We start from the raw sequence: 116,819 nt of genomic DNA, 5'->3' as shown, positions 1-116,819 counted from the left end.
CATGGTGCAGGACACTTCTTTCACTCTTCACACATGAGCTCAGTCGTCTATCAGCTGTAACTTTTTCCATGAATTTGAGCCTGGTATAAATGAGCTGATAATGCACCTTTTTTTTTTTTTTTTTTTTTTTTTTTTTTTTTTTTTGCTGTACGCGGGCCTCTCACTGCTGTGGCCTCTCCCGTTGCGGAGCACAGGCTCCGGACACACAGGCTCCACGGCCATGGCTCGTGGGCCCAGCCGCTGCGCGGCATGTGGGATCTTCCGGGATAGGGGCACGAACCCGTGTCCCCTGCATCGGCAGGCGGACTCTTAACCACTGCGCCACCAGGGAAGCCCTGATAATGCACCTTTTGATCTTCATTATTTCTAGCAGGTGAATGTTTCCCATATACCCAGCTTTCTCCCACCTCGCCCCTAAAAAAAAAAATCCACCTCTTTACGGAAACATGATCGTTTTGTAAAAAGAAGTGGCACATTCTGGGAAAGAAAAGGATGTGATGAAAACACGCTTTCTGAAAATGTGTGGTCCTAACCTTGGATGTCTCATTGCCGTATTGAGAATGACACGGAAGGGATGTAAAGCAGGTCAAAAATTTGCACAAAGATCACCCTATACTGACGATTTTAACACTCCTGCCTTGATTCTACCTTTTCTGAAAGTAAATTTTAATTTTCAAAATCTGAAAAACAAATCGGTTAAGTAACTTGCCCGAAGTCACACATCTAGCAAGAGGTAGGGTAAGAATTTAAACCAAGACAGTCTGGCTCCAGGGTCCATGTTCTTCACCACTAATCCATTCCATCTCCTCACTCTTTGCCTTTTTTCTCCTTCAGGCTCCCTTTTGCCTCAGTAATCTCACCTCTTCAATCCACCCCACCCCACACCAAACTCAAAATAAAACTGTGGATCTAGTGATGCAGTAGAGAGAAGAGAAGTCACAAAAATGGTGTGAGTCCTGGTTCGGCCTCATTCAGCCGTGTCACCTGGACGCCTTGCAAACACTGAGTCCTAGTTTCCTAAGTGCACAGTGGTAATACTAACCAAAAATAACCGTTTCCTCCCGAGATCGCCTGCAGATTAAATTAGATCATGTACATAAAGCATTCAGCGTACTGCCTAGCTAAGGAGCACCTAAAACTGTGACTGGAAGATAAACCAGGCAAGAGGAAGGTAGAACAGTCACAATTTACAGCACAATGAAGATGAATTCCACCAGGAGAAAGTGAGCTGTTTCATGAAAGTAACACTTTGACCCTCCTCACTCGCTTTATGATACAACCGCCATCTGAGGGGGCAGATGATTGACAATGCAGGGGTCCCACTACCACATCACCCCGAAAAGAGGCTGCAAGAGTGGGGGAACTTACACTGTGTGCACCCGATATTCCAAAGCCCTCCCAGGGAGTCCTTGTATATCAGAGTGACTCCAATTACAGGACTGTTTAGGGCACTCCACTCACAGAATTGTCTCTCGGAGGACCCAACTCCATTATCACCATCTCTGAGAAAATGTGATAATCCATGGCGGGGCCATCTGCCTGTGCTGCTCCCCAGGGCTTCCTCTTTCTGACCCTTCCACATGACCACTTCAACTAAATCATTGGTGGGTCTTCTTCGAGCCAGGGAAGGAAATTCTCCTCTGCATTTAATAGGTCTCCAGAAATGAAATAGGAAGGAAGCACCTCTTAGCAGATAATTTTACTTTCTCCTGTGGTCATTTAAACTCAATTCTTCTTGACTGTCTTCGGAAGAGCTGGAGAAGGGCTGGTCATTATTCCCAAGACAGACTTGGTCACCAGGAGACCTTGCTTTTCTTCTAGATCAGCAGCCCTCAAGCTTTTTGCTCTCAGGACCCCTTTACACGCCTACATCTTACTGAAGACCCCAAGGAGCTTTTGTAACGTGGATTAGAGCTAACATTTAGCATATTAAAAATTAAGACTGGAAACATTTTAAAACATAAAAATATACAAGCTCATATTCTATGAGCCATCAGGCTACATATCATGTAGTCTCTGGAAAATCCCACCATACACTCATGAGATAATGAGAATAAAAAAGGCAAATCACATCTTAATATTATTATGAAGATAATTTTGACTCAACCCCCTGAATGGGGTCCACAGACCACACTTTGACAGCTGCTGTTCTCAAAACCCATTACACCAATCCCTATGAGCATTGACAAACCCTCAACTATTCTCCTTTGGATGTTGTTTTGAGTTTTAAATGTGGTAATTTATGAAGTTAGAATCTAGATCCTGGACCAAAAATCTCAGAGAAGAATTAAGTAAGAAGAAATAATTTAAATGACTTCCCAGAATTCCCTAAACAACTATTCTCCAAAACTGGCATGCAAATTAACATTGAAAACACCACAGAAAACCTTAACAGGCTGACTAGCATATTAGGAGACAACAGACTGCCTTCCCTTTTGTTTTCTATTTTTAACTATTGTGATGCCCATGAATGACACTTTCATTGGTATTAAACCTGCCAGAGGTTCTTTGTGAGGTAGACTGAGGAGGAAAGGCTTCAGAATTATACAGCCTATGCAGCAATAGTCAGATGTAATTTTCTCCTTTAAAGAGAACTTTGATGGGGGGAATTCTCTGGTGGTCCAGTGGTTAGGACTCTGTGCTCTCACTGCCGAGGGCCCGGGTTTGATCATTGGTTGGGGAACTAAAATCCTACAAGCTGCACCGGCGCAGCCAAAATTTGGGGAACAGATGGACCATAGAGTATCAGAACATTTTCAAATTCAAGTATTAACAGAGATTTTGGTGTCAATCATGCCAGCTTCTTTTTTTTTTTTTTGCGGTACACAGGCCCCTCACTGTTGTGGCCTCTCCCGCTGTGGAGCACAGGCTCCGGACGCAGGCTCAGCGGCCATGGCTCATGGGCCCAGCCACTCCGTGGCATGCGGGATCTTCCCGGGCCGGGGCATGAACCCGTGTCCCCTGCATCGGCAGGCGGACTCTCAACCACTGCGCCACCAGGGAAGCCCCAGCTTCTTTTTTTATATTTGAGATAGAGATCAAGTTATGCTTTTAAATTCAGCCTCTTTGTTTTCTGCCTCTTGGCCCGCTTTGCTCTCTGGTCTAAGCTGAGCCCCATGACTGACCAGGACTGTCTGGTAGTACCTTCCTGCTCCTCTGATCTTAATAATCACACTCATAGTAGAAACAAGTACCTGGCAAGCACTTACCCAAGTAATTTGTGCTAAACACTTTATTTTTGCATTATTTCCTATCTCCCCACAACCTCAAGAGGTAGGTACTAGTATTATCCCCATTTTACCTGAGAGGACATTACCTGCCTCAAGGTCACAAGGTAAGTAGGTGGAGAGGCAGGGAAACAATCCCAGATAACCTCATTCTGGTGCTCTCTTCACATCATGATAAACTGCCTTTTAAAGAAGATAACGGAAGAGATTAAAAAGGGCATCCTTCCATGTCATTTAAAAGAAAATAAATAAAATTTCATTTGGCAAGTGTCTGGAGCAGAGAAAAATTGTGGGCTTCAGAAAAGCAACCACAAAGGGCCCTTCTTAACAGGCACCAAACTAAATGCAGGTGAACCTTTTATCAGCACCACCTGACAAGGAAGGGTTTATCTCTGTTCCCCTGATTGACTGTCAGCTGGTTTCACTTTCCTGCTAAGTGTTGATTCAGAGCTTCTAACCTTACCCTGTTGAGGTGCCAAACTGACATGTTGGAAAAGGGTTGGTCTGATCGGTCTTCCATTTCCTCAGCAAAGAAAACAAGGAGTTTGTCAAACATGGCCCAGGCCCAGCAATGGGAGAGAATCCTACCCGGCCTTCAATTACCCTGCAATGGAAGTGTCTTTTTGCCTGACAACGATGACTAATTCCAAAGGCCCAACCAGCCCTCTCATAATGATGACCGTGGAGTCAATTACCATTTGGGGGCAGATTAGAATCTGATCTGAAGCTGAAAAATTCCACCCCCTTGGTGCTAATCCCTTCAACTTTCCAATCCTAAACAGGGCAAATTTCAGAAAAGAGTGTATCTCATTTTGCAGCCTACCTGAATATTATCTGTGATGATTTTTCTTAATCATAAAATTAATTAAACTCCTGCTTTAATAGTCTAAACACAAGAGGCAGAGGAAGGAAGGAGTTCTGGCCTGCTGCCAGGGCTCCAACTGAGGCTCTTGGCGTTAATAATTTCCATGGTGTTTTAAGCATTTGAAACAACAAAGGCCAGCTTTCACTAACAGCATGGCTGATTCTGGCAAAACCTATAAAAACAATGCCTACTCTGGGGTAGTTCGTATTACAGACAATTAAATTTTAATAAATGAAACCAACAGTTAAGAAACTGACATCTCTGCTATTCTCTGATATTAGTCTGCAATCTTAATAATAAGTGCCAAAGTTAATGAAAATGAACTGTTGTTGATAGCACTGCTGAGATTGCCGATGGCTATTAAATGATTTTAGGTGGGATAGGGGGATGGAGAAAAGGTGTTCCCTGCGGCATTTCTAGGCAAGATGATGGCCTTGGGCAAGCCACTGCCCTTTCTCAAACTCGGACATTTCTAACTGGTACATTACTTACTTGATCAGTCATTTTTCAGAAAGAAATACATGGGATTTCGTGCTCCATGAAATGAATCAACTTTTCATAATCTCGGTTGAAAAGTAGCACCCCACAGGCTGAATCTGGCTACAGAAGCAATTTATTAGGTCCTCACAGTGTTTTTTTTTAATCTGAATTGGTTGCCAACATTAAAAACTCAGAAGACTTCACATGAAAATGCAAACAGCCAGGTACGTACTCCCAGAAATTGGACAATCGAGAAAGTCTGGGCTCCCATTTCTGCATGGCGGCCAAGGGAGGGCAGAGCAGTGACAGCGCCTTTAGAATGGGCACCAGTCAGCCCCCGTTCCCCCAAGAGCCAGGCTCTGCACCTCCAGTGCTCCTCCTAAAAGCCAGCCTGCAGGTTAACTCCCCGGTGATAAATATTGCCAATGGTAAGGTTAGTTTCGATATCTGTTGGAAGGAGGGGGGAAGAAATGCATACCAAATATTTTATAAAGGAAAAATAAATCCTACACTAGTCCCTTGTATCAAATTCCTGAAGTCTCAGAACAGAAAACATCATATTTCCACGTGTTTTTTTCCTCAAAATACTCCTTTCACTAGGTCAACTATGGATTTTACCACATAGAACAACTCTATGTGTAGCTTGAAAACATGATCTGTTTTTTTTTTTTTCCTGTGGTACGCGAGCCTCTCACTGTTGTGGCCTCTCCCATTGCGGAGCACAGGCTCCGGACACGCAGGCTCAGCGGCCATGGCTCACGGGCCCAGCCGCTCCATGGCATGTGGGATCTTCCCGGACCAGGGCACGAACCGTGTCCCCTGCATCAGCAGGCGGACTCTCAACCACTGCGCCACCAGGGAAGCCCCATGATCTCTTTTGGAAAGGTGATTAGCAAGAGGATTCTGAGAGTCTCATGGATGAAAGGCCCTTTGCCTTATTTTATGTCAACAACAGAATTCTTAGTAAAGACGGTCCAAGGAAAACAGAATTTACCAACATATTAGTTTGGAGCCATTACCCCACCACGCCCCAGCCCAAACCAACACTTACTAAAATAAATAGCATCTTCGATTTCTTTTTTTCCTTTCATGTGGACAACAGAGATGCTCTGTCAAAAAAAAAAAAGTGGGGAGGGAAGAGTTAAAAAAAGAAAAAAAATGTGTACATTGGTGGAGATCTGTATTTCATTTTAAGCTGTAGGTTGAACCATGCAAAGTCTGATGCCTCTAAGTAATCTGATGTTTTCTAAGAAGGAAAGGTCACTTTTTTTTTTTTTTTGCGGTACGCGGGCCTCTCACTGTTGTGGCGTCTCCCATTGCGGAGCACAGGCTCCGGACGTGCAGGCTCGGTAGCCATGGCTCACGGGCCCAGCCGCTCCGCGGCATGTGGGATCTTTCCCAGACCAGGGCACGAACCCGCGTCCCCTGCATCGGCAGGCAGACTCTCAACCACTGCGCCACCAGGGAAGCCCGAAAGGTCACTCTTGATCACCACAACCATCACTCCCCATCACTACCCCCTTCTACTCAAGTTTACAGGCTTCAAAAAGAAAAAAAGATGACCTGTTCCCTACTCAGAACCTCACGTACACCCCTGAATATATATGAAGATTGCCCAAGATTCAGGACCAAAGCAGATTTGAGAACAAACCTTAAATTTCCTCCACTCTTCAATGGGACAAAAAATGAATTAGAAGCACACACCCAATACATGAGTTCCTGAAAAAACAAACAAGACAAACAAACAAACAAAACACAGATTTTCCTATACTGGTACTGGCACATCAGCCAAGCAGTCTGTTCTGTTACGACGAATATTTCTTTAATGCAGAAATAGCTCGTAAGTGATTTGTAAACAGAGACTGGAAGATGGTCGAATGTGAAAGTCATGTCGGGGTGTATGTTATTTGAAATGTGTTTTGAAACCATCACGGGTAAACTTTCTTGAAAGTTAAAAGAAAACTTTAGCCATATATGAAGACCTCCAAAAAACTTTTTTTAACCCTATGGAAGTACAAGTAGTGGTTTATTTAGTGGCTTCAAAATTGCTAAAATTTGCCCTATGTTAAATAAACTCTCTGAAAATCTGTGAGTTCAAATAAAGATACTACAAAAACATTGCCCCCCTAACCTTAAAAAGACTGATGCAGAAGTCTAAACCCCAATCAGATCTTTACTTCTGATGGAAGTGGTCTCCATTAAAAGCAAATGCCATTAAAAACTTACATCTTAGGGGCTTCCCTGGTGGCGCAGTGGTTGAGAGTCCGCCTGCCGATGCAGGGGACACGGGTTCGTGCCCCGGTCTGGGAAGATCCCACATGCCGCGGAGCGGCTGGGCCCATGAGCCATGGCTGCTGAGCCTGCGCGTCCAGAGCCTGTGCTTCGCAACGGGAGAGGCCACAACAATGAGAGGCCCACATACCGCAAAAAAAAAAAAAAAAAAAAAAAAACTTACATCTTAGGGGCTTCCCTGGTGGAGCAGTGGTTGAGAGTCCGCCTGCCGATGCAGGGGACACGGGTTCGTGCCCCGGTCCGGGAAGATCCCACATGCCGTGGCGCGGCTGGGCCCGTGAGCCATGGCCGCTGAGTCTGCGCGTCCGGAGCCTGTGCTCCGCAACGGGAGAGGCCACAACAGTGAGAGGCCCGCGTACCGCAAAAAATAAATAAATAAATAAATAAATAACCCCTTACATCTTAGAGAAGAAAGATGGAGGAGCCCCCGGGCTTAAGGCTGCAAAGGACCGACTGGCTGTGATGTTGCCACTGCAGATTTAACTGAGCTACTGATTTTACTAGGATAGGTATCATTTTTGTTAGCGCCCTAGCGGCAAAGTTCCTTATCATGTGAGTGGTCTGCCCCTACCTCTATTTTTCCTTATGTTCCCTATTTTTTGCACGCAATTTTGCAGAAGGTGAGGTTTTTCAGAAATGTGTATATGGCATTAAAGCTGCGGTTCGTATACTACGATCCTGTCGGTCTGTTCGTAAGTCAACACACAATTTTATAAAGCGCAGTGGCCACAGCTGTCTGTAGTCTGGCACGCTCTGTAGTCAGTAACCTAGAAATGTGGTTCTTAAATGAAAGGCTTGTTAGGATTTCACTTTAAATGCTTTCTAACATTATGCTGCTGCTAAAAATGCAATTCTAAAGACTAAGCCAAAACACACCCCAAAATATTTATGCTATATAACATTAATTACCAAGAAAAGAATCCAAAATACACACACTAAAAGTATAACCATGTGAAAAATGTAAGTAAGTGGGAGGTAACAAGTAAAAACAAAAACTGTGCTTGAGTAGTGGTAACTTTAAGAATAAAATACCTTATTTCCTCCATTAGCCTTTTCAATGAAGCAAATGCTTTGTTTTGTTTGTTTTGCCCAAATTAATCATCAACTGATGAAAGCGTATAAAGAAACATTTTATATCCACAAAGTGACAGACTAACAAATGTGGCCAAACACCCCAGCAACACAACTGTTTCTCAGGATAAATGTTTTAACATTAGGAGGCTAGGTGCAAAAGTAGCAATCAAGAGTTGGCTGAACACTTAAGAATATTATGTGACTTAGTTTTTGAACAACCACCATAAAGACAAGCCTCTCCTTTCGAATGACATGCTAGAAACAAATGTGCGGTCTTCAAGGACTGGGGAATCAGGCTGGGATCCTGATGATAGGGACCTCTGGTTGGAAGCCATCACTCTAAGACAAGGTGCTTTCCTGGCATGTGAAGCAGCTGTTGGGTTTCACAGGATGGAGGCACCGCCCTTGACCTTGTCTCATCTACTGAGGCACGAAGAAGCACGCTCATAATTAGGTTCCTGGCAGAACAGCCTTGCTTTTTGGAACAAAAATTCCCACAAACTGCTCAAATATCCAAGTTATCAAGTAGCTAAACGACAAGAAAGTTTTCTAGCAAACAAAACACATACATATCACAAAGTCATTTCTTTAAAATAAAACATAATAGAGGGAAAGAGAAAAGGAAACAATGAGAGTGAAGCCTGATTTAGCAGATACCACTTTATTCGACACAGTGCATGATCTGAAGCATCTGACACTCCACAGCCAACAAGATTTCCTACTTCCCTATTACAAAATACTGGATACCCTGAATACAGTTAATTCAGGTTCTTGGTTTTTTTCTCCTACATTTAGAATTAAACTGGTTTCTCCATGTAGCAAACATTTCACATTCACCAAAGGCTTTGGGGAGAGGGGGAAATAGGGCTTGTAACTGCCCCCCTGAACCAAAGGCACTTAATGTTAAAATATAAAGCACAGTAAAGTCACCTCACAGACATCCCTGCGTGTTCAGATTGCTGAACTTGAGGGCACCATCACTGGCCCAAGTGGGATTCATTTTAACAATGTAAAAGACACTGATTTCCTTGAAAAAACAAAGTGCAGTATGAATATAAAGACCCATCACTGCCACCCCCCATTCTTTTCTGAAAATAATATATAAGAGAACAATTATTTTACATGATTAGTATTACCCAAGGTTCACACGTGGGAAAAAACAGCTAAAAAACAACCTGCCATAGATTCTCACTATGAAATCACAATAGAATCTGATATATTCAGACAATATGCGAGTTGGGAGACAGCCTCAGAGATCATGTTGTGCATCCCCTCACTGGACAGATGAGGTCACTGAGGCCCAGGAAGGTCAAGTGTGGGACCCCGGGGTCTAACCCCAGCGGCAGACCCTGGGTAGAACGCAGACCTCCTGAGTCCTAGCTCAGGGTGCCCTCCACCGCCTTCCTCTTTAAAAGACTCTCAAAAGTAAAACATGAAATACACCGCACAATAAAGCACACTTGCTGATGCAGGTCAGCTATTTGGTCTCGCCACACGGTTCCTTTGGCCATTGGGCAGGTATGTAACCCACCTCGGGGTGGGAATTCTTCACACGAGGTTGTTCAGCCTTTGAGGGAAGCCGCGTGCAGGTTAGACACGACTTCTCCGATTCAGGAAGGCTCTTCGTGGCTCTTAGCCTGTGGTGGGCAGGTGGTCGGCTGCACAGCGGAATCCCAGATTCGAAGCGGAGCTGTCAGGTGTGTTCTGGCTTCGAGCAGCACAGCGATACCTGTAGCAGTAGGACTTTGCAGAGATAACCAGACACATGAGTGCTCTTGGACTCTGGGGTGAAGGCTCTCAACTGTCAGACTGATGTTGTACCCAAGCACCAACTGTAGAGAATTATGCCTGTCTGCAGACAGTACCTGCCCTACAGGCACCCGCCTCCTGCACATTTAGCAGCTATGTTTCCGAAAAGGGTAGCACATTCAGAGCTCACCACATTATCTGGTGTTACGTTATAAACATGACTAGATATAGTACAAAGATGTTGGTGTCAGCATTACTTAGAACAGTTAAAAAAAATGTAACGACCAATGGTTACATAAGTTATGGCGCATCCATAATTTAGACTCGTAAGCAGCCATTAAAAGGCATGTTTTCATGTAACATTTAATGACATAGGAATTTCTCAGGATACAATCTTAAATGAAAAAGTCAGAATACAAAACTGTATATGTGCTATGATCTCAATCTAGATAATCACGTATGCCAAAGAAAAGCAGACTGGAAGATTCAAAATGCACCACAATCCGAACCGTAGTTATCCTCAGGCAGTGGAGTTTCAAATTTCCGATGATAACTATGTATTACTTTTATAATTTAAAAAGTTATTTGCACATTTAGAATAGCATTTGACAAGAAACCAAGTAATAAAGCTAAATGGCAATTGGGAAAATATTAATTAAGAGCAACATTAAGATATTATTTACTATCCAGCAGGTTGGCAAAAATTGAACAGCAAGCCCAGGAACATCAAGAGTAGGAAAGGCTGTGGAAAACATTTTTTCTTAATACATTGCTTTTGGAGTTTAAATCATAGTAATTCATAAAGCTATGTATCTTTGTGTGGGGGACTTGTTTGGTATTGTTTTATTTTATAAGAGCAGAGTATGGTATATACATATGCACAAACACACAGGCATCAAGCTCTCCAGGCATGGTGCTAGGCGCCTTCATCACTTATTTGATTTGATCATAATGGCCAGAGGAATTAAATGAGTTACCCTACATGACACAGTTGTTAAAAGAAGTAGAATTCGAACCCAGGTCTAACGGTGGTGTGCTTGACTGCCTAGCAACAGTCGATACTCGTAGATGAAAAGGCATCACAACTCATGATTCTGTCCCACCCCTGTTATAGCCCCCTGCATGTACACACGTACTTCCACAAATAAGAAAGCCTAACACATATCCCTGGTCACCTACTAGATATTCAGTGAATAACCACAGATGACTGGATTCAAACACTTCAAAAGCTTCCACATTCCAAAAATAACCATGCATGGAACTCTTATGTCCTAAGATCTTTGATCAAAAATAACAGAGAATGGGGCTTCCCTGGTGGCGCAGTGGTTGAGAGTCCGCCTGCCGATGCAGGGGACACGGGTTCGTGCCCCGGTCTGGGAAGATCCCACATGCCGCGGAGCGGCTGGGCCCGTGAGCCATGGCCACTGAGCCTGCATGTCCGGAGCCTGCGCGTCTGGAGCCTGTGCTCCGCAACGGGAGAGGCCACAACAGTGAGAGGCCCACATACCGCAAAAAAAAAAAAAAAAAAAAAAGAAAGAAAGAAATAACAGAGAATGAAAATAAACTAGTTACCCTGTGTACCCAAGAGCATCAACTCTGAGTGGGCCCTGGGAAACTCAAGTCCCTGCCACTGGTTAACGAAACTGCACAAAGAATCATGTAGAGTAACTTTGGAACTCATGAAGGAGAGAGAATTTGTGGAGGGGCAAAATAGGTCAGCATGAAAGAGGTTTTTTGTTTTTTCCTTAATTCTTATTATACTCCTTTCTCTCACAAAAGTTGAATGTTTCTAATCTTCATAAAAATTATCTCTAGAGCTGACAAAGGAATTCTCTGGAGCACTTCCACCATAAAAAAAAAGAAAAAAAAGACATGGTGCTCTGTCTTTTATAGATAGCAGAACAGTAGCAACCAATTTTCCCATTCTCCCTGTGGCCAGTGAAGATTGTAACACTATTACCAATATTCAGGCAGGCAGAGGGAAAATGAATAAAAAAATATGCCTGAAATAATGAAAGAAGTGATGGCATCTGCTACTACCTGTGATTGGGATGCAATGGAAGCTCTAAAATGAGTAGAGGTGACCATGCAGGAAGACACAGCAGAAGCTCTGTTCCATGTAGGGCCTACTCACTGGGCTGCTGTGAAGCAAGGTGCTTTGGTATTTCTAGAATCAAGCTCCTGTGGATAATGCAGGGCCCCATGCTCTCAGTGTATGTAGTGAATTCCACATTGGAGCAAGAATCGAGTTTGGGGCAGGGGGGCAGGCAGTCAGACAGGGACATTCTTGTCCCATAACTGGACCACACATGACAAAAAACAATCAAGCGTTTCCTGATCGCCTCCTGTGCACAGTGTCCCGCTGGAGATCACAGGCTGGTTGAGGAAACAATGATTACACATCAAAAAGCTACAAAACAAGCTAGGGTTAAAATATTCTGAGGCTACTATTAATTCAGGGGAGGAAATGGTCACTAAATGTCTAATTTTTTAGGAAAGACTTCTGAAGGCAGAACTTGGCCAGAGCGGGAATTACGTGATTATGGCAGTGGTCTTCCGACTTGAGTATACAGAAGAATAGCCTGGAGAGCTCATGTAAATAACTATTCCTAGGCCACAAACCCAGAGATCCTGATTCAGTAAGTCTGGTGTGGGGTCCAAGAATCTGCATTTCTAACCAGCTTACAGGTGCTGCTAATGCTATGGGCCCATGGACCACAAACTGAGTAGCACCGATTTACAGGACTTAGAAACGAGGAAAGAAGGTATGTTAAGTGGAGAAAACAATGACATCAGAGGCATGAAAATGGAAAAATTCAGGCAAGTGAAGAGGATAGCAAGGCCACAGCCTGAGACTGTCAGAGCATGGTTTATTTATTCATTGAATATTTGAGAGTTTACAACATGCTAGATGCTATTCTGGGCACAAGGGAAGCAATGCGGAACAAAACAATGTACCCGTTAGGAAGCTTACATTCAACAAGGAGTTAAGTAGTCAGACAATAAATAAAGAGATAAATTCAAGACTGCTTCTGGCAGTGGTCAGCTTGGAAGAAAGTCACATAGGGAGAGAGGACTAGGCGTGACTAGGTGCTACTTAGATAAGGTGGCCTGGGAAGGCTCCGCTGATGAGGCGCTGCGAGAGCTGAGCTGCCCAAAGATTTAGAGAATGAGAATTCCAGGCAAAAGCAATGAGTGGTACAGAGAGGATAACATGATAAAAAGCAGGAAACGTGGGTAGATAAATAGCATGGAGTCACATTAAAGGTGGTCTTCTTGGCAGAAAGAGGTTGGGCTTGACACAGGTGGAAACTATGACAAACATTTTGCTAATTTACTCACCTGAAAAGGCAAAATCCAAGACTTATTAGCTATTTAACCTTAGGCAAAGCCTTTCTGAATCTGCTCCCTCTTCCGATAAAATGGGGCTATTAATGGAATAATCTCAAAATGCTTCATCTTATCTTTATGTGAAAAAGTAAAGCAGTAGACATGTGGAGATTATTGTAATTGTTACTTTATAATGAACTCAACACTCTTAATTAAAGGAGCTCACTTTGCCTGTCTTATCTGACCTCCTTGGGTTAACCTGCTTCCTTACTAAAACAAAAGCAGCTTCTCTGCAGGTCTTAGTGATCTTGTGTTGGGAAGATGATTCCTTGCCGGCATCTGAATATGGTTACGCATTTGCTACAAAAATAGGAAAATTATTTGTTATATAAATGGAAAAGGTGAAGGGGTATCTCTGGTGACAAGGCATACGACTGAGGTCTTCGTTGCATGGCATAGTTCAATATGCAACTTATCTCTCAAATTATATAACAAACTGTTTTAAAATTTGGTTTTCATATGCCACAAAATGCAGGCTGTAGCAACGGTGAAGAATTGTGCCTGACTGGAACACTGTGATCAGAAAAGAGATCCATGATGTATAAGAGATTATTGACCATAGTCATATTTGAAGGCCCTGGTACATACAGCATAATTCCATTTGGGGAAGAAAAAATAAAAGTGCACCAAAAAGTTTGGTAGAATACTATTAATAGTTTTCTTCAGAAAGCAGGGTGAACGATTTTTTTCATTTTTATGTTTATTATTTATTTTCTAATTTTTATGCAATGAAAATGTTTTGCTTACATAACAAAAAAGCTTAAAATCAGTGACAACAAAAAGAGCTAGTCCTTTTTTGGATCATAGCAGTACCTAAAGTCTTCCATTAACCTAAATGATGAAGAACTAAACACTAAAAAGCAAGTCTCACTACAAGTTAGTGTTGAAAGGTCAGGACCATCACATGAGAAAACAGTCAGTTCACATTATCATTCCACTGCAAATGCACTCATTCACTCAGCAAACATTTATTAATAAGTAGTTCATTTTAAATTCCGGTAACGGGCAACTAATGGAATACGTAATTAAAGAGGAAAATGGCCTGATTTCATATGTCCTCATTGCTCTTTCTTTTTTTCCAACTCTACTTTTAGCACCAAAAATGGTTATTAATGATGTTAGGTCTTTGAGTGGTTGAAATATGGGTCATTTTATTAATTAAGAACCGAGGTAGTAGTGAGGGCCTATTTTAGCCCCATTTCATCAAAATGGCTAATTACTTTGTGAAATTGACCTCGATATCTGCACTAAGAATATGATCCTGGATTCAAGAACAATTCATTTAAGATAATGCTTACCAGCCTTGGGGCTCTGAAGTCAAGTGGGACGGCAATATGATTTTTATGAGAGGAAGACTTTTAGGGATAAAGAACAGTTTTAAGGTAATTGTAACTCATTATGAACAAAATGACTATAGAAAAATGACACAGCAGAACTCAGGTCTCTCAATTTCCCATCCATTGCTCTTGCCACTGACACTTGGACAACTCCTTTTGCTACTAATCTTGGTGTAAAATGGTGGGGTTGAGGGTGTAGGGGAGTGAGGATTTCGTCAATGTTGTAGGTTGGGCTAAAGATCCCACAGAGATTAATCTAACAACTTCAAGAAAGACTAGTATTTCTTGAGTACTTACTATGTGAGCTGTTCTAAGAACTTCACATGTATTAACTGACTTAATCCTCTCAATAATCCGGAGGTAGGTATTATTAGCATGTGCATCGTATACACAAGGATAAAACCGACGCACAGGTATGGTAATAGTGTGCCTAAGGTCACATGGTTTGTAACTGTGAATCCAGGATTACAGTCTTTTCAGTCCCATTCCAGAATCTGTGCTCTTAACACCATGTTGACTCATAGTTGTTCTTTCTGTGCCTCGTCTCCTTACTGAAGCTATACTTTGGAGGGACTTTCAAAAAGTCAAAAATAATAATCAGAGCTTACTTTAGCCATGCAAACTGGCCCTGGGCCACAATCAAAAGTAAGTCCCCTTCTGAGCAAGGTGATTTTTTTTTCAAAATGAATTACATTATTCTTTTCTCTTTCTATTGATTTTCTTTCTTTTACTGATTTTTACCTGTGCTATAGTAATCATCTCCAGGATTCTGCCTATCTAGTTAGCAGTTCATTAGTTGGTTTTTATTCAAAAGAGAAAATGGGGGAAAACAATCTTATTATAATAAAGATGATGATTAAGAATGATGGTGTTAGCAGCAACTAACTTACAGAGACTTTACCATGAGCTACGCACTGTACCAAGTGCTTATTTACTTTGCTGCATTTATTCCTCGTAAGAACCTTACAATAGGTGCAATTATGATGTACATTTTACAAATGTGAAAACGGAGGCTTAGAAAGGTTAAGTAATTTGCCCAGTTACAGGCAAAGACTAGCAAAGAACAGTTACAGAACTCCAACCCAGATCTAATTCTAGAGTCCACATCTTAATATACTTAGTGGCAGTTAAAACTGCCACTCTTAATCTAGTGTAAAGAATAAGCACTGAAAGTAATTCACAGCCAACACTGTGCTGTTTTCTTGACTACACCAAAATAACCAGGCTGAGGTTAAAAACCTACATCATCTACAATTAACTTGACCAAAGATCCTAGAGCTGCCGTTTCTCTCTGGAAAATCTTGTGGATCCCACTCAGTTTTGTCACTCTGCTATTCTCTTTTCTGGAATACTCTCTCCATCACTCTGAGCCTGATTAAATTAAAACTTATCCTTCAGGGTGACTAAGAAAAGTTAAAGATGTATAATATAAACTCTAAATCAGCCACAAAAATTTTAAAACAAAGAATTATAGCTAATAAGCCAAAGGAGAGACAATGAAGTGATAAAAAAACACTTAATCCAAAAAAAGTTAAGAAAAAAAAAGCAAAAGGAAAAGAACAGATGAGACAAAGAGAAAAACAAATATCAAGACACCAAATTTAAACCCAGCCATACCAACAATCACATTAAATGTAAATGGTCTAAACAGCAAGTGAAAAGGCAAAGTTTATGTCAATAAATTCATTAACTCAGCTGAAATGGACAAATTCCTTGAAAGACACAAACTCCCAGAGCTTAATCAAGAACAAACAGATAATCTGCACAACTCTGTAGCTATTAACTAAATTAAATGTATGGTTACAATTCTAGGTCCAAATGGTTTTCCTGGGGAAATTCTATCCGACATTTAAGGAAGAAAAATGCTAATTCTACATTAACTCTTCCCCAAAAAATTCAAGATGAGGGAATATTTCCCAATTCAATCTATGAAGCCAGCAATACACTGATACTAATACCAGACAAAAACAAAAAAACAAAAAAACAAGAGACCAATACCAATCACAAACATATTTTAGCAAACTGCATCCAAGATATATACAAAGGATAATACATCATAACTAAGTGGATGTATTTCAGGAAGCCAAGGATGGTTTAACATTTGAAAACAGAAAATCAATGACTATAATTCACCATATTGACAGGCTGAAAAAGAAAAACCACATAAACATCTCAATAGCCTTAGAAAAAGCATCTGGCAAAATCCACATCCATTTCTGATAAAAAAAAATTCTCAGAAATCTAGGACTAGAAGGAGACTTGCTCAAGCTGATAAAGGGCATCTTTGAAAATGCTATAGCTTATATCATAGCTAATTTTGAAAAGTCATATGTTTTTCCCCTAAGATCAAAAATTAGGTAAGACTGTCTGTTCTTACCACTCCTATTCAACAATATACTGGAGGTTCTAGCCAACACAATACACTAAGAAAAAGCAATAAAAGTATCCAGATTAAAAAGGAAGAGGTAAAATTGTCTATACTCACAGACGGTATAACCACTTATGTAGAAAATACAACAGAATGTACAAAAACAACAGGGAGATCAACTCGATGCTTTGTGACGACCTAGAGGGGTGGGATAGGGAGGATGGGAGGGAGGCTCAAGAGGGAAGAGATATGGGGATATATGTATACTTAGAGCTGATTCACTTTGTTGTACAACAGAAACTAACACAACATTGTAAAGCAATTATACTCCAATAAAGATATATATATATATATATATATATATTTTTTTTAAATCTACAAAAACATCACTTATACAGATGAGTTTAACAAGGTTACAGGACACAACATAAATATACAAAAACCAACTGTACCATGAAAATGTATTTATTAAAAATACAGGGCTTCCCTGGTGGTGCAGTGGTTGAGAGTCCACCTGCCAATGCAGGGGACACGGGTTCGTGCCCCGGTCCGGGAAGATCCCACATGCCACGGAGCGGCTGGGCCCGTGAGCCGTGGCCGCTAAGCCTGCGCGTCCGGAGCCTGTGCTCCACAAACGGGAGAGACCACAACAGTGAAAGGCCTGCATACACACACACACAAATATATATATATATATATATATATATATATATATATATATATATATAAAACGTTAAAAGATATTTTAAAAGAATAAATTAAGAAGCTTATAAAAATTTAAAATATTTAAAATAAGCAAGAAAAATGAAATGTTAAAGTAGACACATTCATATGCATGGCACTGGAATATTTTGGTGTTCATGCTTAAAATGTTTTTTACAGGATTCATTTTCTCCACTTATTTGTGAGAAAAAAATCTTCTGGTCTTTAATTCTTATAGAGTAAATGGACTCCCAATTAGGAAAAGTGCCATATGTCAGACACATAACTGGTGGTAATTAGGGTTTTGAGATGCTCTTGTGCAAAAGAGATTCACCTGTTTTTCATGAAAGTCTGGTTCCCCAGCAAGAGGATTCAGATACACCTGCAGCAACAGCTTCAATCAGAGGAAAAAAATCTGGGACTACAGACAGATGGGTATATGAACACTTAAAAATACTGGGACATGCTAGGGCAATGCTTTTAATTTAAAATTAAAGTTAGAATTTTAAAGATAAATTTGTCCACATCTTGTTATAAAGGTAAGTGTAAAGCATAAAGTCAACTCAACTCTATGAACTGCCACCTAAATAACTACACTAAAAATTCTAAGAAATGCAGAAGACACACACCCCTACGAACTCACAGATATACATAATTTAAATAGGTTCTCTTTAGGCCAGTGGCTCCCAAACTTTGATGTATGTTATGATCACCTTGAGAGCTTTAAAATCCTGATGCCCAGGTCACAATCCAGAAATATCAAGTCAGAATGAGGTGAGTGAGGAAATAGGCATCAATATCTTTTATAGAACCCAGATGATTCTAATGTACAATAAAGTTTGAGAACCATTATTTTTATTTATTTATTTATTTTTTGCGGTATGCAGGCCTCACACTGCTGTGGCCTCTCCCGTTGCGGAGCACAGCCTCTGGATGTGCAGGCTCAGCGGCCATGGCTCACGGGCCCAGCCGCTCCGCGGCATGTGGGGTCTTCCGGGACCAGGGCACGAACCCACGTCCCCTGCATCGGCAGGTGGACTCTCAACCACTGCGCCACCAGGGAAGCCTGAGAACCATTATTTTAAGGCAAAGTTTGACAATGCCTCCATTATCAAATTAATAACTTAATCTGGAGCCATTACAGTTTTAAGTCTCTGACTGAATTACCATGGGAAGCTTCTTGTAATAACAATCCGCAAAATGCCATGTTTGCATAGAGATAGAAGTTGAAGTGCTAGATAAACTAAAAATATATGATTTAAAGAAAAAAAGGGAGAGAAGTGGTATTCTATTTCTGAACACCTTAAAAAGGTAACTCAGGAAACAATGAGTTACTTCTACTCGCCAAGAACAACCAACTCTGACACTGAAATTATAGCCCAAAGAGAAGAATCATTCTCTGAGAGAGCTGTTTATTCCACAAAGCACACACTATATACCTAGAACACTTGGGATGTTTTTATTCCAGTATACCACAATCTACCCTCCATTTATAACTCTCAACTTAATCTCAACAGACAAGCCAGAAATTTACAGGAGTCTCAAATAAATTAAGGGTGTGCTTCCAGACTTACATGCTGGAAACCAGATATATAGCTCACCCTGATTCATGGGACAACAAAGGTCTCTCAAAGGGTCAAGATACAACAGATGGAATATGGTTGACAACAGATCATTTACAACCTCTGCTTCTTGAACCACTTTTCCCCATGCCTGTGCACAAACTTTTTTCTTCCTGGCTTTGATGGAGATAGGTATGTATTAACAGAAGTGGATGAGACATCTTGGGGCTAATGTTTACAATGGATCCATAAACCTGCTGTTAGAACACCAAAACAGAGTTTAGTGACTTGACTTACCTTATGGCACATGTAGGATCCACCTTTCTTCACCCGGTCTTTCCCAGAAGGGGGGCCTTTCTGTGGATGAAGAGAAGAGAACTCGTTAGTCCATAAAGCACAGCTGTCCCTCCCACAGTCAGAGGGTCTATTTTAAACCAACCAGCTCTCACATGGTTGCCTAAAGTCTCCACATGCATTTCTGCCCCTGGGTCTTGCACCTGCACCCGTGCACCTTCTCGAATGCCCACCTTTCCAAATCCTACATCTTCTAAGGTCCAGCTCAAGTTCCGACTCTTTGGTGAACTCTTTGTGACTACCTTAAGCAATCCAAACCCCTACAGTGTTTCCTACCTAGATGACTAATAAGCTGCTTCGCAGCACCTCTTACATCACCTTCTCACACTGATGGGCAAATTTATCCTGCATTATAACTGGCCAGCTCAACTAAATTGGCAAGCCTCTTTGAATTATTATTATTATTATTATTATTATTTTTTTTGCGGTACGCGGGCCTCTCACTGTTGTGGCCTCTCCCACTGCGGAGCACAGGCTCCGGACACGCAGGCCCAGCGGCCATGGCTCACGGGCCCAGCCGCTCCGCGGCATGTGGGATCTTCCCGGACCGGGGCACGAACCCATGTCCCCTGCATCGGCAGGCGGACTCTCAACCACTGCGCCACCAGGGAAGCCCTTGAATTATGTTTTTAAAATCCTACTGTTCAACACCTAATAAACCCTTTGCTGACTGAATAAACGGATATGCTTTTTATCTTTAAAAAAATTTTAGGTCAGGTTTACTGAGGTATACTTTATATACAGTAAACTTTTATACTTTTAAAACTTTTAAATGCACACTTCTGATGAGTTTTGACAAGTGTATAGTCATGTAACCACCACCACAATCAAGATATAGAACATAGTTTATCTTTTTCAAAAAGATTTATACAGTATGTATTATGAACCAAGTAGAGTTCTAAGTATTCTGCAAATATTAACTCATGTAATTTCTGTAACGACTTCTGAGATTAAGCAAATGCCAGAACGAGGATTCACACCGAGGCAGCCTGGCTCCAGAGTTTAGAGACCAAGAGTATAGGAAATTAGGCAAGGCCTAAAAGAAGGCAAGAAGGAACAGTGGCGGGACTTTCCTGGTGGCTCAGTCATTAAGAATCCACCTGCCAATGCAGGGGACACAGGTTCGAGCCCTGGTCCGGGAAGATCATACATGCAGCAGAGCAACTAAGCCCGTGTGCCACAGCTATTGAGCCTGCACTCTAGAGCCCTTGAGCCACAACTACTGAGCCCATGCGCCACGACTACTGAAGCCCATGCGCTCTAGGGCCCATGTGCCACAGCTACTGAGCCCGCGTGCTGCGCGCCGAGAGCCCGTGCTCTGCAACAAGAGAAGCCACCACAATGAGAAGCCCACGCACCTCAACAAAGAGTAGCCCCCACTCACCGCAACTAGAGGAAGCCCGCACGCAGCAACGAAAACCCAACGCAGCACCCTCCCCACCAAAAAAAAAGGAACAGTGGCTACCACTGCAATGAGAATTGGAGCCAGAAAAAGCCAGCCAAGAGGTAAGACTATTACTTCTAGGGAGGGCTCTGGATAAATGTGCAATGGAAATGAACACCGTAAAGCCGCCAGGACAAAAGCCTCATCATCACGTAAGCCATGCAAAGAGTATTTGAGAGTTACCAGTAAACTCCTACAAACCAGAGCCACATCTGGGACGTCTGAGGGGGATAAGAATTTTTTGCTTTTCCTTTGTTATGCAAGAAGTCAACTAATCATACAGCTGCCTGTTCTTTGTTTACTGAAAATAAGAGAAGGTTGAACAGAGCCTCCTGTCTTAGTTTTCCTTTTGCTTATCAAAGGCCCAGACGTCAGTGGCAGAAGTTAAAAGAACCATGTTCTCTCCAAGCATGGCTAACACACTGACTCGCAAATGTCAACTTGTGGGCAGAAGTTCATGTTTTCTTCTAAGCCAGGTACTTAAAAGCTGTCAAAGACCAAGCCACTGGTTATTTTTCATTCCACTGCAAGGCCACAGCATTTCCATGGCCTTAAATGTTTTATGTTACATTAACAAACTTTTATTGATTACAAATGGGCAAGCTATAATTGAGAGGAGCTACATATGAAAATAATGACTTCACAAAACAGCATCCTTCCCAGGAGTAACTGGAATCTGACAGCTATTACAACAGAATCTGCTGGGTGAGTTTATCATTCTATAAAAGCAGCATAATCACCAAGAATTCACTGAAGCAGAAATGAAAGCATTTAAAGCTGTGTAGCTATCCCATAGCATGGCCGCTCTCTCCTACATTAAATTTCTTGCTTGGGGATTCTTGCGTTACACTGCTTCAGGGGGGTCTCTGCATGCTGGGTTACAATGGAAAAAATGACAGTTTAAATGCTGATTAAAGTCTCTCACAGTATCTGCTATCATGCAAGATTAAATTCTTTTGTCAAGTTAGATCCAAGAACAACAGAAAGGAGCTGATTTGCCAACAGGAAGGAGAACAGAACAGTTCCCTTTCACCACCATCTCCAATGAAGTAAGTCTGCAATCAATAAAAATGACACTCGGGCTTCCCTGGTGGCGCAGTGGTTGAGAGTCCGCCTGCCGATGCAGGGGACGCGGGTTCGTGCCCTGGTCCAGGAGGGTCCCGCGTGCCGTGGAGCGGCTGGGCCCGTGAGCCATGGCCGCTGAGCCTGCGTGTCCGGAGCCTGTGCTCCGCAGCAGGAGAGGCCACAGCAGTAAGAGGCCCGTGTACCTCAAAAAAAAAAAAAAAAAAAAGACACTCATCAAAGTGACCCAAGCACTCATGAGAGTCATCCCGGGCTGAAACGACCACAGCAGTTAACACAGTCCTCTAGGTGGCTGCTCATTTGGTCCTTATAAATAAAACTATTTTTGCCAGAAAACAACATGATGTAGGATCAGCTACATCTGTTTGAAATGCTTACCACTTTGCCAAAAAACAAAACAAAAAAAACAGAAAAATTACTCGGAGTGTGTAGTGGGTTGACTAGTGTCCTCCCAAATTCATGTTCACCTCAGAATGTGACCTTATTTGGAAATAGGAACTTTGCAGATTTGTAATTTCTGTATTAGTTAAGATGAGGTCATACTGGATTAGGGTGAGCCCTAAATCCAATGACTGGTGTCCTTATAACAGGAGGAGAGGACACAGAGAAGGCCATGTGAAGATGGACACAGAGACTGGAATGATGCAGCTACGAGTCAAAGAATGCCAAGGATTCCAGGGAACTGCCAGAAGCTAGGAAGAGACAAGGAAGGATTCTAGAAATTCTGAAGTGAGTATGGCCCAGCCAGGACCTTGGTCTCAAGACTTCTAGCCTCCAGAACTCAAAGAATAAATTTCTGTTGTTTCAAGCCACCAAGTTTATGGTAATTTGTTATGGAAGCCCCAGGAAACTAACATAAGGGGGAAACGTCTCCATTTTTTTCATTAAAGAAAGGATCGGTAAATCAAAATTAACGTTGTCTCTCATGATCAAGTTTGTTACTGCAGGTTAAAACAACTTGAGAAGCTACTGACGGTAGTGTCTGAATACCTCACCTCTCTGACTGTATACTTGGCAAGAAGAGAGGCTGCCATGTCACATAACCTGCACCACCAGTACTCAAGAATCTAAGTAAAAATACACACTGAACACAGAGACCCTGATCAGAAACAGACAAGAACCCATGTGAATGTTGTCTCCAAAGGGACTACTACCCATAACTGCTTTACTCCCAGACAGCAAAATACGAACAGGTCTCTAATGCTTGGATGATTGCAAGGACAGCAAGAAAAAAAAAAAGAGCAGGTTTCTAAATGTTAGCCCCAATAATCTCAAAAGGCCAAGCAAGGTGTATCTCAAGTTCTCAGGACAAGAGCTGAAGGAGTAATGCTCCGACTGCTAGTGCAGGGGAATAGAGCCTCATCTAAAACACCTCGGAAGGCATAGAAGTCCTTAGTGATGAAACAAATCCACAGTAGATGCCACAGAACCACTCCTCAGCAAGACTGGCTTGTTGAATGAGGAGTAAGCCTGCAGGAAGAGGGCTGACCAGCTCGTTCTTCACAGGAGCATAAACAACGACATTTTATGTAGTGAAGAGATACGCTTCCCTTTCCCTCCGTGTCATATGCAATACAACAACAAGGACAGCAAAAGAGGGAACAGAGCGACTGACAAATTTTCATCAGTCAGCAAAGAGACAAAAAGCACTTCTTTTAAACCATGTGTGATGAAATCCATAGTGTGGAATACTAAGCAGCTGTTAATAAAAATGAGGCATGTTAAAAAAATATGAGGCACTTCTGTATGAGTATATTGTACTGTCGCTTTCACTTAGAAAATGACATGGAATCAAGCATTTATTCTGATTTTCTTATATGTTGTGCCCCAGTGGGGAGTTGATTACCTGGAGTGAGCATCTGGCCCTGGGGCACAGGAGGGTGCCTCCCCCCACAGGCCGCTCCTCATGGGTCAGGCATGCACTCGTCCGTATGTGCTCATTTTCATTCATTTCAGTGTATGGTTTGACCCATGGAGTATTTAGAAGTGTGTTTATTGTCCAAGTGTTGGACATTTTCCTATTTTATTTCTGTTACTGATTTCTAGTTGGATTCCACTGCAGTTGGAGAACACACTCTGTATGACTTCAATTTTTCAAAATTTGTTGAGGTTTATTTGATGGTGCAGGATACAGTCTATCTTGGTATATGTTCCATGAGTACTTGAAAAGAAGGGGTGTTCTGCTGTTGTAGGGTAGAGCGTTCTACAAATGTCAAGTAGATCCCATTGGTTGATGATATTGTTGAGTTCTTCTATATCCTTGCTGATTTTCTATATACTTGTACCATCAATTGTTGAAAGGAGCATTACAGTCTCCACCTACAATTGCAGGTTAGTCTATTTCTCCTTTCAATTTTATTAGTTTTTGCTTCATATGTTTCAGCTCTTTTCACTGGGGCATACATATTTAGTATTACTATGTCTTGGTAGATTAACTATTTTATCATTACACAATGTCCTTCTCTGACTCTGGTGATTTTCTTTGCTTTGAAGTCTACTTTATATGACATTAATACAGCCATTCCTGCTTTTTTCTGATTAATGTTTACCTAAAACATCTTTTCCCATCATTTTGTTTTCAACCTATTTATCATTATACTTGAAGTGAGTTTGCTGTAGACCGTATACAATTAGGTTATGTTTTTTAATCCACTCTGCCAATGTCTTTTAATTGATGTATTTAGACCATTGAGCTTTTAATGAAATTACCGATATCTAAGCACTTAAGACTGTCATTTTATTTTTTGGTTTTTGTCTGTTCTCTATTTTTTTGTTGTTTTCTTTTTTCTGCCTTCCTGTGGATTACCTGAACATTTTTTTAAAAGAAATTCATTTTTATGTACCTATAATGCTTTATCACAGTTTTATATATATATAAATACATACACAATATATTTATAAATATATATTATATATTAATATATAAATATTAAATATATAAAACACATTTTATATTCTTATTAAAATATGTGGATATATTTTACATATAGTTATATATAAAATATTATGTTTATATATGTATTTAAAATATTTTATATATATTTACATTTATATATATATACATATAACTGTGATAAGATATGTCTACTGGTATTATTTTACCAATTCCAGTGAAGTATAGAAAATTTACCTGCATTCCCAAACCTCTAGCATCCCCTGTTTATAACTGCATTAAAAACTTCCTCTAAAAAAAAAAAAAACTTCCTCTAAATACATTTAGAAACACATCAACGTTATAATTTCTGCTTCGACCATCGAACAAAACCTAAAAATCTCGAGAGAAGGACAGCCTACTGTATGCACCCATATTTCTCCTTACTATCTTCCTTCTTCCATCCTGATGTTCAAAGGTTCTTTCTGTAATCATTTCCTTTCTGTTTAGTGAACTTCCTTTAGACATTCATTTAGGATAGGTCTGCTGGTGACAAATTCTCCAGTTTTCTTTCATTTGAAAATGTCTTGATTTCCTCCTATTGTAAAAGACATTTCACTAGATAAAGGATTCTGGGTTGGCAGTTCTTTCAACACTTAAAAAATATCATGCCCATAGGGAACACAGGGGAAAAGTATCATGCCATTTCTTCTGCCCTTTATTAGGGTCTCTGATGAGAAACCCACTGTCATTCACACTGGCCTTTCCCTTATAGATAAGGTATCAGTTTTCTCTGAGTGCTTTCAAGATTTTTCTCTGCCTCCTGCTTTCAGAAGTTTAATTATGATATGTCTTGGTATGGGTTTCTTTGGGATGATCCTATTTAAGGTTCACTTAGCCTCCTGACTACAGGTTTAATCTCCTCCCAAATTTGGGAAGTTGTCAGCCATTATTTCTTTGAGTACTCTTTCAGCCCCATGCTCTTTCCCCTCTCCTCTGAGACTCCCATGACACAAATGACCACCTAGAGGGGTGGGATAGGGAGGGTGGGAGGGCGACGCAAGAGGAAGGAGATTTGGGGATATATGTATATGTATAGCTGATTCACTTTGTTATAAAGCAGAAACTAACACACCATTGTAAAGCAATTATACTCCAATAAAGATGTTAAAAAAATTAAAAAATTTAAAAAATAAAATAAGAAAAACAATGTTAGATGATCTTTTTACAGTCACAAAGGTCCCTGAGGCGTCATTCATTCATTCATTCATTTTCTATTTTCTCTCCATCATTCAGATTGAATAATTTGTTGCCGTTTTTTCCCCCTCTGATTTTTTTTCCCTCTCTGTCCCTTCTATTATGCTGCTGAACCAATTCACAAAGCTTTATTTTGGTTATTCTATTTTTCAGTTCTAAAATTTGCCCTTAGTTCCCATTTATACTATTTATTTCTTTTCTGAAGTTTTTATTCTCTTTTTTCATTTGTTTCAAGAATGTTCATAATTGCTCACTTAAGTATTTTTATCATGGCTGCTTTAAAATCTTTAGCTAAATGGGTAACTCTAACATCTCTGTCATTAGTGTTAGTATCGATTGTCTTTTTTTCATCTCGTTTGGTGCCTCCCTGGTTCTTGATATGACAAGTCATTATTTACTTGAAACCTGGATAATGTTTATATGTTACAAAACTCTGGCTCTTATTTAAATATTCTGTTCCCCTGGCTTTCTTTGACGCCACATTGGCAGGGGAAGGGAGAGAGCCATCTCGTTACTGCCAGGTGGAAGAAGAAGTCTGGGTTCCCCACTCAGCCTCCACTGACACCTCATGAGGGATGCTCATTACTGGAGAAGGTGAGAGTTTTGGCTCCCCAAATGGTAGCCACTTACACTATGGAGAGGGGTGGCCTCATTACTACCAGGCAACTATGAAAGGCCTGGCACCCCACCTGGCCTTCTCTAACACCACCCTGGCAGAGGTATTATGTCACCTCAATACAGCCTCATGAGGGTGCAAGTATAGGCTCCCCACCCTGGCTTTTGCAGGCGTGAGAAAACACAGTGTTTTCCTGTCATGCTTAGATGGAGTAGGGTGGTTTACTGACTAGAAGTTTTCAGTATTGCTAGACTGTCCATTTCCTATTTCCCCTTTGGCTAGAGAGAGCAGGCTTTTCTTGGGACTTTTTTGGTTTACATTCCCTGCATTTGCTGGCTTCTTCAGCTCCAAGTCTGGGATATATGAGGCAAAAAGAAAATCCATGGAACTCACCACCATGTCATTCCTAGGGTCCCAAGGTCTGCAGCTACTCTGCCTTCTTTTCACTCTTCAGGGACTTCTTATGTTCCTTTTCTAGGTAGTGTCCAGAGTTTTAATTGTATTTAGTGGGAAGAAGAGGGAAATGTATGTCTACTCCATTTTCCCAGAATCAAGTCAGACTTCCTTCACATTCATTTTTAAATGATAGTTTTGCTAGATATAGAAGTCTTAGTTGATAGTTGTTTTTTTCCAGCCCTTTGACTGTATCATTCCACCATTTTCTAACTTGCACTGTTTCTGATGAGAAAGCAGTCATTAATCACATTATTGTTATCCTGTATGTGATAAAGTGCTTTTCTCTTGCTGTTTTCAAGATTTTCTCTTTGTCTTTCAGCACTGTGACTATGACATGTCTAGGTATATTTTTCACTTGTGTTTATCCTAGTTGAGGTTCACTGAATTTCCTGGAACTGTAGATAATTTTCATCCAGTTTGATAAGTATTTAGATCATTTCTGCAAAAATGTTTTGTCCTTTTCTCTCTCCCCTCTCCATCTGGGACTCCTATTACACACGTGTTGAAATTATGTTGAAATGTCTGACACTGTCACACAGGCCTCTGTCGATCTGTCTCCAATTTTTTTCCTCTCTGTTCTTTGGTTTGGAAATTTTCTCTTGATTTACCTTCAAGTTCACTAATTCTGCCATCCTACCATTTCTAATCTGCTATCAAGTTCATCTAGGGAACTCTTCATTTCAGTTATTATAATTTCAATTCTAGAAATTTCACTTGGTTCTTCTTTTATCATTTCCATTTGTCTGTTGTGATTCTGTATTTGTTGATTCACATTGTATTTTTTATCAATTCTTTGAATATATTTTCCCTTAATCCTTTAAACATAATAGCTGCTTTTAAGTCTTTGTTAAATCCAGTATCTGTGCTTACTCAGTTTCTATTTAACTAATCTTTTTCCTTGGTATTGGTCACAGTTTCCTGTTTGCATCTTTATTGCTTTTTAGGTGAAAAGTAGACATTTAGGTTATTTATACACACACACATACACATATAAAATCCCCTCACTGGAATGATGTGAGGATTAAAAGAGAGAACGCATAGAAAGCACTGAGCAAATAATAAACAATAAGTGTGCAGTCATTATTGTTTACTATTACACATTATTAGTTCATGACTAACTCAGACTTCCTGAAGGTGCCCATAAACAAAGTGGCATGTAACCTCCAAAATTCCAAAACCACAGTGATACCTTGACCCGTTTTTTCTAAGGCCAAAACCTCCAAAAGGAGTCTAAGTTCTAATAAAATAGCTGAACTGTTATTAACACTGCAGAAGGAAGACAGACTAGTGTATAGGACAATGAAATTCACATAGCTGGTCGCAGCATTCAGATGCTGTTACCACAGCATCCGACTTAGCAAAACATTAACGTTTTTAATGGTAAAACCCAAACAAAAACATTCTGGTGGCCAGAGAAGGAGTGGAGAGAACTTCTCCTCAAGAAACTTTTAAAAGTCTGAAAATATTATTTGACTTTGCGCTACTTTCTCTTTCCCTTGCCTGGTACAACCGACACCACAAACACCTGAGGCGAAAACTGAGATTCATTATTTTCAATTTGACAATGGCAGCTAGCCTTTATTTTAATAACATTTGTGAGAAGACCCAGAAATCTCGTGAATACCTTGAAGTGTTTTAAATATTGTTTTCATCTGCATATTAGATACCACTTAAGACCAACAAATGATAACAAGAGTAACTGTGAAGAAGCAACGGACACCCAGTAAAGGATCAAATTGGGGAAGGTCAGACCTATTTCTCACTAAGTCTTCCTCCATTTCACTACACCCTAGCTGTCTGCTCAAGCCAGAATCCTGAGGAGCAATTCTCAATTCCTCCCTCTTCCCACCCCGACATCCAGCTGGTCTGATAAGCTCTACCTCCAAGGCAGATGGCGAATGGGTGGCAGCTATCATCTCCATAGTAACCACCCTGGCTCCAAACCACCACTTCTCCCCTGGACTACTACAATAGCCTCCTAAGACGTCTTGCAGCTTCCAAAATGGTACCTAGTAGGAGGAGCACAATAATATTTGTAGAATGAATAAAAGACTATGCCATTGTGAAAGAAGCTAGACACACAAAAAAAAGTACACACTGTATGAGTCCATTTATCTAAAACTCTAAAAAATACAAACTAATTTACTATGGCACAAAGCAGATTGGTAATTGCTCACGTATGAGAGGTAGAGAAGGCAAAATGGAGGGATTACTAAGGGGCACAAGGAAATTCTGGGGTGTTGGATATGTTCACTATCTAGACTATGGTGGGTTCATGGATATGTGTGTATATATATTTATTTTTTGATCAGTATATATATTTATATATATAATTATGTATATGTATACATATACAAACTGATCAAACTGTACATTTTAGAAATGTACAATTTATGCCAATTATATCACAATAAAGCTTTTTTTTTTTTTTAAAGAAGATGTTGGGGGTAGGAGTTTTTATTAATTAATTTATTTATTTTTGCTGTAGTGGGTCTTCGTTTCTGTGCGAGGGCTTTCTCTAGCTGTGGCAAGCGGGAGCCACTCTTCATCGCAGTGCACGGGCCTCTCACTATCGCGGCCTCTCTTGTTGGGGAGCACAGGCTCCGGACGTGCAGGCTCAGCAGTTGTGGCTCACGGGCCTAGTTGCTCCGCAGCATGTGGGATCTTCCCAGACCAGGGCTCGAACCCATGTCCCCTGCATTGGCAGGCAGATTCTCAACCACTGCGCCACCAGGGAAGCCCTAAAGCTATTTTTAATGAAAGTAAACCAATTTTTTAAATTATGGTATTTTAAATAAAATATGAGGAGTGGGATTGGCTTCAAATAATCCAGGAGAGAAGGGGAGCAGGGATGAGTGGACGGAAATATAAATGAAACAGGATTAGCCATGAGTTGATAATTATTAAGGCTGGGTACTAAGGACATGGGGGTTTAATATACTATTCTCTCAACTTCTACATGTTTGAAATTTTCTATAATAAAAACAATGTTTTAGTTAAACAAGAGAAAATCACAAACCAGATTAAGCTCAAAGAAGAAAAAACTTCCAGAGCCCCAAAATGCTAGGAGTCAAAGGTTTCCTTAGAAGTTTATGTACAGGGGGGTTGGAGTTTAAAAGGACAGATTTCATTCTCCACTCTCTGACCCTGAGAAGCGTGCATCTTCCCTTGAGAGCTAAGTCATCCTCGCCCTGAATGGCTAAAAGCTGGGCTCTCTGCATACTTGACTTCTAGTCAAGCCTTCAAGCTATCTTATCACCCGGGCTCCCACAGGCATGGTTCTGGCAGCCTGAAGTTTACGATTATACAAAAATGATCTTGCTGCCCATTTGAAGCACTTCATGCATGCTAAAACAGCGCCCCTGTTAACTCACCAGGTACTGTAGCAACAGGCAGCTCAGAAACACACAAACAGGAGCAGCCTTTTCAATCTTTTCCTTCAAGCCTCTGCTCATGTGTCTCCTAAAACGGATCTCTTTTCAATCACCTCAACCATTTTTAAAGAAAGGAACTCTGCCCACATTTGCTTAGAGCAGGCTAATACCTCTTCTGTCATTTGATCCTCACAATAACCTTGGGAAGCAGGAAGTATCATGATCCCCATTTTAGGGATGAGGAATAGTGAAACTCAGAGAGACAGAAAAAATGGAGAGCCCCAGGTCACACAGCTAGCTAGTGACAAGGCCAGGAGTCAAGGTCCCTCCCACATCTGTGCCTGTCCAGCTCAAATCTCTTCCAGGCTAGCTGCACCTCTGACCAACTCACTCTGTTTACCTGATGTCAAACATAACAAGGGATTTTAAGAGTGGGTAGCTGAAACCGGTATTTCAAATAAAGCTTTTTCAATTATGTGTAATTTTATTCATCCCCCAGCACAAGGTCCAACAGAAGGGACTGCAATTAGCTTTAGACCTTGCATGAGGAGAGAAAAAGGAGGGTGACACCAAGAGAAAGGTCAAAGAAAGGAAACTAGAGATCAGATTGGAAAGAAAAGCACATTAAACACACAGTCCAAGTTAACAACCCCTGCAGTATTTTCTCTGTAAAATCAGCATGTGCTGTATGGTGATTACCCTGTTAGAGAAATGAATGAAAACAGTCATTTCCTCCATGCTACTTGTTTCACCCAATCTAGGGTAAAAAGGAAGAGAATTTTCAAAGCTGTATTAACTCGCTGTCAGTGTCCATGGTCCTCCATTTTCCAAAAACAGATGTCACTTTCATAGCCCAAGGACTACAGTAAAAATTCTTGCTTTGGGCGATAATACATAAAAGTGGATATTTAAAAACACTGATGCCAGTTGTAGCAGCTAATATGTACTGAGCACATATTAGAGTCAGGTATTATTTTAATGTTTTTCATCTTTAAAATGATATTTTGATGTAGTTTCTATTATTGGTAGGGTAGTTATAGAATTTATTGTCCAAATAAGGATACTTTGAGGAGTGAACAGGGCCGCTATTAACAACTGTGCCAGGCATGAGCACAGGCTAGGAATGTTTGGACACCCCATCATTAGCCCCATCTTACAAATGGAGAAATAAAGAACAGAAAGGTTAAACTGCCTGTCCAATGACACACAGCTAGTAAGTGGAGCAGCCAGGAGTCAAGCCCAGGCCATATGGTTCCAGGCTCACACTCAGCCACTTGGCCAAGTGCCCCTTATGAGCTGAAGTGGTATCATATTTTTTAAATAAATTATTCCACTGTTCCAGTTTGAAGAGCACAAAGCTGTCCATATATCACAAGCTCACTGCAAGAAAATGGCTAAAACTCGTGGGAAACTGTGAGTCGAGAGTTCACATTGTTAAAAAATAAAAGACATTCATTAGCTTTGGGATAGAGCTGAAAACACTCCCCTTGTTAGATGTGCCTCTCCTAAAGTACTTCTCTTGGCATATGACATCTGCTTCTTTCACTTAGGAATAAATACACATTTAAAGTAGCAACACTTACCATTTAAACAGACATCCATACTTAGATTGATACTGCAGATGCCTTCAGTGGTTTCACTGGCTCAAACCTCCCTGGGTTTGGGGGTCTCAACCTCATAACATGGAAGCAACTGTTCCATTTCATAGACCTACCTTGTCAAGTCTCATCTTCCCTTGTGTATTACTGGAATGGTTTTCAAAAACCTCCAAGGAAAAATCACACCCCAGAAATAAAGGGATAAGGAGGAAATCCAACATCTTCCTTTCATTACAAAATAAACTACAGGTGCCATGAGACCTCAATGAGCCACAATGTCAGGTCGGTAGAAAGTGTCTTTATGTACACACAAGACTGCGTGTGGACATGCTTCTTAAGGCAACATGATGTTGGTCTGTTTCCCATTATCCCTTTTCTTGGGTCCCTCGTGACATCACTGTCCTTTGCACTTACAGTTCTTTCTGCCTCTTCCCTCAGACTTCTCACTCCATTTAGTGTCTCTGTCAAATGACAAGCTTCCAGACAGGCTGAAAGATCATACCCTCCTCCACCTACCATCACTCTCTCTCTTCATACCCTATATATATCCCCCTTCCTCCTCGCTGTGGTATCGAAACACAAATATCTGGTCTTTGTCCCCAGTTCCTGGCACAGAGCTGAAACCCCTGGAAAAGATGTGTCTTTCTTTTGGCTATTCCTGAGTTGTATACTTTATAATTAACCAGCAATCATAAGTAAAGTGCTTTCCTGAGTTCTGTGAATTGTTCTGGTAAATTATCAAACCTGAGGAAGGGGTCATGTGAACCTCCAAATTCACAGTCTGCCAGGCAGAAGTGTGGCTAGCCTGGGTACCCCATTTGCAGCTGGCATCTGAAGTAGACGAGTCTTGAAGGACTGAGCCCTTAATCTGCGGTGTCTGGGATAACTCTAAGAGTTAGTATCAGAATTGGATTGAATTTCTGGACACCCAACTGGTACTGGAGAATTGGTGTGGAAAAATGACACGTATTTGGTATCAGAACGGTGCCAGAAAAAATTAAATACACCAGCGCTTACCACTTGGTGACAAATTACAAATTGCTTTCCTTCTCCTACTAGAAAGCAGACACCTTGACAGCATGGACTTTGCTCTGTTCACTGCTTTATCATTTGAGCCTTAAATAGTGGCTGGGATTGTAGATGTCAATACTATTTGAACTAGTAGATGATCACCCTGCACTTAAGCTTCTGTGTAATGACTCTTGGCCAAAGTAGAGATTCACCAAAAAAAAAAAAAGAGGCGAGAGGTTAGAAAGAAGAGTAAGACGGGAGAGCCCCCTGTGATACAATGGGAAATACATATTTGGTCTTTGAACTGGTTCTCCAGAGTGATGAGTGGTTTCTGTGTGCTAATAAGATGACTGGTAGCTGGAGAGCCCTAGAGAGCTTCAGGATGGGAGCTGGTCAATCAGAAAGACCCAGGCATTATTATCGAGTTGGAACTTTCAGCTCCACTCCCTGATCACTGGGGAGGGGGAAGGGGAAGGGCTGGTAATTGGAACTAATCGCCAATGGCCAATGATTTAATCAATTATACCCATGTAATGAAACTTCCATAAAAAACCCAAACAATGAGGTTGGAGAGCTTCAGAGATGGTGAACACATCCACATGCCAGCAGGGTGGTACACCCCAACGTCACAGGCATAGAAGCTCCTGTGCATGGGACTCTTCTGGACCCCACCCTATGTACCTCTTCATCTGGCTGTTCATTTGTATCCTTTATAATAAACCCATGATAGTAAGTTAAGTGATCTGTGAGCTGTTCTAGAAAATTATCAAACCTGAAAGAGGGGAGCTGGGGGAACTCCCAACTCAGGAGCCAGCTCAGGCAGAAGTGTGGGTACCCAGAGTGCCCAATACTTGGACTGGCATGTGAAGTGGCAGCAGACTTGTAGGACTGAGCCCTTAAACCTTGGAGTCTGTGCTGACTCCAGGTGGTTAGTGTCAGACTAAATTGAATCGAAGGACACTCAGTTGGTGTCCAGAGAATTGGACTTGGTTGTTGGCATGGAAAAAAACCTACACATTTAGTGTCAGAAGTGTTGTGGCACTTTTCACAGAACTAGAATAAAATTTTTGTTTTTAGTTTGTATGGAAACACAAAAACACTGAACAGCCAAAACAATCTTGAGAAAGAATGGAGCTGGAGAAATCGTGCTCCCTGACTTCAGACTGTACTACAAAGCTACAGTAGTCAAAACAGTATGGTACTGGCACAAAAACAGACAGACAGATCAATGGGACAGGATAGTGAGCCCAGAAATAAACCCAAACTTACATAGGCAATTAATCTGTGACAAAGGAGGCAAGAATATACAATGGAGAAAAGACAGGCTCTTCAATAAGTGATGCTGGGAAAACTGAACAGCTACACATACAAGAAAGAAATTAGAACACTCTCTAACACCATACACAAAAATAAACTCAAAATGGATTACAGACCTAAATGTAAGACTGGACACTATAAAACTCTTAGAGGAAAACATAGGAAGAACACTCTGACATAAATCGCAGCAAGATCTTTTTGGATTCATCTCCTACAGTAATGGAAATAAAAACAAAAATAAACAAACGGGACCTAATTCAACTCAAAAGCTTTGGCACAGCAAAGGAAACCATAAACAAAATGAAAAGACACCCTATAGAATGGGAGAAAAATATCTGAAAATGATGCAACTGACAAGAGATTAACCTCCAAAATATACAAACAGCTCATACAGCTCAATATCAAAAAACAAACAACTCAATCAAAAAGTAGGCAGAAGATCTAAATAAACATTTCTCCAAAGAAGATACACAGATGGTCAAAAGGCACATGAAAAGATGTTCAACATCGCTAATTATTAGAGAAATGCAAATCAAAACTACAATGAGGTATCACCTCACATCGGTCAGAATGGCCATAATCAAAAAGCCTATAGGGCTTCCCTGGTGGTGCAGTGGTTGAGAGTCCGCCTGCCGATGCAGGGGACACGGGTTCATGCCCCGGTCTGGGAAGATCCCACATGCTGCGGAGTGGCTAGGCCCGTGAGCCATGGCTGCTGAGCCTGCGCGTCTGGAGCCTGTGCTCCGCAACGGGAGAGGCCACAACAGTGAGAGGCCCGCGTACCGCAAAAAAAAAAAAAAAAGCCTATAAATAATAAATGCTGGAGAGGGTGTGGAGAAAAAGGAACCCTCCTACACTGTTGGTGGAAATGTAAATTGGTACAGCCACTATGGAGAACAGTATGGAGGTTCCTTAAAAAACTAAAAACAGAGCTACCATATGATCCTGCAATCCCACTCCTGGGCATATATCCAGAGAAAACCATAATTCGAAAAGATTCATGCACCCCAATGTTCACTTCAGCACTATTTACAATACACAAGACACGGAATCAACCGAAATGTCCACTGACAGAGGAATGGATAAAGATGTGATACATATATACAATGGAATATTACTCAGCCATAAAAAAGAATAAATAATGCCATTTGCAGCAATGTGGATGGACCTAGAGATTATCCTACTAAGTGAAGTAAGTAAGTGAAGTAAGTCAGAGAGAAAGACAAATATCATATGATATCACTTAAGTGTGGAAACTAAAAAAAAAAAAAAAAAAAAAAAGGATACAAATGAACTTATATACAAAACAGAAACAGACCCACAGACATAGAAAACAAATTCATGGTTACCAAAGTGGAAAAGAGGAGGAGTGATAAATAAGGAGTTTGGGATCAACATTTACACATTACTATATATAAAATAGAAAATCAACAAGGACCTACTGTATAGCATAGGGAACTATACTCAATATTTCATAATAACCTGTAAGGGATAAGAATCTGAAAAAGTATATACATGTATAACTGAATCACTTTACTGTACACCTGAAACTAACACAATATTGTAAATCAACTATGCTCCAATTTAAAAAAATATAAAATAAAATAAATAAATAAAAATAAGACCCTGCTTTCAATTCTTTTGGGCATATACCCAGAAGTGGCACTGCTGGATCAGAGTTCTATTTTTAACATTCTAAAGAACCACTATGCTGTTCTTCCAAGAAGCTGCACCATTTTACTTTCCTACCAACAGTGCACAAGGGTTCCAATTTCTTCACATCCTTACCCACACTTGTTATTTTCTACTTTTTTAAAATAGTAGCCATCCTAGTGGGTATGAGGTGGCCAAGGGCCTCAACTTCTACACCTTCTAGGTAGAAATGTCTAGGTAGGAAGGAAAGAGAGAAGATAGAGCAGCAAAGTCCAGGAAAATGGTTAATACTCTGACTTATACAACGGTAGATACATATGATTTGTTTCAGAGATATAGACCATAATAATTGTGCAAATAAGCGGTAGAATTCAACACAAGGCCATGAAATATCTAAGTGCTAAAATCCAGTCAACCTAAACACACAAGTAGCAATTATTAAGAGAAAATAAGTAGCACATTGGATTTCTGCAACGAAGAGCTAACTTTCTTATCATCTGCTAATAGGTGTACACTGTTAAATGGAATTTGTTGTCTAATAATGCAGATGGTTCTTTAATTTCTGAAAGCTTAATATGCTAATGTACTACACAAAAGAACATTCATGGCCTATCCAATCCTGGAGCGGTTGGTTCTAAAGTATAGAGAAATCAGTTTGTTTCATCCTAAACAAAGCAAGGTATATAGTAGCATCATCCTAAAGGAAGGTGACTTCTGGGTCAATGAAAACCAAGCCACCAAGATCACAGGGTACCAGCTACATCTGCTGAAAGGTCTACTCCAGGTTCAGTCACTTCCATCTCTCAGAATAATGGTGTAAAACCGTTCAGTCCTGCTTGCAAAGCCAGATATGGCTCTAAAGCATTGCGAGAAATAAGAAAAACACAGTTTAGTCTTCCGGAGGATTTCGTTTATCACGTTCTCTTACACTCACAATCTACTGTGTTCTTCAGTGACAACTCATTAGCAAGTTATGAGAGAGCATAAGCAATTAGTTTATACCAACTAGTTTGTTGGGTTTTTTTTCCTTTTTTGCGGTACGCGGGCCTCTCACTGTGTGGCCTCTCCCGTTGCGGAGCACAGGCTCCGGACGCGCAGGCTCAGCGGCCATGGCTCACGGGCCCAGCTGCTCCGTGGCATGTGGGATCTTCCCGGACCAGGGCATGAACCCGTGTCCCCTGCATCGGCAGGCGGACTCTCAACTACTGCGCCACCAGGGAAGCCCCCAAATAGTATTCTTAAACATTTTTTTGCAAAGAATACTCGAACACTTCCATGATTTTGTTTTGTACGTTGCAGCAGTAGACAAGTGCTAAGTGCCCAGTTCTGTAAGTTCTGTCACTTCGTTAGAAGCAGTGTTCACTTTTTTTAGTGAGTATAAAGCAGAGACGGTCCACGGAAAGAAGTGCTATTTACAGTTGCATGTTTCCAGATGTCTTATCTCCTTTCCATATCCCTAAAAAGGTCCAGAATAAATGTCTTTCATGAATTAGATTTCAGAGTGAGGTGTCATTTCATAGCTTGTTAGCTTATTGTGTTTGAATTTTCATTACACATAAAAACAATAGCCACAATTAAGATTTATCAAGTGCTTACCACATACCAGTCACTGCGCTAAACATTTTCCTTGTGGTATCTCATTGAAATCTCTCAGTAACGCTACAAGGGGTAACTACTATTTCCTCACTTATAGATGAGGAAGCTGAGTGAGAATTTAAGTGACTTGCCCCAGGTTAATCAGCTGGTAAGTGGCTAAGATAGGAAACCAGGTCGGACTCCAAAACTGCCTGAGTTTAACCATCAATGATATACTTCCTCCTCACATATAGTTAAATACATAAGCACATATATATAACGAGGTGTGTTTGCTTGACTCCTTAACATCTGCAGGCTACACGAGGGCAAGCAGATCAGGTCTGTGGGATTCCCAGAAGCCAGCATATAAGTCTGGCATTCAGTAGATTGCCAATAAATTTTGCTGAAAGAATAAAAGTATGTATTTATATAGAAATCACACATGCGGATATGTATGTACCTATACTATCAATATGTCCACATATCCAAATGAAACATTCCCCAGAATAACCTGATATAAAAGATGATTGAACTGTTCTATTTTTCTCTTCTCAATAACATGTTTTTATTTCCAGATCCTTAGGAAAAGAACAAATGAGTCAAACTATGGCATAGGAAAAGGCATGAAAGGTGAAGCTATAGAAGTGGAAGATGACGCAACATTACTTCACAATTCATTAACAGGTTAAATGTTCAGTGCAAAACCTGACTTGCCGAATCAATACTTTTAAAGAACAATTTAGTGGAAGTAAGAGATTAGGAAGGTAAAAAGGACAAGAAACTGATTTAATATCTCAAGATATAAAAAACCATAGGCATAATTCACTGCCTCTCCCTTGCTCTGGAAGAAGCCACTGCATGACACAGTAATTCACATCTCTTAAATTAACTTTCATATTTATAACACTTTCTGAAATTCCTGACTTAGTGTATGCAGTTTGTGGTTAAGATACTATAAGGAAGTAAGTAGCCTTTCAAGTTTTGTATTTCAGGTAACATCTGGAGTCTGGTAAATACTATATGAGTCTCAAGATCAGAAGACCTGGGATTTAATCCTGACTCTGCAAATCAAATTCCAAATCTGGGGCAAAGTGAGAACCTCTCTCCACTCCCTGAATTATCATAAGAAATGAGACTAAAACCACATGTCTCCTTTTGCACAATCAGGAATATTTTGCGGGTGTGAGAAATACAGAAGAGTCTCTGAGAAAGAGGGAGGGAGGGAGACAGAGACGACTCTGAGTGCTTCAAGGAGAAAAAAACCAAATATAAGTGTAAAGTATAAAGAATGTTGACTTGGATCCTCACAAAAGCACTGGGCAGCCCTGGGGTAAATTCAGGCTGTGGACCAGGGTCTGAGGCATACCTCTTCTTCTGCAACCCAAAGAGTTTACTGTAATAATCTAGAAAGCTAGAGTGCAGAAGGGCTTGAGGGACTGTCTCCAGGTTGACAGAGACCACACTTTTTCTTCCCAAACAGTGTGCAATGATTCCACCTCTGGTTTAGGAGTGCTGTGGTCAAGGTGTTTACGACTATAGGCTGTCGTATGTGAAAAATGGTAAAGAAGAGAATTATTCTGCGTGCCAGAATACACACATACCCTAACCCTTGTTGACTGTCAAGCATGATGAGACAGAGGCCTTAGCCGAAAATGTCAAGCATAAATTAGGGGCTGAGATACTGGGGGAGTGTTGAGGGAGTCACTGCAACACCAAGAAAAACGATCTGTCCAGGAAGGCCTAGAGTAGGAAGGAGACGGGAAGGGAGGCCCACGGAGGCGGAAGTCAGGACGCCAAGCCTGATGCAGAGGCTCTGGCTCTGGATACAGCGCCTGCACTTCCGGCTATCGATTCATTCTGCAAACCACACCAGGAAAGGAGAGAAAAACCTTGTGCAACAGACCCATAAGGGAGGCCTCTTCCACCTAGAGTTTGGCGAGTACTCGCCTCTGTCCAGAAATGCTGCTCAGACTTGGCCTGTCAGCTGTGGACCCAAATAAATAAGGGACCCAAGTGACAGAGACTCTGCAAGACCCCACCCTCCTTTCCCCGTGGCCCCTTCCAGGTAAACAGAGGTGCAGAGAAGGAATAAACAACCTCTGAAAGGAAGTCAAAAACTTGGGCTTCAGTTCTAATTTCCTAAGCGTCAGTGGGGCAAAGGCTTCCTAGTATCATGGAAGAAAGGAACCGTAATTAGGGATTGTGAAACTCAAACTCTCTGTAGGCAAGGATGGTATGACATTTATGTCTGCCCCTAGGACAAAGCAAGTGCTCAATAAATGCTTATTAAACAAATGGAAGAAAAGAACATAATCTGGTCTAATAAACAAGAGGATGTGCTGTAGGGGAAAGGATTTTCAAAATGGAAATGTTCCAACTGTGGGGTGCTTGGAAAGTAATCAGCTCTTGTTTACGGAGTGCTTACCGTGCAGGTACAGTGCCACGTGCTTGAATCTCTTGTGAATTCTCAGAACAACCCAATGTCCTTAAATTTTATCGTTACTCCCACTTTACAGGTGAGGAAACAAAATCAAAAGATGTCACCCCCTTCTCCCAAGGCCACCATGCCATCAGTGGCAAAACTAGGATGTAGAACGAGGTGTGAATCATTTTAAAACCTGTCCTCTTAACCATGTTCCTACCAGCTTCTTCACCCATCACTGCCTGTTTTCCAAGCCAGCACGAGACTCCAGGGCTGCTGTCCAGATTTACTGTACCCTAGGAACGGCTTGCTACATCCCCAGCAAAATTTACAGAGGAAGCAGTAAGCCAGACAAGGGCAAGATGACTCACCGAAGGCCCCTTGACATTTTAAAGCTAAATCTCAGATGGAAACCCAGGCTGCTGACCTCTGCTCCCATCACGAGGCCACGGTTCTGTTATTCAGTGCGGCAAGAAGAACCTGACTGAGGACAACAAATAACCACATTAGCTAACTCTTTGCTCTTTGCCTGTCACGTTTTTGTTATAACCCCAACCCATTATGCCGACCTCCTGTCATCCCAATCTTAGAGCATATGGCTCCCCCCTCCCAGGAGTTCTCTACACTGTGAAAAAGAGAGCTCAGAAAAGCCCTTTTACTGAGCACGCCAAACGAGGAAAGCAAGTCACAAGTCACTCTCCAAAGCCCCTAGTTGGTTAGCTCACAGAAATTCTTGAAACAGCTCGACTGTGCCCATAAGAAGAAAAATACACTGCGGCAAAACCAAAAGAAACACACACACACCCCTCTCACTGCTTTTACTTTTACTTTCACCGTGAGTATGGAAAAGGCAAGGCGCTTCAGGACTGAGGGGCAAGCAGAGGACAGCTGTGGCTTCGGGCTTTACTTCAAGAAACTGAAAGCAGCAGGGAAATAAAGGAATGAAAGCCCTTTCTCTGCTTACCATGAACTCCTCACGAGGCCATGCCATGTCCTTCCTGTGTCTGGATGCCAAGGACCTGGCACACAACTGCTGCCATCCTTTCTAAGGGCACCTCCTCAGAGAAGGTTTCACAGCTCCAACCAGCAGAGAAAAGAGCTCAGGGAAGCCGTACCTCAACCACATCAGCAGCAAATCTCACCGCAGCACATCGTGATGTATCTGATCACGACCCACCCTCTCCCTGGACTATGCGCTCCCTAACAGCCGGCCCGTCTCATGCATCTTTGCATCCCCGAGAGCCGATACGGCCCCATAACACAGTATAAGTCCTCAGGAAATGCGGCCTGACCCCAGGGCCGACCTCTGCCTTGAGCCTTGTCCCATTCCCGTGGTATCACTGACAAAACCACAGCCAAATTGGTTGATTGTAAGAAGCTGGAAGGGAAAACCACTACCATAAATGACACAGCTGATAGTCACAATGAGGTCTGTAAGCAGCCTCTGAAGGTTAAAACCCATTTAAAAAAAAATGGAATTTGATGGACAGAAGAGATAGGCTCCTCATTACATTTCAAAACGCAGCTACATGGGGCTGCCCTGGTGGCACAGTGGTTAAGAATCCGCCTGCCAATGCAGGGAACACGGGTTCAAGCCCTGGTCCGGGAAGATCCCACATGCCGCAGAGCAACTAAGCCCGTGTGCCACAACTACTGAGCCTGCGCTCTAGAGCCCACGAGCCACAACTACTGAGACTGCGCTCTAGAGCCCACGTGCCACAACTACTGAAGCCCACGCGCCTAGAGCCTGTGCTCTGCAACAAGAGAAACCACCGCAGCGAGAAGCCTGCACACTGCAATGAAGAGTAGCCCCCACTCTCCACAACTAGAGAAAGCCCAGACGCAGCAATGAAGACGCAAAGCAGCCAAAAAAAAAAAAGAATAAAATAAATCAATTTTTTTAAAAAAACAGCTACATAACATAAAGAAAAGATTCAAAAAAGTTTGAAAACTAGTTTAAAAAAAGGGCTTCCCTGGTGGCGCAGTGGTTGAGAGTCTGCCTGCCAATGCAGGGGACATGGGTTCATGCTCCGGTCCGGGAAGATCCCACATGCCGCAGAGCAGCTAGGCCTGTGAGCCATGGCCACTGAGCCTGCACGTCCGGAGCCTGTGTCCACAACAGGAGAGGCCACAATAGTAAGAGGCCCGCGTACCGCAAAAAAAAAAAAAAAGCATAAAACACAGCTGCATAACAACAATATTTAGGGAGACCCAGCCTAAAATCAATATGCTGGGGAAGAAAGGGAAGTCTTATTTGGCTACCACAAGCTGCTCCTCCTGTTGCTGCTGCTACTACTACACATAGTAGTGAGAGGACTCAGCAGTGGAGGACAGAACCGGTCACGTTGAAAACGGAAGCTGCCATGTATTGTATGCTTGCTATTTGCCAAATATCGTGCTAAGTGGCTACAAACACTCTCTCAGTTCCTCACAACGACTCTATGAAGTAGGAATCTACATCCCCCTTTACGAAAGAAGCAAACCTGAGTCCCAGAGTCGTTAAGTGACTTGCCCAGGGTCACACACCTGGTAAACCACAGTGACAGTAATAAAATCCAAACCTGGCTCTACTGAATTCCACTGGCTCAACCTTTAACTCCTACCACAATCTGAGACCTGACGACACACAACGAGGGAAAAGGACAGCCCCACTATTATTTGCATCTATCAGGGAACATCTAGAATGCTGTGTACATTTCCAGATGCCCATTTAGAAAATGGGACTTTTTTAACCACTCATATTATTCAGAGGAACGTAACCTGGGTTGCCCTGGATTGGAAACCAAGTTATTCAAGGTGCAGCTGAAAGAATGGGGATGTTTATCAAGAAAGAGAAAGACGAGGGGGCACAGGCTATGACTCTCTTCAGGTATCTGAAAAGTTTTCATGCACAAGACAGAAGCTGTGTTCTGTATTCCACCAGCTGCAGAAGGAGGACCTGTGAGCTGAAACTCCGGGGATGGAATATTTGGTTGTCCATGGAAGAACATCAAACAATGAGAACATCTGATAACACAACTAGATGCCCCAGACCTTAGGGTGTTCTTGGCCCCAGGAAGTTTGAAGCTCAAGGCTGCAGGACCATAGCTGTCATGGGTACCAAAGAAAGGGTTCCTGCAGGGGTAGAAGCTGGAAGCTTTCACTTCCCTCCAAGATCCACTGATCCTCCCAACTAAGAGAGGAGGCCACAGTACATTTGGGTGTCCCACTCTACTGGAACAGGAAGAGTCCAGAGATGTAACATGAGATTGTGAAGGTAATATTATTGTGAATAGCATTTTTACCACCTTCCAAATAGCAACTGGAATTAGCATTCACTCTTTTCAAGCAAGAAGCATGTGTCTGGATAACGTGTTTGAAAATGTGTTTACAGGACCTAAATATCTGAGCCATATACATTCAAGCTTATTCCTTCTGTTTTTCAACAGTTTTTTTTTGTTATTGTTGTTGAATGATCAACCTTGCTCCAGAACCACGAAGAACAGTGGCAATGGGTAAACATTAGCTTTTCCTCCAGAATGATTTTCATCTTCCACTAGGGAGAAGAAGATAAAATTCTTTTCATAAGCATGGCCTCTAGAGACTGATGATTTTTGATTGCCCTGCTTTCCCTTTGGGATTTATTAAATATAATTTACAACCACAGTAATTTATTATCAAGTTTAAATCAACTTCCTTAACACTTTCATGCCTTTTTCATTTTGAATACCAGGTCACTTCTACATCAAACTGATTTATTCTAAACTGTCCTCATTGAAAACACGTGAATGACGGCCTTACGGCAGATAAAAATCCTCAGTGAACTCCTTCTCCTAGCACATCCTGGGTATGCCTGCTCCACTGATTAGGCTGCCGATGGGGCAGTTGATGGGTGGGGCAATCTCAACTAACGATGATGTGATATTTACTGTTTCTTGCCCAGCTGAGACAAGGACAGGCTCACGCCATAGGCAGAGGAGGGCTAGGAGACAGGCTAAGCAGGGGTCTAACATTTTTTTTAAGTTTGTTTATTTATTTTTATTTTTTTGGATGCGTTGGGTCTTTGTTGCTGTACACAGGCTTTTCTCTAGCTGTGGAGAGCGGGGGCTACTCTTCGTTGCGGTGTGCGGGCTTCTGATTGGGTGGTTTCTCTTGTTGCGGAGCACGGGCTCTAGGCGCGTGGGCTTCAGTAGTTGTGGCACTTGGGCTCAGTAGTTGTGGCTCGCGGGCTCTAGAGTGCAGGCTCAGTAGTTGTGGCGCATGGGCTTAGTTGCTCCGCGGCATGTGGGATCGTCCTGGACCAGGGCTTGAACCCGTGTCCCCTGCATCGGCAGGCGGATTCTTAACCACTGCACCACCAGGGAAGCCCCAGGGATCTAACATTTTTGATGTACAAAATTCATTGATCCATGTAGTGGTGGAAGGCCAGAGGACGGGTTATTGGGAAGAGGAACAACCAAATGGGGAGTTTAGAGCAGGGGTCCGCAACCCCTGGGGCACAGACCGATACTGGTCCGCAGCCTGTTAGGAACCGGGCCGCACAGCAGGAGGTGAGCGGCAGGCCAGAGAGCGAAGCTTCATCTGCGACTCCCCATCGCTCGCGTCACCGCCTGAAGCATCCCCCACCCCGTCCGTGGAAAAAGTGTCTTCCACAAAACTGGTCCCTGGTGCCAAAAAGGACGGGGACCGCTGGTTTAGAGGATGGGCAAACGCAAGTCCAAGCCCCAAGTCCAGTCACCCAATGGCAAAAGCAGGACTGGCCATTAGGCACCTGCCAGCACCTCAGGTCAGAGGGTTGGCATGTGCCCTGTGAGATGGGCAAGGGCTCAGATGTGTGTCCTTCAAAACGAGCAGAGTGCAAACTGCAAACCATGGCTGGCACACAAGGAGGGCTTACAGCCTCCTGGTCAATTCCAAGCCAAAACAACGCAGACTTGCAAAACAGAACACACTTCCCAAAATGTCTAGACCTATACAATCTAACTGAACAATCAAACTCCACGTTGACAAAAACAAAACAAACAGAATCTCTGGCTAACAGAATGTGGCAAGCAGCAGGGATTCATTCACAGGAGGAATACTTTTGAGAAAACTTTATTCCCATTGGACTTTAATGGGCCATGAAGTGAGATTTTCATTGTAAGGATGACTATGTGATATGCTAACAAAAGATAAGGATAGGAGGAATAATAAGCATTCATTATTTATAAACATCATTTTCTCCCCCTCTGCTTCCAAAGGCCAACATTCCTCATTAATTCTGCTGAACAGAAGCATACAATATCCCAATTAGATACTCCAAAATAATTTAAACAAAAAGAGTAAACCACCACCACAATAGTACTTTTGGGGTATAAAGTAGTTTTACATACAACATTATCAAATCTAACTTCCCAACAATTTCATGAGATAGGTACAGTTTTTCCCAATTTGTAGATAAGGAAACAAGATATATTCTAAGTTTAGAGAGATTCCTTTACTATTAAGTGGCAGAGCTATAATCCAAGTTACTTTGACTAATTCTAAGACTAGAATTCTTTCCCTTAGGAAAAAAAAGCTGCCTGAATGAAACTGTGTACCTCTAAGAGTGGGAAAGCTATTATAGATCACTCCATCCTTTCACATCATCAGCAAACAAGTCAGCACGATACCAGGGTAGTGCGAGTGAGGATGCACGTGTGGGAAATCAGGATGCTATATAAGCTCTACATAGTCTTTTATTGAAAGCACCACACACTGCCACAGATTAATAAGGGTCTCCGGGTTAGGTAACTGAAAAGGAAAAAACCCACAAATCATCTTTTATTATTATAATTATTGGGTGAAAAAAAACAGTAGTATTAACAGCCACACTCCGGATTGTGTCTGTGTGGGAAGAGGTGATGCCACCCTAAGCAGTTCCAGAAAACACACACATGCATGCATGCACACTCCCAAGAACCTTCTACCAGGTAAGACCAAACTGACCCTCACTCCATATGGCCAAATAGCTCAGCCTCTCCTAGGACTGTGTGTACAAAGCACAGAAGGTGCTCCCACCACCTGCTTGTGCCATAAATGACTACCCAATAAAATAAACACTAATGATTAACATTTGCTCCCTGGAAGTCACTGAACAAGAAAAAGATAATCCCCGAATAGCCTCTACATACAGAGCATTGACTTTTCCTAAGCTCTCCAAAGAAGATTTAAAATGATTTGCCATTATGATTGTCTTGGAACTAAAATATACACGACACTGAAGAGGTCAGTTCCTGGGTTGAAATGTCTACTAATCACATGGGTATTTTGCTCCAAAGCTTTTCCTGAAAATATCTGTTTTTAACTAGCCTTTGCTGGAGTATGAACAGTATGAACAGTAACCTGGAGTATGAACAGTAACCAAACTCGCTTGATTCTAGTTATCTGGAATTGGCTTTATTATAGGACCAGTTATTATGTACCAGGTTCTCTGCTAGGCACTGGAGATACACAGGCCATCAGGGAAGAAAGGCAAATAAATTAAGACCTCAAAGAGGGGACTTCCCTGGTGGCGCAGTGGTTAAGAATCCGCCTGCCAATGCAGGCGACACGGGTTCGAACACTGGTCCGGGAAGATCCCACATGCCGCGGAGCAACTAAGCCCGTGCACCACAACTACTGAGGCTGCGCTCTAGAGCCCGCGAGCCATAACTACCGAGCCTGTGTGCCACAACGACTGAAGCCCACACACCTAGCGCCCGTGCTCCACAACAAGAGAAGCCACCACAATGAAAAGCCCGCACACCGCAACGAATAGTAGCCCCCGCTCCCCGCAACTAGAGAAAGCCCACGCACAACGATGAAGACCCAACGCAGCCAAAATAAATAAATAATTTTTTTAAAAAAAGACCTCAAATACAATTGGAAGTTTAAATAGATCAGATGAGAATTATCAGGGCTGTGAGGAATTGCAGGGCTCAAACCCCAGAGAGAAGGGAAGCTCAGAGATGAGCCTATTTTCCCAGAGGTCTATTGATTCCAATGGCAGCAGCTATAATGCTGAGAAGCTGAAAAGAACTTTGCATAGACCTATAGGCCAAGGAAGAAAAACCTAGAGCTCGGCACCCTACAAGGAAGAAAAGTCATGGAAAACCCCTAGACTGTTCGTTGGCACCCTGAAGAACTATACCCAACTAGCCCTCACAGGGACTGAAGCCCAGCTTCAAATCATCTCAATTCCTGATTGGAATAAGCTAATATGAAATAGAAGTTTCCGGAAGCAAAGGTAAGTCCACTCTAGAGAAAGACCCCACTATCCAGATCTCAAATAATCACCACAGTTTTTCTTAAACAAGGTCTGGTACTCAATTAAAAATAGCAAGGCATGTGAGAAAACAAGATGTGGCCAAAATTCAAGAACAACAGAAGCAGATCAACAGGGTGGCCAGATATGAGAGCTGTCAGATACAGACTTTAATATATGATGACTAAATGCAAACTAGTATATCTCCAATGGATAAACGAGGTCCTACTGTAGAGCACAGGGAACTATATTCCATATCCTGTGATAAACCATAATGGAAATGAATATGAAAAAGAATGTGTATATTTATGTGAAACTGAATCACTTTGCTGTACAGTAGAAATTAACACAACACTGTAAATCAACTGTACTTCAACAAAATAAATTTTAATATACATATACGATGACTAAAAAACCAGGGAGATAGCACTATACACTGACCAGAATAGCTTAAATTAAAAATACTGACAAATATCAAGCGTTGACTAGTTTTTGTTCTTGTTCTTTAGCTAAAAGAAATATAGTAAATACAATATACTGTCAATATACGTTAAATCAAAATGGTCGATATAATAGTTACCTGTTATGCTATTTTCTGGACTTGTCTGAATTTTTGTAACATTTCATAATTAAATGTTGAAAGAAGAAGAAAAAGCCGTGGCCATCGAGAGATCAGCAAGGGCTAAATTATCTTAGCCTTCAGAAGTCATGTTCAAGAGTTTGTACTTTATTTTAAACAGAGGAGTGACAGCATTAAGCGTGTCCTCTATAAAGATCATTACAGCTGCAGGAGAGCAGAAAGAGTGCGGGCGGGGAGCCCAGCTGGGAAGCTGATGCTGTAATGCAGATGAGAGACAGGCAGTGGCTCTACAAATGAAGCAGAGTTGTGAAGATTTGAATGAAAGAGTCTGAGCTTGCAAGGGAGTTGGGATTTAGTTCTCAAAACTGTTGAATTTTATCCCAGTCAAATAAGGAAGCAAATGAGGCCTCTGTGACAGAGAGAAACCTACAAGGAGAATGATTTATAGACCAAAGACAACATCTGAGATAGAGCCCGGGACTGGGGAAAACAAGAAAAATATGGATTTTTCTGTAAATCCTTAGAAGAGACAAAAGCAATTATAAAACTGAAACTAATAAGCACTCAGCTCAACAACAGATAGTCCAGGAGATACATTCACAACTTGCCAGTATTTTGAAGCCTCGTGCACCCCCTTCCAAACATGCAGATGCTTTAATCTGAGGGGAAAAAAACTTCTATTTCTGATTCTGACAGCAAACGCCAAGTCACATATTGCCAGTAGAGAATGGTGTCTCCCAACCACAAACCCACTGAGAACTTCACAACCTTATTCTCATTTTGGAGAGATGCGTTGTCTTTGACCACTACTTCCACCAGCCCTGCCAGAAAGTACAAGGAAAACAAGGAGGAAATGACACTTTCCGAAAAACTCAGCTTTTTCATCTGCCCCCAAGAAAATAGATTTCTGTCTCGAGATTATTCATGAGCAATCCACGTGTTATTCTGTGAAGAAAAATCAAGCATATCAAACAAATTTATCCCCGTATTCTGAAAAATGGCCCGAGGCACAGAGTCTGACAATTTCTTCAATTACTCTGCGCTGTTCACTCTACTGAGAAGAGATCGAAGAATTAATTTTCTTTATCACTACCTTTAGTGCCTTTTCAAGAGGTAAAGGTTTAAAATTAAACATATTAAGTTCCCCGTCTAGCTAGTTTTGGTATAAATATACATTCTTGGATCTGACCTATGAATGTCTAGTTTGCTAGAGATAGGATTTTTAAATGGTATTTTCCCCCCAATCTGTTTACACAAGAAATATTCAGACATGTTCTTTTTAAAGGAAGTACTTCCCACCCACATGCCCCGTTTTTGTAGCGTCTCAATTTTTGTATATTCTGCTGGGAGAGCTTGGTTTTAGAGGCAGAGAAGTCCACCAACTGCAGTCAACATTCCTCCCATGCCAGAAAAAGTAAAACTTAAACATGGTTGTCTCAATTCCCAAGGTTTATGATGCACTGAACTGCCATACTGTGGAGTTCAGCAAATAATCATGAAATGACTCAACTTCCTGATTCAACATTCACCCAGAAAATACCCTTTCTCATTTTCTGCAAACAACGCTCTTCAATCAAAATTTCAACCAATGAAAACTGAGGCAATTAGCTGGATGATAAATACCATCTACCAGATCTCACTAGTTATTAATAAACATTAATAAATCTTGCATACTTATTTATATATCTCACTTTGATCACATTTATGAGGCTGAAATAATTTCTAAAGTTACAGACAGATTCCCTCAAATCATTATCACCATCGCGATCCAGCAGCATATAAAATGTCCATAGACATGTCTACACAATGCTTTAAGGTTAAAATAAGAGACAAGTGCTTAATATCCCTTTGGGGAAACTCCAAGATTAATGTCAATAGAAAATAAATACCTGAAACACATGAAATTGCTGCCACAGACTGCCCAGGGGATGGATGTAACCTTTTCACAATACATACTCTGAGACTGATACTCACTGGATTAATAATCGTTTCTTCAACAGAATGGTGAATGGTCCACCAGTCTGAAGTCCACTCCCAGGCATTCCCTACTATATTGTATAAGCCGTAACCATTGGGAGGAAAGGCGTCAACCTAAAAATTAAAAAAGGGGGGAAATGTTGTCAAAGTACTCATCTTGTCTAGAAAACCTCTTTGGTACACAAATGTACAAAGAACTCTTACTTTAAAGTATGAATATTAATTCTCATTCCAACAGTGAAAATACAATCTGGCCAATGTAGAAACAAAGAAAGATATTCTTCAGCTTTGAGCTCTCAAAGGGAGTTTAGAAACCTAAGAAGAGTTTACATTACATGGTAGGAAAGTCAATGAATTATTCCTAATAGAGAGACTAGTACTGGTCATAAGTCAAATCTGTATCTGACTGGGGAGTGAGGGGTAAACGATCTTTAGACCTTCAAAAGCATAACAGAAACACCATATTAGACCTGGTATCAGTCTTGTCATCAGAGCTGAACTCTGCTGGCCATGATGTTTTTTTAGCACTGAGAGACCCTAAGCCAATTCTGTCCTCTCCACCAGCCCCCTCCAACTCACCAGCTTATCTTTATGCCTCAGTCATTATCATCACAACACTGAGGGGACTTGTTTTTATAAAGAAAATGTGAATTAATTACCAAGCGTATCTGTAATACACAGAGGGTTTGCAATCTCTGGCACGTGGAAGTATGAGGTAAGCTGCACAGGCTCTTCAGCAAGTAGTTTGATCACATTTCAAAGGCAGATCAGACAGTCTGCCACATGATACTGTCATAGACATGGCACCAAAGTGCAACACTTGTGTAAGAAGGAGGGTGGGGAGGAGGAGAGAACAATCTTTGACCGAATAGTAAATATGTACAGAACAGTTTTGCTATTTTAGGGACGCAAAATTTTTCCTAACATATTGTAACAGAAATTCTCACACATGAAGAAAACTTTTATTTTTTAAATGAAAAAAATATTAAGTTATCTTTGGGGTTCTTTTTTAAAAATCTTTTTTTAAATCCATGGTTTTTTTCCCAATTAATGAGGTGGAACTAAAAGGAATACCATTCACTTCTACTTGGCTTCAGAAGGTTTTAGATTGACACATAAATATGGAAGCATCTCATACCTGGGCAATTCAGAGCACTTCAAAGTTATGAAGCTACTCCAGAAAAAAAACTTAATCCAGGCGAGGTGGAAAGCCGAAAATGTTTACCACTCTGCTTCCTTACTCAGCATTCATTATGGAAACAGTGGTACCTATTCATGGCTTCATTCAGTAATTCCATGAGTGTCGAATGAAAGCAGGAAGGGTTTGATGACATAGACATGAACGAGCTTTAATGAGGGAGAAAGGAGGAGGATAGCAAAAATAAAAAATCCAATCCTGAAAGGCAGGGTGGGATGAGTAAGGTAAGATAATGAAAGAAAAGGTGCAGGAACTCCCAAGAGGGAGAGATTTCGGGCTGAAGGTGAACCCTCCTCAACAAAGGTAGAAGTGCCTTGTGGGAATTGAGGTCAGAGTTCAAAAGACAGAGAGACAGTAAAGGAGGAAAGGCCAGAGGATAGATACGCTGTCCTTTCAAGAATTTGGAGATGATCAGGAACAGCAAGACAGAATAACAGCTGGAAAGAGAAGGAAGGAAAAGGAGAAAATAGGGCTTCCCTGGTGGCGCAGTGGTTGAGAGTCCACCTGCCGATGCAGGGGACGCGGGTTCGTGCCCTGGTCTGGTAAGATCCCACGTGCCGTGGAGCGGCTGGGCCCGTGAGCCATGGCCGCTGAGCCTGCGCGTCCGGAGCCTGTGCTCCGCAACGGGAGAGTCCACAACAGTGAGAGGCCTGCGTACCGCAAAAAAAAAGGAGAAAATAAGTTGTTTCAGGGAAAGAAGGTAAGGAGCAAGGGACGCGAGAGCAAGTGAGATGGAATGAATGTTCTGGAAGAAGGAATCATTTCTCAGGCTCAGAAAGCAGACAAGTGGAGGGGCTCTCAGGTCAGTCAGCCTGAGGTCTCCTTTATGTACCAACACGCAGCAACCACTGGGCAAGCAAGTTAGCCTGTCTGGAGCGGTTAAACCATAAGATGAAGAAATAAGAGCATCTACTCAAAGGTTTGAGGGGTTTTCCCTATTTAAACAATATGACGTTTAAGTGAGCTAAAATCAGAAGGTCACCACCCCCAAAATTACCACATGAGAGTATAAAAATTTTAAATGCTCATGGTTAAATTAATCATACCAACCAAAGCTTCCTTCCAGAAAGCTCAGAAGAAGACAAATGTACATGAGAAATACTTCAAACATGTTTATTTTCAGGTGAATGAGCTGATAGGCATGAATACCAAAACATACTAACAACTGTACAACAGAGGCCTAACCAAATACAAATCCAATTCTTCAAATTCCCTGTGGTCAGAATAGTCTGCTCAGTTTACAACCAGAGGGAAAATAATAAAATACATAAAATAGCAGAGGAGGGAGCTATTTTACTGTAGTCCATCCTATCATTAAAGTTCAATTCCTGCTCTCAACTGACCAGGGCCTGTGGACACAACAAGGCAGCTAAGGAGGACTTGAGACAATTCTCTGGGTAAACGGTCCCAATTTAAAGGTACAGATCTCGTCAAGTCTCATTCCAAACACAGGTGGAAGTGGCCTCTCTATAACTTGCGGCTTTTTTTCTCTGCAGGTCCTGTTTCTCAAATTGGTTATTTGTGGGCTCCTGGTAACTGTTCTAATTTTTTTTTTTTTTGCGGTACACAGGCCTCTCACTGTTGTGGCCTCTCCCGTTGCGGAGCACAGGCTTCGGACGCGCAGGCTCAGAGGCCATGGCTCACGGGCCCAGCCACTCCACAGCATGTGGGATCTTCCCGGACCGTGGCACGAACCCATGTCCCCTGCATCGGCAGGCGGACTCTCAACCACTGCGCCACCAGGGAAGCCCTAACTGTTCTAATTTTGTCTTAGGAACTTCCATGGCAACTTCTTCAGGTAAGTTCTATTGAATATACTCCAAGCAGACATCTGTTGAACCCACAGTTAAATGTTCCAACTCTAAATATCTGTAGAGTATCCTTATTTCATATGGAAACTGGTGTTTTCTGAAAAGGTGCACTGACTTGAGAATAAATGACTATTTTCCTTGGAGGCTCATGTGCTTAAATAATGATAAGAAATTCTGTAGCCATTAAGTGCTGTAAAATATTCATAACTGTCCAATACAGCTTCTCATGGCCTTTTATGAAAACTGGCAGACACTAATATAATTTGTGTGGTCCATCAGAAGCCCATGCCATAGGCTTCAAGGCTAAAGGGCAGTGGCCCTACTTCACACAGACTCCCATTGAAGAGGGACATCCAGGCTGCCGAGGCCTTTCTCAAACCACGTGATGGCCACTGTCCTCCTTCTGCACCAACTATCATCTTTCCTGGGGTGTCATGAGCAACCTCATCGGGCACCTTATTCTGTTCATCCTGCAGCACTGTTCTGCCGACAAAAGGTGGCCCATGAAATACTGGCTGGGCTTCTTACCAGGAAATGGTTGAGAACAGGTTGAGATAGTTTAGACCCCAAGGTCTCTAATCACTCATTTTACTGACTAAAACTATGCACCCATGAGAGCACAAGCGATCTTGAAGGAAACTTGAGAAGAACCAACTTCTAGATGGCCTGATTAGTTCCCGTTGGTTTGTGTCGGTACCTTTATCATATACCTAACTCATACATATAGAATTTTAGAAGCACACACATATGCACTCATGTGCCTATTTAAGGGCAACATATTCTCATGCAACTTTTTTTTTACATTAACTGCAAAAAAAAAACTATATTGCTTTAACTATATGGCTCAAAATATTTTTAAAGTTCTGATAGGTCAAGTGTCTCCTCACCCTTCATCTTTTCTAATGTCTCGGTCTTTCTCACTTGTTTATTATTTCAGTTGAAATTCTGGAATCATATGGTCATGTTCCAAATAACATATGTGTGCTACATTCATAAATAAATTTTGGAAGAATTATATTCATGTGAAACAAAAATACAAATATTTTAAAAATGACAACTGTTTGAAAGATTGTTGAAAGAAAACTGTGAAAAGGACTATACTACCCAAAGCAATCTACAGATTCAATGCAATCCCTATCAAACTACCAATGGCATTTTTGACAGAACTAGAACAAAAAATCTCACAATTTACATGGAAACACAGAAGACCCCGAATAGCCAAAGCAATCTTGAGAAAGAAAAATGGAGCTGGAGGAATCGGGCTCCCGGACTTCAGACTATACTACAAAGCTACAGTAATCAAGACAGTATGGTACTGGCACAAAACCAGAAATATAGATCAATGGAACAGGATAGAAAGCCCAGAGATACACCCATGCACATATGGTCACCTTATTTTTGATAAAGGAGGTAAGAATATACAATGGAGAAAAGACAGCCTCTTCAGTAAGTGGTACTGAGAAAACTGGACAGCTACATGTAAAAGAATGAAATTAGAACACTCCCTAACACCATACACAAAAATAAACTCAAAATGGATTAAAGACCTAAATGTAAGGCCAGACACTATAAAACTCTTAGAGGAAAACACAGGCAGAACACTCCATGACATAAATCACAGCAAGCTCTTTTTTGACCCACCTCCTAGAGAAATGGAAATAAAAACAAAAATAAACAAATGGGACCTAATGAAACTTCAAAGCTTTTGCACAGCAAAGGAAAACATAAACAAGAAGAAAAGACAACCCTCAGAGTGGGAGAAAATATTTGCAAATGAAGCAACTGACAAAGGATTAATCTCCAAAATTGACAGGCAGCTCATGCAGCTCAATATCAAAAAACCAAACAACCCAATCCAAAAATGGGCAGAAGACCTAAATAGACATTTCTCCAAAGAAGATATACAGATTGCTAACAAACACATGAAAGGATGCTCAACATCACTAATCATTAGAGAAATGCAAATCAAAACACAGTGAGGTATCACCTCACACCAGTCAGAATGGCCATCATCAAAAAGTCTACAAACAATAAATGCCGGAGAGGATGTGGAAAAAAGCAAACCCTCTTGCACTGTTGGTGGGAATGTAAATTGATATAGCCACTATGGAGAACAGTTTGGAGGTTTCTTAAAAAACTAAAAATAGAACTACCATATGACCTAGCAATCCCACTACTGGGCATATACCCTCAGAAACTCATAATTCAAAAAGAGTCATGTACCACATGTTCAATGCAGCTCTATTTCCAATAGCCAGGACATGGAAGCAACCTAAGTGTCTATCAACAGATGAACAGATAAAGAAGATGTGGCACATATATACAATGGAATATTACTCAGCCATAAAAAGGAACGAAATTGAGTTATTTGTAGTGAGGTGGATGGACCTAGAGTCTGTCATACAGAGTGAAGTAAGTCAGAAAGAGAAAAACAAATACCGTACGCTAACAGATATATATGGAATTTAAAAAATTTAAAAAAGATGGTTCTGAAGAACCGAGGGGCAGTACCGGAATAAAGACGCAGATGTAGAGAATGGATGTGAGGACATGGGGAGGGGGAAGGGTAAGCTGGGATGAAGTGAGAGGGTGACATGGACATATATATACTACCAAATGTAAAATAGATAGCTAGTGGGAAGCAGCCACATAGCACAGGGAGATCAGCTCAGTGCTTTGTGTCCACCTAGAGGGGTGGGATAGGGAGGGTGGGAGGGAGATGCAAGAGGGAGGTGATATGGGGATATATGTAAATGCATAGCTGATTCACTATGTTATAAAGCAGAAACTAACACACCATTGTAAAGCAATTATACTCCAATAAAGATGTTAAAAAAAAAAGAGAGAAAACGAAATGCTTTTAACATTGCTTCATTAATGTATGGTTTTGCTGACAAAAGAGCAGAAAGAAAGGAACACTCATGGAGGGAAACATGCGATACGCAGTCTGGAAAAGAGTTTCGTTATATATCTGAAACCCTCATCAAGAAAGTTTTCTAGTCTTTGACTCATTAATTGCATTGTTAGGAATCTATCTTTTAAAAAATCATCAGACTAATAAGGACCTACTCTATAGCACAGAGAACTCTTCTCAATACTCTGTAATGACCTACATGGAAAAGGAATCTAAAAGAGTGGATATATATATATATGTATAATTGATTCACTCTGCTGTACAGGAGAAACTAACACAACATTGTAAATCAACTATATTCCAATAATAATGTTTTAAAAAATCATCAGAGATACAACTTAATATCTATGCATAAGATGTTCATTGTTGTTCAGCAGAAAAACAGATATAATGTAAATTTGCAAAAATAAGAGGTAAATAAATTAGGGTTCATTCAAATGACAAGTTATCCAGCTACTAAAAGACATGTATTTGTGAAAAACTGCTAATGACAGATAAAACGTTGCTGATATTACACAGGGAAAAACAGTAGGATTTTAAATATCATAGTATGACCCAAAAGCAATATGTAAATAATATATAGGTACATATACACCAGAAACATTTATGCTGGCATCTATGGTAGTTAAGAGCATGGCCTTTGAAAACAAACCGACCTGGTTCAAATCCCAGCTGTGCTGCTTTCCAGCTGTGTAACCTTGGACAAGTAAGTTAACCTCTGTGTGCCTCAGAGTGCTCACCTGGAAAATGGGGATAACAGTACCTACCTTACAGAGCTGAACAGACATTAAATGAGATAGTTCATGCAAATGGCTCAGCAACATGCCTGGCACTCTGCAAGCGCTCACTAACTACTAGCCATTAGGAGCATCATTAACACAGGAAACGAATGGGAGGAAATGCACCTAAACGTGAACAGGGGTTACCTATCTCTGGGTGGTAGGATTCCAGATCCTTTCAATTTTCTCCTCTGTACATGTCTTGTTTTTTCAAAGTTTCCACAACAAATATTATGGAATCAGAAAGAAAAAGGTGTTACAGAAAAAGAACGTCTGGTTAATTATTAGTATTTGCTACGTGCGGTGGTGGACGGAGGCAGGAGGGGGCAGCAGATGGGGCAGAGAGTGAGCGGCACTTTCACTCATTGCTGGCGGTTTCTCGGTGCACTGCAGCCGCCGCCATCTGTCACAAGCCTCGCTACTCACAGGCGCAGTCCCTCGAAAGCCGTCCTCTCCGGTGTTGGTCACAGGAAACTCGCCCTGCCAAATGTTGGCATAATGTTGGCCCTTCGGCTGCAGTTTGTTGCCCCAGGGGAAGAGTCTGTCAGAAGAGACACAGGCATCAGCCTGTCAAATAGACACAGGCTTCTGGACGAAAGTCAAGAGGAGGAAGGCAGTGAAAGAGAGAACATTGCTTGCTTGTTCCAAGTGAGCTATTTAAAAAAAAAAACAAAAAAAATAAAGCTTTTAATCAGGATTTTTTTTTTTTAACTTCCGCACAACCAGTTCATGTCAAGTTCAAAACAACCTTGGTCTCTCCCGAGGATTCAGGAGGCCTGAAATAAATCACAGAACTAAAAGAAGGGCTTATAGGAGGCTGGGAAAGCAGACATCATCCTGGACTTATATGGAAGCATGATCAGGCAACATCACACCGCACTTTTTTATAAAGCCTTCGTTATTTTAAGGAGCCTTTCCTAGAAGATGTGACCCAAACATGAGTTTTCTGTCTCATGGCTCTGGAAGCAAAGATATATTGCTGCTTCAGGAGATGCCTAAAATAAGAAAATCCAAAAAGCAAGGCAGCCTGCCAGGAGGCTCTAAGGAGGACTATGTGACACGGGGACGGGGGCTCAATTGCCGTAGCCCACCTCACCGCACACATGGCTTTGGGAGACTGTCAGGGGGTGGCGACCCCTGCATCCATGTTTCCTAAGTAACTTCACGGGCGGGAAGAAAGCCCAGTAGGAGTAAGCTGCAATCTGGCTGTGGTTTTAAATCAACTGTCCAGCCAAAGTAAGTTCCGTAGATTCAGAAAAAGGTCCACGTATGGAGGTTCCTTAAAAAACTACAAATAGAACTACCATATGACCCAGCAATCCCACTACTGGGCATATACCCTGAGAAAACCATAATTCAAAAAGAGACATGTACCAAAATGTTCATTGCAGCTCTATTCACAATAGCCCGGAGCTGGAAACAACCTAAGTGTCCCTCATCGGATGAATGGATAAAGAAGATGTGGCACATATATACAATGGAATATTACTCAGCCATAAAAAGAAACGAAACTGAGCTATTTGTAATGAGGTGGATAGACCTAGAGTTTGTCATACAGAGTGAAGTTAGTCAGAAAGAGAAAGACAAATACCGTATGCTAACACATATATACGGAATTTAAAAAAAAAAATGTCATGAAGAACCTAGGGGCAAAATGGGAATAAAGACACAGACCTACTTGAGAATGGACTTGAGGATATGGGGAGGGGGAAGGGTAAGCTGTGACAAAGCGAAAGAGAGGCATGGACGTGTATACACTACCAAACGTAAGGTAGATAGATAGTGGGAAGCAGCCGCAGAGCACAGGGAGATCAGCTCGGTGCTTTGTGACCGCCTGGAGGGGTGGGATGGGGAGGGTGGGAGGGAGGGAGATGCATGAGGGAAGGGATGTGGGAACAGATGTATATGTATGACTGATTCACTTTGTTATAAAGCAGAAACTAATTAAAAAAATAAATTAATTAAAAAAAAAAAAAAGAACTACCATACGACCCAGCAATCCCACTACTGGGCATATACCCTGAGAAAACTATAATTCACAAAGAGTCATGTACCAAAATGTAAAAAAAAAAAAAAGAAAAAGGTCCACATACTGTTAGGCAAAGATGAGACCCTCCAAGTACCTGTTTCGCAGGCCTCCTCGACAGCTGTACTCCCACTCGGCTTCCGTGGGCAACCGCTTCCCGGCCCATGTACAGTAGGCGACGGCGTCGTTCCAGGAGACGTGAAGAACCGGGTGATCTGGCCTGGGGAACAGCGAGAGCAGAGTGAGCAGGGCAGGAACCAGGACAGGAACAGGAACAGGAACCAGCAGGACCAGCTTCAGCAAAGTGCCCATCAGCACCTTCACCTCAATCTGTGATGCTGAGGTGGGCCTGGTCCCCAAATCAAGCCCCAGCTGGGCCACATCTGTCACCCTCTACCATGGGTTTCTGACACCTCAGGCTCCCAAAGAGGTTATGATACCCCTTGGAACAAGACTCAAAATATTTCTTCACTTTGCAGGCAGGACTGGACCCCCAGAGAATCTCACTTGGTGCAGTGGGTGTGGAGACGCACCAGCCAGATCCCCCTATGAGGAAGGAATGATTTTCCAGCTGCTGGGCATGGCATCAGCAGAAGCTACCAGCTCTCGGCTCCTTCAGGAGAGCTGCAAAGAGCCGTCTCACAGCCAGCAATGACCAACCATGGCAGGGGCATAAAGGCGCAGCTGTGTGAGTTCACCATAGCTAAATCCTACGGGTCATTTATACCCCAGAGCCCCAGGGACTGGGTGGGACGTCCTGGACCTGCACTGTAGTCTTGGCTTCTCCCTCTGCCCAATCCTGTTTCCTCCCCATTCCTTCCACAGGTGTGGATCCCCTTATATAAACATTCTGCACACCAAGCTCTATCTCATCATCCATTTCTGGAGAATCTAATCTGTGATACTTGGCCTTAAACTTTGTGTCTTTCTGCTACAGATGAGTCAGCTATATGTGCCTCACTCTAGCAAGTGAGGAATCTAGCAAATTCCAACTAAGTCTTTATTTTTTCTAAAGGTATAGAGGGGTAGGGAAGGTTAGGGGGAAAGTTGGAGAGTAAGGGGATAAACATATTTACCCAGCACCAGATAACTTTAATTCCCTGCTCACTCTTTCTCAGGTGGACTCTGCATTCCTAGGCTATTTCTTAAGCATCTTTGAATTCCCTACAGTAATTACACCACGACTTTCACTTATTCTTTACAAGCGCTTATTGAGCACCTATTACATGCCAGTCACTGTTTTCAGCACTGATATTAAGACACGCACTTTTCTCAGAGAAGGACTCACTCAGTGGATATAATACAGTCCACTCTGAGTTTTCCTTCTACCCTTCGCTTTTTCTTCTATTAAATTCAGGAAAGAAGATAACAATTGGGACCTAAGAGGCCATCAACCTGAGGTACCCAAGAATCCTACAACTTTCCACCTCATGGTCTATTTCTACCACAGAGGCTACCACCTCAGGCTTTGAAAGATTTCTGACGTTTTCAAGGGGCTATATCCCTAAAGCTGAACTTCATCTACTTCCAGCTTCCTGACAATGAGGTCAATGACCAGGAATTTTGTCAAAAATAGAAGCTCGAAAATCCCATCTGAAAAACTGGGTTAGGAGAACAGTTTTCTTGGGCTGTTGAGATGCTGAGTCCTGACCCAAACCTTTCTGCGTCTTCAGGGCTTAAAGTGCTATCCATTTTTGCTTGAGATAATTATTTCTTTGCCACCCTGGAGACTTGCTGACCGACTTGCAGCTCTGTGGTTTTTCGGTCAGACGGTGGCTTCAAAGTATGTCAGTCCAGGACTGGAGATAACGTGAGTCCTAAATCCAAGGCCTGAGCTTCTAGAGTGGCCACCTGGCAGGACACCACCACTTATCTGTAAGACAGATGGTCTCCTTCCTCACAATGACCCATTCATGAGGGAGAGCAAACAGACAAGTTGTAAAGGTTAAACATGTCGTGAAATTTGTAATAGGCCTGTCAAAGGGGAAAAAAATCTCCAAGAGGGAACCCTCTGACAGGCCAAATGAGGGAGGAGGAAGGCCACTTATTAAGAGCTCTCTAGGTGCTATGTTTGGGTCTGTAAATACAGTATTTCCTGCCATCCTATTTTCCTACCAACCAAGTGAGTAGAGTTTGTCATACTCACTCTTTTACAGAAGATGGCCACTGAGTTTCTTTTCAACAGCATAGGAACCTATTTTGGAATGAAACATGTCATCTGGGGAAAGACCCACCAGCCTCACCTGTGCAGGACAGTAGAGTCGGGCCCTTCTGGGTGTCTCCAGTTAGCGCCTTTAACAGGTAACCACCAGGGAGCAGCTGCCACCTCAAAGCAACCCAGAATAAGCTGAGGTTAGTTATGATGCCTCTAGAAAAACACTGACTCAGTCTGTGCAGAAAAAAATCTCTCTTAAGGTCTTCAACTTCCAGTTGACTTACCAAATAACTTTACCAGAATATCAAAAATAAAGATTTATATGTAACTAAATCTAACAAATAAGCATTATCTCGGGAATTCTCTGGCGGTCTACTGGTTAGGACTTGATGTTTCACTGCTGTGGTCCAGGTTCAATCCCTGGTTGGGGAACTAAGATCCAGCAAGCCACATGTTGTGGCCAAAAAAAAAAAAGCATTATCTCACACCATAAAGCACCACAGTGATTAAATAAATATGTATCTAAATGGTGTGTGTCTCCAAGAATTTTAAAAGACACACTGCTAGCTAACCCTCTATAATCTCTAACAAGTGAGACAGGTAGTACTGCTCCTATTTAAAAGATGGCAAAACAGCATTAATCTTACAGTTAAGTGCCGGGCTGAAGGTCAACCAAGGTAGTCAGAGACCAAGCTGAAGCATAGCATGAAGAGCTGGACTGTGTTTTCAAAAGACCCTGGTTAATATCCAGCCCAACATTAGTTGTATGGCTCTGGGCAAGTTCACTGCTTGCCTGGCCCCAGAGTCCTCATCTGTGAAATGGGAGCAGGCTCGCCTCCCTCACCTACCTCAGACTCAGAGGAGGCTGCATTAGATAGGACTGGGAAGTGCTCAGCCCAGATCCTGTTCCCAGAACTGTAACTCCTACTTTACAGTTCTGTTAACCCAAATACCAATATCAAGGGGCCCTCATTTAGTGACTGATTGAGAACTTGGCTTTGGAGTCAGGCAAAATGAGATGTGACTCATGGCTCTGCCACTCCCAGGGTGACCCCTGGCAACCTAATCAACCTCACCACACCCATTTTCTCATTTGTAGATGAAAACAGTAACAATGCCTACCTCAGGGGTTATTACAAGGAGGAAACAGAACATACACACAGGGCTTAGGACTATGCCTAGCACTTAGCAAGCACTCAGTAAAGGGAACCAGTCTCAACCATGGGCCTCATGACAGTCAGGAAGAGAGTTACAAAAAAATTACCATCATCAATGATGATAATACTAAGTAAAGAAGTTTGCAAATGTTTCTTCTAATATAAACCAGAGCAGACTCAAGGTTATCCCCATGACAATGTTACTCTCAATCCTCTGCGTCCTGATGAGCTAGCCTGGGTGGAAGAGAAGGGGGAATGTGTTCCTGCTAACAATTACAGCAATCACTGAAAACACCAAACCCTGTCTTGTTCTCTTTTCACATCAGCGCAATCAAAACATTCATGGTATTCCAATCACAATTTGATGGAAAAAGCCAAATTCTTTTATATTTCAATGAAAGACACATTGTGTCCTTAAAGGACACTCCTGCAAACTGTTTTATGTTTCAGAGAGCAGGAGAGGTGAAAGGCATGGCTTCTTCCTATTTCTCCTGTGGCACTGCGGAATCTTTAATGGGGAGATGTTCTCGCTGACTACTCTGCTTGATGTTTAGGTGCCAGTGACAGGTAACTCATTCCATGTCAAGGGAAGACCTGCAGAGAAAGCCCAGGTCATCCCACTCTTACATTCCAGTATCTTTACATCACTCACCCACCTCTACCCCACCCCCAACACTAAGGCCACCAGAAGGTTCTATTTCTCAAATAAAAAAATAAAAAAATTTGGGCTTCCCTGGTGGCGCAGTGGTTGAGAGTCTGCCTGCCGATGCAGGAGACATGGGTTTGTGCCCCCGTCTGGGAAGATCCCACATGCCGCAGAGCGGCTAGGCCCGTGAGCCATGGCCACTGAGCCTGCGTGTCCTGAGCCTGTGCTCCACAACGGGAGAGGCCACAGCAGTGAGAGGCCCGCGTACAGCAAAAAATAAATAAATAAATAAAAATAAAAAATAAAAAAATTTTTAAAAAGGAGAAGAATAAAGAAAAACAAACAGGAAAAATGTTAACCTTTGTTAAATCTGGGTGGTAGGAACTAGAATGCCTATTTTTCTTATACCCTATTGTGTTTTGAAATATTTCATCATTAGCAATTTTTTTAACATCTTTATTGGAGTATAATTGCTTTACAATGGTGTGTTACTTTCTGCTGTATAACAAAGTGAATCAGCTATACGTATACATATATCCCCATATCCCCTCCTTCTTGTGTCTCCCTCCCACCCTCCCTATCCCACCCCTCTAAGTAGACACAAAGCACTGAGCTGATCTCCCTGTGCTATGCGGCTGCTTCCCACTAGATATATATTTTACGTTTGGTAGTGTATATATGTCCATGCCACTCTCTCACTTCATCCCAGCTTACCTTTTCCCCTCCCCATGTCCTCAAGTCCATTAGCAATTTTTTTAATGGATTTATTTATCTATTCTATTACTGATGGGCATTTGGGTAGCTTCCAGTTTGGGCTACTATGAATGGTAGTACTTCTGTGAACATTCTTGAAAGCTCATGACTTAGTAAATATGCATAAGCATTTCTGCTGATTGCACACTGTGGAGTGGAACTGCTGGATCCCAGGGTAGACACAGGCGCAGCTTTAGTAAAGACAGCCGAACACAAGCCTTAATGGCAGAAGTCCTCCACGGCTCCCGACCTTCTTCAACAGGGAACTTCCATGGAGTTGGCTTGTGTGCAGTAGACCCAGGGTAGCTGCTCCAGTGGCCTCTGAGTCCATTCCCTTTCCCTCTCCTCTTCCCCTTAATGCACTCTGGTTGCAAATATTTACTGAGCACCTACTATCTGCCGGGAGCTGAGCGTAATTCCTAAAGGGGATCTTCAACTCCCAGAATCCTCTGAGTATGACTTAAGACAGTTGGTATATTGAGAGTTTTTCAATTATTTATTGCACATATTTATCTTACATGGTTAACTACACAAAGCAGAATACAAAGTGTGAACCTAGGCATTTTATTTTCTTCCAAAAGTATCTACAAAACTCTAATTGGCAGGTCCGGGTACCACCTTCACACATCAGTTCTATAGCTCCTACTCAGCTTCCTCCCCGTCATATACACACACTTGCCTCTCCTTCTAGATATCTGCTTTTCATTTCTCCCACTATCACGCTTGCCTGAAATCTTTCACATTTCTTAGCAACCCATCGAAAACAGACCACCTCAGCACTATTGACTTATTAGACCACATAATTCCTTGTTGGAGGGGTGCTGTCCCGTGCATTGTAGGATGCTCAGCCGCATCGCAGACCCCTCCCCACTAGATGCCAGTAGCATCCTACCCGCAACCCAACTATGACAACCAAAACTGTACCCATATTCACCAAGCCCCAAACAAGACAAAGCTACGGGTCCTATAAGGGAACCTAACGGCATCGCCACCTGTCAGAAAGACTGTAAGTCCCCATTGTAATGGTCAGATGCAGAGTCAGGAACCATTTCCACATAGGACACATGAGGAAGGAAAGGGAAGTAATCAAAGTCACCCACAGCAGAAGACTGAGCTCAGAGGTAGTACATCATTCATCATAGCCAAGTTGTCCTGGGAAAGCCATGTTTTCTGGCCAAACTGATGGCAAATCCCATCAAGGGTCACCAGGTGCCTTCTTCCAAATATCACTGTTAACTCCATGTTTTTATTTATTTATTTATTAGCATCTTTGAGTATAATTGCTTTACAATGGTGTGTTTAGTTTCTGCTTTATAACAAAGTGAATCAGCTATACATATACATATATCCCTATATCTCCTCCCTTGAGTCTCCCTCCCACCCTCCCTATCCCACCACTAGGAGGTCACAAAGCACCGAGCTGATCTCCCAGTGCTATGTGGCTGCTTCCCACTAGCTATGCATTTTACATTTGGTAGTGTATATATGTCCATGCCACACTCTCACTTCAGCCCAGCTTACCCTTTCCCCTCCCCCTGTCCTCAAGTCCATTCTCTACATTTGTGTCTTTATTCCTGTCCTGCCCCTAGGTTCTTCAGAACCATGTTGTTTTTAGATTGCAAATACATGTGTTAGCATATGGTATTTGTTTTTCTTTTTCTGACTTACTTCACTCTGTATGACAGACTCTAGGTCCATCCACCTCACTACAAATAACTCAATTTCGTTTCTTTTTATGGCGGAGTAATATTCCATTATGTATATGGGCCACATCTTCTTTATCCATTCATCTATTGTTGGACACTTAAGATTGCTTCCATATCCTGGCTATTGTAAATAGAGCTGCTAAGAACACTGTGGTACATGACTCTTTTTGAATTATGGTTTTCTGAGGGTATATGCCCAGTAGTGGAATTGCTAGGTCATATGGTAGTTCTATTTTTAGTTTTTCAAGGAACCTCCATACTGTTCTCCATAGTGGCTGTATCAATTTACATTCCCACTAACAGTGCAAGAGGGTTCCCTTTTCTCCACACCCTCTCCAACATTTACTGTTTGTAGATTTTTTGATGATGGCCATTCTGACTGGTGTGAGGTGATACCTCATTGTAGTTTTGATTTGCATTTCTCTAATGATTAGTGATGTTGAGCATCCTTTCATGTGTTTGTTAGCAATCTGTATATCTTCTTTGGAGAAATGTCTGTTTAGGTCTTCTGCCCATTTTTGGATTGGGTTGTTTGTTTTTATTTGTTTTTTTTTTTTTTAAATGAAATCCTTTAGTTTATTTATTTTTATTTTTGCTGTGTTGGGTCTTCGTTTCTGTGCCAGGGCTTTCTCTAGTTGTGGCAAGCGGGGGTCACTCTTCATCGCGGTGCGCGGGCCTCTCACTATCGCGGCCTCTCCTGTTGCGGAGCACAGGCTCCAGACGCGCAGGCTCAGTAGTCGTGGTTCACGGGCCTAGTTGCTCCGTGGCATGCGGGATCCTTCCAGACCAGGGCCCGAACCCGTGTCCCCTGCATTAGCAGGCAGACTCCCAACCACTGCGCCACCAGGGAAGCCCCGTGTTTGTTTTTTTGATATGGAGCTACATAAGCTGCTTGTCAATTTTGGAGATTAATCCTTTGTCAGTTGCTTCACTTGCAAATATTTTCTCCCATTCTGAGGGTTGTTTTTTCTCCTTGTTTATGTTTTTCTTTGCTGTGCAAAAGCAGGTAGGATTGTATTGCTATAAACTTCCCTCTTAACTGCCTTTGCTGCATCCCATAGGTTTTGGGCCATCGTGTTTTCATTGTCATTTGTTTCTAGGTATTTTTTGATTTCCTCTTTGATTTCTTCAGTGATCTCTTGGTTATTAAGTAGTGTATTGTTTAGCCTCCATGTGTTTGTATTTTTTACAGATTTTTTTTCCTGTAATTGATATCTAGTCTCATAGTGTTGTGGTTGGAAAAGATACTTGATATAACTTCAATTTTCTTAAATTTACCAAGGCTTAATTTGTGACCCAAGATATGATCTATCCTGGAGCATGTTCCATGAACACTTGAGAAGAAAGTGTGTTCTGTTGTTTTTGGATGGAATGTCCTATAAATATCAATTAAGTCCATCTTGTTTAATGTATCATTTAAAGCTTGTGTTTCCTTATTTATGTTCATTTTGGATGAGCTGTCCATTGGTGAAAGTGGAGTGTTAAAGTCCCCTACTATGATTGTATTACTGTTGATATCCCCTTTTATGGCTGTTAGTATTTGCCTTATGTATTGAGGTGCTCCTATGTTGGGTGCATAAATATTTACAGTTGTTATATCCTCTTCTTGGACTGATCCCTTGATCATTATATAGTGTCCTTCTTTGTCTCTTGTAATAGTCTTTATTTTAAAGTCTATTTTGTCTGATATGAGAATTGTTACTCCAGCTTTCTTTTGATTTCCATTTGCATGGAATATCTTTTTCCATCCCCTCACTTTCAGTCTGTATGTGTCCCTAGGTCTAAAGTGGGTCTCTTGTAGACAGCATATATATGGGTTTTGTTTCTGTATCCATCCAGCCAGTCTATGTCTTTTGCTTGGAGCATTTAATCCATTTACATTTAAGGTAGTTATCGACATATATGTTCCTATGACCATTTTCTTAATTGTTTTCCATTTGTTATTTAGGTGTCTTTCCTTCTCTAGTGTTTCCTGCCTAGAGAAGTTCCCTTAGCATTTGTTGTAAAAGCTGGTTTGGTGGTGCTGAATTCTCATAGCTTCTGCTTGGCTGTAAAGGTTTGAATTTCTCTGTCGAATCTAAATGAGATCCTTGCTGGGTAGAGTAACCTTGGTTATAGGTTTTTCCCTTTCATCACTTTAAATATGTCCTGCCACTCTCTTCCGGCTTGCAGAGTTTCTGCTGAATGATCAGCTGTTAACGTTATGGGAATTCCCTTGTATGTTATTTGTTCATTTTCCCTGCTGCTTTTAATATTTTTTCTTTGTATTTAATGTTTGATAGTTTGACTAATATGTGTCTCGGCATGTTTCTCCTTGGATTTATTCTGTATGGGACTCTCTGCACGTCCTGGACTTGATTGACTGCTTCCTTTCCCATATTAGGGAACTTTTCAACTATAATCTCTTCAAATATTTTCTCAGTCCCTTTCTTTTTCTCTTCTTCTTCTGGGACCCCTATAATTCGAATGTTGGTGCATTTAATGTTGTCCCAGAGGTCTCTGAGACTGTCCTCAATTCTTTTCATTCGTTTTTCTGTATTCTGCCCTGCAGTAGTTATTTCCACTATTTTATCTTCCAGGTCACTTATCTGTTCTTCTCCCTCAGTTATTCTGCTATTGATTCCTTCTAGAGAAGATTTAATTTCATTTATTGTGTTGTTCATCGTTGTTTGTTTGCTCTTTAGTTCTTCTACATCGTCGTTAAACGTTTCTTGTATTTTCTCCATTCTATTTCCAAGATTTTGGATCATCTTTACTATCATTGCTCTGAATTCTTTTTCAGGTAGTCTGCTTATTTCCTCCTCATTTGTTTAGTATCGTGGGTTTTTACCTTGCTCCATCTGCTGTGTGTTTCTCTGCCTTCTCATTTTGCTTAACTTACTGTGTTTGGGGTCTCCTTTTCGCAGGCTGCAGGTTCGTAGTTCCTGTTATTTTTGATGTCTGCCCCCAGTGGCTAACGTTGGTTCAGTGGGCTGTGTAGGCTTCCTGGTGGAGGGGACTAGTGCCTGTGTTCTGGTGAATGAGGCTGGATCTTGTCTTTCTCGTGGACAGTACAATGTCCAGTGGTGGGTTTTTGGGTGTCTGTGACCTTATGATTTTAGGCAGCCTCTCTGCTAACAGGTGGGGTTGTGTTCCTGTCTTGCTAGTTTTTTGGCAGATGGTGTCCAGCACTGTAGCTTGCTGGTCATTGAGGGGAGCTGGGTCTTAGCATTGAGATGGAGATCTCTGGGAGAGCTTTTGCTGTTTGATATTACGTGGAGCTGGGAGGTCTCTGGTGGACCAGTGTCCAGAACTCGGCTCTCCCACCTCAGAGGCACAGGCCTGACACCTGGCCGGAGCACCAAGACCCTGTCAGCCAAACAGCTCAGAAGAAAAGGTAGAAAAAAAGAAAGAAAAAAAAGAGAAAAATAAAGTTATTAAAATAAAAAATTTTAAATTATTAAAAATTAAAAAATTAAAAAGTAATAAAAAACAGAAAGAAAGAAAGAAAAGAGCAACCAAACCAGAAAACAAATCCACCAATAACAACAAGCGCTAAAAACTATACTTAAAAAAAAAGAAAAAGAGAAAGAAAAAGGACAGACAGAACCCTAGGACAAATGGTAAAAGAAAAGCTACACAGACAAAATTACACAAATAAGCACAGACATACACACTCACAAAAAGAGAAAAAGGAAAAAAAAATATATCTATATATATAAAAAAAGAGACCTACCAAATCAATAAACAAATCTACCAATGATAATAAACTCTAAATACTAAACTAAGACAAACATAAAACCAGGAACAAATTAGATGTGGAAAGCAAACCCCAAGTCCACAGTTGCTCCCAAAGTCCACCACCTTAATTTGGGATGATTCATTGTCTATTCAGGTATTCCACAGATGCAGGGTGCATCAAGTTGATTGTGGAGATTTAATCCCCTGCTCCTGAGGCTGCTGCGAGAGATTTCCCTTTCTCTTCTTTGTTCACACAGCTCCTGGGGTTCAGCTTTGGATTTGGCCTCGCCTCTGCATGTAGGTCGCCTGAGGGTGTCTGTTCTTTGCCCAGACAGGTCGGGGTTAAAGCAGCAGCTGATTAGGGGGCTCTGGCTCACTCAGGCCAGGGGGAGGGAGGGGTATGGAATGCGGGGAGAACCTGCAGCAGCAGAGGCTGGCATAATGTTGCAACAGCCTGAGGCACGCTGTGTGTGCTCCCAGGGAAGTTGTCCCTGGATCACAGGACCCTGGCAGTGGTGGGCTGCACAGGCTCCCGGGAGGGGAGGTGTGGATAGTGACCTATGCTTGCACACAGGCTTCTTGGTGTCTGCAACAGCAGCCTTAGTACTTCATGCCCGTCTCTGGGGTCCGTGCTGATAGCCATGGCTCGTGCCCATCTCTGGAGCTCCTTTAGGTGGTGTTCTGAATCCCCTCTCTTCACGCACCTGGAAACAACTATCTCTTGCCTCTTCGGCAGATCCAGACATTTTCCCGGACTCCCTCCCGGCTAGCTGTGGTGCACTAGCCCCCTTAGGCTGTGTTCACACAGCCAACCCCAGTCCTCTCCCTAGGATCTGACCTCTGAAGCCCGAGCCTCAGCTCCCAGCCCCCACCTGCCCCAGCGGGTGAGCAGACAAGTCTCTCAGGCTGGTGAGTGCTGGTTGGCACCAATCCTTTGTGTGGCAATCTCTCCGCTTTGCCCTCTGCACCCCTGTTGCTGCACTCTAATCCGTGGCTCTGAAGCTCCCCACCCCGCCACCCCCCGTCTCTGCCAGTGAAGGGGCTTCCTAGTGTGTGGAAACTTTTCCTCCTTTACAGCTCCCTCCCAGAGGTGCAGGTCCTGTTCCTGTTTTTTGCCTCTGTTTTTTCATTTTTCTTTTGCCCTCCCCAGATACGTGGGGAGTTTCTTGCCTTTTGGGAAGTCTGAGGCCTTCTGCCAACGTTCAGTAGGTATTCTGTAGGAGTTGTTCCACATGTAGATGTATCTCTGATATATTTGTAGGGAGGAAGGTGATCTCCACGTCTTACTCCTCTGCCATCTTGAAGGTCCCCCTCAACTCCATGTTTTTAAAAACTGTTTTTGAACTCCTGGTCATGTCTTGAAAATAAATGCTATTCTACTACGTTTAGGAACTTATTAAATAAGCACCTTTTGAGAGTCATATATGAGCCAGTTAATTTAAGGTTACACTGCAAATTATGACATCTCTCATTCCTTTTCTTTAACAGAAATAGTCTTCAGGTGTGTTGTTTCCAGATTCACAGCAGCAATGTGAGTGGACTAGCATCTGTGACAAGCCTCATCCTCAAAAGAAAAATTTGGGGGTTGGTGGGGGAGAATGTGGTTGCCCATCTACATATTTTTTGTTCAACTAAGACACTTCTAGTTGAGTTACAGCACTCCCTCATATCCAGGGGGAAAAGGACTTAACTTGACCTATTTCAAGTCAACCATCTCCGTAGTGACTGTCTTGGGTTTAAGTTGAAACAGCTGTACCAGAGAGCCAGCAACCAATTACAATGTAAATAGTATCCTTCTGTGTATTGATATCCCCTTGAGAAATGGACTTCAGAGAGCAAAGACATCTTTTCCCACCTCTCCCTAGGGACATAACCATACTTGTAGTAACAGCTCAAAGAAAAGAAAAGGGAAAGACAGCAAAGGTGCCTTTATTCTTGCCAAGCAGTAAATTATGCTTCTCATACACACACAGCCTAGAATGAAGTCGGCACAGGAAAAAGAGCACTGTGTAATTACACACATTCAAGTATAAAGATGTCAAGTTCACAACTTTACAACTGTTCTTTTAAAAATTAAATGCATTTAGACAAGAGAATTAAAAAGATGGACATTTCTTGAAACGCAGTATAAACATGACAGTTACACCATAAAAACAGCCTGGGAGAATTTTTCAACTGGCACCAGTAAACAATGAGAAATCACAGATCTGTTCAAATTCATGAGGTATAAATAAAATTGGGTGAGAATCAAATGCAACTGAAGGAATAAAATGGAATAGAAAGCACACAAGGAGTAAAAATCTCTTTCTTCAACACCTAACACAAATGTAGAAAATTGAGAACTAGGCTTGAATAAAGACTAAAAACAAATTCATCATTTAACTAGATAGGTAGTCAAGTATGACAGCTTATTTCAAATTAAATCCTAAAGCAGGTACGTTGACTACTTAATAGAACACATGAGAGTGGAAAATCCATGCTTTTTCAAACGGAGTACAAATATTTAAGAAATTTAAGGCAGATCTGAAATTTTTCAATACTTCTTGCTTCAGTTCTTACTGAAATTCCTCATGCTAGAATACACTGCATTCCACGACACCAATCGGTATACTCTAAACATTCATTACGTTTCCTTAAGAGAGTAGCAGAAATTCTATAGTCATTCATTATAGACAATGTGTAAAAAATAGCCTAAGGGAGAGGGCAGATAGCAGAAGGAAGAAAAACTACAATCCTGCAGCCTGTGCAACAACAACCACATTCACAAAAATATAGACAACATGAAAAAGCAGAGGGCTATGTACCAGATGAAGGAAAAAGACAAAATCCCAGAAAAACAACTAAATGAAGTGGAGATAGGCAACCTTCCAGAAAAAGAATTCAGAATAATGATAGTGAAGATGATCCAGGACCTCGGAAAAACAATGGAGGCAAAGATCGAAAAGATGCAAAAAATGTTTTACAAAGAAATACAAGAATTAAAGAACAAACAAACAGAGATGAACAATACAATAACTGAAATGAAAACTACACTACAAGGGTTCAATAGCAGAACTGAGGCAGAAGAACAGATAAGTGACCTGGAAGAAAGAATGTTGGAATTCAGTGCTGTGGAATAGAATAAAGAAGAAAGAATGAAAAGAAATGAAGACAGCCTAAGAGACCCGTGGGACAACATTAAATGCAACAACGTTCGCATTATAGGGGTCCCAGAAGGAGAAGAGAGAGAGAAAGGACCCAAGAAAATATTTGAGGAGATTATAGTCGAAAATTTCCCTAACATGGGAAAGGAAAGAGCCTCCCAAGACCAGGAAGTGCAGAGAGTCCCATACAGGATAAACCCAAAGAGAAACACACCGAGACACATAGTAATCAAATGGACAAAAATTAAAGACAAAGAAAATTACTGAAAGCAGCAAGGGAAAAACGACAAATAAAATACAAGGGAACTCCCATTAGGTTAAGAGCCGATTTCTCAGCAGAAACTCTACAAGCCAGAAGGGGGTGGCATGATATACTTAAAGTGATGAAAGGGAAGAACCTACAACCAAGATTACTCTACCCAGCTAGGTTCTCATTCAGATTCGATGGAGAAATCAAAAGCTTTACAGACAAGCAAAAGCTAAGAGAATTCAGCACTACCAAACCAGCTCTACAACAAATGCTAAAGGAACTTCTCTAAGTGGGAAACACAAGAGAAGAAAACGACCTACAAAAACAAATCCAAAACAATTAAGAAAATGGTCATAGGAACATACATATCGATAATTACCTTAAACGTGAATGGATTAAATGCTCCAACCAAAAGACACAGGCTTGCTGAATGGATACAAAAACAAGACCCATATATATGCTGTCTACAAGAGACCCACTTCAGACCTAGGGACACATTCAGACTGCAAGTGAGGGGATGGAAAAAGATATTCCATTCAAATGGAAATCAAAAGAAAGCTGGAGTAGCAATACTCATATCACATAAAATAGACTTTAAAATAAAGAATGTTACAAGAGACAAGGAAGAACACTACATAATGATCAGGGGGTCAATCCAAGAAGAAGACATAACAATTATAAATATATATGCACCCAACATAGGAGAACCTGAATACATAAGGCAACGGCTAACAGCTATAAAAGAGGAAGTCGACAGTAACACAATAATAGTGGGGGACTTTAACACCTCACTTACACCAATGGACAGATCATCCAAAGTGAAAACAAATAAGGAAACAGAAGCTTTAAATGACACAATACACCAGATAGATTTAATTGATATTTATAGGATATTCCATCCAAAAACAGCAGATTACACTTTCTTCTCAAGTGCGCACGGAACATTCTCCAGGATAGATCACATCTTGGGTCACAAATCAAGCCTGAGTAAATTTAAGAAAATTGAAATCATATCAAGCATCTTTCCTGACCACAACACTATGAGATTAGAAATGAATTATAGGGGGAAAAACGTAAAAAACACAAACACATGTAGGCTAAACACTATGTAACTAAATAACCAAGAGATCACTGAAGAAATCAAAGAGGAAATCAAAAAATACCTAGAGACAAATATGAAACATGACAATCCAAAACCTATGGGATTCAGCAAAAGCAGTTCTAAGAGGGAAGTTTAGAGCTATACAAGCCTACCTCAAGAACCAAGAAACATCTCAAAGAAATAATCTAACCTTACACCTAAAGGAACTAGAGAAAGAAGCACAAACAACACCCTAAGTCAGCAGAAGGAAAGAAATCATAAAGATCAGGGCAGAAATAAATGAAATAGAAACAAAGGAAACAATAGCAAAGATCAATAAAACTAAAAGCTGGTTCTTTGAGAAGATAAACAAAATTGATAAACCATTAGCCAGACTCATCAAGAAAAAGAGGGAGAGGACTCAAATCAGTAAAATTAGAAATGAAAAAGAAGTTACAACAGACACCACAGAAATACAAAGCATCCTAAGAGACTACTACAAGCAACTCTATGCCAATAAAGTGGACAACCTGGAAGAAATGGACAAATTCTTAGAATGGTATAAACTTCCAAGACTGAACCAGGAAGAAATAGAAAATATGAACAGACCAATCACAAGTAATGATTAAAAGTCTTCCAATAAACAAAAGTCCAGGACCAGATGGCTTCACAGGCGAATTCTATCAAACATTCAGAGGAGAGCTAACACCCACCCTTCACAGACTCTTCCAAAAAATTGCAGAGGAAGGAACACTCCCAAACTCATTCTATGAGGCCACCATCACCCTGATACCAAAACCAGACAAAGATACTACAAAAAAAGAAAATTACAGACCAATATCACTGATGAATATAGATGCAAAAATCCTCAACAAAATACTAGCAAACAGAATCCAACAACACATTAAAAGGATCATACACCATGATCAAGTGGGATTTATCCCAGGGATGCAAGGATTCTTCAATATACGCAAATCAATCAATGTGATACACCATATTAACAAATTGAAGAATAAAAACCATATGATCATCTCAACAGATGTAGAAAAAGCTTTTGACAAAATTCAACACCCATTTATGATAAAAACTCTCCAGAAAGTGGGCATAGAGGGAACGTACCTCAACAACAATAAAGGCCATATATGACAAACCCACAGCAAACATCATTCTCAACGGTGAAAAACTGAAAGCATTTCCTCTGAGATCAGGAACAAGACAAGGATGTCCACTCTTGCCACTATTATTCAACATAGTTTTGGAAGTCCTAGCCATGTCAGTCTGAGAAGAAAATGAAAGAAAAGGAATACAAATTGGAAAAGAAGAAGTAAAACTGTCACTGTTTGCAGAAGACATGATACTATACATAGAGAATCCTAAAGATGCCACCAGAAAACTACTAGAGCTAATCAATGAATCTAGTAAAGTTGAAGGATACAAAATTAATGCACAGAAATCTCCTGCATTCCTATACACTAATGATGAAATATCTGAAAGAGAAATTAAGGAAACACTCCCATTTACCACTGCAACAAAAAGAATAAAATACCTAGGAATAAAGCTACCTAGGGAGACAAAAGACCTGTATGCAGAAAACTATAAGACACTGATGAAAGAAATTAAAGATGATACCAACAGATGCAGAGATATACCATGTTCTTGGACTGGAAGAATCAATATTGTGAAAATGACTATACTACCCAAAGCAATCTACAGATTCAATGTATCCCTATCAAACTACCAATGGCATTTTTTATGGAACTACAACAAAAAAATCTTAAAATTTGTATGGAGACACAAAAGACCCTGAATAGCCAAAGCAGTCCTGAGGGAAAAAAACAGAGCTGGAGGAATCAGACTCACTGTCTTCAGACTATACTACAAAGCTACAGTAATCAAGACAATATGGTACTGGCACAAAAACAGAAACACAGATCAATGGAACAAGATAGGAAGCCCAGAGATAAATCCACGCACCTATGGTCAACTAATCTATGACAAAGGAGGCAAGGATATACAATGGAGAAAAGACAGTCTCTTCAGTAAGTGGTGCTGGGAAAACTGGACAGCTACATGTAAAAGAATGAAATTAGAACACTCCCTAACACCATACACAAAAATAAACTCAAAATGGATTAGAGACCTAAATGTAAGACTGGACACTATAAAATTCTTAGAGGAAAACAAAGGAAGAATACTCTTTGACATAAATCACAGCAAGATCTGTCTTAATCACCTCCTAGAGTAATGGAAATAAAAACAAAAATAAACAAATGGGACCTAATGAAACTTCAAAGCTTTTGCACAGCAAAGGAAACCATAAACAAGACGAAAAGACAACCCTCAGAATGGGAGAAAATATTTGCAAACGAATCAACGGACAAAGGATCAATCTCCAAAATATATAAATAGCTCATGCAGTTCAATATTAAAAAAACAATCCAATCCAAATATGGGCAGAAGATCTAAACAGACATTTCTCCAAAGAAGACATACAGATGGCCAAGTAGCACATGAAAAGCTGCTCAACATCACTAATTATTAGAGAAATGCAAATCAAAATTACAGTGAGGTATCACCTCACACCAGCTAGAATGGGCCTCATCAGAAAATCTACAAATAGCAAATGCTGGAGAGGTTGTGGAGAAAAGGGAACCCTCTTGCACTGTTGGTGGGAATGTAAATTGATACAGCCACTATGGAGAACAGTATGGAGGTTCCTTAAAAAACTAAAAATAGAATTACCATATGATCCAGCAATCCCACTACTGGGCATATACCTAGAGAAAACCACAATTCAAAAAGACACATGCACCCCAATGTTCACTGCAGGAACATGTACAACAGCCAGGTCATGGAAGCAACCTAAATGCCCATCGACAGACGAATGGATAAAGAAGATGTGGTACATATATACAATGGAATATTACTCAGCCATAAAAAGGAATGAAATTGGGTCATTTGTAGAGACGTGGATGGATCTAGAAACTGTCATAAAGAGAGAAGTCAGAAAGAGAAAAACAAATATCGTATATTAACACATATATGTGGAGCCTAGAAAAATGGTACAGATGAACCAGTTTGTACGGCAGAAATAGAGACAAAGAGGTAGAGACGAAACGTGTGGATACCAAGCGGGGAAAGCGGCGGGGTGGTGGTGGTGGTGGTGTGACGAATTGGGCGATTGGGATTGACATGTATACACTGGTGTGTATAAAATTGATGACTAATAAGAACCTGCCGTATAAATAAATAAATTAAATTAAATTAAAAAAAAAAAAGAAAAACGGCCTAAGGGATCTTTAGCATCAAAGAACCCTTTAAAAGTGATCTAGTTGACTGATTCTCAGTCGAGAACTCCATAAACATGGGAAAAGTAGATTTGCGGCTTTTTACTACAATTTTTTTTTTTTAAAGAAGGTGTTGGGGGTAGGAGTTTATTTATTTATTTATTTATTTTTGCTGTGTTGGGTCTTTGTTTCTGTGCGAGGGCTTTCTCTAGTTGTGGCAAGCAGGGGCCACTCTTCATTGCGGTGCACGGGCCTTTCACTATCACGGCCTCTCTTTTTGCGGAGCACAGGCTCCAGACATGCAGGCTCAGTAGTTGTGGCTCACGGGCCCAGTTGCTCCGCGGCATGTGGGATACTCCCAGAACAGGGATCAAACCTGTGTCCCCTGCATTAGCAGGCAGACTCTCAACCGCTGCGCCACCAAAGAAGCCCCTACTAAAAATTTTTTATTGAAGTATAGTTGATTTATAATATTGTATTCGTTTCAGGTGTACAACATATACTCCACTTAAAGTTATTACAATAGCTCTATTTCCCTGTGCTGTACAACATATGCTCGTTCCCTACCTATTTTGTACATAGTAGTTTGTATCTCTTATTCCCCTACCCCTATCTTGCCCTTCCTCCCTTTCCTCTCCCCACTGGTAACCACTATATTGCTCTCTGTTTCTGTTTGGTTATATGTATTTGTTTGTTTTATTTTTTGGATTCTATATATAAGAGACAGAATACAATATTTGTCTCTCTCTTTCTGACTTATTTCACTTAGCATAATGCTCTCTAGGTCCAGGATCTGGGGTTTTTTAAAAAATTCATAAAAACAAGACAAAACAATGTTGTTTTTTTTAAAGTAATTTTTTACTTCTTTAGGCAAGGTGACCAAGTAAATTGATATAACCTATCTTGAAATCAATTTGACAATACTCAGCAAAAGGCTACATCACATGCATACCCATAGGGGACACTGGCTGAGTCCCTTACTGTGCATCCATATGAAGGAATACAACATAATAACTAAAAATTATATGCAGGAAAAAACGTAACTACTTGGATAAATGTTCACAATTTAAAGTGAAAACAGCCAGTTGCAAGTATGGCTGTACAAATCTGCTTAAAAATGTCTAGAAACAGACACACACACACACCCCCGCCCCACCAAGAAAAGATTACTGGTATATATACTGAAATGTCTGCAACGATTATTTCTGGGTGGTGAGATGATGGGTGATATTTAATGTTCTTTTTTGTGTCATTTTTCTTTTCTAAATTATCTATAGTGAATATATTTTTTATTCAGATTTTCTCAGTTTGTTCTAACAGAGCTGAGAGTTAATTTACATTGAAAAAAGTAAGCAATATTAAATATTTATTAATTAAAATAACATATTCACCATTCTCTATAAACTGTTTTTATATTCAGCTTCCAGTTTCATCAATAAGCATACACATTTTCACAAATTTTTTTCCAAATTTATATGTATTGTTTTCATTTACTTTATAAAATATTTTCTTATGCTTTATCTGAACTTCACAACAAACATTTTTAGAGAATGCACAATATTTTCTCGTGTTGATGTACTGTACTTTACCAAGCAATCTCCTAACATTGAACCACTCAGGTTATATTCAACTTTGTTGCTTTTTTTACTATTATAGATAACACTACAGTGAACATCTTCAAACATGTTCATTTAGTTTTTGCTCTTGCTAAATTTCTAGAACTGGCATCACTGTACCTAAGAGTGTGTTTCTGTGGCTCTTGCTAAAAATCGTGTTTTTTTTAAAAAAAATCAACAACGGATTTTAAAAAATCTACCAACATTAATAGATGGTGTGGCTAGTTTCCCTCTGGAAAGAGGGATGAGTATATGTAAAAATCATGGCACCCCAGAGCGAGGTTTTTATTACAACTCTTTACAAGAAGGCTCCATTTAGGTTCCTTAAATTGCTACTGGCTTACCTACAGAACTTTCTTCAATGTATAAAACAGGGAAATTACAGAAAGTCTGAATGCCATTTGATTGGTTCTGTACTTTTTTTTCATGGCTTACAAGTTCAGAGGCTACTGAGAAAAAAGGTCAAACAGAAGACAGAACATAGAAAAGGCATATAAGATGCTTTCCCAGCCTGGCTGCATAGTTAACACATGCCGGATTACAGTGCCGCAGGATTTTAAAGGTGGGAAGGATCAGGGAGATCGTATATTTAAATTCCCTCATTTTAAGGATGGAAAAATAAGCCCTGAAAGGTGGCAGGTAGTGACAGAGCCAGGAAAAGAACCTGCAGCCGCAGATATTCAATTTATAACTCTGTTCTACTATCCAAGCATTTCCCAGTGGCTGTTTCCTAAGCCTTCCACATGACTTTAGAATGTACAGGAGGGAGAAAAAGTAACATAATCAAAGCATTCAAAATTCAAACTAGCCATTAAAGCACTGGGTTAATCAATTAAACTAGTTTTTTTTTAATAAATTTATTTTGTTTATTTATTTATTTTTGGCTGTGTTGGGTCTTCATTTCTGTGCAAGGGCTTTCTCTAGTTGCGGCGAGCGGGGGCCACTCTTCATCGCGGTGCGCCGGCCTCTCACTGTCGCGGCCTCTCTTGTTGCGGAGCACAGGCTCCAGACGCGCAGGCTCAGTAGTTGTGGCTCACGGACCCAGTTGCTCCGCGGCATGTGGGATCTTCCCAGACCAGGGCTCGAACCCGAGTCCCCTGCATTGGCAGGCAGATTCTCAACCACTGTGCCACCACGGAAGCCCCTAAACTAGTTTTTAATTGCAGAACTTCTCAAAATCTTTGAACTGCTAACGTTAACAGTTATGGTTAAGTTCTAAGCAAGGGGAGATTTTTTTTTTAAACATCCTTATTGGAGTATAATTGCTTAACAATCGTGTGTTAGTTTCTGCTTTATAACAAAGTGAATCAGCTATACATATACATATATCCCCATATCTCCTCCCTCTTGCGTCTCCCTCCCACCCTCCCTATCCCACCGCTCTAGGTGGTCACAAAGCACTGAGCTGATCTCCCTGTGCTATGCGCGGCATCCCACTAGCTATCTATTTTACATTTGACAGTGTATATATGTCCATACCACTCTCTCACTTCATCCCAGCTTACCCTTCCTCCTCCCCATGTCCTCAAGTCTGCATCTTTATTCCTGTCCTGCCCCTAGGTTCTTGAGAACCTTTTATTTCTAGATTCCATATATATGTGTTAGGATACAGTATTTGTTTTTCTCTTTCTGACTTACTTCACTCTGTATGACAGACTCTAGGTCCATCCACCTCACTACAAATAACTCAATTTCGTTTCTTTTTATGGCTGAGTAATATTCCATTGTATATGTGTGCCACATCTTCTTTATCCATTCATCTGTTGATGGACACTTAGGTTGCTTCCAAGTCCTGGCTATTGTAAATAAAGCTGCAGTGAACATTGTGGTACATGACTCTTTTTGAATTATGGTTTTCTCAGGGTATATGCCCAGTAGTGGGACGGCTGGGTCGTATGGTACTTCTATTTTTAGTTTTTTAAAGAACCTCCAAACTGTTCTCCATAGTGACTGTATCAATTTACATTCCCACCAACAGTGCAAGAGGGTTCCCTTTTCTCCACACCCTCTCCAGTATTTATTGTTTGTAGATTTTTTGATGATGGCCATTCTGACTGGAGTGAGGTGATGCCTCATTGTAGTTTTGATTTGCATTTCTTTTGATTTGCATTTCTCTAATGATTACCGATGTTGAGCATTCTTTCATGTGTTTGTTAGCAATCTGTATATCTTCTTTGGAGAAATGTCTATTTAGATCTTCTGCCCACTTTTGGATTGGGTTGTTTGTTTTTTTGATATTAAGCTGCATGAGCTGCTTGTAAATTTTGGAGATTAATCCTTTGTCAGTTGCTTCATTTGCAAATCTTTTCCCCCATTCGGATGGTTGTCTTTTCTTCTTGTTTATGTTTTCCTTTGCTGTGAGAAAGCTTTTAAGTTTCATTAGGTCAAAGGATCTTGCTGTGATTTATGTCATAGAGTGTTCTGCCTATGTTTTCCTCTATGAGGTTTATAGTATCTGGCCTTACATTTAAGTCTTTAATCCATTTGGAGTTTATTTTTGTGTATGGTGTTAGGGAGTGTTATAATTTCATTCTTCTACATGTAGCTGTCCAGTTTTCCCAGCACCACTTATTGAAGAGGCTGTCTTTTCTCCATTGTATATTCTTGCCTCCTTCATCAAAAATAAGATGACCATATGTGTGTAGGTTTATCTCTGGGCTTTCTAGCCTGTTCTATTGATCTATACTTCTGTTTTTGTGCCAGTACCATACTGTCTTGATTACTGTAGCTTTGTAGTATAGTCTGAAGTCTGGGAGCCTGATTCCTCTAGCTCCATTTTTCTTTCTCAAGACTTCTTTGGCTATCTGGGGTCTTCCTAAGAATTTGTCCATTTCTTTCAGGTTCTCCATTTTATTGGCATACAGTTCCTTGTAGTGATCTCTCATGATCCTTGTTATTTCTGCAGTGTCAGTTGTTACTTCTCCTTTTTTATTTCTGAGTCTAGTGATTTGAGTCCTCTTCCTTTTTTTCTTGATGAGTCTGGCTAATGGTTTCTCTATTTTGTTTATCTTCTCAAAGAACCAGCTTTTAGTTTTATTGATCTTAGCTACTGTTTCCTTCATTTCTTTTTCATTTTTTTCTGATCTGATCTTTATGATTTCTTTCCTTCTGCTAACTTTGGGGTTTTTTGTTCTTCTTTCTATAATTGCTTTAGGTGTAAGGTTAGGTTGTTTACTTGAGATGTTTCTTGTTTCTTGAGGTAAGATTGTATTGCTATAAACTTCCCTCTTAGAACTGCCTTTGCTGCATCCCATACGTTTTGGTTCGTCGTATTTTCATTGTCACTTGTTTCTAGGTATTTTTTAATTTCCTCTTTGATTTCTTCAGTGATCTCTTGGTTATTAAGTAGTGTATTGTTTAGCCTCCATGTGTTTGTATTTGTACAGATTTTTTTCCTGAAATTGGTATCTAGTCTTATAGTGTTGCAGTTGGAAAAGATACCTGATATGATTTCAATTTTCTTAAATTTACCATGGCTTGATTTGTGACCCAAGATATGATTTATCCTGGAGAATGTTCCATGAGCACTTGAGAAGAAAGTGTATTCTGTTGTTTTTGGATGGAATGTCCTATAAATATCAATTAAGTCCATCTTGTTTAATGTATCATTTAAAGCTTGTGTTTCCTTATTTATTTTCATTTCGGATGATCTGTCCATTGGTGAAAGTGAGGTGTTCAAGTCCCCGACTATGATTCTGTTACTGTTGATTTCCCCTTCTATAGCTGTTAGCGTTTCCCTTATGTACTGAGGCGCTCCTATGTTGGATTCATAAATATTTACAATTGTTATATCTTCTTCTTGGATTGATCCCTTGATCATTATGTAGTGTCCTTCTTTGTCTCTTGTAATAGTCTTTATTTTAAAGTCTATTTTGTCTGATATGAGAATTACTACTCCAGCGTTCTTTTGATTTCCATTTGCATGGAATACCTTTTTCCATCCCCTCACTTTCAGTCTGTATGTGTCCCTAGGTCTGAAGTGGGTCTCTTGTAGACAGCATATTTATGGGTCTTGTTTCTGTACCCATTCAGCCAGTCTATGTCTTTTGATTGGAGCATTTAATCCATTTACATTTAAGGTAGTTATTGACATATATATTCCTATGACCATTTTCTTAATTGTTTTGGATTTCTTGTTCTAGGTCTTTTCCTTCTCTTGTGTTTCCTGACTAGAGAAGTTCCTTCAACATCTGTTGTAAAGCTGGTTTGGTGGTGCTAAATTCTCTTAGCTTCTTCTTGTCTGTAAAGGTGTTAATTTCTCCATCGAATCTGAATGAGAACCTTGCTGGGTACAGTAATCTTGGTTGTAGGTTTTTCCCTTTCATCAGTTTTAATATGTCCTGCCACTCCCTTCTGGATTGCAGAGTTTGTGCTGAAAGATCAGCTGTTAACCATATGGGGACTCCCTTGTATGTTATTTGCTGTTTTTCCCTGCTGCTCTTAATATTTTTTCTTTGTATTTAATTTCTTCTTATTTATTTATTTATTTTTGGCTGCATTGGGTCTTCGTTGCTGTGCACAGGCTTTCTCTAGTTCCGGCAAGCAGGGGCTACTGTTTGTTGCGGTGCGAAGGCTTCTCATTGTGGTGACTTCTCTTGTTGTGGAGCACAGGATCTAGGTGTGCAGGCTTCAGTAACTGTGATACATGGGCTCAGTAGTTATGGCTTGCAGGCTCTAGAGCACAGGTTCAGTAGCTGTGGCACACAGGATTTGTTGCTCCGTGGCATATGGGATCTTCCTGGACCAGGGCTCGAACCTGTTTTCCCTGCATTGGCAGGTGGATTCTTAACCATTGTGCCACCATGGAAGCCCCTGTATTTAATTTTTATAGTTTGATTAATATGTGTCTTGGCGTGTTTCTCCTTGAAAATATCCTGTATGGGACTCTCTGCCCTTCCTGAAGATGATTAACTATTTCCTTTCTCATATTAAATAAGTTTTCAACTATAATCTCTTCAAATATTTTCTCAATCCCTTTCTTTTTCTCTTCTTCTTCTGGGACTGCTATAATATAATTCGACTGTTGGTGTGTTTAATGTTGTCCCAGAGGTCTCTATGACTATCCTCAATTCTTTTCATTCTTTTTTCTATATTCTGCTCTGCAGTAGTTATTTCCACTATTTTATCTTCCAGGTCACTTATCCGTTCTTCTACATCAGTTATTCTTCTATTGATTCCTTCTAGGGAATTTTTAATTTCATTTATCGTGTTGTTCATCACTGTTTGCTCTTTGGTTCTTCTAGATCCTTGTTAAACGTTTCTTGTATTTTCTACATTCTACCAAGATTATGGATCATCTTTACTATCATTATTCTGAATTCTTTTTCAGGTAGATTGCCTATTTCCTCTTCATTTGTTTGGTCTAGTGGGTTTTTATCTTTCTCCATCTGCTGTGTGTTTCTCTGTCTTCTCATTTTGCTTAACTTACTGTGTTTGGGGTCTCCTTTTCGCAGGCTGCAGGTTCGTAGTTCCCATTGTTTTTGGTGTCTGCCCCCAGTGGCTAAGGTTGGTTCAGTGGGTTGTGTAGGCTTCCTGGTGGAGGGGACTAGTGCCTGTGTTCTGGTGGATGAGGCTGGATATTGTCTTTCTGGTAGGCAGGACCACGTCCAGTGGTGTGTTTTGGGGTGTCTGTGACCTTATTATGAACTTAGGCAGCCTCTCTCCTAGTGGGTGGTGTTGTGTTCCTGTCTTGCTAGTTGTTTGGCATAGGGTGTCCAGCACTGTAGCTTGCTGGCTGTTGAATGGAGCTGGGTCTTAGCGTTGAGATAGAGATCTCTGGGACAGCTTTCGCCACTTGATATTATGTGGAGCTGGGAGGTCTCTGGTGGACCAATGTCCTGATCTCGGCTCTCCCACCTCAGAGGCACAGGCCTTACACCAGGCCAGAGCAGCAAAACCCTGTCAGCCATACAGCTCAGAAGAAAAGGGAGAAAAAAAGGAAAGAAAGAAAGAAAAAAATAAAATAAAATAAAGTTATTAAAATAAACAATAAAAAATCATTATTAAAATTTTTTAAATTAATAAAAAAAAGAAAGGAGAGAGCAACGAAACAAAACAAAAAAAATCCACCAATGATAACAAGGGCTAAAAACGACACTTAAAAAAAAAAAAAAAAAGGACACACAGAACCCTAGGACAAATGGTAAAAGCAAAGCTATACAGACAAAATCACACAAAGAAGCATACACATACACACTCACAAAAAGAGAAAAAGGAAAATATATATCTATATATAAAAAAAGGAGTAAGTGAGCAACCAAATCAATAAACAAATCTACCAATGATAATAAACTCTAAATACTAAACTAAGGTAAACATAAAGCCAGGAAGAAATTAGATGCAGAAAGCAAACACCAAGTCCACAGTTGCTCCCAAAGTCCACCACCTCAATTTTGGGATGATTCATTGTCTACTCTGGTATTCCACAGATGCAGGGTAGAACCAGTTCATTGTGGAGATTTAATCCGCTGCTCCTGAGGCTGCTGGGAGAGATTTCCCTTTCTCTTCTTTTTTCACACAGCTCCTGGGGTTCAGCTTTGGATTTGGACCCACCTCTGCATGTAGGTCACCTGAGGGTGTCTGTTCTTCACCCAGACAGGACGGGGTTAAAGGAGCAGCTGATTAGGGGGCTCTGGCTCACTCAGGCCGGGGGGAGGGAGGGGTATGAAAAGTGGGGCGAGCCTGCGGTGGCAGAGGTCGGTGTGACATTGCACCAGCCTGAGGCGCGCTGTGCGTTCTCCCGGGGAAGTTGTCCCTGGATCACAGGATCCTGGCAGTGGTGGGCTGCACAGGCTCCCAGGCAGGCGGTGGGGACAGTGACCTGTGTTTGCACACAGGCTTCTTGATGGCTGCAGCAGCAGCCTTAGTGTCTCATGCCCGTCTCTGGTGTCCGCGCTGATACCTGCAGCTCGCACCCATCTCTGGAGCTCGTTTAGGGGGCGCTGTGAATCCCCTCTCCTCGCACACGCCGAAACAATGGTCTCTTGCCTCTTAGGCATGTCCAGACTTTTTCCTGGACTCCCTCCCAGCTAGCTGTGGCGCACTAGCCCCCTTCAGGCTGTGTTTACGCAGCCAACCCCAGTCCTCTCCCTGGGATCCGAACTCCAAAGCCCGAGCCTCAGCTCCCAGCCCTCACCCATCCCAGCGGGTGAGTACAGAAGCCTCTTGGGCTGGTGAGTGCTGGTCGGCACCGATCCTCTGTGTGGGAATCTCTCCGCTTTGCCCTCTGCACCCCTGTGGCTGCGCTCTCCTCCGTGGCTCCAAAGCTTCCCACCCGCCCCCCACCCATCTCTGCCAGTGAAGTGGCTTCCTAGTGTGTGGAAGCCTTTCCTCCTTCACAGCTCCCCCCACTAGGTGCAAGTCCTGTCCCTGTTCTTTTATTTTTTATTTTATTTTATTTTTGCGGTATGTGGGCCTCTCACTGTTGTGGCCTCTCCCATTGCAGAGCACAGGCTCCGGACGCGCAGGCTCAGCGGCCATGGCTCACGGGCCCAGCCGCTCCGCGGCATGCGGGATCTTCCCGGACCGGGGCACGAACCCGTGTCCCCTGAGTCGGCAGGCGGACTCTCAACCACTGCGCCACCAGTGAAGCCCCTGTCCCTGTTCTTTTGTCTCTGTTTTTTCTTTTTTCTTTTGCCCTCCCCAGGTACATGGGGAGTTTCTTGACTTTTGGGAAGTCTGAGGTCTTCTGCCAGCTATCTGGCACTGCCAGGCCCATAGCATACACAGGATCAATATTCATTTAACAAATAAGTTCACCTGTTCCTGAGGTTTCCATGGCTTCCAAAGCCCTCAGCACCTTGGGTGACCATCTTCTGGATAAATGCCAATTTTAGATATAGTCTTTCAGTGGGATATACTTTTAAAGAGAGAGAGAATCAGCCATTGTCTTATGGGTTTTGCACAGGGGGCCGTAAGGGGAAAGGTACTAGACTAGTTCTCAGGTACTATTTCATGGCCCTCCTCAAACATTACAGAAAACTGAGGGAAGCCATTTCCCCTCCTGGGCCATGGCTGCCTCATCTACAAGAGGAAGGGTTTTTGCCAGATGATTTTGAAAGTTCCCTCCATTCTAAACCCTCATTTTTGCATAAATTTTTCTTAAAGCTGGATATCCCCTGAGCAGGACTCCCTACTAGATAGTCTGTCTTTGTCTCACCAAGGAGAATTTACGGTGCAAACGCCAACATCTGGGAGGTAGGGGGGATGTGAGAATCATTTTTATTTCTTAATCCAAGATAGACCTCAAAAGACCCATGACTTGAAAAGACACTTAAGAACACCTTAAACAGATATTTGCAATCTGAGCCCCTGGGACCCCAACACACCTCACTCACACTCATTCTGATCAGGTACCTTGTTTTGGAGCAGGCTGGAATAAAATATTGTGCCCTGTTATCTTATTATATTGGGTTCTCAGTTTCCAGGGTTAACATGCATTGCTTCCTGAGCCTACACCACACACTGACTCCTAATACAGGTGGACAACTACTCCTTTCAAAAACAGACATAAAATACAGTTGTCTGACCATGTTCCCTTCTTATCCAATCAGCCAGCCCTGGATCGCTCTAGCCAAAACTCTTCAGTTACTGTGAACCCACCTTAACCCTGTTGATTGGATCAGTGTTCTCGTGCCAAGGAAAAGCTGCCTTTCCAACATAAGACAGGTCACACCAGGTCTGAGCCCCTCAGCCCTCAAAAACTAATGCTCCCCCAGGTGATACCCAAATGGCATTCTTTCATTTTTCGACAAATATTTATTAAGTGCTTATTAAGTGACGGTTACTAGGCTGGGGATATTGTGAATAATACAGAAGCATCCCCACCCACCATCACAGGACATATCAGGTAAAGCAAAGGGCATTCAACAAATACCTACACAAATAATTATAGGTGAGATAAATGACATAAAAGGAAGGCACAAGAAGCCGTAAGAACAAATAAATGGAAACATCTAAATCTGCAATGAGGGACAATGGAAGGGCATTTCAAATGGACTTCCCAGAGTAAGCTTAGCTGAGTCCTGACCATGTAAAGCTGAAGGTGGATGGTCAACGCATCCAGACATAGTAGGCCCTCCACCAGACGCTGTGCCCTAGTTGATCCCAAGATGAGTTCTTCCTCACCTGCAAGGCTTCCCTAAAATGCCTCTTCCTCACACAGGCCTTCTCTGATCAACCTAGCAAATTCAGCTTTCCAGGCGTCTCCCCCAACTCCTCACCACTTCTCTTTATCATAGCACCTGCTGATGTACTTCCACTATAGAATAGAATGGACTTCATATACTCTCATTCTTTTCAAGAATTTTTAAACAGATGATATACATGTTTTCATTTTTATTTCTCTATTAGAAAGTCATAAATCAGAAAAAAAAAAAAACACCTCGGGCTTCCCTGGTGGCGCAGTAGTTGAGAGTCTGCCTGCCGATGCAGGGGACATGGGTTCGTGCCCCAGTCTGGGAAGATCCCACATGCCGCGGAGCGGCTATGCCCGTGAGGCATGACCGCTGAGCCTGCACATCCAGAGCCTGTGCTCCACAACAGGAGAGGCCACAACAGTGCTACGCCCGCGTACCACAAAAAAAAAAAAAAAAAAAAAAAAAAACCCACCTCATATTAGTTCAGAGTCAATGTTACTGTATCCCTTAGACTTTGAGCAGCTAAAAGACAGGGAAGGTATGTTTCATCACTGTATTCTCAGAAATAGCACAGTACCTAGAAGACAGTAGGACACTTCTGATGGTTTGCTAAACAAACAGCCCACATTTTATGCCAGAAAGCAAATCTTCAAACAGAGGGAGCTAGACTCATTCCTATCACTAGAAGAAGTCAAAAAACAGACCCCACTGATGGATGGCAGACAATCAAGGAGGCATGAATCCAAAAAAAAAGATATGTTACTGTATATACCCAAAAGAATTGAAAGCAGGGACTCAGCCAGATACTTGTACACCAATGCTCATGGCAGCATTATTCACAATACACAAAAGCTGAAAACAACCCAAACATCCACTGACAGATGAATAAACAAAATGTGGTATACAGAAACAGTGGAATATTATTCAGCCTTAAAAAGGAATGACATTCTTTTCATTGAAGTATAGTTGATTTACAAAGTTGTGTTAATTTCTACTGTACAGCAAAGTGATTCAGTTATACATATATATACATTCTTTTTTTATATTCATTTTCATTATGGTTTATCACAGAATACTGAATATATTTCCCTGTGCTAATCAGCAGGACCTTGCTGTTTATCAAGAAATGAAATTCTGATACATGCTACAACACAAATGAACCTTGAAGACATTATGGTAAGTGAAATAAGCCAATCATAAAAGGACAAATATTGTATGATTCCGTCTATGAGGCACTTAGAATAGAGTAATTAACAGAGAAACAAAGTAGAAAAAAGGTTACCAGGGGCTAGGGGAAGAGAGAATGAAAAATTATTGTTTAATGGTACTGAGTTTCTGTTTGGGATGGTGAACAAGTTCGGGAAATGCACAGTGGTGATTGAGGGTTGCACAACATTGGGAATCTATGTGATGTCAATGAATTACCCGTTTAAAAATAATTAAAATGATACATTTTATCTTATATATATATTTTACCTCCTTCCCCCACCAAAAAAAGATTTATCACTTGTATATTCCTCCAGTCAAGGACTCTGAGATAATCCAAGAGGCTTTATTCCACAACAGCAAATCCTTTGAAAATATCATTGTAATTTGGTAGAACACTATATGTGGCATTTCCAATTCTTGAAAATGGGCAGGAGTGAAGCAAAGAAGATTTAAATAAATTTTCAATTAGGCCAGGCAAAGAGATAGTGCATTTGAAGAAACCAGAATAACAACATTTACTAAAAGGCTCTTTATATGTGCTAGATATGTACTACTAGGTGATTCTGTGTACATTATTTCATTTGGTCTTTACAATACTCTACTAGGTAGGCATTATTATGCCTTTAATCAATTACAAGAAATTGATTAAACAAGTAAAACGTGATAAACCATAATGGAAAAGAATATGAAAAGCAATATATATATATATATATATGTATGTATAACTGAATCATTTTGCTGGGCAGCAGAAATTAACACAACATTGTAAATCAAATATACTTCAATTAAAAAAAAGTAAAATGCTAGTTACGACAAAGAAAAAACCTACAGCGCTATGTTAGCATGAAAGGGATGAATGAACAGAGCTACAAAATCACTACTAGCAGTAGGCAAGACAAAACTGCTGATCTGTACTTAACCAGGTTATCAGGTTGATTGCCTCAAAAAAAAAAAAAAAGTCAACATTCTCCAGAGCATTCTAACAGGACCCAGAGTCCCAATACTGAAGGGAAAAGAAAATGAACAGGTGCCAACCCCAAGATGACCCAGATATTGGAATTATCAGACAAAGACCAAAGCAGCTATTATAAACCATAAGCTATGAGGTAAAGATGAATGCTCTTGAAATGAATGAAAAGACAGGCATTCATTCTCAACAGAAAAGGAGGAGCTATTTTTAAAAAGAAAACTTTAGAATTGCAAAATACAATATCTGAAATTCAAAATTCACTGGACAGGCTCAAGAGCAGAATGAAAATGACAGAGAAAATAGGAAACTTGAAGACATATCAAAACAAAGTACACAAACTTAGAATAGAGAAAAAAATGTTTAAATAATGAACAAAGCCTAAGGCACCTCTCAGATAATCAAAGGTCTAACATTCATGCACTGGTATCCCAAAATGAGAGGCGACGTTGGTGTAGAAAAAATATTTGGAATCATGGCTAAAAACTCCCCCAAATATGGTTAAAGACACAAATTTACAGACACAAGTATCTCAACAAACCCCAAAAAGGATAATCTCTAAGAAAACAATGTCCAAAAGCATTATAATCAAACTACTGCAGACAAAAAAAATTTTTTAATATTGAAAGAAGCCAGGAAAAAAAAATGACACAATACATATGAGAGAACAGTGATTCAAATGATTGTTATTAGAAACCACATGAACAGAAAAGAGTGAAATATATTTGAAATGATGAAAGCAAAGAACTGTCAACTTAGGACTGTGTATCCAGTGAAAATAACATTCAAGAATGAAGGTGAAATAAAGACATTTGCAGATGAAGAGAAACTAAGAGAATTCATCATCATAAGACTTGCTCTAAAAGAAACACTAAAAGAAGTTTTCTAAGGTGAAGGGAAACATGGAACTTCAGGAATGAAGGAAGAGCAACAGAAATAGTTTGGGTAAATATCATAAATTATTTTCTCCTTTAAATTATAAAAAATATGTATGAGTGCTACAAGCAAAAATTATATTCAGGCCACAACTACTGAGCCTGTGCTCTAGAGCCCGCAAGCCACAACTACTGAGCCTGCATGCCACAATTACTGAAGCCCACACACCTAGAGCCTGTGTTTCACAACAAGAGAAGCCACCACTGTAAGAAGCCCACGCACTGAAATGAAGAGCAGCCCCCGCTCAATGCAACTGGAGAAAGCCCGCACGCAGCAACAAAGACCAAATGCAGCCAAAAATACATAAATAAAAACTTTAAAAAATATATTAAAAAATTATTTTAAAACCAAACTACTTAAAACAAAAACAAAAACATAACTGTTAAGAATAATCCAGGGATCCACCAGAGGACAGACAACAGAAGAAAGAAGAACGACAATCCTGCAGGCTGTGGAACAAAAACCACATTTACAGAAAGATAGACAACATGAAAAGGCAGAGGCTATGTACCAGATGAAGAAACAAGATAAAACCCCATAAAAACAACTAAATGAAGTGGAGATAGGCAACCTTCCAGAAAAAGAATTCAGAATAATGATAGTGAAGATGATCCAGGACCTTGGAAAAACAATGGAGGCAAAGATCGAGAAGATGCAAAAAATGTTTAATAAAGACCTAGAAGAATTAAAGAACAAACAGAGATGAACAATACAAAAACTGAAATGAAAACTACATTAGAAGGAAGCAATAGCAGAATAACTGAGGCACAAGAACGGACAAGTGACCTGGAAGACAGAATGGTGGAATTCAGTGCTGTGGAACAGAATAAAGAAAAAAGAATGAAAAGAAATGAAGACAGCTTAAGAGACCTCTGGGACAACATTAAAGGCAACAACATCACATTAGAGGGGTCCCAGAAGGAGAAGAGAGAGAGAAAGGACCCCAGAAAATATTTGAGGAGATTATAGTTGAAAACTTCCCTAACATGGGAAATGAAATAGCCACCCAAGTCCAGGAAGCGCAGTGAATCCCATACAGGATAAACCCAAGGAGAAACACACCAAGACACACAGTAATCAAACTGGCAAAAATTAAAGACAAAGAAAAATTACTGAAAGCAGCAAGGGAAAAACGACAAATAAAATACAAGGGAACTCCTATAAGCTTAACAGCTGATTTCTCAGCATAAATTCTACAAGCCAGAAGGGGGTGGCATGATATACTTAAAGTGATGAAATGGAAGAAACTACAACCAAGATTACTCTACCTGGCAAGGATCTCATTCAGATTCGATGGAGAAATCAAAAGCTTTACAGACAAGCAAAAGCTAAGAGAATTCAGCACTACCAAACCAGCTCTACAACAAATGCTAAAGGAACTTCTCTAAGTGGGAAACACAAGAGAAGAAAACGACCTACAAAAACAAATCCAAAACAATTAAGAAAATGGTCATAGGAACATACATATCGATAATTACCTTAAACGTGAATGGATTAAATGCTCCAACCAAAAGACACAGGCTTGCTGAATGGATACAAAAACAAGACCCATATATATGCTGTCTACAAGAGACCCACTTCAGACCTAGGGACACATTCAGACTGCAAGTGAGGGGATGGAAAAAGATAGTCCATTCAAATGGAAATCAAAAGAAAGCTGGAGTAGCAATACTCATATCACATAAAATAGACTTTAAAATAAAGAATGTTACAAGAGACAAGGAAGAACACTACATAATGATCAGGGGGTCAATCCAAGAAGAAGACATAACAATTATAAATATATATGCACCCAACATAGGAGAACCTGAATACATAAGGCAACGGCTAACAGCTATAAAAGAGGAAGTCGACAGTAACACAATAATAGTGGGGGACTTTAACACCTCACTTACACCAATGGACAGATCATCCAAAGTGAAAACAAATAAGGAAACAGAAGCTTTAAATGACACAATACACCAGATAGATTTAATTGATATTTATAGGATATTCCATCCAAAAACAGCAGATTACACTTTCTTCTCAAGTGCGCACGGAACATTCTCCAGGATAGATCACATCTTGGGTCACAAATCAAGCCTGAGTAAATTTAAGAAAATTGAAATCATATCAAGCATCTTTTCTGACCACAACACTATGAGATTAGAAATGAATTATAGGGGGAAAAACGTAAAAAACACAAACACATGTAGGCTAAACACTATGTAACTAAATAACCAAGAGATCACTGAAGAAATCAAAGAGGAAATCAAAAAATACCTAGAGACAAATATGAAACACGACAATCCAAAACCTATGGGATTCAGCAAAAGCAGTTCTAAGAGGGAAGTTTATAGCTATACAAGCCTACCTCAAGAACCAAGAAAAATCTCAAAGAAATAATCTAACCTTACACCTAAAGGAACTAGAGAAAGAAGCACAAACAACACCCTAAGTCAGCAGAAGGAAAGAAATCATAAAGATCAGGGCAGAAATAAATGAAATAGAAACAAAGGAAACAATAGCAAAGATCAATAAAACTAAAAGCTGGTTCTTTGAGAAGATAAACAAAATTGATAAACCATTAGCCAGACTCATCAAGAAAAAGAGGGAGAGGACTCAAATCAATAAAATTAGAAATGAAAAAGGAGAAGTTACAACAGACACCGCAGAAATACAAAGCATCCTAAGAGACTACTACAAGCAACTCTATGCCAATAAAATGGACAACCTGGAAGAAATGGACAAATTCTTAGAAAGGTATAACCTTCCAAGACTGAACCAGGAAGAAATAGAAAATATGAACAGACCAATCACAAGTAATGATTAAAAGTCTTCCAATAAACAAAAGTCCAGGACCAGATGGCTTCACAGGCGAATTCTATCAAACATTCAGAGGAGAGCTAACACCAATCCTTCTCAAACTCTTCCAAAAAACTGAAGAGGAAGGAACACTCCCAAACTTATTCTATGAGGCCACCATCACCCTGATACCAGCATCAGACAAAGATACTACAAAGAAAGAAAACTACAGACCAATATCACTGATGAATATAGATGCAAAAATCCTCAACAAAATACTAGCAAACAGAATCCAACAACACATTAAAAGGATCATATACCATGATCAAGTGGGATTTATCCCAGGGATGCAAGGATTCTTCAATATACGCAAATCAATCAATGTGATACACCATATTAACAAATTGAAGAATAAAAACCATATGATCATCTCAACAGATGTAGAAAAAGCTTTTGACAAAATTCAACACCCATTTATGATAAAAACTCTCCAGAAAGTGGGCATAGAGGGAACCTACCTCAACAACAATAAAGGCCATATATGACAAACCCACAGCAAACATCATTCTAAATGGTGAAAAATTGAAACCATTTCCTCTGAGATCAGGAACAAGACAAGGATGTCCACTCTCGCCACTATTATTCAACATAGTTTTGGAAGTTTTAGCCACAGCCATCAGAGAAGAAAATGAAATAAAAGGAATACAATTTGGAAAAGAAGAAGTAAAACTGTCACTGTTTGCAGATGACATGATACTATACATAGAGAATCCTAAAGATGCCACCAGAAAACTACTAGAGCTAATCAATGAATCTGGTAAAGTTGAAGGATACAAAATTAATGCACAGAAATCTCCTGCATTCCTATACACTAATGATGAAATATCTGAAAGAGAAATTAAGGAAACACTCCCATTTACCACTGCAACAAAAAGAATAAAACACCTAGGAATAAAGCTACCTAGGGAGACAAAAAACCTGTATGAAGAAAACTATAAGACACTGATGAAAGAAATTAAAGATGATACCAACAGATGCAGAGATATACCATGTTCTTGGACTGGAAGAATCAATATTGTGAAAATGACTATACTACCCAAAGCAATCAAGATTCAATGCAATCCCTATCAAATTACCAATGGCATTTTTTACGGAAGCAGAAGAAAAAGTCTTAAAATTTGTATGGAGACACAAAAGACCCCAAATAGCCAAAGCAGTCTTTAGGGAAAAAAATGGAGCTGGAGGAATCAGACTCCCTGATTTCAGACTATATACTACAAAGCTACAGTAATCAAGACAATATGGTACTGGCACAAAAACAGAAACACAGATCAATGGAACAAGATAGAAAGCCCAGAGATAAACCCGCACACCTATGGTCAACTAATCTATGACAAAGCAGGCACGGATATACAATGGAGAAAAGACAGTCTCTTCAATAAGTGGTGCTGAGAAAACTGGACAGCTACATATAAAAGAATGAAATTAGGGCTTCCCTGGTGGCACAAGTGGTTGAGAGTCCGCCTGCCGATGCAGGGGACACGGGTTCATGCCCCGGTCCGGGAAGATCCCACATGCCACGGAGCGGCTAGGCCCGTGAGCCGTGGCCGCTGAGCCTGTGTGTCCGGAGCCTGTGCTCCGCAGTGGGAGAGGCCACAACAGTGAGAGGCCCGCATACCACCAAAAAAAAAAAAAAAAAAAAAAGAATGAAATTAGAACACTCCCTAACACCATACACAAAAATAAACTCAAAATGGATTAGAGACCTAAATGTAAGACTGGACACTATAAAACACTTAGAGGAAAACACAGGAAGAACACTCTTTGACATAAATCACAGCAAGATCTTTTTTGACCCACCTCCTAGAGTAATGAAAATAAAAACAAAAATAAACAAATGGGACCTAATGAAACTTCAAAGCTTTTGCACAGCAAAGGAAACCATAAACAAGACGAAAAGACAACCCTCAGAATGGGAGAAAATATTTGCAAATGAATCAATGGACAAAGGATTAATCTCCAAAATATATAAACAGCTCATTCAGCTCGATATTAAAAAAGCAAACAACCCAATCCAAAAATGGGCAGAAGACCTAAACAGACACTTCTCCAAGGAAGACATACAGATGGCCAAGAAGCACATGAAAAGCTGCTCAACATCACTAATTATTAGAGAAATGCAAATCAAAACTACAATGAGGTATCACCTCATACTAGTTAGAATGGGCTTTATTAGAAAATCTACAAACAACAAATGCTGGAGAGGGTGTGGAGAAAAGGGTACCCTCTTGCACTGTTGGTGGGAATGTAAACTGATACAGCCACTATGGAGAACAGTATGGAGGTTCCTTAAAAAACTAAAAATAGAATTACCATATATTCCAGCAATCCCACTACTGGGCATATACCCAGAGAAAACCACAATTCAAAAAGACACATGCACCCCAATGTTCATTGCAGCACTATGTACAATAGCCAGGTCATGGAAGCAACCTAAATGCCCATCGACAGACGAATGGATAAAGAAGATGTGGTACACATATACAATGGAATATTACTCAGCCATAAAAAGGAATGAAATTGGGTCATTTGTAGAGACGTGAATGGATCTAGAGACTGTCATACAGAGTAAGTCAGAAAGAGAAAAACAAATATCGTATATTAATGCATATACGTGGAGCCTAGAAAAATGGTACAGATGAACTGGTTTTCGGGGCAGAAATTGAGACACAGATGTAGAGAACAAACATATGGACAACAAGGGGGGAAAGCCGCAGGGGGGTGAGGGTCATGGTGTGATGAATTGGGTGATTGAGATTGACAAGTATACACTGATGTGTATAAAATTGATGACTAATAAGAACCTGCTGTATGAAAAAAAAAAAGACAACATTCTTTTCTCCCCCCCCCCGCAAAAAAAGAATAATCCCGGGAATTCCCAGGCGGTCCAGTGGTTAGGACTCTGCACTTCCACTGCAGGGGGCACAGGTTCGATCCCTGGTCAGGGAACTAAGATCCCTCATGCCACATGCCATGGCCTAAAAAAAAAAAAAAAAAAAAAAAAAAAACAATCCAGATTTGTTTTAAAAACACCACTCCTCAGACCCAGGAAGCCCAATAAAACTCAAGCAGGAAAAATGAAAGAAATCATCACCTAGACATACCACAGTGAAACTGTAGAATAACAAAGACAGACAGTTTTAAAAGCAGGCAGAGCCCAATCACCTACAGGGGAAGAGCAATAGATGTTCCTGATGGCTGACTTTTGAATGGCAACAGCAAAAGCCAGAAGACAGTGAAATAAGCCCTACGGTGTACTGACAAGAAATAACTGCCAACCTAAAATTTTTAGTTGGTGAAAATATCTTTCAGTAATGAAGCAAAATAGAGATATTTTAAGACAAGTAACAACAAAAACATTTACCAAAGGATGTCCTTTAGGGAGAAGAGACATCGGTTTTTTTACTCGAAAAAAGAAGAAAGAGAAGCAGCAGCCTTGGTAATTCTGAATCCTCACTGAAATTGGCTTTCAGTTGAAAATAACATCTCAAAATAGCCTCCCATCCTCCTTTATGGAGGACACTTATTCAGGAATTTGTTTCCTTAAACTGTTAATAACTTTGAAAGTACCAATTACAAACCAATAGATGATCATTGTTTCTCAGGCTCCCATCAAGAGGAACTGTTTCTCCCACCCCACAGCCATTCCTCTGTCAAAGATTTAAGAGATACATTAATGACACAAGTAAAAAAATGAAACATACTTTTTAGAAATTAAATATTTTAAATACCATCCTTTTCAACAATAAGTTTTCTAGGGTAAAATACCCCCAACCAAGAAAATCAACAACACAGCAACCTTAATCCTTTCTAGGATTTGATATCTATAGCTTTTAAGACCCTGTTTCAAATTCAGCATCCAAATACTAATCACGAATAAGAAAATTCCAGCATGCACATGTACTCTATTTTTAACCATGAAATTCACAGTTTATCTTTACAAGCAAACCCTGAGTTTGCCTCAAAACTGTATACATTAAAAAACAAACAAACCAAAGAGGATAGCAGCATCAGCAAAGTTTTTGAATCTCTCCAAATCTACGTATAAAACAAGACAGAGCAACTAGATAACCACTGGATAACAACACCAAAAACCCAAGAACAACATGCAGAGCCAATCTATGTGCCAGGGTACCTTCATCAAAGCCAGAATACAAGTAGGTGAGGAAAAACTGCGAATAGCCATACAACCTGCATGGTGCCTATGGCTGGGCAGGAGAAAGCAGAAGAAACAGCAAGTCATCAGAGATGTGATGAGAAAAATCCCAAAGTAGCCAATGGGTATCACTGGAAAGCAGAGAATTAAAGTGTGAGAAAGCATTGAAAACGGGAAGGAATTCTGCCCACTTTGCTGGTGAGTGTATGTAAGGGGCCCGCAGTGAGAGAGTATAAAGGCCTTCAAACAGTCTTGCCCTATGAATTCTTTACACTGACCTGCCAGGGCTCCCTTCCAGAAAAGAGACCCTCACCAAGGAGAAACCTCAGAGAATGAAATCAAACTCCAGAAAACAAGGGACAAAAGAGAAAAGGAGAAGGAGTGGAGGGGAAGAGATGCCGGCAATCTGAGGAAGCAGGAGGCCTTTTTTTTTTTTTTTTTTTTTTTGGCCGCAGGGCATGTGGGATCTTAGTTCCCCAACCAGGGATTGAACTTGTGCCCCCTGCAGTGGAAGCACGGAGTCTTCCGTGCTTCTAACCACTGGACGACCAGGGAAGTCCCAGGAGGCCATATTTTTGATGCCTACATGAGTACAACTGAAGAAAGAGTTCTGTGAAGTTACAGAAGCTACCCTGGGCCAAGCCTCCTTCTAAAGGTTAAGTCATGCTCAAAATAAGCCTGCAACAAGCCATTTCAAAATGAGGTCAGCGGAATTAAGAAAATGATTCATGAGAGAATAAAATAAATCAGAATCAGCAAACTCAGATGAGGTAGAGAACTCAAGAAACAACTAAAACAAAAGAAAAAGTCAGTTCAGAAATGAACACAAGAATACTTAAGAGACAAAAAGATGAAAAGGAAGAATTTAATTTAAAAAAAAGAGATAGAAATGATTCAAAAGAAAGTGATAAACACTGGAAATGAATCCTACAAACAGATGTATTAAGAATTCCTAAAGAAGAAAAAAGAAGTAAGGGCACAGAAAAAAATAGCAAAAACTTTAAGAAAAATTTCCTGAAATCAGAAAAAAATTTTTTGAAGCTACATATTAAAAGAACACACCCCATACCTGAGAATACTGACCCATAAAGAAACACCAAGATATATTCTGGTAAAATCACTAGATACTAAAGAAAAAGAAAAAAAAAATCCTTGGGTATCTAGGCAAAAACAAGTAGCTTTTAAGGGAAAGAAAATTTGACTATCATCAGACTTTCAACAGTAATGCCTATTCCAAGAGAAAACAAAATAACATATATAAGATACTCAAGAAAAACAAAAGTGAACCAGATTTCATATCCAGCAAAATTGACTTTAAAGTCTAACGGGCAATGACAAACTGTCAACAATATGCAAAAACTAGGCAATACTGTCCCCAAGACCATTTCCTTAAGAATCTAGTAGAGAAAAAGCTTCATTAATCCAAATAACTAGAGAGACATTGAACATAGAAAGCATTAAACATATAGTTACTTGTGGAAGTGAGTACTCTATGTAATGGACACATGCTCTGATAATACAGAAATAGTACAACAATTTTAAAACTGGGAGAGAAACAGGCAAAGCAAATGTAAAAGCTATTTTTTTTGACCTGGTCTCAGTAATTCCATTGGCGATGGTAGCATTAGTCTTGTTATTTTGAGACTGCCATGTATAAGAGCTGGGATAAAATAAATGAGTAATTATAGTTTGTTCTGATTCTATCATCCCCTGTGTCCTTGAGAACCAGGATTCTTGATGTGGAAGGAAGGAGATACATGTAATACAAAAACAGGCTAAGTTATAAACCCTAACCTAGAAACATCGGTATGAACTCATAGAGCATTTTATCTCAGCTCTGCCCACTAAAGAGGCCTAGAAACAATGACCAACCTTAGGCAATGAGCACACCTAGAACCTAGACAGGGTCCTGGAATACTATTTTCTACTAAAAGGTGCTAGTGTTTCTTAAATAAATGGCTGATTCCAGGCCAGGGGGTCATTACAGAAATCAAGGAAGCACTGAAAGACAACTAGGGTTACTTCAAAAGGACTCAGGACAGTTGCCTAAGGCTCAGGGTGGGAATGAGGAAGGACTGCAAATGGGCACATGGTTCCTTTTGGGCTGGTGGATATGTTCTGCACTGGGGTGGTGGTGACGGCTGCACGACTCTATAAATGCACCAGAAAAAGCTGAATAAAGTATGCACTTAAATGGTGAATTCTGTGGGATAATAAATATCTCAATAAAGTTGTTTTAAAAAGAGAAGAAAAAAAGAACTCATAAGAACTTAAAGAGGCACTCAATACCCCAAAATAGGAAAATTTGACATTCAAAAGGTATCATGATCCCAAGTGAATAAAACCCATAAAATAAATAAATAAATATATATATATATATATATATATATATATATATATATATACACACACACACACTTTTTTTTTTTTTTTTTTTGTGGTACGCATGCCTCTCACTGTTGTGGCCTCTCCCGCTGCGGAACACAGGCTCCGGACGCGCAGGCTCAGTGGGCATGGCTCACGGGCCCAGCCGCTCCACGGCATGTGGGATCTTCCCGGACCGGGGCACGAACCCCTGTCCCCTGCATCGGCAGGCGGACTCTCAACCACTGCACCACCAGGGAAGCCCCATAAAATCTTTTTAAATCCATAGGTTCATGAAGATAATTTTTTAATCTGGTGATTATACAAATCTACATTTGTGATTAAATTGTGTACAACTAAATACACACATACAAATGAATACATATAAAACTGCTAAAACCAGATAAAGGTAAGTGGGTTGTGTCAACTGTCAATTTCCTGGTTGTAAAGCTGTACTATAGTTATACAAGATGTTATCATTGAAGGAAGCCGGGGGGAAGGTGCACAGGATCTCTGTATTATTTCTTACAACTGCATGTAATTTACAATATTCTTTAAATGTTTAATTATTTAAAAAAGAAACCTAATTGGTCACTTAAAAAAAAAAGAAAGAAAATAGCAGATGAGGGAACCATCTCTTTATAAAAGTATCTCAATTAATAAATGAAAAAAAACCTATTAGATTATCAGAATCTTCCCACTCCCAGTGAATTAATGGATCTAGGCACTGAGCACTAACAGCAGGTAACATCACAAAAAGAGGGAGAAGCAGACATGAGGTGCCTCGTAGTGAAAGAACACGTCACTATCTGAGGTCTTGCCATAGGGTCCAAACATGAGTCTGATCAGGCCTGGCGATCCAGCTACCAACTTGCAGGACAGAGAGGACAGGTGAGCTGTACTGTGACAGAGCAGGCAGCAAAATTCAGACTGTGGGAAAGCCTACCACTAAAACAACTGGATTCTTCCACAGATAAATTGTGAGGGGAAAAAAGGGGGGCAAGGGCCAGGGGCTGGGGAGGAGCAGAAAAATGGAAGGGAAATCCATAGATTAAAAGAGTCTTAAAAGACACAAATTTCCTTTAAATAGACTAGAATAAACATTGGTAGTCTTGGGATGCACACCTGGCAATATTACTATAAAGAAATGCAGGGAAGCAACTACTTTAAAAAGCAAGACAGTGGCTACTTCAGGGACAGAGGGGGTGGTGATCAGGATGTGGCTCGTGGATGGGATCACTGGGGCAGGGAGCAAAATCCTAATTCTTGACTTAAGGGAAGGTTACGATCATGTTTGTTTTAAAATAACACAGTAAAGCTACACATTTGCTTTGCATGATGTTCTGTATTTGACTTCTCTTTTACAATAAAAAGGCTTTTTCTAATAAGGAAAAGTTATATCACTAGTGTTACCTGTCATAAGAGAACATTTATGATATTTAAAATAATTACATTTATTTTAAATAATTATATGAAACATTTAAAATAATTACATGATAGTAAACATCTAAAACAACTATGTGAAAGTAAACAATCTTATAAAATAATCACATTTAAAATGTACATACAGATGAACCTATTTGCAAAGCAGAAATAGAGACACGGATGTAGGGAACAAACATATGGACACCAAGGGGGGAAAGGGAGGGTGGGATGAATTGGGAGATTGGGATTGACATATATACACTACTATGTATAAAATAGATAACTAATGAAAACCTACTGTATAGCACAGGGAGCTCTACTCAATGCTGTGTGGAGATCTAAATAGGAAGGAAATCCAAAAAAGAGGGAATATATGTATACGTATAGCTGATTCACTTTGCTGTACAGCAGAAACTAATACAACATTGTAAGGCAACCATACTCCAATAAAAATTTTAAAAGTAAATAAATAAAATGTACACAAACATAAACCGTATTATTAAATTCCAGTCAGCCACTGAAGCCTGAGGAAGGTTCTGAGGCCTATTTTGTGTTAAAAAGGAGATTAACAAGTGCCGCTGAGTGTTAGTGACAGACCAGCGCTCTAATGAGACTTTCTTCTCAACTTAATGAGGCCTTGAAAGAGCCCTGAGACAATGTGATTCAGGATTCTCAAACGTTTGGCCATGTACCACCTGAAGTCACCTGCTTCGCTTCAAGTCACCTCGTGGACCATCTCCTATCCTACGCTTCTGGAAACACTGGGTTAAAAACAGGTCTGGTGCATTAGGGTAGGCCAAGACCTAAGAACAAAAACTTAGCTCTCTCAGATCACCAACAGATTCATTTCACTTGTTCCCACCCTTTCTAAACATGCTTAAAAGGTTTGCTTTTCCATTATGAGCATTTAAGCGAGAGACCAACACTACGACCCGGTAAGAGCTGCTTATCCTCATCCTAGTTACCAGCACACGCACTTCACTATGGACTTAAGAGGCCATCGTCAGAGCCTGGTAATCATCTGCCTCTGCCTTTATGCCTAATGTGCTCAGCGGTTCTCAAGTGACAGGAGGCCTTGTATCGGAAAGCACAAATTACAAAAATAAGTGCAAAGGCCCTCCCCCAGCTGAACTCCCCATCGTAAAACAAGGAACCACATCCTGAGCTATGGGCTCATCAACACTAAGCCAATCCGACCTCAAAGCCCTTTAAAAAAAGGCGGGGGGGGGGGTATCAGGTCATATAACAGACTTATAATATAAACTTGTAGCAAGCAAAGAAAGCTCTGAAATTCAGATGGAATTCAGTCATGTTTTTAAAACATTTTTCTAAAATACATACATAAAAGTGGCCTGATTCTCCTATAAATGACTTGAGTGCAAATCTGCTTTTACCTCTTCTTTCCCCCACCCCAAGTTTTGCTACGAGTTTGAAGAGAAAGCAAACCCGAGCCAGGAATGTTTAATTTTTCTGGCACTGCTGCTCACCAGAGAATAGTGACTCCAACACATAAAGATGAGATTCAGGCAGGAGTTGAAAGGGAACTTGTATAACAAAGGAAGATTAGTGCTGAATTCCTGTCTTCGATGTCTGTATCTTAATCAGTCTCCCTTGGGTCAGCTGACCCCGTTTCCTTTCCTCTCTTCCCACCTCCTGCTTCTTCTGTGTCCTCAGCCATCCTTGTTTTGTGAACCCTCAGCTTCCCAGCTTACCCACACTCCTTTCCTTGTATATTTTGCTTTCTCATGAGACATGTGAGTAAACAAATTCTCAAATATACACAAACCTACTAAAATGTCGGGAACAGAAATCCCAAGTTCCACTCACCACACAGGGGCTTATGGAGACCTAGTCCAGTCTCCATGATTTCCCTGGACCCCTTTATGAGAGAAGGTACACCCTGGATGGTCAGGACCAGGTCCTGGGTTCAACTGCCTGTGTACATCCACAGCAAAGGGCCCCTTTCATAACTACTACTCTGATCAAGTGAATTCAGGAATGTTTAAATAGGAAGCTCTCTCTCCATACCAGAACCTGATGAGACCAAGACTTTGAGAATAGAAGTAAAAAACATGCACATTTAACCCTCCATTCTAGAAATGGCTATGAGCAAAAGAAACCCAGAAGTGTCTAAAGCCCAGCTGAGCTCCACTTATACTCAGGTACACAAGATAAAAGCTCATGTCAGACCCAACACTTCAGATACTGTCCCAGGTTTGTGCCATTTTCCTCAAGGTAAGGTGCCCTGGTCCCATAGGCCTGTTCTACGGGCAAATCTATAGCAGGAAAAATGGTGAGGCCTTTTTTTGGGGGGAGAGGGGGGCTGGTAGTTTGGATTTTTCACCCAAGCCCTTTCCAATGAGCAATAGAGAAATATGAGAGCCTGTTTAAACATTACTTACTGCCTGTTGGATATCAGACTTCACTTGCTCACTCAACATGCCTTCAAAGACAAAGGAGTCACCAAACTTCTCAGCCTAAAGGAAGGAAATAAAAATCCAGAAAAGGTTGTAGTAACATTTCACATGTGCCGTTTTCTCTGTACACTACTAGAGTGGTTCTTCTTGTCCAAATGAACTTAAATTTGTCTTATAACCTCCCAAAGGATTCAGAAATGACCTAAAAGCATCTGGCTTCCTGTTAAAACAGGTTACTGTCACTTACAGAGACCATTTTTATTTAAGGCTCATTTAGCTGATAAGAACGCAGACTGGAAGAGATTAGCTATTGAGACTGTGATTGTTTCTGCTGATGGAAACACATCTCCCCAAGTATTACAAATGACTTTGGAAAATAATAGGATTCTTTACATGTCAGATTATGTAATCAACCTTTGTCCTTTGTTCTGCTCCTGGAACCTAGCTAAAAGAAGTAAATGGCACTGTTTGTTGATATTCTGACACACTCCACTAAGGTGTCCACTGTGCTTATACATCTCAAGTGGCCAATTCAAGCACCAGATGGAAATCTGTATTTTAATCATTTTTATTTACCATTACTGTCTCAAGTCCATATCTACCTTTCTTTGTTGCATAGGACCCCAGTTCTGGAAACACCCAATGTAGTCTCTTGGTCTCCGGGATTCTACTCTTCTAGTTTTCTTTCTCCTTGTAGACTCCTCCTCCTCATCTCCTGAAATACACGGGCTCTTCTTCTTGCCCCTAAGACACTGTTGCTCCCCAGAGCTCTGCCCTGGCTCTCTGCTCTTCTTACTCTACACCAGTGGCCCTCAGGCTTTGTGCAGTTGAGATCACCTGGCCAGCTTGTTATAGCTACACAGCACTGCTCCCCAAGCCCGGAGGTTCTGATTCTGTAGGTCTGGGGTGAGGCCAAGGAACCTGCCCGTGTGAACAGATAAGCTGGTGATTCTAATATAGGTGGTCTAAGAGATCACACGATGAGATACACCGACCTGCTGTTGGACAAACTCTTGAAATCCCATGATTTTAACCACCACCGGCATTTCAAATGATGCTCGTATCTCCAACTCCAGTCCTCTCCTCTCCTCACCACATGATATTAATGGCCTACTAGATCCCTCTATTTCCAGCCTTATGAGCACCTCAAACTCCTTTTGCTGATTAGAGCTCATCATCTTTTCTCCACCCCAGCTCTTATTTCTGTAGTCCCTTGTGGCATCACCATGCCTGAGAACCCAGACCATTCCTTCACTCAACAACATGTACCAAACACCTATCAGATGCCTGGCTTTGGGCTAAATGACAGAGATATAAGGTCAATATTACAGAGGCATGGTCTCTGTCCTTAGAGCACTCGCATATGGGGCCACAAACAAAAGTCAAGTCAAACAAAGAAAGGAAGAATATAATTACAACTTTACTTGACCTTGTAAAGCAGAGAGTATAGAGAGAAGCCTCCTTTTGATAGGGTGGGCAGAGGAAGCCTCCCTGAGAGGGATATTTAAGCTGAGATGACTCGAGAATGAGAAGGAGCCAGCCATGCAAAAGGGGGACAGGCAACGGGGTCAGGAAATTCCAAGCGGGGAAAGTATGGGCTGCACCCCCAAGATGGGAAAGAGTGTCAAGTCTGCAAGGAATAGGAACAAGAACAGCAGGGCTAGAGCATGGTGAGCAAGGGAAATGTGATATAAAATGAAGCTGGAGAAATGGAAGAAAAGAAACATGAATGCCATAATAAAATGAAGTATTTTATCCAAAGCAGGGGTTTTAACCCTTTGTGTGCCCTGGACCCCTGTGGCAGTATGGTGAAGCTTAAGGATCTCCTTCTCAGAATGAAATGTTTAAGTGTGTAAAATAAAGTCAATACAATTACAAAGAAAACTAGTGATATCAAAATATTAGTAAAACAAATTTGTGCTACAGTAACATATACATATATGTATATCTATACATTAAATATAGATATGTATAAATAATACATTAAATAAGATCTAGTGGCAGGTCTCATAATTATCATTTCTAAAGTAAGGATGAATACAAACAATATTTTATGATCTCTGCAACAACAATAATGGGATACAAATTGTCTGTGATTTCTACTGGTGATAAAGTCATAGGCACAGCTGCCACTACTGTGGTATGTTGTCTATTCCTAACCGAAGGAAACGCTGAACTTCAGTTAGAGGGTAATAGAAATCCAGATGCAATATTTCCCCATCCATGCTCCTAGATGCCCTAAACTCTTCTTATTCTATCTAGTCTTGATGGGAAGCCCACTTCTAACTTCATCAGACTACTGAGGAACTTGACCTGAGAGTATCCTCATGAAACAAAAAGAACAGCAACTTCCTACTACAAAGAGGTACAAAAAGACAACTACTTTGTATATTTTAAGAAATTCCAAAGAAATGCAAAACCAAATTTGGATGTTGTTTTGCTTTCAGCATTCGCTCTGAAATTTTGTTTTAAAGAAAGGAAGATGTTCTGGCCTGGAAAAAAACAAAAACAAGGACAGGGACTTCACAAACTGAAGGCAAGGGTAGGGTAGAGTCCTTTGGTAAGAAAAAATTGGGAAACCTACATAACAAGGATATTTTAGACACTCACAGAAACTTTCATAAACTAGAAAGCCTCTCTCTTCCTATTCCTGTTTAGGACAAGTATCCACTTTCAGAACCTTGCTCTGTGATTCAGTGACCACAGGATAAAGCCTGGAACTGCCAAAGGAAAGCTTATGAGTCGTCAGGCACTGGAATAAGACCACAAGAATGAAAAGCTGCACTTCTGCATCTATTACTTAGGAATTATGCAATGCTCTGGAACATCCAAACTATAATGTTTTGAGAGGAAAAGTGGCCTTACTTTACATGCTCTCACCTCAAAAAGCCTGAGAGGACAGTGATGCTCTCGGGCAGATTAAAGCCCTGACACACTAGAGCATAATGGTTAAGACAGGTCCTGGGGTCACACTGGCCAGGCGTGAATCCCAACTCCGCCACTAACCGGCTGTGGGACTCAGGGCAAATCACTTTGCTAATCCCCAGTTGGCCACCTGAAAAATAACCTGCCTCACTGGGTTGCTACGAGAACAAAAATTACATGAAATATACATAAAGTGCCTATCACAGCACTGGGCATACAGGAAAAAGCGGTCAACTGATCAAGTTCTTCCTCCCCATTCCAACCCCATTACCTCTGTCAAATAGCCAGTTGAGTTCACAAACTTCTCAAATTCAGCATTACTGACTTCATAGGCATCCATGTAAAAGGCATCAATAGCAACTCTCCTCGCAGGTGCTTCCCCATCCTGCTTTATCTGAGGATCATCTGTGCCCATTGTAAATACTCCGGCAGGGATGGGGACCATCTGCAGCAAAAGGGGAAACACGGGAAGTCAGGCCGTCACCGCCAGAGTGAACCTGGGTCAAGTGTAGAGTGCCAGAACACAGTAAGCACCCAACAGCGAGCCATCCTCTGCCACAAAAGCCACTGTGAAATGAGTAAAATCATGGCATACTCCAATGAATGATTAGTCACAAAAAGAAGTGAACATTCTTTAGGGTAGTAATTTCTTTAGGAAAAACGCTACATAATACACATCTGCACACGCCATGGAAACAGGTCTGGAGCAACGGTCACCAAGCTGCTAATGGCTGCAGTGCAGAGGCAGGGAGAATATTCCACTTCTTTATACATTTGTGCATTTTTGTCCTTTATTATGTCCATATTTCTTTTGAATTATTTTTAAAAGCAAATATAAAATGCCAAATACAATCTTTTTTTTTTTTTTACTTTTTTTTTTTTTTTGGCCACGCGGCATGTGGGATCTTAGTTCCCCGACCAGGGAAACCCGCGCCCCCTGCAGTGGAAGCGCAGTCTTAACCACTGGACCACCAGGGAAGTCCCCATATATAATATATTTAAAAACCCACCGAGTGAATCTAGGTTCCCAATGATAATGGAAAAGACATATCATTGAAATGGAAAATCTAAAAGGTTTACTAAAGGACCATGTCTTGACCTTATTTAATACCTTATTAAAACTCTAATTGTTCCTATCTACTGTTTCACATAACCTCTAAACACCAAGAGGGCAGCAACTGAGGCTGCTTTGTTCACATGTTTTCCTAGCACTAAACATAAGATCTGAGGATCACACCGAAAACTTTCAGTGAAGAAACACAGGTCCATCCTCAGCATCACTTGGGAAATCCAACATTACAGTGGGCATCCAGTTTTACTGGGTATCCTAAATACATATCCCTCTGTCCTCTCCCCTTTTCTTTTCCTCGACTGATGCTGTAGCCTCACAATTGTCTCCTTGCCTCCAGTCTCATCCCTTCACATTTCTCCCGGCTCCTCTCTAAGCCATCAACCTTCCTTTCAATCATTCATACAAGTATTTAAGCCCCTACTGAACTTTCCAAAATATCTGTCTTCTGTATCCCACACAATTTGTTGAAGCTCTGCTTGGAACAGAAAAAGACTGGAAACAACCTAAATATTTTTCAATATTGGAATGATTAAATTGTGGGCCACCCAGAAAATGGAAAATTAGGCAGCCATAAGAAAAGGAAAAGAAGGAAAACAACAGGAAAAAAAAAGACACTTTTAATATATTGATATAGAGAGATCTCACCGCGATGAAGAGGAAAGTGAACAAAGCAAGGTGCACCCTAGAAAGCATGGTGTGTTATCATTTGCATGAAAAGGAGGTGGGCGGGAGAACACAGATTCACGTATTTCTTTGTATTCGCTTACATTTGCAGAACACAGCTTTGGGAAGATTTCAAGAAACTCATGCAGTGGTTGTCTGAGGGGAAGGTTATTACGTAAGTGGAAAATTTTTCACTATACACCTTTCTACAGAATTTTTTTTTTAATTTTAAAACCATGTACTCTATTCAAAATAACAAACAATAAAGTGTCAATCTGATTATACCACTTTCCTACTTAAATTCTTCAGGGATCCCCAGCACCTTTGAGGGTAAAATATCTCAGCATCAGAGCCTAATCTCTCCCCATCTCTCTCATCCTGTACTCCACCTGCACTTCATCTCTTGTGAATAACATCAATGCTCAAGGATCACCTCCTACAGAAGAAGGCCTTCCCTGCCTGCATTTCCCTCTGCTGGCTGGGCATATCCCCCTCCCTCATTTGGGATCCTCTGATAAACACCTCTCTAAACAACTGACACACACTGTACATACTTTAATGGCTTGTTTTTACCTGCCCTAGATCCCAGGCTCCTTGGGGACCAGAAATAAAGTTTTCACTTCTATGTCCCCAGCTCCTAGTTCGGTGCATAATTCATGGAAGGAAGGAAAGAAGGAAGGAAGGAAGGAAGGAAGGAAGGGAGTGGGGGGGATGGATGGATGAAGAAACTTCATTGACTGAAAGAGTGACATCACGGATACAATGAAAAAATGTATTATTTGAATTATTTCTAATTATAAAAATTCTCTTTCTTTTATAACACCATCCCAGACATGGATAGCACGCCTGCATCACAGTGAAACCTGTTTAAGAGACTCTGCTCAAAGACTGAACTAGGTTCACACATTATTCTCATTATTCTCCAAGCATCTGGGACACAAGATTCCTCAGTCGAGATGAGAAGTCAGAATTTCAAGCAGCTCTGCAAAGAAGCAGAAAAATAGAAGCCTGCAGACGAAAGCTTAAAATGATTATTTAAATGATCTAATAAAAGGTTTCATGTTTCCTAAAGGAGTTTAAGGAAAAAAAAAAAAGCTTTCCAGCAGCAGACAAGTAGGTCCTTCTCTGAGAACGGTTGTTCATCCCAAGGTGCAAACACAAGGCCTATAGGAAACTGTGCCCATTGTTCCCAATGAAGTATTATAATTATCTCAGTTTTTCATCCCATTCTCCCTCAAGGTGAGCACCAACAATGCTAATACAACCATAACTTCCACTGTGGACTCCTGGCCTAATTTTTTTTCTTTCATTAACCATCAGAGATAGCCAGCAATGAATAAGCCAAGCTTCCATCCTGGAGGCTATAGATAAAAATAGCCTGCATGGCTCTGACTGGATCATAATTCCCAATTTGCACTAATGAAGTCTCTGTCCTACAAATGTAGAATGTCGTTCTAGTGAAATCCAGAGCATCAGGTCTCACACTCCTAAACCAAATACAAAGAACCATTTTGATCAAGTCTTCATGAAGGTCCAGATTCAAACAGTCCATTCCTCCTAGGACGTAAGTTAAAACCCCTTCTGGCACATCAGTTTCTGCCACTGCCAAGCAAGCCAAAAGGGCAGGTGAAGTCAAAGCAACTCTCTTATCACTAGGACCATATCTGAGCTACACACTCTGGCCAGGTGCAGTGGACATCTATGATTTTTGCCCACCTGGCACCCATTCCCTCCTGTTCTTGTAAGAGCAAGTGACATCTCTTTGAAAACCACTTCTTCAACTAAGTACATATCTCAGGTGGAGCTGGATGACACTGCTCCATGCCCCCCACTCCCCCCACACACACACATACCCCGCCCCTGCCCCATGACTCAGGCCTAGCCAATTACCACATTCTTTTGACCACAGAGATGTAATCAGGGATAGGCCCATGACCCAATCAAAGTTAATCTCAGAACTTTTGCTGGAGCTATGAGGGAAAGAAAACTCTCTTTCTCTTCCAGCTCTTTGATCATTAGAAGGAATACTACCTAAAAATGAAGCCAACAGGGAAGAAAGAGGAGCTGCCAAGAGAGAGCCAAAAAGAGAGATCTGGAGATGCTGCCTGAGGCCCTGCATCCAGCTGTGTCTGGGACCATATCTGCACTTGAACTTCCCAGCCATGAGAGCCCATAAATGTCCCTACCCACACTTCTTTATCAGCCTACTAAGCTAGTTTTAAGAATCTTTTCTTTCACTTGCTTCTGTGGGACTTTTGTTCTACACACAAAAATGAAATAAGTTTATATGCAACTCTTTTGTGTAGCACTTCTCCTTTTCCTTCTTTCCTCTCCTCAAACCTAAGTAAAAAGCTAAAGGCTCCGGAGAAAGCTGGGTGAATAACAAGAGAAGCAAGCTCCCTGGATCTGCCCACAAACTGCTGCCTTATCTACCTACGCAGGGCTTACCTGCCTATAACATCCTGTCACTCTACTGACACAAATCATAGATGAAATGGCATTAAAGTTCCTTCAAGCCCTGGGATTTCATGATTCTATTCAGCCTCAGTTGTCACATCTGTAAAGTGGGGGATAATATCTCACAGGATCCTGGGGAGGATAAGATACAGCAAAAAGACTGCTTTCCAAAGGTTTCTTTAAAAAGTAACTCATACCCTTAATTCCCCTGGCAGTTTCTCAATATTGTATCCAACAAAAAAAGGTAAAAGATCATTCCAGAAATTGTTACACAATGCCTAAATGTGTAAAGCGCTTGGAGGATACAGACATTAAAACAGGTCTAAAAAATTGCTTCCCGTGTAGAAAGAGATATCAGACAATTACACAAATAACACTACTTCACAGAAAATATACAAGTTTCCATCAGACTGACAAAATGCTATGAGAATTTAGAGGATAGAAACACCACTTCTTCCTGGAGGAAAGGGGTCATAGAAGAGATGGTATTCAATCATGTCTTGACACCTGGGTAAGCATTACCCGATCAAACCATCCTCAGACCGGAAATTGACTGACTTTACCCACATATACGGAGATACCACGTACAATTTTATTGTCTCATGATCTTCAATGCCTTTTCAAACAACTCTTTTAAAAGATACATGGAGATTAAAACATTTTGATACCTTTTTATAAAATAATAAGCTGTACAGAACATTGTTAGAATAGTTTTCTCAATGAGCATTGTATATTTTTTAATCAGAGGGAAGTTAAGTAAAATTTGAAAATATCTATATTGTTTCCCAGACAATTCTTACTGCCATAACTTTCTAGTGAAACCTAAATTCCTTGAGGGTAAAGCCCAGTGCTATTTACTTCTTTGTAAATTTAAAAGGGTGAAAATGTCATCCCCAGAAACCTTAAACTACTTACATATCCCAGAACACACCATGCACTTGTACAATGCTTCGTTTGTACCCATGCTATTCTCCTTCTTGCAATGTCCTTCAATCTGCCCTTCCATCCCCAACTCCTGAAAATGTCTCCTCCAAGGCCTAGCCTAATGTGGTGTTTTCTTTGAGCACTTCCTGACTTGTCCAGGAAACAAGAATTCTTTCTTCCTCTCCAAGTACTTTGTACATACTCCTCCTATAGGAGTCACTATAGAAAAATGATGCTTGCATATAACTGTGATTGTGTGTGTGTGCGTGTGTGTGTGAGAGAGACAGAGACAGAGAGACAGAGACAGAGACAGAGAGAGCGAGACAGAGAGAAAGAGAGAGAGGTCTACCAACAAGTCAATGCCTTGAGGGTAGGGCATAGGTCTTTCTTTTCTATAAGCCCAGAACACAGGACAGAGTCTTATACAATATGTGTACCAAATAAGTATTTATTGAATTAAACTAAATAAACAGAAAACAAAAATAGATTCAGTACAACCTCAATCCAAATCCCAGCAAGTTATTTGATCGATATCAACAATATGATACTCAAGTTTATATGGAGAGGCAAAAGACCCAGAAGAACCAACACAATATTGATGAGAAAAACAAAGTTGGAGGAAAGACACTATGCAACTTACTATAAAACTACAGTAGCCAAGACATGTATTGGTTAAAGAACACCCAAACAGATTAATGGAACAGCAGAGAGAGACCAGAAATAGACCTCCATAAATATAATCAAATGATCTTTGACAAAGGAGCAAAGACAATACAATGGAGCTAAGGCAGTCTCTTCAACAAATGTTCATACAACTGGACATCCACGTGCAAAAAAAAAAAAAGAATCTAGACAGAGACCACTCTTCAAAAGACAATGTCAAGAGATTGAGAAGACAAGCAACAGACTGGGAGAAAACAGTTGCTGATGACACATCTGATAAAGGACTGTTTTCCAAAATAAACAATTCTTAAAACTCAACAATAAGAAAACAAACAATTAAAAATGGGCCAAGGACCTTCCAAAGAAGATATACAGGTGGCAAAGATGCTCAGCATGTCAACCAAAAAATGCAAAATTAAAACAAGATACCATTACATACCTTAGAATGGCCAAAATCTGAAACACTGACAACACCAAATGCTGACAAGGGTGTGGAGCAACAGGAATTCTCATGCACTGCTAGTAGGAATGCACAACAGTAGAGCCGCTTTGGAAGAGTTTGGTGGTTTCTTACAAAACTAAGCATACTCTTGCCATATGATCCAACAATCACATTCCTTGGTATTTACCCAAAGGTGTTGAAAATTTTATGTCCACACAAAAACCTGCACCCAGATTTTTATAGCAGCTTTATTCATAATTGCCAAAACCCAGAAACAAGCAAGATGCCTTTCAGTAGGTGAATGGATAAACTGTGGTACATCCAGACAATACATCATTATTCAGCACGAAACATAAATGAACTATCAAGCTATGAAAAGACACAGAGGAAACTTAAATGAATATTACTAAGTGAAGGAAGCCAATCTGAAGAGCCTACATACTGTATGATTCCAACTATAAGACATTCTGGAAAAGGCAAAACTTATGGAGACAGTAAAAAGATCAGTGGTTGCCACTGGGGAGGAGGGAGAGGGATGAAGAGGCAGGGCACAGAAGATTCTTGGGGCAATAAAAACATTCTGTATGATACTACAGTGATGGACATATGTCACTGTACATTCGTCCAAACCTATAAAATATTCAACACCAACAGTGAACCCTAATGTAAATTACAGTTGACTCCTGAACAACACGGATTTGAACTACGGGGGTCAACTTATACGTAGATTTTTTCAATAGATACATACTTCACTACTACATGACCTGCACTTTGTTGAATTCTGGAATGCAGAACCACAGGTATGGAGGGCCAACTGTAAAGTTATACTAGGATTTTTGACAGCGCAGGGGGCCAGTGCCCCTAACCCACATGTTTTTCAAGGGTCAACTGTATAGACTTTGGGTGATTATGATATGTCGGTGTAGGTTTATCAATTGTAACAAATGTACCACTGTGGTGGAGGATGTTGATAATGGGCAAGGCTATGCCTGTGTTGGGGCAGGAGGTATATGGGAAATCTCTTTACCTTCCTCTCAATTTTGTTGTGAACCTAAAACCACTCAAAAAAATAATCCTTTTGGGGCCTCCCTGGTGGCGCAGTGGTTGAGAGTCCGCCTGCCGATGCAGGGGATACGGGTTCGTGCCCCGGTCTGGGAGGATCCCATATGCCGCGGAGCGGCTGGGCCCGTGAGCCGTGGCCGCTGGGCCTGCGCGTCCGGAGCCTGTGCTCCGCAACGGGAGAGGCCACAACAGTGAGAGGCCCACGTACCGCAAAATAAATAAATAAATAATAATAATCCTTTTATTTAAAAAAAGAAAGAAAATTAAGAAAAAAAAGGGTTATCACTACGACCATGTATCTCACATAATATTGGACTTCCTGAATTCAGAATAAATGGCTAAGTGTCAGAATTAGACCAAAGTCATCTACACATGAACTAAAACATCTGAAACCAGGGAAAACAGAGAGACAAAGAACAGCCTCCTATGAAGTCCTAAAGGTCTTGGTGAGAAGTCTACTTCAGGTTCAAGCATTAAGTTTAAGAGTCCTTGAAGGCTTGTGAGCTGTGTTCTCAACAACTGCTAGTTTACTAATAACTTGGGATGCTGCCAAACATTATGGAAACTGAGTGAAAGGGAAGACAAACATAAAATAAATACACATATACAAAATATAAATTAATTAATTATATATTTTTCCCTTTATAAAATGAATGTAAAATATGGCCAAAGATGACCCATACAATACTCAGTACGGACGTGAAACCACTCTAAAGGGATGAAAAATGTATATCTTATAATGATACATACATCCCACTCTGGAATCAGTAGGACACTGGAGCATTTAAAATGAGAAATGTTCAGTACTGGTCAGAAGGTTTTCGGCAAAAGTTTGACAGAGACCAATGTACATGCAAATAAGACAGCGCCCGTTAGTTACAAAGCAGATAAACAGAGGGCTTTCCCTGGAGGAGGAGGGAGAAATTGATTATCAATTACCATTCAAGTTATAGAGGAATTAAAATCAAGTATGGCCAACACACACTACACAACTGTAACCAAGGCTCCCCACCACACAAAAGATAAGCACTAATAATGCAGGGAATCCTCTGAGGAACAACAGGAAAAATTTTAAAGGCGAGTAATTATACAGGATGGAGAAACAATGAGAAGTCCAGCTACCAACCTCCTAACACTCTATACCCAAGTCACAAAAATACGGTCCTGACTCCCCTCCCTCTCACAACCTAGCTGGGGAGAGACACCAACAGACAAATATCTTCAGTAATGGTTACATCAGAGCAAACAGGTACAACTGCGGCAGCATATGGAAATACTGAAGGGAAAGGAAGGAAAGAGGTCAGGTAAGGCCTGCAGGAGGATGTTACCTCTCACCTAAGTCCTGAAAATTGGTCAGAATTAACCCACAGGAAAAAAAAAAAAACTGGGACGGAAAAAGCTGGAAAGGGTGTACTGATATTCAAGAAGAAGAACTTCTTTGGGAGTCAGCAGATCTAAGTTGTTTTCACAACCATACCAATATGCAAAATACCTGGAATGGTAAGAACTAAGGAACAGTTATTAATTTTTTTGGTTTTTTGTTTTAACTAAGAACTAAATAATAGTTATTATTAATGTTATTATTTACATATCCTAGCCCATAAAACATTCAGGCACTGTGCAAGGTATAGATAAACGATAGTAATAAAACAACTACTGTTTACTTAGTCTTTCCCATGTACTAAAGTGCTAGGAATAGCAGAATAAATAAGACAAGTCCTTGTCCTCAAGAAGCAGAGTCTACTGTCAGAGACTACTGATAAGTAAACAAGGTTAGAGACACTGACACCCAGCGTCATGATTCCTTCACAATTAATAAGAGGAACGCAGGACTTAAACCCACATCTATCTGACTTAAAATTCTGAGAACCTCATCAAGAAGACAGGGTGCAAGAACGGGGAAGCAGGAGATAAGAGGTAAGAAAAGGAAAGACAACTGTCCTCAAACCAAACTCCCTAATGCTCAGCATTATGCAGAGCCCCAAGACCCACCAGTTTCGGAGGGCGGAAGAACTTCTCATCAAACTGCAGCTGCAAGTGCGCGATTTGGCAATGTGATTATAATCTTTACTTGCCTTCCTCCAACCCCTGGCCTTACCCATCCCAACCCTGTCGAGGAACCCGGCGACCCCCACCCGTCGTTAGGGAACCAAAAGAGCACCTTGGTGGGCGGGAACGGCCGCTCTCCGGCTACCGAGCCCGGGGCGTTCGCCTCCCGCGAGTATCGGTGCGCGGCCGCCGAGCTGCCATGGGCCCCGGGCCGCTGGGGAGTGCCACAACCGCACGAGCCCGCGAGGGACGCCGCGCCCGCCTCGGCCCCGGCCTCTTCGCCTCCCGCCGCCCGGCCCAGCAGCAAAAGCAGAGGCAAAGAGAGAACGAGACCGAGCCAGGTGCCTCGTCCTCGAGCCGGCCCTAGCGCGGGCGCAGCCATGTTTTCCCACTAGCCATGTGACCCTTTGGGTCACGTGGCCCCGCCCTCCTTAAAGGCGCCAAGCCCTAGGCTGACTTCAGTGTGCCTAAGAGTTGCCCTCTTTCCACCTCTCTCCAGGTACCTCTCATTTAGAGCCTTCCTGTTTGGCTCTCCTGACGTGAAAACAAGAAAACCCAAAAAGTCTTGGCCTTCCGCAGCCTGTGCGCCCCATTATTATTTTTAGGTTGAAAAAATTATCATCGAGTTTATTGAGCATTTGTTATGTGCCAGGCAATACACTAGGTGAGCACTTTATTTTTTGAAATCTCGTTTAATCCTCACAAGGACCCTGAATGTTGAGTGCACAGAACACTTAAGTGATCTGCCCAAGGTCACAAGGCAAATAAATGTCAAAAGATGAGGTTTAAACCCAGCCACACTGCGTCTCTAACACATACCTTCAAACCCTGAGTTTTAAACCATTATGCTGTAATGCAGGCAATTCAATAAGTTTCCCTTAACAGGAAAATGGAAGATGAACGTGTTGAAGGACACCTCACCAAGGGATACAGTTAGAGAAATCCCTACTGTGGCTCTCAAAGTGTCGTCCCAGACCAGCAGCATCA

At 41.0% G+C, this 116,819-nt stretch overlaps 1 protein-coding gene across 3 annotated transcripts; it reads right to left on the bottom strand.

Annotated features, from left to right (window-relative positions):
• Positions 1–8,723: 8,723 nt before the first annotated feature.
• Positions 8,724–116,227, bottom strand: SUMF1 (sulfatase modifying factor 1). Of its 3 annotated transcripts, XM_081247663.1 has the most exons (9): positions 115,945–116,227; positions 106,772–106,945; positions 103,561–103,635; positions 60,850–60,932; positions 58,704–58,826; positions 57,007–57,121; positions 49,876–49,992; positions 19,344–19,403; positions 8,724–9,681 (listed from the first exon to the last, which is right to left on the bottom strand). In XM_081247663.1, the coding sequence occupies exons 1-9, from the start codon at positions 116,212–116,214 to the stop codon at positions 9,571–9,573; spliced, it is 1,128 nt and encodes a 375-aa protein (XP_081103789.1). In that variant the 5' UTR covers positions 116,215–116,227; the 3' UTR covers positions 8,724–9,570. The 3 variants fall into 3 exon arrangements, with proteins under 3 accessions (XP_081103789.1, XP_081103790.1, XP_081103791.1); XM_081247664.1 differs by lacking the exon at positions 49,876–49,992; XM_081247665.1 differs by lacking the exon at positions 106,772–106,945.
• Positions 116,228–116,819: the final 592 nt, after the last annotated feature.

Source organism: Mesoplodon bidens, assembly GCF_964165515.1.
Source record: "Mesoplodon bidens genome assembly, chromosome: 10".
Taxonomy (NCBI): Eukaryota; Metazoa; Chordata; class Mammalia; order Artiodactyla; family Ziphiidae; genus Mesoplodon; species Mesoplodon bidens.
Note: the sequence above shows the minus strand (reverse complement) of the source record. Positions and strands in the feature narration are given on the sequence as shown.

Coding starts and splice junctions, on each gene's coding strand:
- SUMF1 (XM_081247663.1), bottom strand. CDS start 116,214: ATGGCTGCGCCCGCGCTAGGGCCGGCTCGAGGACGAGGCACCTGGCTC. Junction 60,933..103,560: donor AGTCTGATATCCAACAGGCA/GTAAGTAATGTT, acceptor GGTTGCTTTGAG/GTGGCAGCTGCTCCCTGGTG. Junction 9,682..19,343: donor GATCCTACATGTGCCATAAG/GTAAGTCAAGTC, acceptor ATCTCTGCAAAG/TCCTACTGCTACAGGTATCG.